The 119067-nt window shown below is 38.2% G+C and overlaps 2 protein-coding genes and 1 long non-coding RNA gene across 3 annotated transcripts; 1 reads left to right on the top strand and 2 right to left on the bottom strand.

Annotated features, from left to right (window-relative positions):
• Positions 1-5969: 5969 nt before the first annotated feature.
• LOC135320285 (uncharacterized) lies at positions 5970-33707 on the bottom strand. Its single transcript, XR_010379537.1, has 5 exons — positions 33540-33707; positions 23145-23259; positions 14906-15066; positions 8155-8300; positions 5970-6699 (listed from the first exon to the last, which is right to left on the bottom strand). It is a non-coding gene; the product is annotated as an uncharacterized LOC135320285 (long non-coding RNA).
• Positions 33708-36981: 3274 nt separating this feature from the next.
• On the bottom strand, positions 36982-83973 carry APOO (apolipoprotein O). The gene is made up of 9 exons (XM_031445701.2): positions 83747-83973; positions 62941-63048; positions 61722-61841; positions 59313-59367; positions 56231-56326; positions 53773-53864; positions 50256-50336; positions 39921-39986; positions 36982-37244 (listed from the first exon to the last, which is right to left on the bottom strand). The coding sequence occupies exons 1-8, from the start codon at positions 83753-83755 to the stop codon at positions 39951-39953; spliced, it is 597 nt and encodes a 198-aa protein (XP_031301561.1). The 5' UTR covers positions 83756-83973; the 3' UTR covers positions 36982-37244; positions 39921-39950.
• CXHXorf58 (chromosome X CXorf58 homolog) lies at positions 83754-114345 on the top strand. The gene is made up of 11 exons (XM_064483208.1): positions 83754-83860; positions 83911-84271; positions 87166-87296; positions 87854-87950; positions 89897-89991; positions 90410-90521; positions 95729-95860; positions 100314-100548; positions 102702-102871; positions 106493-106572; positions 114068-114345. Exons 1-10 carry the CDS (start codon positions 83754-83756, stop codon positions 106550-106552), a joined length of 1500 nt encoding a protein of 499 aa, XP_064339278.1. The 3' UTR covers positions 106553-106572; positions 114068-114345.
• The last annotated feature ends 4722 nt before the right edge of the window (positions 114346-119067 follow it).

The following is a 119067-nucleotide window of genomic DNA, read 5'->3' as shown; positions in this document are numbered from 1 at the left end:
AAAATTGTGTTTTGGAAAGTGGGCCTCTTTGAGGAAAACAACTACATGCTGACTGTGGTTAAATATGTGAATAAATTAGATTAACCAAGTGAGTTACAATGTAACTCTTTGTTTTCTCACAGTCTTCTTAGAGCTTAGCTCTAAAGGCCCAGTGTTGCCGCCATCAAAGCTTTTATGAAGTTTCTGTATCTACTTTAAAGAAGTCCCTTAAGTTAAAAATTTAGAACCGAAAACATCACAGCAACAGCCCACTGAATGTTCAACTCTTTTATAAAGATACCTCTTTAAAAACTGAACCATAAAACAAATCTGTAAAGCTTGAAATCACCAGGCAAGAGAACATGTTCTGAGGAAATTATATGAAAGGAAATAATAAACACTGATAAACCTGGAAAGGGGGCCATGGGGAGGGGTACATGTAAGTAATGCCTCTGTAAAGATAACTTTTAAATTACTGTTTTACTAAAATATTATACCTGACATGATCATTTAGGAAGAATAGTACTTCAGGCCTAAGGACTTTCAATTATTATATAAGGATATTTTGGGGTTTTCTCTATGTAGTTGTTTTTTTAAACTGTTATATACTAAGTTATCTCCCTTAAAAGAATTATAAAATCAAAATTTTTCATACTATTAAAACAGGAAGGAGCTGGGTTTGTCCACACAGAGACTTACGAGACATCCTGCTACACATCTGATTACAGGGTTGACAGTAGAGGCACCATCTGTCATGGTCCAAACCAGAGTCCAAGATCATCAACTGCTTAGATTCCATGGGGCAGCCTTTCTAGGGAAAGAAAGTAAGAGTCTTTTTCACAGAAATGCAGAAGCAACAATTCAGAAGAAACCTAATGATTTATTAATGCTTTACACCCACTCTACCCAGTCCTGAGTCCCCAGCAAGCCCTAAATGATGGCACTTAGCATTGCTCCTTGAGACAAGTGGCTGCTCAGAGCAGCTGAGGGAGCTGGCAGGGCCCTGGGAAGCCAGCCACCACCTACCAGCCAGACCCTAGCTCCTGTTCAGAGTCCGCAGGCGGCCATGTCTGCTCCTGGGACTCTACCAGCTTGACTGGCCTTATCTTTGTCTTCTTGCTGTTAGTGGACACTGAGACCCCCTAAATTAGAAGGCCCACCAAAGTGTGGGTCCTTCCCGCTGGCTGTGAAAGATTTAGCAGCAGAGGCAGAGGGACAAAGTGAAAAAGTTGCTTTATTTTCCAAAAGAGGAAAAGAAGAAAAGCACTTGAGCGACGAGTCGCCAGCCAAGAAGGCCGGCAGAGACAGCTCCAGCTGTGGCTCAGGCCACGTGGACTTTTATGAGAGGCTTCTGCCATCATGTCCTCCTTCCAGGTGTGATGGAGCCAATCAGCCCTTGTATGGGCTTTTCAGTCCTGGTATGGGCTTTTCCGGTTGTTGTCATGGCAATTGCCAACTGTCATGGCGCTGGTGGGTGTGTCACTTAGCATGCTAATACATTACAATGAGTGGATGAGGCTCAAGGTCCACTGGAAGTCAAATCCTCCACCATCTTGGGCTCCGTTGGTTCTCACCAATTCTTGTTTCTTCTCATTGCAGCTGCCTCCTGAGACTTAGATAAGAGTAACTGGTTTCTATTTGAGGGAGGGGCAGGGATATGATCCTGGGGGCAACAGCCTTGATAACAAAAATGGAAAGTTGCTTTTAATCAGAATGCCTTCAATCTGGTGGATCCAGCATCCCCCTCAAAAAACCATCTCCAAAGATTCTGTTCAGCCATGAAAGTTTTAAAAGGAAATCTCAGTTAATTGTTGAGACAGGGGGTCAGAGTCATCGCCATCCCCCAGTGCCTGCAGGCTTGTCCTAATCAACTGCTTGGGCTACTCATCTATGACTCAAGGAGGCCTGGGAGACTTCAGCTTTTCCATAAACTACAGGCAGGGGTTTGTGGTGGGGGAGCCCACAGGGTGCTGCTCAGTATCATTGCTTCATCATCTCTTCCTCTGGACTGTTATCTCAGGGTGACTCTGTGCTTCGTTCTCATCTCTTTTCTTTGTGCCGTGGGTCTGGGCTTCATGCCAGTCAGCTGTCACCCGCAGCTCTGGCTGATAGGCCCACACCCTTACCGAACCCAGCTGCCACTCGCCCCCATCAACATTGCCTCTGTTGCCTCATCTAACAACGGCCACCAAATGCCTTTCCTCACAGGGTTCTGCCAACACACTCTTCCTCCATCACCTCTTTCTTTCTTGTGGCTCACATCTGCTCAGCAAAAGTTTTAGTACCTTCCACGTGGTTATCAACATAATAGTTAATAAGAGCTAACGTTTACTAAGTATTCACCAGGAACTAGGCATTGTTTAGTGTTTTGTATAGTTATTATGTCACCTAATTCTCACAAACATCCGGTGAGGTAGATACTATTATTAGTTTCTTTTTATAATGAGAAACTAACCTTCAGAGAGGTTAAGTTGCCTAAGGCCACACAACTAGGCCTGGGAATCAAACTCCAAACCAAATTTCTCAAACCCCTGAGAGTTCACTGCCATATTCTCAGAGGACCTCATATTCTCTCTAAGAATGACTGAATTTGGTGTTTCTTTTGGATTATACTCCAAAGAATAATCAGTACAGTTGTCCCTAAGTATCCAACGGGGATTCTGGAATTGATTTTTCAGAATATTTTCCATCCACGGTTAGTTGGATCCACGTATACAGAGCTCACAGATGGAGGGCCAACTGCATAAGCGTTTTCTGGATCACTGAAATTAGTAGTTCTCAGTACTGGCTGCACACCAGAATCACCTAGAAAGCTTTTAAGAAATCCTAATGCCCCACCCTGAGAGGCTCTTATTTTAATTATATTTTAATATGCATTCCAAAGTAAAGCCGGGTTTCACTGCCACTGATCTAGATAATCACCTTGTAATCAAATCCTAGTCATAACTGTTAGTACAACCATTTCAGTCTGTGTTTATGCTGCTCACCTTGGCACCACGTCATTAACAACAAGCTCTTGCCAAGCAAAGACCAAGTGAAGTGACATTACACTGCATGAAGGAGAATCTCCTGGAGAGTTTTTAGAGAAAAATGGTGGGAGAATTGTGTCAGCCAATGGCATACAGTGCTGAAACCAAAAACATCCACCCCAGCCATCAGTACCATGTTCCTTTGCAAGCAGCAACTTCATTCAGCAAAACACCTTCCTCTCACATTAAATCAGTGTTGTCCCTTTGAATTTTATTAGTTTAGTAGTTTTGTTTGCATTTGACTCATAAATGTATATGATTTACAGTTGTATAGGAGCCACAAACATAAAATGCTCAAATCTATTTGTATGTCTATAGTAAATAATACAACAAGAATAATTTCAATCACCACTGGGGCTCTGTAAGAATTCTTTCCTTTGAAAGGGGTCCATGTTACTCGAGTTTGACAAACATTGCTGAGACCATAAAGCAATACTGTCTGCTTTTGTTTGGTTAAAAAAAGGCCAAAGGCGTCAGAGGTAAAACTTTTACCAATTGAGCCCCAACTTGATCAGATTTAGGCTTGATTTTTCAGCAACAATATTTCATAGATAATATTTTTTCCCATCAAGACGCATATAATGTCTGGTTATCTTTTTTTGTGATGCTAGCAGCCATTGCTATTAATACCTAGGTGCACTGATTCATTAGGAGTTTCAAAATGTGATATTCTATCATTCCTTCTTCATTTCTTACCTAAAATACTTCTGTAAAGAGAACTTTCTCCAATCGTGTATTTCATTACCATGAAGTACAGCTGACCCAGCAAAGGCAAGATAAATGCTTGAGACTGCCCTTTTATTTACTAGGTTTTAAAACACTGAATTGGCTTCCCCAGCATCTTCCAATTAGGTTCCCCCCCTCACGTATCTTTATTAACTCATGGACTTTTTCCGATGTCTCTTGATCTATTGCCATTATTTTTCTGATTGAAGCTTGGATTTCCCTAATTGTCCAATGGGAGCTTCTTCAAGTTGGCTTCAGAATCCTTGGGACATGACCCCAAAAGCCTTTCGTTGTTAACTTCCTTGCTCTTAAAATGTCCCAGGCTCATCTTGTACATTCCCTACCCCAGACTTGACATCAATGGCAAGGTAATTCTGAACTTCAGAGGTTTCCAGGGAAGCAACATTTTCTGGGAGCAAGCAGTGTTCACAGCTCTCTGTTTTCATAATGACACGGGCACGGCAGGCAGAGCCTTTTAAAGGGGGGCTGGGAGTGGTGGCATTCACCTCCAGCTTAGCTCAGGCAGCCTTCTACCAGCTGCGGGCCAGGCCTGTCTTCTTCCACCTCAGTGCTTATACTGCTTTCTTTCATCCAGTCAATAACAACAATAAAAGTGGTTTCAAAACAGCTAAATCTACAATGACAATGATCCTTGTTTGCAGAGCAACATGGTCCAGGGGCAGTTTGGGTTTGGTGGAAAGAATGCTCCACTTGGAGTCAAAGGAAACTGAATTAGATCCTGGCTCTTCTTCATTTATGGGGATAAAAATAAACTTCATTTACGGGATTAAAAATAAACTACCTCAGAGCTGCTATAAGGACTAAATAAGATTATGAATATGAAAGTGCAGGATGTACATGATTAATATATTCTATGTGATACAGTAATGCTATGTTGAGCATCTACTATGTGCCAGATGCTGTGATTTTGTTATTTCATTAATCTCCATAACAACAATTTTCATTAATCTTCATAACAATCTTCATAGTGTAGGGTATTTGAAGGGTGGCAGAATATGCCACCCCAAAATATGCTACTTTGGCATAAGGATTATTTTGAGCTAAAGGCACTTGAAAAACAGCAAATGCAAGAAGGACATTCTAACCTCCCCCTTTTTTTTCTCAAAAGAGGAGAGAAAATTCCCATGTGAAAGATGCCTTCAGTGTACCAGAAGAAAAGAAACATTCGTCAACTGGGAGTCAAGTCCGAGAGAATTCTGTACAAACAGAGCTTGTTAAAACAATCCTCCTCTGCCTTTAGCCTCCCCATATATTTCAGTTACTTTTCTACAATCGTCCCTCTTCGTCCAACCTGTTAGAGAAGCTTTTAGATTTTGCCATTTCTTTGGGTCTTTTCCTTCTGAGGGTTCCCATGTCATGTAAAACAGTCAATCAATTTGTATGCTTTTCTCCTGTTAATCTGTTCTATGTTAATTAAATTCTCAGGCCCAGCTAAAAACCCCAAGAGGGTAAAAGGTCAAGTTTCGCCTCCCCCCAACATGTTCACGTGGTGTGCTGGCCAAACAGCTGGGGTTAGGGAGGAACCTTGATCTGTAGAACCTGCTGATTAACAGGGTGCCAATACTTCCACCAAGGCTGATCTCAAACTACTAATGGTTTTAACAACTGGAAAATGCAAAGTTCCTGAAAATTTAACAAGCTCTCCCAAGCCAGTAGCAGCAGGCTTTGGCACACCACTAAATCAAGCCCATTTTAAAGATGAGGAAATGGAGGCTGAGAGAGGTTGAGCAACTTGGATTCACTACAGGGAGTGAGGGTTGGGGCTGTCAACCCGGTCTGTGCCTCCACAGACATGTGCTTTCTCGACCACACACCTGGCCCTCCTCAAAGCAGCTGACCCACAGTTTGATCTCTGACTGACTGATTGATTGAATGATGCATGCTTTGGCCATAACACTCGGAACAAAAATGTTTCCCTCCTTGACTGTCAACATCCCAAGGGCAGGGACGGGGTCCCATAATCTTTATATCCTCAGGGCCTCATTCCAGGCATGGCCCACAGTGGGCACTGAACAGTCAATGAATAAATGGAATAAATCAGCCCTAGTTCTAGGGAGAAATTGAGAGAATCAACTTTAATGTCATTCTTTACCTGTAGCAGGCATCCATTTTGAGAGTCACAAATTAATGGGGAAAAAAAAAGAAAGCCAATAATTATAGAGTGCTTTCTACATCCCACGTGTTACACATGGATTATGTCATTTCATCCTTAAAACAAAGCCATCCTTTTGTGCATAAGAAAGGTAGGGTGCAGGGGGTGGAGCAACTTATTCTGTGTTATACAACCAGAAGGTAATGTGGTTGAGATCTGAACTGGACAGCCGGGCCCCAGATACACCTCACAAACCACAATTCATTGTCTAGTTTAACCATACATAGTGGCTTTTAGTCATTAAAACTGGTGGTGCTTTGGGACTGACTGTTTCTTTGTCACCTGGAAAAGGTCTTGCCTGTGCTTAGATTAGGTGTGGAGGAGCTTGGGGAATGTGGGACTGTCGACTGCTCCCTACCTCAAAACTCCTCAGCCAGCTCTGAAAGAAAATTCGACTGTTCCACAGAAAACCAGCTTCAAGGCAAGACAAGTGGTTCAGGAAATATCCCACTTCACTCTCTCTTCCTCAAATGATATATGAGTTCTGTTACTAGAAACAAAAATGTGCTCTGCTAAATTTTCCACATGGGCTTCCAAGGAGTTGAACAACAAAAATCATTTTCCAGTTCCTCTGGCTTCAAGCCTGATTCCGGGACATGATCCAGCAATAATCACCATCCAAATGCCTGTCAGCGAGATGGTCGGTCCGTATGCTGGCATGCAGTACTGAGGCAGTCTTGTGCAATGTTGTTACAGCGTTATGTTATGCTCACACCCCGGCCTTGTTTCCTGCACATCTCGCAGATGCTTATCCACCAACGGGGTGTTAGCTGACAATCACTCTAAACAAGGCTGGACAAAAGAAATAATAGCGGTAACCCCGAGGAACTTCTGAAAGAATATACAGCTAAAATTCTAGAGTGTTCGGTCAGTTCAATATTCTCTGACCGGCAAGTCAAATGTCAGGCAGCATTTCCACCTTTTCCTCTTCTGCCTTTGACCTCTCTTTGTGCTGTCTTGTCCAGAACAATGTCACTTAACTCCTCTGTATCTTAAAACATGAAACACCAGGGGAAATTCTTACAACCCCTTAGTCCCCACCCCAACACCACTCCACCTCCCAGACGAGCTAAAAGCTTCAGGAGTGCTGTAGCACGCTGTTAGTTGTAACTGCTAAGGAGAGGCTGCCTACCCACCGTGCTATTGCTCCTCCCCTGGGATAGGAGAAACAGAACCCTATTGGTCTCAGGCCAAACCAGATGGAACTCTGGGGAAAAGTTCCCATCGAAATCCAGGGAAGTGGGGAGGAGAAAACTCCCAAGGGAAGAATCTAGGTGGTGGTGTGTGTGGTTTACATTCCTGTCTGTGTTTTAAGAGGTTTCGGAGCAGGTTTTAATTAACCTCCAGCTGAAACTTGCTAAACAAGTTTTGCAATTCAGGTTATTGTGTTAGTATTTTTCTGGGTGTATTGTCCTAGGTTTGAATTTCATGAAGTTTATTATTCTTTCTAACTAAAACTCAATGGGAAAAAAACAAATAGTATGTTTTAAAACTTCGGTATTTCCTGGTAATGGCTTGTAGGAAAAAATGAGATTTGGATTGAGAAAGGAAGTCAAAATTTAATATTTACAAGTGATAAGACAAAACCAAAAGTATTTTTTTAATAATATGCCTTTCTTCCAATGAAATATATATAGTCTTTTGGTTCAAATGATAATTATTTGAGACTTAGCTTTTAAAACAAACCCTAGGGGAGAAACTCAAAATATTATGTTTCTTTCTAGTCTACTTCATCAAGGCCTACATTTCAGAAACTACAGCACAATGTGATCTTTCTGTAACAATAACCACTGAATAATAATCACTCTGTCCTCAAAGGAGCCACTGACAAGAGTGGGTTTTGAGGATACTCGAAAAGATGTAGGCTGCTGCCCCAGGGGCCTCTGTCCCAGAACCCCAAGAATCATAGCTTGACATGATCTCTGATAAGTCACTTTACAGTTACTTATATAAGCCTCTGCCCCATGCAGAGAAGAGTCAACTAGTTCAAGGCCTTCAAACTGGGAAATATTTGCCACTTGAAGTATATGAGAACTTTCCAGGTGACTGAGTTTTAGGAACTTGGTTTCCAAACCTCAAATACCACATAAACTCTTTCTGGAAATAACCTGCCTGACGATGGCTCTGAGGTAAACAGGTCACGCTCAGTTCCCCTTGCCCATCTCCCCTTTCATAACAGCCCTTCTTCCACGTGACTAAACAAAGGTGTATCCCTCATCCACCCTGAATCTTAGCAGATTGTGTTACCTCAAAGTGTAAAAACTTCTAGGCACCAAACCAAAGATAATTCAGTGAAGTCCAACTCCTGAGGGAGTTCTCTGAGAGTTAAGCCAGTGTCAGTGAGGAAAAATAATTTTTTCTCTACCTTTCAAGGTTCTTGGCTGAGATTTCCCCTGTAATAAAAGACAGATTCACAGGAGATAAACAAACAGAAGTTTAATAACACGTATACTTCCTATATACATGGGAGAGACCCAGGGAAACTGAGTAACTCTCGAGACAAAATGGCCCAAGCGACCACCTTCAATACCATCTCCAGCAAAGGACAAAAGAACGATGCTGGAGGTGAGGGGAACCAGTTATGGGTAGTTATCAGGAAAAGCAGAGTAAACAGAAGTATGGCAGATTTAAGTTGTTGCCTTCTCCAAATGATAAGAGAGATTCTAGACATTTAGACGTTTTCTTCTTCCTGGTACAGGGAGGAAGACACCCTTATAAATGGAGATTTCTCCTTAAGTGTAAATGTCTCTTATAAAAGGGTAATTGCTACTTGGTTTTCAGAGCTTTGCCTATGTCTGCTAGTTCTTAAAAATAATCAGTCCAAAATAATTCTTATGCCAAAGAGGCATGTTGTGGGGGGTGCATATTCTGCTCCCCTCCACCAGCTTCTCAGATTGCTTAGGAGCACAAACCAAGGCTTTATTTCTAACTCCACACAGAAAAAGGTTCCTAAGCAAGCAAATTCAAAGATTCTCTCTCTCTTTTTAAATTGAAGTATAGTCAGTTTACAGCATTGTGTCAATTTCTGGTGTATAGCATAATGTTTCAGTTATGCATATACATACATAAATTCCTTTTCTATTCTTTTTCATTATGAGTTACTACAAGATATTGAATATAGTTCCCTGTGCTATACAGAAGAACCCTGTTCATCTATTTTATATATAGTAGTTAGTATCTGCAAATCTCGAACTCCCACTTTATCCCTTCCCACCCCTTTCCCACCCTGGTAACCATAAGTTTGTTTTCTATGTCTGTGAGTCTGTTTCTGTTTTGTAAATAAGTTCATTTGTGTCTTTTTTTTAGATTCCACATATAAGTGATATCACATGGTATTTTTCTTTCTCTTTCAAAGATTCTCTCTTGGAATAGATATAAGTGGTACAATAAGGGAACTACTGGTTAAAAAGTGTCAGCAGTTGGCTGGGGACAGGGGGGCAGGGGGGCAGGGAGGGTAACCATAACTTTCCAGAAAGAGATTGCTTACTCAAGCATTTTGTCAGGATTGTTTTTTACCTCCCAGGAAAGACTGTAACTACATTAGACATAAAAGTTCTATCCCAGACTAAATTTGGGACAATTTTCTCTCTCAAAACCTGAAAATAAGAAATCTTCTGGTAAAAGAAAAACATTGAGAGGAACAGCAACAGCAACTTATTTTATCCATGTGACAAACTGCTTTATCTAAGCATTAGAAGTGAGATAGTATTTAACATTTATTTGAACTGAAAAATAAAGGCAGATTTTCTTTAAGGATTTCCATCCCCCTTCACATAACGAACTCTTACTCCTCAGCTCTCTGCTTCAATGTCACTTCCACAGGGAAGCCCTCCCAGACCACTCATCCACCTCCTATTATACATTCCACTAACACCTCTTTCACTGCACTCTTCCCAATTGTGATTTGCTATTTATCTGTGGAATTCTTTCAGATCTGTGTCTCATAATAGCGCAAGTTCATGAGGGCAAGAATCATGTCAGTTTTAGGTCCACCATTGACTGGTGAGCAGGGAGAGGGTTAATATTTTCCACAATTCTTTAAAACTTAGATTTGGCTGATTGGTTTGACAATGACTGGCTGTGCCATGAGGTATAGAGCAGGCACTTTTCATTAACTGAATGAGCTAAATGAGCTGTGCTGGGATTTCAAAGCAATAAAAATAGATTTATAGTATGTACATGATACACAGTACATCAAAAAGCATGTCTTTGAATGAAATAATGCCATTTGCAGCAACATGGATGGACCTAGAGATCCTCATACTAAGTGAAGTAAGTCATAGAAAGAAAAATACCATATGATAGATTTTCCGGTCAAGATGGTGCAGTGGTAGGACAATGAGCTCGCTTCTCCTCGCGACTACAACAAAACCACAACTGAATGCTAAACAGTCATCGAAAAAAAGGCTGGAACCTAGCAAAAAAGATCTTATGCAACTGGAAACATAAAGAGGGAACCACAGCAGGATGGTAGGAGGGGCGTGTTCACAATATAATTGGGCCCCACAAGCTGAAGATTAGTTAAGTCACAGAGGCCCTCCCACAGGAGTGAGAGCTCTAAGCCCCATGTCAGGCTTCTCAGGTTGGGTCCGGCCATTGGGAAGAGAAGGGGACCCCAGGACACCTGGTTTTGAAGGCCAGGGGGCTTAGTGCCGGTAGCCCCACAGGACTGGGGGAAATGGAGACTCCATTCGCTTGGGAAGCATACACGGAAACTTGTGTGCACCAGGTCCAAGGGCAGAGGCAGTGACTTCATAGGAACCTGGGCCAGGCCTGCTTGCTGGATTTAGAGGGTCTTCTGGGCCGTAGGGGATGGCTGTGGCTCACCCAGGGGACAAAAAGCTGGTCACAGACATTCTGGGAGCGTTCATCTACATGAGCTTTCCTGGAGGCTGACATCTTGATTGGATCATTAGCACTAGGACCTATCCCCACCCAACAGCCTGTAGGGAAGCCTCAGGCCAAGCAACAGACAAGGTGGGAACACAGCCACATCCATCATCAGACCTCCTAAACCACAAAGGCCTTTGGATACAGCCCTACCCACCAGAGGTCCAGGACCAAGCTTCACCCAGCAGTGGGCAGGCACCGCTCCTCCTGCCAGGAAACCTGCATAAGCCTCTAGTCCAGCCTCACCCACCAGGCACAGATACTAGAAATAAGAAAACAACTATCCCAAAGCCTGTGGAAGGAACCTACAAACACATAGAAAGATAGACAATATGAGATGGCAAAGGAATATCTCCCAGGCCAAGCCACAAGATAAAATCCCAGAAGAGGAAATAAGTGATGAGGAGACAGGCAATTTACCTGAGAAGAGTTTAAAGTAATGATGGCGAAGATGTTCAGAGAACTCAAGAGGAGTACAGATGCACAGAGTGAAGTCTTTAGCAAAGAGTTGGAAAATATAAATAACATCCAGAGTTGAAGAATAAAATCACTAAAATGAACAACACACTAGAAGGAAGCAAAAATAGACTAAATGAGGCAATGGAATAGATCAGTGAGCTAGAAGACAGATTAGTGGAAATCACTACTGAAGAACATAAAAAAAGAAAAAAGAATAAAAAGGAATGAGGATAGTTTAAGAGAACTCTGGGACAACATGAAGCACACTAATATTTGCATTATAGGGGCCCCAGAAAGAGAAGAGAGAGAGAAAGGACCTGAGAAAATTTTTGGAGAGATAATCACTGAAAAATCCCCCAACTTGGGAAAGGAAACAGTCACCCAAGTCCTGGAAGCACAGAGAGTACCACACAGGATCAACCCAAAGAGGAACACACCAAGGCACATAGTCATCAAATTGACAACAATTAAGGATAAGGAGAAAATATTAAAATTAGCAAGAGAAAAGCAACAAGTAACATACAAAGGAACTCCCATTAGGTTATCAGCTGATTTTTCAGCAGAAACTCTACAGCCAAGAAGGGAGTGGCACGATATATTTAAAGTGATGAAAGGGGAAAACTTACAACCAAGAATACTCTATCCAGCAAGGCTCTCGTTCAGACTTGATGAAGAAATCAAAAGCTTCACAGATAAACAAAAGCTAAAAGAATCAGCACCACCAAACCAGCTTTACAACAAATGTTAAAGAAACTTCTCTAGTCACCAAACCATAAGAAAAGAGAACAAAAAAGAAGAAAGAGGGAAAAAAAGACCTACAAAAGATTGCTTTGGCTGTTCGGGGTCTTTTGTGGTTCCTTATAAATTTTGGAATTGTGTGTTCCAGTTTTGTGAGGAATGTTGCGAGTATTTTGATGGTGCTTGCGTTGGATCTGTGGATTGCTTTGGGTAGTGTGGCCATTTTGATAGTGTTGATTCTTCCAATCCAAGAGCACGAGAAATCTTTCCATTTCTTTGTGTCATTTTGGCTTTCGGAGTATAGGTAACTTCCTTGGTTAGGTTTATTTCTAGGTATTTTGTTGTTTTTGATGTAATGGAAATGTTTCTGCCGGTTATAAAATTCTGCTTTTTGAAGTGCAAAAAAATAAAGTGAGTGAAGGGCCGCAAATGGCAAAGTATCCTTCTTTCTTATGGTGAGCTGTATTCCATTACATATATGTGTGCTGCATCTCCATTATCTGTTCAACTATTGATGTGCACTTAGGATGCTCCCATATCTTGGCAATTATAAATAATGTTGCTGTTAACAGCAGGGTGTATGTATCTTTTTGAGTTAATTCTTATTTTGTGGTTGGCTTTATTCCTTTGATAACTATGTAAATTAAAAAAGCTAAAGCTCTAAACGTTCCTAGAAACAATGAACAGTACATATATGTAAATTTAAAAAATATGTGCAGTAAAAAAAAAAAAAAGAAATGAGCTATCAAGCCATGAAAGACATGGAGGAAACTTGAAAGACCTATTACTAAATGAAAGAAGCCAGTCTGAAAAGGCTACAAACTGTACGATTCCAACCAAATGACATTCTGGAAAAGGCACAGATACAGAAACAATACAAAGATTGTGGTTTCCAGGGGAGAGGGAGGGAGGGAGGAATGAATAGATGGAGCACAAGGGATTTTTAGGGCAATGAAATTATTCTGTATGATACTATAGTGGTGGCTACATGTCATTATGCATTTGTCAAAACCCATAGTATGTACAACATCAAGAGTGAACCCTAATGTGAACTACGGACTTTGGTTGATAATAATGTGTCCATGTTGGTTCATCGATTGTACCAAATATGCCACACTGATGAGGGATGTTGAGGGTAGAGGAGTATGTATGTGTGGGTGGGAAGGGCTATGTGGGAACTCTATTTTCTGCTCAACTCTGCTGTAAACCTGAAACTGCCCTAAAAAAATAAAGTCTATTATAAATTTAAAAAAAATACCATATGATATCATTTATATTTGGAATCTAAAAAAATAGATACAAATGAACTTATTTACAAAACAGAAACAGATAGACATAGTAAACCAACTTATAGTTACCAAAGGGGAAAGGGTTGGGGAGGGTAAATGATGAGTTTGGGATTAGCAGATAGAAACCACTATATATAAAATAAACGATAAGGACCTACGGTAGAGAACAGGGAACTATACTCTGTATCTTTTAATAACATATAATGAAAAGAACATATATATATATATATATATATGTATTATGTATATACACATAACTGATTCACTATTCTGTACACCAGGAACTAACACAACATTGTAAGTCAACTATACTTCAATTAAAAAATCATGTTCTTTGCAACTATCTAATCTATGATTTTAAAAATATAAAATGTCAATTGAAATATGCAAGAGAAAATTTAAAACTTAAATTTTTAAAAGACAAAATAAAATATGTGAGGGGGTACATAGTTGTTCAAAATTCTTTTTGGGCATATGCGAACAAAAATGCTTGAACGAAACTGAAACAGGACAATCACTGCAGTAACACAGGACTCCCACTTCTACTCTTCCTGGGTGGACATCAGCCAGCATCTGCCTCAACACACTTGGTGATGGGGAAATGACTACCTACCTACATGGTAGCTCAAAGTGTTGCTGGAAAGTTCCATTGGTAAAAAAGTTCAGCGAGCCTGGGGTCAAAGCTGTCTCTTTGTTGTTTCCATTCACCCAACTGTGGCCTTAATTCTGCCACTGGAGCTGGAATAGCCCCTTATTCACTGAGCCGGCTTTTGGTGATCCCAAGATAGACACATCCGATATCCAGCACTTCAAAAATTCTTTATTATATATAATTTCTTGGTGGGGCACCATCCTTCTTTGAAGATCTCCATTCTCCTTCACCTAATTAATCCCTATTCTTCCTCAGCAATCAGGTTAAATGTTACTTCAGGCACCTCCAAACTATTTATTCATTTTCTACATGGGGAAAAGGCGCAGGCAGAGGGTAAAATATACAGCCTGTCCTTATACAGCTTGGCCTTTAAAAAAAATTCTGTTAACCATCACTTACACCTACACTTCATTGGCTGAGATGTGTCACAAGGCAACTCTTGGTGGCAAGGGAGGCTGGGACTTTCAGTATGTTACTTTCTGATTACTCTTGCAGAAAAGGTCATGGGTGTAAGGTTAGCAAAGTGATAAATCATATTTTGGAAAAATAACAAGCTATAGTTTTAGACATAATTTGGAACACTACAAGGTAAACTAAATAACCAGCTAAAAAGTAGTTACCAAAACAAAATAAACCTTTGACACTGTGTAAAGTTACACAACTTCCTAACTGGGTTAAAGCAAAAATATAAACAGTTCACCAAAAAATGCAGACGCTCAATAAAATAAAAAGTGGTATATATGACCTGACATTGCTTTCTTCTTAAAAATTTCCAATGACTTCTCTTTCCACTCCCAATTCAACCACCCTATCCCAAAATGTTAAAGGGTTGTGACGTTCATGTTTTCTATTCAGCACGTTAAGTCAGAAATTCTAAAAACACATTTTTAATTGTGGATTATACCATTACATGACTTTGTCTACAAAGCAATTTGATTTTTTAAGGCAACTTAATTTTAAAAACACTTACACAAGTGTTCAGTTGATTACGATTAAGACCATTTTCTTCTGGTGAATCAGCATGATTTCTTCATCAACTTAAGCACTTTGTGAAACATTGGCAGTTTCATTTCCTGCTAGGGAAACAGTGTCTTCAGAACTCAGATAAATCTTTGCTACTTTGCTTCAGTACTGAAAATAAACAAAAAAAAACATATGAAACACATTGATGCATATTTGGGGAATAGTATCTTTAATACATTTTCAGGATTATTTAAAGGTTAAGAAGGGGATTATTTGGTCTGATTGAAAAAATATATCTTCTAATGTGAGTATTTATATGGAAGATCACTTTTGAAGCTGTGTGGCAGATGCTGTTGGATTTGTGCCTGAGTTCTTTCTTTTTATAAAAATTAGAATCACATCATCATCACAATCTACACTCTCCCAACCTGGACTTTCAGGGTGAACTCTGGGGCAACTCCAGTGGTAAAAGCCCCAACTCTCCCAGTGTATGTTGTATACAAAATCCTAACAATTTTTAGGAAAGTTTTTCATTATTAGTGTTTTGTTTTAGAAAAAGTCCAAAAGAGGATATGGTGAAAAGTCTACAGGATACAGAAGATGAGAAGGAGACAGCATTTAAAAACAGAATCACATGATTTGCAAGCAGGGAAAGAGCAAGGGGGAAATAAAAGAGGGGTTGTGAGACATCGCAGAGAAAATGTGCTGAGTGGCAAGAAAAGAGAGGCGAGCACCATAAAGAACATTTTTTGAAGGGTCAATATAGGGGTCAGTATCACATGATCTTAACGCAGCATCCTGAAGACAGTGCAAGGGGACTACATATAAGGTTGTTTAGTTTCTGGGTTTTTTTTTTTAATGGAACAGTCCAGATTTTTAGTTTTCTGTCTAGAAAACAAAAATTCAGAACTGAAATTATCATGGCCTGTAGTGGCTCCAGTCTTTGCCCGACCAACTCCCCATTTCCCTTCTTTTGTTCATTTGCAGAACTCCCCTTCTACTAGACTCCATGGTCCTGGTGTCCTGGTAAGATTATCAGCCATGATGCCCTGCTCCTCTCTAAGCTCCCCTCATGCCAGGACTTGGCTCAGGGCTGGGTATACCCGGGTTTCAAGGCTCCTACTAGTTCACAAGCTGGAGGCTGTAGCCTGGGGCTGTCGGCTGCCATCTGCCCTGAAGGAGTACCTGCTGCAAAACGCAGCCGAGGCCTTGGGAGTCAGGCCAAGCACTGAGGTAACAGCACAGCAGTTTGAGATGTTCTTCCTCATTGGAATTCCTGCTCATTCTCTGTCCTTGAACTCTCAGCTCCATGGTCCACCCTAGTCTATGGGGATCAGTCTCCCCAGGAACCACAGCCCCCACTTACAGGCTGCCTCATATTCCTCAATCTACCCCACGGGGGGAGCTCTTCTCCCCACCTAGGTCCTAAATAGCTTGGTAGCAAGTCATGTTAGGGTTCCTTCCCCCCACAAAACCAGCCTGGCATATAGTAGGGTAAAAGGTAAGACTTGTTCAATTCAATTCTTTTCTTGTGACAGAAAGTATACTGAAACCAGAATGTTTTTCTAATAAGTGAGCACACTAGGTGGCTGCTTAAGAAACATTTACCGGGCCAAACTTACATTATCTTGTTTAATCCGCACAACCAACCTGAGAGGTGGATGTTTAAGTTTATGACCTTGGAATTTTGAACTAAGTTATAAATTGCAATGAAAGTCCCTCTGCCTCCAAATTCTGCATAAGAAAAGCCGTCCATAACGCCTCCTTTTCACCCCTTCCCCCTAACCAACAAGCAAACTTGCACTGTCTAGTTATTCCTGGTATCTCAGGGATAAAGGACGTCCAAGGACAAGGACTTATAAGCTGAATAAACTGGGACAAATTATCCACTTGTTTCATCAAATACATTTCCCAAGCAACAAAACATGTGATGCAGCATAGGAAAAACTAACCACTCGTGAAGATAACACAGTTTCTGAGAGAGCCTTGGGCCAACCTTAATAACTGCCTCCACAGGAGAGGCCTCCATTCGGAGAACGGAGGGAGGGGCGACAAGCCAGTTGTTGAACTGGGACCTTCTAGAACCGCAGCTGTGACCCTTAACAAGATAGCTGACCTGGGCCTTTCATTTCCTTGACTTCATTTATGCTTTTGATTCTAAAGTTGCAAATAACAGGAAATGAACCACAGTGTTAGCCAGTTAACATCAAAGGTAGAAGGAGACAGGGAGGCCAACTGTGAAAAAGAATTTAAAAAGTAAACATTCCAGTGAGTCACAAGCATTCAATACTCACTAGAACCACAAGAAGCAGTCTGTGTGGGAACCTATAAGTGGACACTCCAAGGAAGAGCAGACCTGGAGCTCTTTGGAAAGTATAAATTTGCATACAAATGTGAGAAATAAAACGTTAGCCATAGTGAGGGAAAATATTTATAAGATGAAAAAATGATTCTGAATGGAACTTAATTTGCAGGTATACTGATTTCCAGCCCACACATGCTACCCATTTGTTCTTTTTGGGGCAAAGAATAATCCTCGAGGGATACTTGCTCTTATATTTTTCAGACCATAAATATCACAGATTATGTGGTACTTCAGTTTTGAAATGAAAGTTTGTGTCTTAATAAAAATGGTAAATTTATAAATCATAGTGCTCTTTGGCACCGTGGTTCCCAGCCTTGGGGAACCTTACAAAAATACTGATGCCTGCGTTCCTCCCACCCAAGATTCTGATGTCACTGGTCTGAGTGCAGCCTGGACATGGGAATTTTAAAAATCACCTCATGTGATTCAAATGTGTGGTTAAGGGTGAGAACCAGTGTCCTCAGGATTGCTTAGAAAGCAAGGCAGCTGCTCAGAGAAGGAAGGGAATTTCTTGAGGTAGGTCGAATCCACAGTCCGGATTCCATCTCCCTTAGCTTAGTACCCTCCACCCCAGCTGTATCCTCAGAGGGCTTCTACTCCAAGAAATCTGGGCATCAAAAAAACACCCTTTAATTTTCCCATTCTTTCAAATGTCTGGGAGAAAAAGGTAAAAGGGAAAACTTCCATGGCTGGCATCTGTCGTACTGGTTTTACTCATGCCCACTTAGGCTGAGTTTGAATCAAAAGAAAAAAGTTCAAAGTTAAGACTGTTAAGAGACGGGACCCTGCCTGTGTGTGTTTTAACAACAATCAGAGAAATCTGGTGTAAAGGTGTAGCACAGCAGTGCTTGACATCAAACATCGCTACCACCGTCTGAACAGAAGGCCATGTAGCTTTAGCCATAAAACTACTCATGTAATGGTGCACATGCAGGGCCTTTGGTTTCTGTCTAGTTTTATTTCACCTAACAGTTAAAGGCAGTGAAGCCAGAAAAAAGTGATCTCTAACTCCCTATCTCTGAGAACTCATTCTAGTAAAGGAAAATGAGGTTTAAAGAGAGGAAGTCAAAAATAGTATAAAGAAGTGAAAATCAGATGGAAAATGAAGACATATTTTTGAGTCTGATCTCAAAATGAAAGGCTCATAGCTGTGACTTCGCTATAACTTCATTTTGATAATTTCAATTTGATATAAATTCTGCTCCACCCTTTTTTTCTCGATGTCTGCCAAAAATATTGGTATTTCCTTGATGTACACTTCTGAATCTGCAAAGAGATAAAGATTTACATACCTCTGGGTTAAAACTGAAAGAGGGAAACAGTATGGAAGTTCCTCAAAAAATGAAAACTAGAACTACCGCGTGATGCAGCAATTCCCCTTCTGGGTATTTATCCAAAAGGGTTGAAAGCAGGGTCTCAAAGAGATATTTGTACTCTCACATTCATAGCAGCATTATTCACAACAGCATGAGGTGGAAGTAACTCAAATATCCATCGATGGATGAACGGATTAACAAAATGTGGTACCTATGTACAGCGGAATATTATTCAACCTTAAAAAGGAAGAGAATCTTGTCACATTTTACAACATGGATGAACCTCAAGGATATTATAAGTTAAAAAAGCCAGTCACAAAAGACAAATACTTTATTAATATGAGGTATCTATTTAGTCAAACTCATAGAAACAGAAAGTAGAATGGTGATTTCCAGGGGTTGTGGGGAAGGAGAAAAAGGGAGTTGTCATTTAATGGGAATTATAGAAGAGCAAAACTTGTTATCCCAAAAAGTGGATTATTTTGAGCTAAAAACAAGAAGGGAAGGGCCTAGAGATCAGAGTCTGCTGTGTCCCATTGTCCCTGTCTGCCCCAGCAAACATTGTTTATGAAACATCTGCTTTTCCATCTCCAATGTGCATTGTCTTCCTCACCTTTGAAGTCCCAAACCACTACCCGCAACATCCTCTTTTGTCTTTAGCTGAAGATGATACTTAAGGTGAGGGCTTAGGCCATTTTGGGTAGTGATTCAGCTTTCCTGCGTCTCTCCCATGTATATTATGTTATTAAACTTCTGTTTAATTTTTTCCTATTAATCCGTCTCCTGTCAATTTAATTCTTAGACCAGCCAGAAGAACCAGGAAGGGCAGAGGGAAATTTCTTCCCAATAGTAAAGTTTTAGTTCTGCAAGATGAAAAAGTTCTAGAGATCTTTTTCATATCAATGTGAATGTATTTACTACTACTAAACTGTACACTTAAAAATGGTTAAGATGGTACATTTTATGTGTTTTTTACCACAACTTTTTAAAATCTTGGTTTCAAATATCAGAAACAGAATCTGGGTAATTTAAAGGAAGAAAATTTGGAAGCCAATTTGATCACTCATGGATCAAATCTGAGAAGGCTGAAGATCCAAACTTTGCCTGTAAGAACAAGAAAGACTGGGTATCAGGAAATTGACTGTTCCCTTGAAGTTGGGGAGTTCTATGGGTTCTTTTGACTGGGAAGCATCCAGTAATAAATCTCAGGTTTGTAAATATCATAAAAAGAAAAACTAAAAGAGGAAGACTGAGCAAAAGGAAGTCAAAGCTTTAGGCAGCAGGTGCACTCCGTTCTAAATTAGGACGGGAACAGTCGTGCAAATGCAGACTCTGAAACAATGAACGGCAGAGGACTCAACAGCACTCTGAAAAGGTATTCCATTGTGATGGAAGTATTTTGATCTAAGTCTGAGCCTGTTCTCAGCGTATTAAAAAAAAAAGTCTCTCTTTGGTGGGAACCAAAAACAAAATCTGATTCATATTGAATTTTTTCCCAAAAGTTACACAAAGGGAAATAATAATGCCAAGTGTGAGAATTGAAGTGGAAATCAGATCTCAGCCCAGCCAGAACAACCAATGGGGACAATAGACAATAACTGTGACTCTAATGAAATTCATTTCTCAGCTGAAGGCACTGGGGCGATGTTTCTCTTGCTCTATTCTTAGTACTAAATCTAACTTTTTCCCTTTCAGGGAAACAGCTCTCTCCAGTTTGAAACAATAGATATTCACACTGCATTCCACATTTTCTGGGTTCTCAGTGTTGCCTCAAATGTCATGACCTCCTCTCTCCCACCTCGATATTTCCCCTCCGGCAGGAGGTCACAGCTGTTTATAGAACATGAGAGTGTAGAGTATCACAAATGTACGCAATAGGAGCAGTAGTGATAAAGTGAGGGAAGGCTCAAAAGCTATACCTTACTCATCTTGTCCTCTCCAGTGCTATGCTGCCATTTGCTGGCATTCAGTAAATTTTGTTGGCTGGGTAAGACAGATAAATTTCATACCTTTATACACATGAAAAGGAGCTTAAAGTTTTAAAGTAAAAGTGGTTGTTGCACTCCAACTGCTCAATAAATGCTAAGGCAATGTGTGGTTGAATGAATTGGATTTCCTAGTGACCATGCCCATTGCTGCCTTTTAGGCAGTTGTGGTGCAGGGCCTAGCTGCCTACCAACTATCTACTCTCCAGTTCTCTCCCAAATGAAAAGAACCCCAGTTTTTCACTTGGCATATTGCTTACCAGCTAAAAGACTACATTTGTCAGACTCCACTGTAGCTAGGTTAAGTTACAGTTAACAAGTAAGCTTAAGTAATGGGTGGAAGTTCTGGGAAGCCTTGGAAGGGAGGTGGCATGTGCACCTTCCTCTCTTCTTCTATTCTGCTGCTTGGAACTATGATGTGATGGCTGGAGCTCCAGCAGCCATCTTAGACCATAAGGATGAAGACTATATCCTAAAGATGACAGAGGGGAAAGCTGAAGGTGGCCTGAGTCCCTATGACCATGGAGCTGGCACACTAGCTCTGGACTACTTACTTCTAAACTTCTTTTGAGAAATAAACTTCTGTATTTTTAGCCACTAGTTTTAGGGTCTCTATTAGTCACAGCTGAGCCCAATCCTAAGTGATACAGCTGTGGTCTCAGAAAATAAAGAACTAGGGAAGAGGTTTTAGACCCTCCCCTTTTTCTCCTTAAGACATCAGACTCAGTTTAGGGAGGGTACCAGTCCTCTACCTCACAAAGATAACCTACCTTAGATTGTTTTCATGATCTCTTCCTGTGTAACTGCAAAGGTAGTTTAACCTGACTGGTAGTCTCCTGACTCCTCTCCCTGTTCCTAGAAGCCAGTGCTGCCATGGTGCTTACCAAAGACTCCTCTTGGTTCCTCTGCCTCCCTCACTCCTGACCTCTTCTAGGCCTGTCTTCTCCATACAACAAAACTGTCCAACACCCTCTTGTAATCTGATTAAACCAGTTCACAATGAGAGTGAATGACTAACAGTCTTCATCTGGGGAGAAAGGTAGGCGAGCACACATTCTACGAGCATATAATTCAGAATACATTTGTAACAGGTCGGGGAAAGTGAGAGTAGAACATGGTTGTAAAACGGCTTGTGAGGCCACACAGGCAGTGAGGCGCAGGCCTGGGACCTGAATCCAGGCCTTCTAGCTCCTCGTTCAGTGTTCTTTCCTTCAAGCCAAGGGGTCAGGCATGTTGGGTATGCTACTACCAAGTCCAGGGTCACCACAAAGAGCATGTGGAGAGTTAAGACATGTGCCTTAGGAGCTTTGCCAAGTTAGAATCTGCTGGCAGACCCAAAGCCACAGGAGTGGAAAGTACACGGGGAGGATAACAGGCTGAACTTTCAATGTGAAGGCTCTGAGTGGCACATGATAAAAAGAGAAGAGGCTCCCATTGTGTGCACGTGACTTCTCTTGCATGGCTCTTAAATGGAAGTCTTCTGAGGAAGAGATGAAACTGTCCAGAAGGCATCACCATTGCTTCTTCCAGGGCTGAATTTCTGGTATGGGTCCCATATCTTCTTGGTGATATTCAGAAATAACAGATAATATAGAAATCATTTTTTAATGTGGTAAAACTGACGTAACATAAAATTTATCAATTTAACCAATTTTAAGTGTACAGTTCAGTGTCATTAAATACACTCACCTTGTTGTACAACCATCACAACCATCCATCCATAGAACTCTTCATCTTCCCAAACTGAAACTCTCCTGATTTTAACACTAAGCCCCCATTCCCTTCTCTGCAGCCCCCCAACAATCACCAACCTACTTTCTGTCTCTGTGAATTTGACTACTCTACATGCCTCATATAAGTAGAATCATATGGCACCTGTCCTTTTGTGTCTGGCTTATTTCACTTAGCATAATGTCTTCAAGGTTCATCCATGTGATAGCATGTGTTGGAATTTCATTCTTTCTAAGGCTGAATAATGTTCCATTGTATGTATATATAGGAATTGTTTTTAAAGAAAAGATACAAACATACATATGGACAAAACAAAGCCACTGAAGAGGTCTGCTACTGTATAAGGGGGTTGAATTTGGAGTCAATGGTTCATGCGGTGAGTAGAGAAGGAGCTGTTAGCCTTGCCATATATCAGGTGCCAGTGAAGACAGCAAATACAATGTGGGCCCGTCCTCCAAGACAGCTCACAGTCGATCAGGCAGGCAGACACAAGTAGCTAGCTTTCCATGGCAAACATTATGTTAAAACAGAGGCACAACAGATGAAATCTCCCTGGGAGGCATCAGAATGAGCATAGTTGACCTTTGACTAGGCCCTTGAAAACAATGAAGATGGGGATATCTGGACTGTTGATCTCAGTGGCAGAGCTGAAAATCTCACAGGTGATACGTGGGGTTTCCATTGCAATGGCAGTAAAACAAATTACCCCAAAACATGGGAGCGGAAAAACAACCATTTATTTATGCTCAAGGATTCTGTGAGTCGTCAATTCCAACACACCTCATCAGGGACAGGTTGTTGCTGCTCCACTATGTCTCAGCTGGAGGACTTGATGGAGGGCTTACTCACATGTCCAACAGTTGATGCTGGCTGTCTGCCAGACTGCGGCTGGAACTGTCAGTGGAACACCTATACGTGGTCTCTCCATGCAACTCTGGCTTCCTCACAGCATGGTGACTGGGTTCTGAGGGCGAGCATAGCAAAGTAATCAGCTGGAGGCCCCATCGCCTTCTATGACCTAACCTCAGAAGTCATGCAGCTCATTTCTGCTGCATCCAATTTGATATGAGGAAATCACTAAGGTTGGCCCACTTTCAAAGGGAAGAGAATTAGATTCTTTTGGTGGGAGGACAGTCAGGTTCTACAAGAACATGTGGAACCAGAAATATTGCTGTGGCCATATCTGATCATAGCAGGTTTGGTACATGCCTGATGTTGGAACTATCTTGGCATGGGGACTCCCTCTGGGACAATGGCTGAGTCCATGAGTAGAAACCAGCTACCTGAATATTAACAGTCGCAATCTTGGGCCACCACTCCAGCTCTGGCAATGACTAATTTCAGTAGTGACCAGGTAGTAATGACCACATGTCTGCCTTTCATTTAGGACTGACCAATTCAGATCTTGTAAACCCCTGAGGTTCTTGAATATAGTTTGGTGGGGGGTTTGAGAGAGAGGGTACAATACTGGACTGACTACTAATTTGGGTATGTGGGTGTTTGAGCCAATTGTAATCAAGTTATTAACTTGATTACAGGGAAGTGACACTTGTACCTCCAAGTTGGTGAAGAGGTCATACCCACTACAACTTTCACATGCTAATTTGGGGGCCTACCTCCCCCAACCCTGCACCAGATTGGAAGCTCTTTAAGGACAGTATTCATCTTATCTGATCTCTGCAAAGGAGTCAACAAGTTTGGTCTTTAGAATCACATAACCCTCGATTTAAATCTCAACTCTGCCACTTGCTAGTTGTGTGGTCTTATACATGTTAATTGATTATGCCAGACTTGAGTGTCCTCATCTCAGAAGTATTAAAAGTTCCTAGGTCAGTCTACCAAGGCAATAGAAATAAAAGCAAAAATAAACAAATAGGACCTAATTAAACTTACAAGCTTTTGCACAGCAAAGGAAACCATAAACAAAATGAAAAGATAACCCTAAAGACTGGGAGAAAATATTTGCAAATGATGCAACTGATAAGGACTTAATTTCCAGAATATAAAAAAGCTCATACAACTCAATAACAAAAAAAAACCCAATCAAAAAATTGGCAGAAGACCTAAACAGACATCTCTCCAATGAAGACATACAGATGGCCAATAGGCACATGAAAAGATGCTCAACATTGCTAATTATCAGAGAAATGCAAATCAAAACTACAATGAGATATCACCTCACACTGGTCAGAATGGCCATCATTAATAAGTCCACAAACAATAAACTGCTGGAGAGGGTGTGGAGAAATGGGATCCCTCCTACACTGTTGGTGGGAATGTAGTTTGATACAGCCATTATGGAGGGCAGTATGGAGGTTCCTTAAAAAACTAAACACAGACCTACCATACGATCCAGCAATCCCACCCTGGGCATATATCCAGAGAAAACTCTAATCCAAAAAGATACATGCACCTCAGTGTTCAAAGCAGGACTATTAACAATAGCCAAGACATGGAAGCAACTTATATATCCACTGACAGATGACTGGACAAAGAAGTTGTGTACACACACACACACACACACACACACACACACACACACTGGAATATTACTCAGCCATAAAAAAGAATGAAGTAATGCTATTTGCAGCAACATGAATGGATCTAGAGATTATCATACTAAGTGAAGTAAATCAGACAAAGACAAATATCACATGATATCACTTACATGTGGAATCTAAAAAATGATACAAATGAATTTATTTATAAAACAGAAACAGACTCACAGAAATAGAAAACAAACTCATAGTTACCAAAGGGGAAAGGGAGGGATCAACTAGGAGTTTGGGATTAGCAGATACAAACTACTATATATAAAATAGATAAACACAGGGAACTATACTCAATATCTTGTAATAACCTATAATGAAAAAGAACATGTATATATATGTATGACTGAATCATACAAACCAGAAACTAACACATTATAAATCAACTATACTTTAATTTTTTTAATTGAATAAAAGGGAAAAAAAGAAGAATTAAAATGATTAAATGAGATTATTTTGCCCTGTACCTAAAAAGCACTCAATAAATATTAATTCCTTTCTTTCTCATTTGAAGATGTTGAATGGCCAGGCAAACTCAGACTCTTCCACCTTGCCCTTCCCACTTAGCTTTTTTTATTTCCCATGAGTCCTTCCTCTCCGCCACTCCTCTGGTGGTAAATGCTCCAGAGACTTCCCCTGAGCCCTGCAGGTCTGCTTCCTCCAAGAATTTCACTCCTCCCCCATTCCACCATGGTAAGAGGAGGAGTTGGGGAGGCAGGAAGGGACCAGGGATTTTAGGACTAAGAAAAAGGAGCTGGCATGCCCTGGGGGTCATGGAGGAGGCCAAGTTTCTAGAGCTAGTCAAGTCCTTTTGATTCATTGATGAAACAAATACTGATTCATTTCACTAGGTCCCAAAGACTATGCAAGAAGCTAGGGATACAGCAGTGAAGAGGAGTGAGGTCTCTAATCTTTGTAGGCTTTTGGAATTTATATATTAGTATATTGTATGTGGGGGAAAGATGGTGTAGACAAAAGATAGACAAAATATAGTGATAGTGCAATGAGGGAAATAAAACTACCTTTACACTGGCTGATCAGAACCCACCCAACAAAAGATCAATTTAGGTCAAGACCTGGATGTCAAGGAGCTAGCCTTGCAAAGGCCCAGGGCAGGGTTGCTCACTCCCAGTACTACTGACATTTGGGGACAGATCGTTCTTTGTTGTAAGGCTGTCCTGTGCACTGGACATCCCTGGCCTGTGCCCACGAGATGCCAGTGGCACCCCCTCTCCATAGTTGAGACAACCAGAAATGTCTTCAGACATTGCCAAGTGTCACCTGAGGAGCAGAATCGCCTGATTGAGAACCACTGGGTTAAGGCAAAGGCATTCCTGGCAGAAAGAGCAGGGCCCTCAGCCTGCTGGCCTCACCAGTTCCAGCTGCCCCTCCCTCTGGATGAATCTATCAACTGTGGCAACTGGCAAAAGATCTTAAAGATGAAAGGGGTAAACCAGGAAGTGGGAATACCAGGGTTCAAGGCTTTAGCATGAGTTGCTCTTCTTCCTCACTATCAGCCTGAAAACGGGGTCAGACAGAATCACAATACCATAGGGGACATAGTCAGGCGGGTACCACAGGTCTGGGCTCTGCATCATTTCCCTGAAGACAAACCCCCAGCAGTCCACCAAATTCAGAGAAGGGCCAGGCAGCCACATTTTGATCATTCAAGACCAGGTTTTTACTTGCTTTTAGCAGCTGTCTTGGTTAATTAGAAAAAACAAATGTAAACACTACCTCAAATTTTTATCATGTGAACTCACCATCTCTAAATACCATCAGCTTTCTAGAAACAGGTTAATAAATAAGCCACAAATAGAAATAATTGAGCCAATATCACTGGAACTCCCTAAGTGTAGGCTTTTATTACATTTTGAGAAATTCCCTCATTCTAATTTCAGAGACTATGTACAACACGGTATGGGACAGACAGGGTGTTGGGGCACAGTTAACAGGGGTGCTGCTAGTGCAATGCAGGACAGTCTTTTTTTTTTCATTTTTAAAATTGTGATAAAAAACCAACATACAATTTACTGTCTTAACCATTTCTAAGTATATAGCTCAGTAGTGTTAAGTATATTTACATTGTTATGCAACAGATCTCCAGAATTTTTTCATTTTACAAATCTGAAACTGTACCCATTAAACAAGAGCTCCCCATCTCCCCCTCCTCCCCGCTCCTGGCAACTATCAGTCTTTCTGTTTCTGAGTTTGACTACACTAGACCCCTCTTACCCACTGGGATATGTCCCAAGACCCCCAGTGGATGCCTGAAACCACAGATAGTACCGAACCCTATATACAGGCATAATTTGTTTTATTGGCTTCACTTTATTGTACCTTGCAGATACTGCATTTTTTTTTGCAAATTGAAGGTCTGTGGCAATCCTGTGTCTAACCCTGTGATAGCAAGTCTATCAGTGCTATTTCTCCAAACATTTGCTCACTTCATGTCTCTATGCCACATTTTGGTATTTCTTGCAATATTTCCATTTTTTTCATTATTATTATACTTGTTATGGTGATCTGTGATCTTTGATGCTACTATTATTAAAAGGTTATGACTTGCTGAGAGCTCAGATGATGGTTAGCATTTTTTAGCAATAACCTATTTTTAATTAAGGTACGTACATTGTTTTTTTAGACATAATGCTATTGCACACTTAACAGACCACAGCACAGTGTAAACATAACTTTTATATGCACTGGGAGACAAAAATTCACGTGACTTGCCTTATTGTAATATTTGCCTTATTACAGTAGTCTGGGCCCAAACCTGCTGTATCTGAGGTATGCCTGCACTGCACTTGAACACAAGTACCATGATACCACCACAGTCCATCTGGCAGCCTACATGACTACCAAAATGATTAACAGGCAGTTAGCATATACAGCGTGGATATGCTGGCTAAAGGGATGATTCATGTCTCAGGCAGGATGGCACAAGATTTCATCATGCTACTCATAATGCTAATTTAAAACTTATGAATTATTTCTATAGTTTTCCATGTAATATTTTTGGACCTCGGTTGACATGGTAACTGAAACTGGGTAAGGGAAACTGCAGAAAGTGAAACCACAGATAAGGGGGGGGACTACTGTGCTTTAGATAGCGTATCAGTGGAATCACACAGTATTTGTCCTTTTGTGACTGACTTTACTTCAATTAGCATAATGTCTTCAAGGTTCACCCACATTGTAGCATGTGATGGGATTTCTTTTCTTTTAAAAAAAATTATTTTGTATTTCCTTCCTTTTTAAGGTCAGTAGTATTCCATTATATGGATATATCACATTTTGTTTATCCATTCATCTGTCAATGGACACTTGCTTCCACCTCCTGGCTACTGTGATCAGTGTTGCTATGAACATGGGTATGCAAGTACACACAGTTTTTTTTTTTAATCTTTATATAATTCACAAACCATACAATTCTCCCATTTAAGGTATACAATTCAACAGTTTTCCACATATTCAGAGTTGTGCAACCATCGTCACAATTTTGGAACATTTTCATCACCTCAAAAAGAAATCCACTAGTGGTCATTCACCCTCCATACCCACCCCATGATGCTCAGTTTTATGTATCAACTTGGCTGGACTACAGTCCCTAGGTGTTCAAACAGTAATCCAGGTATTGCTGTGAAGGTTATTTTGTAGGTATGATTAAAGTCTATAATCAGTTGATTTTAAGTGGGCCTGATTCAATCAGTTGAGAGGCCTAAGAGCAGAAACTGAGGTTTCCCTAAAGAAGAAACTCCACTTATGGACTGCAGCTTCAGCTCATGCCTGAAAGTTCCAGCCTACCCTTCCTGATGCCTGCCCTATGTATTTTGGACTTGCCTAGCTAATCCCTACAATCACCTGAACCAATTCCTTGCAATAAACCTCTCAATACAGATCTCCACTTGTTCTGTTTCTCTAGTTGAATCCTGACTGATACACTCAACTCCACTCCCACCCTCCAGAGTCCCAAGCAACCATTACTTTCTGTCTCTATGGATTTGCCTATTCTGGACATTTCAAATAAATGGAATCATACAATATGCAGTCTTACAATGCAGTATATAACTGGCTTCTTTCACTTAGCATAATGTTTTCAAGTGTCACTGATGTAGCATGTATCACTATGTCATTTCTTTCCATGGCTGAATAATATACCACTATGTGAAAATACATTTTGTTTATTCATCTGTTGATGGACATTTAGTTGTTTCTACTATTTGGCTGTTATAAATAATTATGCTATGGACATCTGTGTACAAGTTTTTATGAAGACTGCGTTTTCATTTCTCTTGATTATATGCCTAGGAATGGAATTTCTGGGTCATATGATAACTCCAGGCTTAATAATATGAGGTTCTGCTGGACTGTTTTCTCCATAGCCTCATCAACACTTGTTATAGTCTGTCTTTTATTATAGCCATCCTAGTAGATGTAAAGTGGTATCTCATTGTGGTTTTCATCTGTATCACCCTAATGACTAAGGATACTGAACATCTTTTTCATGTGTTTATTGGCCATTAGTATATCTTCTTTGGAAAAATGTCTGTTCAAATCCTCTGTCCAGTTTTAATTAGGTTTTTTGTCTTTTTATTGTTGAGTTATAAAAGTTTTTTATATATCTGAATACAGTCTCTTATCAGATATATGTCTTACAAATATTTTCCACATTCAATGGCTTATCTTTAAATTTTCTTGTTAATATTGTTTATAGCACTAAAGTTTTAAAATTCTGAGGTAGCCCAATTTATCTATCCTGTCACTTGTGCTTTTGGTGTTGTATCAAAGGAACCATTGTCCAATCCAAGGTCATGATTTACTCCTTAACCAAGATTTAGTCCTATGTTGTCCTCTGAGAGTTCTAGTTTTAGTGCTTACATTTAGGTCTATGATCCCACACAATGTAAAAGCTTTGCCTATCTGGTAGTGCTTTCCCAGGGAAATATTTATGGCACCATCAAAAAACAAACAAACTATTGTGTTTAAAACAAAATGTGCAATGTGTACTCTTTAACGTTCGGATCTAGGCTGTGAACAATATTTGAAATGAGCTAGTGCTCTCTCTGTAGGACAAATAAATGCTTTAATAAGTACGTCACTTTTGAATGGAGAGCAGTTTATGACCTATTTACTTATGAACTAGCCCAAATAGCTTGCCTCCATAGCCCGAGGGAAGGAAGAAAGACTCTATTGTGAGAATCAGAAAAAAAATCCAATCACTAATTTGGTCTAAACAAGGGAGCTTAAGAGTTTTCGGTGGCTTTCAAAAACTACTTTCTCTTTGCTTAAGGAATACAAATAAAACCTGTTTTTTAATGTCTTGTGACCTGGAAATATTTAATGTAAATAAATATAATAGTCCTTTTATTTATGTTTTTCCTCTAAAGCAGAGGGGAAGATGGCATTACATAAATAAAACAAATACCATTTCAACATGCTGTATGGGGGGGTCCCCCCAAGATTATCCACACATTCGGCGATTCACTGAAATGACTCACAGGACTCAGCACGCAGTTGTCCTTGTGGCTTAGTTTCACAGCAAAGGATATACAAGGCGAGCAAGGGAAAAAGACAAAGGCAGAGTCTGGAAAAATCCAGGCACAAGCTTCAGAGGCTCTCTCCCTCCCAGCCTGGGAGGGATCCACGAGCATCTTCCTCTTCCCAGCAGAAAAAGTGCAGCTACATATGTGCAAGCTTCTACCTTAGGGAAATCCATTATAGAGACTCAGCACCCAAGATTTTTATTGGGGGCTGGTCATATAGGCAGCCCCTGCCTCGCAACTACCAAAATTCACAATTCCCAGGAGGAAATGAGGCGTTTGCCATAAATCACAACATTTGCACAAACAATCTATGTGACCTGATAGAGCAGAATCTGGTGCCCCAGGCTTTATCAGCTTGGGGAACTTTTAAGAAGTTGAGTTTCCTAAGGGTCAACCCAGCAAGCAAGACTTTCTAAAGATGGCAGTCTCAGGCCTGCTATGCTAACCCTCTTCTGCACAGAGGCCTTGGTGCTCACTCAAGTCCTAATTTGAAATTTACTTAAGGAAATATTCAGCTTTGGTATCTAGTATATTCTGGTTTTGTCATCATTTTAGAGAGTTGAAGCTCATCCTTTCTATGAATTTTAAAAACAAGTATATTATAACAATAGATCTTGTATGGTGCATGCTTAAGCTAAGAGATTTTTAAAGGACAGTAGAATATCTTACTATGCAAATGGGTATTAAATTTAAATTAAAAAGGGGAAGGCATAGCTCGGTGGTAGAATGCATGTCTAGCATGCATGAGGTCCTGGGTTCAATCCCCAGTACCTCCATCAAAAATAAATAAATACAGAAACCTAATTACCCCACGGAAAATAAATAAATAAATAAATATAAACACTAAATTAAACATATCTATTCATTAAAGCATGACGTGCAGGATCTGAACTGGTACTATTATTAGCCAGACATTTAAATTCCTATTAATATTGAAAGTGATAAGACATTAAATCTTATCTATATTCAATAACATTAAGGAATGAGCTAGAAGAACATATCAAGGGTGCTTCAAAAGCCCAGCCCTGGGCTGGACCTGCCGGGGACAGAAAGCGTTTCAAGGGGAAACAGTGATCACAAAGAGAGCACAAGTTAAGTCCTAACACGGTCAAAGTAAAATCATCCATCCAAAGTCAATGTCCTCTGTTTTACCAGGCTTGTTTCCTCTGATTACTGTTCTTCCTTCTTTAAAAGACTTACCATACACAAAAAAAGTAAAATCACTGCCTAGGTACATTACAAGTTCAAGGGTTAGACAAATATCCCTGGGTACTTCTTTGCACAAGACGAATATATGGAATCACTATCTATTAGATAGTTAATCTGTATGTTATAATGATGCTGCCCTATAATTATTCTGTTTTGTGTACCCGCTTTGTCTTTGCAACTGAATTGCAAACTGTATTTCTCCTCCCTGCCTACCATAACAAAATATCTAGACCATACACTCAATGGGTGCTTAATAAATCTAAGAGGGGAAAGTTACAGGGACTGAAGGCCTTTACAGAGTGCCTAGCCCAGTCTCCTCTGTTTTTAGATTTGGAAGTCAGAAACACAGCAACACACACTCTCAGGCTGGTGGCAATCAAACAAATCCAATGCCTATGGGTACCCTCAAAGGCTCAACTGAAACAAAATCATAATGCAATTTTGAACTTTAAAGAGTTCATACAACACACAGTTTGCAATGTATATGTCAGTGCATTAGGTCAGCACTGTGGGAACACTAACAAGAAAGATACTTGCCCTGGCCTCAGGGAGATTATAGTCTACTAGAGATCAGGTGTGAACCAACAATAGTAGAACATGCATGAAGTCATAAGAAATCCAGAAAGTGATCCAGGAGTTCAGAGAGGAAAGGTTTTCATGTCTGGAAATTCAGTTCCTCATACCTGAAGAGTGATAGTGAATTCAGCAGGAGTATAAATAAGTTTAAAAGGTTTTGTAAGGGTGCAAGCTTTTCCTAAACCTCACATCCTGCCTAGAAATGAGTAACAAGAACAGAAGGTGTCTCAAGGGGATAACAGTAATTGCACAAAGAAATCTATTAGTCATAAGTTAAGCATCTTTAGGTCAGTGGAACCACAAAGAGCCAGTAACACAAAGTGAAGAGCAGCAAACAGTACCATGTCTGCTTGATAGGACAGAGAGGAGGTACAGAAAGGAGACACAGTCTCCTCTCCACCCTCAGCAACAGGAGGCAAGTGAGGTACATGACACAGAGAAGGCCCTGGGAGCACCACGGCCACTTTGGGTTGTGAAAGGCCTCAGCCAGGCTAACGACAGACTAAGCAGTTTGTTTTTCTTCACAGAAACAACATGATTTCCCATTCTGGGGAACACGCCCCCAAATGTATCACAGCCTCCCTCTTGAGCAATGTTGCAATGGAGGATTACATTCCTGATGAAAGATTCAGAAAATGAATCAGAGATATGACCCACAAAATGTCCAGAGATACAAAGACACACCAGAACCTTCTCAAATTTAAAAAAATGGCAAGAAATGTTATTTTGTATTATACTGCATTCATTACAGGAAGAGCTCCATTGGACACATGGAACTAAAGTTTACAAAGTAAAAATGAGACTTCTAATATTAACTTCCTTTTCTTAGAATTTGCTTTTAAATGTTTCTGTTATTTTTGTGTCAATGTTACACAGGTACAGGGTTTCAAGAGTCAATTGAGTCCACTAAGTCTATGGCAAAAAACAGGGGGGAAGGTAATGGCTCAGTGGTAGAGCACATGCTTAGTGTGCATAAGGTCCTGTGTTCAATCCCCAGTACCTCCATTAAAATTTTTTTAATATAAATAAATAATTAAAAAAAAAACCCAAAACAGGAGTTTTATTGTCTCCCTCTCCCCAGCCTTTCCTTGTGTGCTAATGCCATCTTAACAACCCCTTTCCTCTTGTCTTGCTGGGGTTTCAGGAAAAAGTAATGTGTGTATTCAGGCTCTATCCTTACCTGAAAGCCATTTTCTCAACGTAGAAGAGCTATGGAAGATAAATTAGATGGCTGATACTTAGCTGATTTTTTCCCTGTAGTGAAGAAAGCATTTAAAATCATTTTCTTCCAACCACACTCAAACTTAGGATCACCAACAAAATCCCAGCATTGCATCATCTAAGCAAATATTGAAAGGACTCACTCTGACTTCACTTTTGAGTATGGGGAGCAGTCTTTGAATCCTGTATTTTCCTCCATCTTTGCCTTTTGCTTTTGCTTCCATCTGTCCTGTACACTCCTGAGACAGGCCAGCACTGAAGGGAGTCTTCCAAGGTTTACCTGAGAAGAGAGAGTTTACGGACTGACTGCAAATACTGTCTGCAGACTTCACAGGTGGGAGGGTGGGCAGGGGGAACAGTCACTTCCTTTGCTTTTCTTTTGCCTTTAAGAGTCTCAGCTAAAGTCCAACAACTAAGCTCTAGAGCTGATTAAGATAAAGGCCCTTAAATGTGGAACACAGGTGACTAATTCAGCACTGCTAAGTAAACAAAATGTGAAATAGTGAAACACTTGTTTGTGAAAACAAACTTTTCTCCCATGGAGAAATTTCCTTTGCTATCATTTCATAAATATCAATAAGCCTGAACTTCAGTTGTGTCTGGAGTTTGACCTAATTGTACCTTTAGAACTATGTGCTGGCTAATTATTGACTTGAAACCTGAACCTCTCAGAACGGAAACAAAACAGCAGGCAGGAGGTGTACAGGGTGAAAACCAAAACCTCAAGCAAGTTTCTTTTGACCGGTAGTGAGCAAAACCATTATTCCAAATATTTACTTTTAATTAAAACTAATCCTCAGATGAGGGTTTAATCCCACATTCATACTGCTGGTCCCTCTGACGGAGGTTTCTGCATTAACTTAGATGGGTGCAATGAATTAAAAAGTGAAAACTTACACTCATGGTAAATCCTTCAGCTTATATAAATAGGCATAAACAGTGCTGGTTACAAAAAAAAGTGTTCCTCTAAATACCAAGCCTTTCCCCAATGAGGACAAAGTGCGTTCACCAAGAGAGCCCCATTAAAACACAAGATTGTCTCTCTTTTTTGCCAAACTCAAGCGTTCTAAATTTCATCTTTGAACTAATGAAAATCATTTTACTTATTACATGGCCTAATTTTAACTGTCATAGATTTGCTATATTTCCACAAGCAAGTCACATTTTTCCATCTCTGTATGTAAACACAGGCATCTTACCTATATTTTGAATTTTCTTTAGGCCACTTGGATATAATGCCACTGATCCATTAGGGAAGTACTTTGCATTCCATGGGCCACTACAGGGCTGGGATCCAGCTCTGCACTCAGGACAAAAGCTGCTGACCCAGCAGCCCAGGCACCTGCTACTCCCGTGCCTGGGTGGGTGGTCCCTCAGCTGGCCTTGATTCTTCTATCTACAACTATTATTGTGACTTTGTCCTAAGGTGTGACACAGATAAGATTGATGAAGGCATAAATTGGTGCCCCTAGCCCCCTTTTTTTCTCCATTGAAACAACTGCTTTTAAACCTTGATTTTGACAACATAATCTTTCTTAGGACACATTATCACAGAACAGAACATACCACATTTGTAGAGGAGCTTAAATCACTCTGTATGGTAAAGAATGTTCCCTCCAAAGCCCTGAAGTTTTTCAAACAGAACTATGCTGATTAAGTTAAACTGGATTGAGAATCACAGCCTTATTATAAGAAAAAATGGTCGTAAGAAACAGAATAAAAAGTGTAAATGCAAGTAGAGAGCATTACCTCGAAACAGAGAAAACAAATGCACTGAGGTCAAAACATAAGCCACGGAAAGAAAGATATAAAATAACACTTTGAAAACTATAAAGAGCTAGGGAAATGCAAGATATTATAATATGCAAGTTTTACATTCTCTACAGTTCAAAGTTAATGGAAAGCATGCAAAAAGGATTGAATATTAAAAAAAGGTAGCAGGGAGGCCCCACAGCTGGAGGGCTGGCCGGCCCAAGGGCACAGAGCTGAAACACTGTAAATCAACTATATTTCAATAAAAAAATTTTTTTAAAAATTTAAAAAGGTAGCACTGGATGCAAAGAACATGAAAGGAAAAGATAATAATATAAAAAAGCAAGTGAGTGACCCTGTGTAGGAGGCAATTTGCTTGTTATCCTACATATGGGCCAGGCACTGGCTCTGAGACCCACCCCCACCTTCCCATTGAAGGAGTTAAGAGGTTTTAAGGCAATGTTTCAATATGCCTAAAGGGTTAAAAATGTAAGTAATACCTTCCAACTAGGAGGCACTGAAACACCTTTTGATTGATGATTTCCAGAGCACAGTGTGGTGGGGGCCATTCCTTCATCTTCTCTAGATCAAGCAATCTCAAGAATGAGGAAACTTGTGGAATCTCTACTTTCTGGTGGTTATGTGGGAAGCCAAGCCAATGGGAAAAGTCTGAAATAATAATAGAATATTTACAATAAAATATTGTAATTTAGGCACAGCTTTAATATATTTGGATGACTAGTACATTAATACAAAAGTATTTCAGTATAAAAGGAAGTAAGACATCTGGGTCACTAGGGGGATTACTCTAGGGACAAACGTGCTTCAGCTCATTAATGCAGTAACAGTGCTGGCACCATTCCTGTCATCCTGGCTCTATTAAATGTGTTTAACATTAACATGGGCATGTTCCATCTGCGTACTTACTTACTAACTGCTTACTAACTGCTATCAACTCTGGAAGGTCAACAATTTAGCAAATAAATCGATGCTACAAGAATACAAAGATGATTCTTAATCCCTAAATCTTTTTTTTTGAGTAAAAGTAGATTTATTCAGAGATACACACTCCATAGACAGAGTACAGGCTGTTTCAGAAGGTGAGAGAAAGGCCATGAGGTGTAGGGGTTAGGTGCTCAGTTTAAAGTAAAAGTAGATACACACTCCATAGACAGAGTGTGATCTGTCTCACTCAGAAGGGAGAGCGGCCTTTATTTCTAATTTGACTCGAATTTAGAAATTCTCAATTTTCTTTCATATCCTGTTCCCCCACCATCCTTCCTGGCTGGCTGACAAGTCAAGAGATTCCTCCAGTTCCCACCAGCACTGGGAAGATGGAGTTCAATCAGCTGTGCGTTCAGGGGCCACAAAGGCAAATACAAGGGCTACATATAGAGAATCAACACACACGACCACATGCCATTCCTTCACTCGCAGAGGAGAGACTTTATGATGCATCTCCCACTGGCATTCAAGAACCTGAAGATCTGTACAAGTTGGGAGGCAAGGGCACACAAGGGGTCATGGTCATTGTTTTCTTTTGTATGTCTTCTAATCAGTGTCAGGCAAACTATTACTTACAAGTTTTGTTCCTCGAAGCATCGTCTCTCAGCTCCAGAGCCACTCTTCTCAACTTGACCTCTGGAGACTGCCAACTGATAATGCCCTAAGAAGAGTGAATGGTCTTCTTTCACACAGACATACCACGCACACACGCACACCATGCACACACATACATGTACACGCAGAGACATACACCACACATACACACACACGGACACCAGATACACTTAAATTGTCACTCAGATAATACCAGAAGAAAAAAGTAAGACAACTTTTTTTTTAACTTAGAATTTTAATTATGTACATAAATAGCAACATGAGAACGAGGAGTTCTAAGGCTTATACATTTTCTCTAGGTGAAAGAATTTCCGATTAGTCCACTTGTAGTATGGAATCATCCAAGAGAACAAAGAGGCCTAGTGTAGTTTTTCCTGAAGAAGAATGCCAATTTACTACATTCAATACTGACTTTTCTGCCATTTTTCTGTAGAAATATTGGTTTACTGTATGGAGTTTTCAATGTTTACCTATAACTAAAAGAAAAAGAAAAACATAAATAAACAGTGCCCCATCACAATAAAAGCAGCTCTAAAATTTTGCATTTTGAAAATTCTTCAGGTTTAAATAGAGAAACTATATCAAGTATTCGCATTACCATTATATGACCATGAGGATCATAGTGAGCCAGAGAAAAATGTAATTATTCCCATTTTATAAATGGGTACATTAAAAAACAGAAAGGTTTTGTGTTACATCAATACTGCATTCAGATTCTCAACTGACTGTGTATATGAGCGTAATTAAACAGATGGATGGATGAATAAATTAAAAATAAATGTCTAAATGGCACAGCACACACCATCTCTCTCTCCTTCTGAAAGCCAAGCTGCATTTCCATCCATCTGCTGGAGGAGAGCATAATTAAATCATTGCTAGTCCAACATATACCTTTCCTCACACACATCATTCTTTTCTGGAGTGAAACACACATCAATCCAAAGATACACCGACTCTTTTCCAGATTGCTTTTTCCTAATATGTAACGAATCTACTTAGCAATTAGAGGTTTATAAATATTTTAGAGGCCAATGATAATTCACTAGATCTTCTGATATAAAACCCAAAATTCTTAAATTAAACATGTAAATCACTAGCTTACCTTTTCTATCTCAGTTTATTAATCAGTTTTGGACTTCTCTAAGAATTCAATAGATTTACTGCACTGTGAAGAAACTATAAACTGCAAACAATCTATATTAATAAGGATTCAAAAGATCATGGTAGTCCGTACTAGGAAATTATCAAGCAGCTAAAGGAGGAATGAGATAGATGCATAAGTACTGATAGGAAAAGGTGTACACAATATATTCCGTGAAAAGAAAGGAAGTTAATTCATTCATTCAACACAGCTAACCGTAGCACTGTCTACAAAGTATTCTAACCAAACAATGAACCTAAATCTGATTAAGCGTTCAGATCCAACTATCACTTTATGGGAAATGCAGAGAAGAGAGGAACCAAGAGATAAACAGAATGACACTAAATAGATTTACTTGGCCACAGCCAGAACATGGGAAATACTAAAGGACAAATAAGTTTGGTTTTTCAACAAATAAATGATAAGAGAAAAATGAGGGAGAAGGAACTGTTACAGTTTAAAAGAGACTTGAGACTCATTAGTCAAATGCAATGGGCAGATGTTGTTTGGATGCTGACTCAAATGGAACAACTGTAAAAAGTTATTAATGAGGCAATCAGTGAAATCTGCATACAGCCTGGATTTTAGGTGATATTAAGGAATTAGTGTTAATTTCTTGAGCTGTGATAATAAAATTACAATATGTCCCTTTATGGAGCTTCAATGTACTTGAAAACAATATAAGGAATATGATCTCATTCTATCCAAAACTCAAAAGGGTGTGTGTGTGTGTGTGTGCGTGTATATTACACATACAGAAAAAAGTCTGGAATGATACACCAAACTATTAACAGAAATTACCTCTAGGAAAGGAATGGAGAACAAGACAAGCTTGAAAAATATCTAACAAAAAAATTTTTTACAACAAATATGCATCACTTTTATAATTAAAATCTGTATCTTGATTAAAGATCTAAAAAAATAAAGAATGAAATCAAGGTTGTGTACACAGTAAGATGAACTCTGGCCCAGAATATTTTTGAAAAATGAAATGGATATTTACATAGTTTCTCTTTATTCTGTGGCTCATCTTCTCTGTAAAGAAATAGAATCATATTCAATGGAAAATCTCTGAAGGACATGTGTGGCTTCTTGGCTGCTGACCCTCTAGTCTCCCTTCTAATAGCACATCTGATGCACATCTGGCCTCACTCTCCAGGGATTTCAATTTTGGGGTGGGGCCTAGGCCTCTGCTTTTTAACAAGCTCCCCAGGTAATCTGTGTAACAGAATTTGAGAAATGCTGACTTGGGGTTATGATATGAAGGGCTGTGATGTGAAAGAGGATCTGGATTTGTTTTCTGTGTCCCCTAAGGCAGGATCAGGATCACTGTATAGGAGTTATAAGGAAACATATTTTTGCTCAGTATAAGAAACAGCTTCCTAAAAATTAGAACTGCCCAAAGCTACCTGCCCTGTGGGGTGAGTTTCTTATCAGTGGAGGTGAAAAGTGAGAACGCTCAGGGCTGCAGGATGAACTGAGTATAAGACCAGAAGAAATCACACCGATTTTTCTGACGTCATCTGATATCATCCTAAATTTCTCTAGCCTCAGGTTACTCAATCTTTAAAGAAAGAAAATTACACCTATGACTTCCCTATGTCACTTATGATAACATCTCTATATAATCTTGAGCTTCTCAACAATAGTCTTGCATTTAACAAATGTTTATCGATTATTAGATGAATACAAGTGTGCTTACTACAGTGAAGTGCTGTTTGAAAAAAAATAAGCCTAATAAATAATGGCATTTTTCAACTGTTTGAAATAGTTTTGTAGATAAATCCCAACTGTCAAGTTCTAGTTTGTCCAGGTACTTCTCAGGAACAAATACAATAAGTCATAGCACTTAAGCCCAAAAAGTAAAGACGGAATGAAATTATCATCCTGACCCTTAGGTTTCCATATGAAGTGAATCTGCTATAATTAATTAAATTAAATTAATTAAAGACAAGTCATTTCAGTTGTTGCTAACAATGCTAAAAATAACCATAGTTTTCTTGTTCTTTACCTGATTAAAATGGACAGAGCATGGAGTATTCTACTTATTTCCGGGTGAACTCTTCACATTTCCTGGCTTGTAAAACAAAAAGTAAGAATATTAATGCAGTTTCAAAAGAAATAATGAAACTTCTAAAGAAATAGGGGACTGTCTCAAAGTGTACATCTTCAGTATTTGGCTGAATATTATGCAAATATTTTAGTATGAGTAATGATGCAAAGTGACCCATTTTTCAGTAAACTGAAGGAATTACTAGTGCTCCCTGAGGGCCCTGCTGTAGAAAGTGACTCAGGCACAGAGGCTAGCAAGAAATAAAGCTCCATTAATCCTCACTACACAGATTTGGCCAACAACTGATTCTATATATATAAAAAAAAAATCCAATCAACAGTGAAAAGATTGCTTTACTACCTCATGCCACTGTCATTGTTAAAAAAGGCTTTACATCTATGGGGATGCTTCCTGTAGGTACTCCACTCTGTATATAGGAGCCAAATCACAAAACATGTTTACTCTGAAGAGGTTATAATCAGACCACACCCATTCTGCTGGCTGCCATCTGGGAACATATAATTAGGTCATGTCATCCAGGAGAAGTGATGTAGGAAAGATTCTAGTGGGAAAAGTTCATGTGCTAAATGTTTAAGACCTTAATTTCTTTCCTACATGTTTCTAACACTTTAATCCTGAAAACACCTTAATAAGACCTGATGTAGTCAAGGATTTGAGCTCTCATGACAGGGCAATCTAAAAAACACTAGGCTCCAGGTGAGTGGACAATGTGGCTGTGATTCTGCGGTCTAGATTCTGTGCAGGTTCTACCGGTGGCCTTCTCTCAGAGTTATCCATGGGTGAAGGAGGGGGAAAGGGAGAACACATAACTAAGCTTGGATTTTCAGAGCATGGTTTCCAGGCAAATTCAGACTTACTGAAGTTCTCAGCACAGTGAGCATACACCCTGGATTGCTTAAGTTATACATACTGGTTTATACCCCTTGTCTTAGCATAATTAATAACGACCCCCTTCACTCTCAAGAGTATCCTGGTTTGGATGATAAATTATATTGGTCACTCTGTCTACAGACAACACCCACTTGATGATGGAGTTCTGGGGAACAAGGCCGTATGTACTGCTCGGTGGAACATCGTACAACACTGGGGTCTACTTGTTGCTCTTAACAGAGCTCTACAGGACTCAGTGTCTGTGTGCCTTACTCTATTCCTCCACAGCCACTTACACACACACAGCCCCAGAGGTCTTCCTGCTGCTGCTCTTCCAACTCGTCAAGTTCTTTCCTGAGATAAGACCTTTGCAAAATACATCCCTTGACCTAAACTGGTCAACCCTCATTTTTGCCTGGTTAAATGCTATTCATCCCTAGATCAAGGCCTTCCCCTGTCCTCTGCCCTTAGATCTACATGAGAATCTTTTACTCACATTCATAGCACCCATGTACTTCCTGATTTGTGTAATTCTTTCATTCATGTTTGAATCCCTCACTAACATATAAGCTTCACAAGGACACAATATCCCAGGACCTCCTAGCACACAGTATTCAAACACTTGTTGAATAAACAGATGGAATTAAGTCAAACCTAGAGATCTGATGAGTGTTAAAGTTTGTGTATGTAATTAATGATGAATAAGAAGAGATAAAAAGAGGCTCAGGAAGGTTGAGTGAGATAACCATGTCCAATAATTGGGTCTGTCATAAAAACTATGTGGTTCCCTACCTAGTTAAATACGTTTTAGGTATGAATTACCTCAACACAATGCTTGCCAAGTACTTCTAGTGATCTTCTTATATATTCTACTATCTATATTTGCCAGCATCTTAATCTCAAAAATATAAGATGCTAAATTCATAATCTTTTTTATCTTTTGGACATTAAGAAAATGAGCACATAAAAACATTCTTCTGGTTGAAGAAAACAACTCTGTTGCTAGGAAATTTTTCTTGTTTGATTACATATCACTTACAACAAAACATGACAGTCAAGTATTTCACTAATGAAGTATTGAGCCTATCTATCCTACTACAAATCAGATCTCTCTTGGCAGAAATCATCATGATCCCAGCAAAAACAACACTGCTACTTCAAAAGACAGTTTGTAATTTAGCACAAGCCAGAAATTAATTTTTTGTGTGTTTTCAGTCAATTATATTTAAAATACCGTATAAAGGAACCATTCTCCTTATAATCTAATTTTAATACATACTGGGTTTCGTTGGTTTTTTTTAAGTGATTAATACATTTTATTTAACCTAACACATCTAAAATACTATTATTTGAACATGTAATCAATATAAAATCAATGAATATTAAAATCATGATATAGTTTATAATCTTTTTATTTGTACCATGTCTTAAATTTGGTATGAATTTGCATTTATAGCACACCTCAGTTTAGATTAGCTACACTTCAAGTACTCAAAAGCTAGTGGCTGCCACATTGGACTGCAAAGGGCTAGAGGAATAAGCTAAACAACACTGTACTGTGATGGTTAGTTTTATGTGTCAACTTGGCTAAGCTACAGGAGAAATTTTATTTTCTTACCATGTCCACAAACATGAATGATAATTTCTATCAGCAAAATTGAAACATTCATTTTAATCAAAACATTTATTCCTAATTAGTATGCACTGCCATGTGAAAGGGGATTTCCAGCCAAACCTTTGAGGTATAGCAACCCAATGGACTGTCTAATCCCCTCACCAACTGAATTTTTTTACCAGTTGAATTATTTTGATCAATTACTTAATGTCTCCAAAATGCAGTTTCCTCATTTATGAAAAGGAGATAGTAATAGAACTTGCCTCACAGACTCTTCCTCAGCAAAGAGTTTAGCATCCAGGGCCAAGCTCACAGGAAATGCTCAATAAACATTACCTATCCTATGTAGTAGGTGACTTAACTTTTTTGATGAAGAAATAAATGGTAAGGATAAACGACCTGTTAAAGACCCAAATGAAATTTCAGTTCACCGGATGTGGTAGGCAGAATAATGGCTCCCCCAAAGATGTCTTCATCCTAGCCCCAGAATCTGTGACTGTACCACCTTACAGTAAGGCAAAGGGGGATTAAGGTGGCATTGGAATTAAGGTTGCTAATCAGCTGACTTTACAATAGGGAGATTATTTTGAATGATCTAGGTGGGCCTAATTGAGTCACATGGGTTCCTGTAGTCTAAGAGGAAAGCTGAAGACAGAAGGCAGGGTCAAAGAAATGGGACATGAAAAGGACTTGATCTGTAGTGGCTGTAAGAGGGCTGTGAGCCAAGGAATTGCTGCAGTGTCTAGAAGCAGGGAACAGCTGCCAGCTGACAGCCAGCAAAACAGACCTTGGTCCTATAACCACAAGAAACTGAATTCTGTCAACAACCTGAAGGAGCAGGAAGTGGATTCTCCCCTGGAATCTCCAGAAAGGAATGTAGCCCTGCTGACACCCTAACTTAGCAGTGGACTTCTGACCTAGAGTCTGAGATAACAAATTTTTTTAACACTTTTTATTAAGTTATAGTCATTTTACAATGTTGGGTCAAATTCCAGTGTAGAGCACAATTTTTCAGTTATACATGAACATATATATATTCAATGTAACATTTTTTTTGCTGGGAGCTACCACAAGATCTTGTATATATTTCCCTGTGCTACACAGTATAATCTTGTTTATCTATTCTGCATATGCTTGTCAGTATCTACAAATTTTGAAATCCCAGTCTGTCCAAACTTGTATTACTTTCAGTCAGTAAATTTGTGGCCATTTGTTATGGCAGCAATAGGAGAGAAAACACTGATAGGAGGTTTTGACTAATGAGTCTAAGCACTAAGGCTCCATTTTCCATGAGGAGATGTTACCTTCTCATGTGCATACGTCACATGACATCCATCATGGCTATCAGGTGCTAGAGTCTGTCCATTTTGGGCTTCTCATGTGGATAAACTCACTTAATCCTCAAAACAGTGCCAGGAGGTATTACCTCCATTTCCCAGAGCACTGGAGCAATTTACAAGGCTTGTAAGAAGTGGGGGTGGGAGTGATGGGAGAGCTTGGTGCACCCACTCTGGAGTCCACTCTCTTAGCCATCAGGCCATGCTGCAGCCTGCCTTGTCTGCCCTTTCTGATACCAAAAGTGTATGCCTTTTGAAGAAAGAGATGTATTTTTCAGGATTTCTTACTTTTTATTTTGCTAAGTAATGATGCTTAAAAACAAAAGAAAAAAGAAAAATCATTGCCTAGTACCTTTATGTCTTAGAATTTTAAATAGCAAAAACTAGAAAGGGCACTAATTCAGAACAAATTTAGCTTTACAGAAAACCCACCATATTGTCCTTATTTTCATTTTCATTTTATTGTGGTTAAGAACACTTATCATGAGATCTACCCTCTTGACAAATTTTTAAGTGTATAATACAGTATTGTTAACTATAAGCACGATGTTGTACAGCAGATCTCTAGAACTCATTCATCCTGCACAACTGAAACTTTATACCCACTGAATAGCAACTCCCCGTTTCCCCAACCCCAGCCCCTGGCAACCATCATTCTACTCTCAGCTTACACAAGTCTGATTATTTTTGACACCTCATGTAAGTGGAATCATATTGTATTTCACCTTCTGTGACTCCTTATTTCAAAGACGATCACTTTTAAATCATGTAACTTACTTACAGCTAAACTTGAGTGTTTAGAAAGCTGAGGAATTTCAAATGCAGGAAGAGGAAGCTGGCCACATTTACTCAGCATGATGGCTGCTGCTTCCCGTTCATTTTCCCGCTGAGCCAGCAAGGGCGTGAATACAACTGTGCAAAGTGTAGCTTTAGAAGTTCTGCTCAGTTTTCACATTAGTAACAGGTTTATATTTCTTTATGTATTTCCTGTCCTTTAAAGAATTATTAAGATTTTTCTTTTTAGTTATTGTTGGCCTTTGAGTCATTCTACAATTCTTTGATAGTAACTTGTTACATTTATAAAAAAAAAAAAACCCTAGTGAAAACTAAACATGGCTTTTACTGAGATACACTGCTGTGTTTGGCTAATTTAGAAGACAACTCCAAAAGTGCCATCTGTTACCCTGGCACCCGACACCCACAAGAGGCCTCCAACTCTGATACTCAGACCTTGGGTTTAGACTATTCTGAAAGGGCTTCAGATTAGCAATGGACAAGCAATAAAGAGTTTCATGCTTTTATTAAGCCTCTAGAGACAAAGAGTGAAATGGAGAAGATCAATGAATAATGGAAAAGATCAATGAATCAACTACACTAAGAACTTCTGCTCATCAAAAGATACCAAAACTCAAAAGACAAGCCTCAAACTGGGAGAAGACATCTGCAAACATGTGACCAAAATTATTAGCATCTGGGGAAAAGTACAGAATCCTTATAAATTATTAAGAAAGGGACAAATGACCCACATGAAAAATGACCAAAAGACATCAATAGGCATTTCAAGAAGAAGAAACCAAGAAACGTGAAAAGATGCTCAACCTCATTAGCAATCAAAGAAATGTACATTAAAACAACAATGAGAAATTCTGGGACCACTGTGACATCCCAGATAGCAAGGGAACTATTGCAGACTAGTTGAGTAATGTAAAAGGATGCAGAGTCAAGTTCTACTTGCTAAAATGGGATAATCTGAACTTTAATAAGGATAAGGATTATAAAAAATTCAAACCTAAATATGTTTAAATCTACAAATTCATGTTACTTAAAAAAAACTAATTGGTGACCTTCTGAAGATGAGGAAAAGCAGCTCCTTATTAAAGTATTCCAGCTAATATGTGAAAATGAAATGACAGAAGTAGAATATCACCATTTCCAGCTCCCAGTGAATCAGGGGATCTAGGCACTGAGCCTCGACAATCACTAAAATGCTGAAGTGAAGCGTAGGTGCCCACACAGACCTACAGCCTTGCCAACAAGATCAAACACAGACTTGATTATGTAGCCTCTAGGTCCAGCAGTCCATCTGTTGGAAATGCAGAGAAGAGAGGAGCATGTTCAACTACACTATCAGTGTGCAATCAACACAACCCAAACTGCTGGAAATGCCACAGGTCCAACATGCCAGGTTCTCTTAACAGATAACAGCGTTAAGGAAAAGAGGAGGATGGAAGGAGAACTTCTAGATTAAAAGTGACAAAAACAAACAAAGCATAAATACAAAACAGAAACAGACTCATAGACACAGAATACAAACTTGTGGTTGCCAAGGGGGCGGAGGGTGGGAAGGGATAGACAGGATTTCAAAATTTTAGAATAGATAAACAAGATTATACTGTATAGCACAGGGAAATATACACGAGATCTTATGGTAGCTCACAGAGAAAAAAATGTGACAATGAATATATATATATGTTCATGTATAACTGAAAAATTGTGCTCTACACTGGAATTTGACACAACATTGTAAAATGATTATAAATCAATAAAAAATATTTTTTAAAAAGTGACTTACAAGGGGAAAATAAGACTTCAAAGGAATATCAAGTAAAAATAATAATGACAGGCAAGACTTAACTGAAAGGGATAAATACTTAGGTGATAAAGCCATTAAGAAAGACAAGGAAGTAATTATGACAAAAGTCACGATAGTCGGTAGTTTTGCACAGCAAGAGAGGAGTGTGATTGGGGTGAGTTACATGGAAGAGCTTCTGGGGAGGCTGGCAAAATTCTGGTTTTTTGTCCCAGATAATGGCTATAAGAATGTGTGCCTTATAATAATTCACTCAGCTATAGAAAAAAGAAATGAAAAAATTGTTAAAGGAAAGCAAATTATTGGGGCAACTGGGGGAATATGACTATGGACTATATATTAGATAATGTTTATATAAACAATGAAATGTCAACTTTCCTGAGTATGATAATGGTAATGTCATTATATTAGTGAATGTCCATGCTCTTTGGAAATACACACTGAATTAGATATGATTACAAAGCACAATATCTACAACTAACTCTCAAATGGTGCATAAAAATAAATACACATATGTGTAAGTGCCTGAGCATGTATAAAAAGACAAAGCAAGTGTAGCAAAATGTTAACTGGTGAATCTAAGTGAAGCATATATTCGTTTATATCATTCCTATAATTGTTCTGTAGTTTTGAAATTTTTTCAAAATAATAATTGGGGAACAAAATAAAGCCGCACACATACATACACACAAACACACACACACACACAACATACACACCATAGTGAAAAACTATTATAAAGCCACCAGACTGGCAAAAATGGAAAATTTGCCGCCATCTAGTAAAATTGATGTGCAGATCCTATGAACAAGGAATCCTGGTCTAGAAAAACTCTTAATAAATCAAGACACACATACAAAAATATGCTCAGACCTGCGTGTGCAACAACAATATACTGAAAACCACCCAACTAGCCATCAACATGGGTACTTTCCCACAAGGAAATATTCTATAGCAGCAAAAATTAATAAGCTACAGCCACATATAGTCCATAAACATTATGTTTAGGGAACAAAACAACTTACTAAATAATACATGTAGTAAGACTCCATCTAGATAAACTATATATTTATTTATATGTATTTTGATATAGCTATTTGTATTACAAAGGCAAAAAACAGGCAAGCTCAACTACGGTGTTTTAGAAAAAATATATACATGGTTAAACTAAAAGAAAACACAAAGGAATGAAAAGCCCCAAATTCTAGATAGTGGTTCTTTATGGGGAGCTGGAAGAGCCCATGGAGAACTTGGAAGACACTGGTAATTTCCTGTTTTTAAAGATGGGTGGTTGGTTGGTATATGTGTGGTCATTATATTGTTGGATTTTAAACTGTATGTATATAGATATATACAGTTATTTTATATTTACATATGTTATATTTATAACATATTTTGTGTTCTTTTATCTCAAAAAAATAAAACAAAAACCTAGACCCACTATGATGACAATATTTCTGCACACAGCCATCTTTGATTCACAGTTCTGACACATTATGGGAAATAACATAATTGAGAACTGAACCATCATTCATACCACTTAAAATTTCAGGGCCCCACTTTAAACACAATGTCTACAAATTTCTTTGACTACATACAACTGAAAATATGTACATCTGTTACATTATTATAGCACAATTATGAATAGGATTGCACCTGAAACTGGTAATGGAAGCTTGACTTAAAAACTAATAGATAAATAAGATTATAGTGTATAGCACAGGGAAATATGTACAAGATTTTGTGGTAGCTCACAGCGAAAAAGAGTGACAATGAATATATGTATGCTCATGTATAACTGAAAAATTGTGCTCTACACTAGAATTTGACACAACGTTGTAAAATGACTATAACTCAATAAAAAAAGTTAAAAAAAATTTCCAAATAAGCTAAGAAACAAAAATGTACTTCATAAAGTGTTCCCCAATTCCCTTGAAAGAGACAATTCCCAGGTCCCAAAAGATTCCTGTTTCAGGGCAGCTTAAATATTTGCTCTAATAAAGCAAAAACAAAACAAAAAAATACTGAAACCCACAAGATCCAATAAGGGGGGGGGGGCAAGGGAATCAATAAAAAACAATGGCATTTCACTATCAAATAACTCCCGAAATCTAAGCATAGCAAATCTTGAACTAATAGGGCCTTCTGCTATTTTTCACTTAAAACTTGTACTAAATGTTTAAGTAGTCAACATCCATTTTATTACCTTCTATTCAGGACAGAGAGCTGTCGGGAGAACTGTGCTTTGAGAGTAAACAAATGGAAGAACACTAAGTTCTCGTGACACTGAAGAAGACAAGCGCAGAGAGAAGCCCAGAGGAAGACACGCAGATGCACCATGGGCTAATGAGACAGCTTTACTATCTCACTCCCTAACAACTTGCATATAAATTTGAGTTGCTTTAATATCTAACGTTTTCAAATTATCACAAAATGCTGGCCTTTTTAGCTTGTATTCCAACCATAGTCCCATCAGTGTGCACACATCTGCTCAACACTGCAGTGATCACTCAGAGGCTGAGTTTCATTTTCCTCATTTCTTTCTAAGGCTGTGTATAGCTTTCCTGACATTCTGTTTCCTTTCCCATATTAAACTCAGTGTGGACTTAAGGAGATTTTTAAACAGGAAAGAAAGCTTCCAAAGAAAATGTCAGAGAAATGAAAATAAAACTATGAGTGTTTATTCTTTAAAAGGGATTGCCAAAGGGCACTTTATATTAATACAGAACTTCCTATTCAAGAGCTAGTTTAAACAGGCTTGATAGAGACTAATTCCTTTAAAAATTATCAGTACAAAAATTAGTCTTGAGATTTCACTAGAAGACTATTTATGTAACAAATGGGGCAGGTGTATAGTTTATTCTATAATGTTACTTCCAAATTCCAATGTGAAATCCTGGATTTTAATTTTGAGATAGTTATTTATATTTTGTAAAGGAGTATTTTGATTTGAGATGACAGGAGTGAAAAGTCTTCTATGATACAGAAGGTATGCTAGTATAAGAACCCTAACTATTCCTTATCAAGCTGTGCCTGACAGGCACTTGGAGGAGATATGACTTGCTCTATGCCTTATCAGAGGAAAGAGAGAATGTTCCAGCAAACATGGGCAACATCTAAACATGGGCTGTGAGAAAAGACGAAAAATGACAGGTCCTTATAATTCCACAACCTCCTTCCCTCTGCTGCTCATCCGCCAGTCAACACAGAGGACATGGCCTATAACTGGCGGCTGGTCCCCAACATGCCATGGCTTCCACCCTTAACTGAGCCCAGATGGCTAGGTGACGGGCAGATACAGTACTGATAAAGGAAAGAATGAAGCCTATGATGAAATAGCAAGAGGAGGCGGCTTGGTTATTTGTCTTTTTCTGGGAGCACAGCATGTTCCCTTTGAAACTAGTTTTCTTTATTTTTTAATTTTTAAAAATTTATTTTTAATTATTTTTCCTTAACGGAAGCACTGGGGATTGAACCCAGGACCTCATGCATGCCAAGCACGCACTCTAGCACTGAGCTATACCCCCACCCCCCACCCCCAAATCTAGTTTTGATAAAATTATCAGATAATATGCAACACTTTCAGCAAATTGTAAAGCAATATAGTGGAAATTACGGTCTAAGACTGAGGTGGAATGCATTTTATGGTCATTACTTATTCAGACCTGCTGAAAATAACGAAATGCATAGAAATTCTATTGTTCCTCCAATAAAGGCCACCAGAGAATCTGAGCTGAGGCATAAAGGAAAACAAACAGAAAAAGCAAGAGCAAGCAACGTGGTTATCAAGAATTTTCTAAAATCCTAGAGAAACTACGTATTTAAACCAAAAGGAAGATAATGAAAAAGATCTTTCTCACCTTTTGAAAGTTCTCCTTCCATAAATCTTCTACGACTATGTATCCTCGTAAACCCCAGTCATATAATTTCTCCCCACTGACCTTGAAACAAAATATAAAAATTCATTATTATTCCATACATGACCGGTAAGGAAGATAATTTTTCATTTTCCTTTTTCCTGTTTCCAAAAGAACTGTATTTACGCATATGACAACCACGACGACCACAGAAACCTTGGGACATACAAATTAAAAGTGTGCAATGTAAGCAAATAAAAAGATAGTAAGAATGATAACATAAGAAGAAAAAATAGTTTAGCCATACATAGTATTGTTCAAAATAATCTGCCATAAATTAAAGGTGTATATTTCAAACCTTCACAATTTCGAGGAAAAAAATGTAGATAATAGCTGATATGGGAAATTCCTGAAAATAAGACAAGAAAGAAGGCTTTTACCTATCACATTTAGCACATAACAGACAACCAAGTAACATCTGCCAAAATGAAAATCCATCATTTACTTTAGGGGTTTAGGTTAAAAAAAAAACATAGGTGAACCTAGTAAAGATGCTCTCCGTTTTCCCAGGTCCCCCAAAACATAAAGTCTTTGAGTTTCTGCAGGGACTTTGCCTTCTGATCCAAAATCCTTTCTACAATACCCTGAGAGGCAGGCCCCAGGGTCAGAGAATATCTTGGGGTCAGGGAGCTCACTACCTTAAAATGCACTTGTCTACCTTTTAGTAGCTGGCTTTAATTGTCAGAAACTTTTCTTTTAAGCATTGAGATTTCTTAAAAAAATCCTTACAATAATTTGCATTCATTGGTCCTATTTATGACAATGTTGATTACTCCTTCATATGACAGTACTTTGAATTCATAAAAGTAGTTACTATTCTCTAATTTTTATAGTAATTTATCTATATATAGCATCTTAACTTACAAAGCACGTTCACATGATTTATCTCTATTCTATATAACAACTCTATGTGGTAAGTAAGCAAAAATTATAAGGAAATATTCAGAGTCCAAGTGACTAATCCAAGATCATAGTGCTAGTAAACCGAACATGCTGGTTTCTTATAAGTTATGTTCTTCCAGTTGCTCCAACTGTTCTTAAAATATGATATGATTCTCAGACCCATTGGTAGACAGATCAAGCATTTACCACGAATATGGCACTCTTCTCAGTATTTTAAATTTCTGAGAGAAAAATAACATATGTCATCACTTTAAGGGTTTTCTTACAGTACTTTTATCCAAACACCACTGAACAGAAAACAGAATATAAGCAATTAAGTGACTTGTTCAAGGTCATAGTATCCATTAAAAAAAGAGACAGAGACAGATAAAAAAGAAAATATAAAATAGGAACTAAACGACACTGAAACAGTATCAGAAATTCTCTTTCAATCACTAACATTTTATTTGTTTTATTGTAGCAATTTCAAGGAAAAAAATGTAGATCATTGCTGATCAAAGCAATGATCATAACAAAAAATTTACCATTTTAACCATTTATAGGTGTACATTCAGTGGCATTAATTACATTCACAATGTTATACAATTATCACCACCATTTATTTCCAGAATTTGTTCATCATTCCAAACAGATCACTAAGGTTTTATATCTAGTGAAAATAGTTAATTGCTTTGTTCTGGCTTACCCTAGGTACAAAATAAAAGACAAAACTCCTTCCCACTGACTTAAAAATAAGTCAGAATACAACTCAGATTTGCATCCTACTAGCTTGATTGTGAATACAAAAAATCTTTTGCAACATATGCTGTGGCACATAAGATAAAAAAAGACTTCTCCTCAAAGGGCAGCTACATATGCTTCTCCACCAGCAGCCAAGCTCACCCTCCCCACCCAATCCATCTACTATCTAAACCGTAACAGACTGAGATGATGTTTGATTATTTTTACAATTTAGGGCAGGTAGACATGATTCAGTGTTCCAGAGCTGGGGCTGAAGCAGGCAGAGGAACAGTAACCATCTGCCTCACCCCTCGAAGACTGCTATAAACAACATCAAGCCCATGCTAGAAAGATCTTACTGGTATTTGCCCCCAAAGCCAACAATTTCCCACAGCTGGAGCCACTGGGCTCCCATCGACAACTGCTGTGCCATCCAAGGATCTAGGCTCAATCCTGTCACGAGGACTCCAGGGAGCTCAATGTCAGGTCAGTTTGGTTCAGGGCCCAATTCTGGTGACGGCACTGCTACTCTTCCCAGGACCAAGTCTCAGTGTGATATGGCAATTCTGGCAACTGGGTCCCTGCCTCCATAAGCTGTCTATGACCCCAAAACCTACAGTCTGCGTTGGTCTCACCAGTTTTCCAAGGGACACGATGTGAAGAGTCCCACTATGTGCAGACACCACTGCCCTGAGGGAATCTAGTACATCGGTCATTCTCAAATATCATGGGCTTGCCAAAAATCCCCCAGAGGGCTTACTAAAACACAAACTGCTGACCCTAACCTTGAGTGTCTGAGTAGGTAGGTCTGGGATGGGGCCTGAAAATTTCCATTTCTAACAAGTTCCCTGGTGATCCTGATGCTGCTGTTCCAGGGACTACACTCTTAAGAACTGCTGGCCCAGCTGTTATGGACTGAACTGTGTCCCCCAAATTTGTATGTTGAAGCCCTAACCCACCATGTGACTATATGTGGAGACAAGGCCTTTAAAAAGGTAATTAAGGTTAAATGAAGTCATAGGGTGGGGCTCTAATTCGATATAAATGGTGTCATTACAAGACAAGGATGATACACGAGGGATGTGTGTGCACAGTGACAAGGCTGTGTGAGAACACACTGAGAAGGTGGCCATCTGCAAACCAAGGAGAGAGGCCTCAGGAGAAACCAACCCTGCTGACACCTTGATCTTGGACTTTCAGTCTCCAGAACTGTGAGAAAACACACTTGTTATTTAAGCCTCACAGTCTGTGGTATTTTGTTATGGCAGCTCAAGCTGACTCAGGCATCGGCTTTACCCGTGTCCCTGACTCTGTGTTCTACTTGCCAGGATGCCATCAAGCTGAGGCCTGAAGGAAAACTACTGAAAGGAGTGGCCAAGTGACAGCCCTGAGAAGGGTGTTCCCAGCAGAGCGGACTGCACTCCCTGAAGTCCCCAGCAAGGATAGAGAGGCTGGCACCAGGATGAGGGAGAAGGCACAGAGGGCCAGAGCACAGGCCCATGCCTGCAACTCCAAGGACCAGATATGCCCAAACTGAGAATGGCCCATAACTATCAGCTTTGGAATTTGAGTCTCTAGACTTCCATGTAATTATGGAAAAAAGGTATCTTAAATTTTCTTTGATTAATATTCAAATTAGCATGTGTTTTCTGAATACTGACATTGGAAGGAGAGCCAGAACTGAGGTACATATTGGAGAAAAACATTAAAATTTGCTATAGTTCATTCTGTACCAACAAATTTTAGTCTAGTGTGACAAATGCTGCAAAATAAAATAAAATTAAGCAGTAAACCCATACAGTATGAGAAACATCTTAGCTTACTGGGTCTAACTTACCTGGACAAATACGATGGCTTGTTGTGGGTAATAAAGAGAGGCAGCTAATCCCATGAAACCAGGTGGATACACCAGCTTCTTTATTTTTGAACCTATTAAATAAAAGGTTGTGGACACCATCAGATGTTTCATTATCCTTATCATCACAATTTGCTTTTGTACATCTAACACTAGAAAGACTTCTTTGATCCTAGATTGACAGAGAATGTGCCTAATATACACACCAGAAAGGACCACTACATTTTCAAAGCTTTAGGGAGATATAATTCACACAACTCACCATCTAAAGTGTACCATTCAATGGCTTTTCGTGTATTGACAGAGTGCACAGCCATCACCACAATCAATTTTAGAATATTTTCATCATCCAAAAAGAAACCTCACATCCATTAGGAGTTACCCCCCAGTTCCTCCATCACCCCCAGCCCTAGGGAACCATTCTCACTGATATGTAGAATCTAAAAAAGTCAAATATATAAAAGCAGATAGTAGAAGGGTGGTTATCAGGAGTGGGGAGGTGGGGGAAACGGGGAGATGTTGGTCAAAGGTACAAAGCTGCAGCAATACAGGATGAATAAATCTAGAGATCTAATGTATGGCATGATGACTAGAGTTAGTAACACTGAACCTTGGACATTTACTAAGAGAGGAGATTCCAGGTGCTCTCACACACAAAAAAGGCAACTATGTGAAAAGATATATTAATTAGCTTGATTCCAGTAATCATTTCACTAGGTATATGTATGTCAAAACATCATGTTGTACACCTTAAATATATCTAAGTTTATTTAAAAATAAAATTAAAAGAAATGTTAGGCTGAAAAAGAAAGAAAAGAAACTCCCCCAGGAATGACTTTCTGAGCCCATCCTACTGCTGCCAGCATAGGGGATCATGTACCTGGAGGGGCCTGCAAACCACTGACCACCCAGAAACATACCTACACTCCTACTCATCTTGCTTAGGGACACCCTCACCCCCGACGTTGTACCTCAGGCCCTTGTACCTCAGCACCCACGGGAAGAGATCTGCTGCTTGGTATGTGCACATGACTATGTGTGCATGTGTACTTTTCAGAAAAAGAATTAAGGTTTTAAATTATTTTAATACTACTGAGCTCTCTTAGGAAAAGGAAAAAGAGAGAGGCACAAAGAAACAAACAAGCAAACAAAATACAAAGGATTAGGACCCACCCACCATAGTGGGTATCCTTATGCTGCTGTTCTGCCCAGGAGAGCACAGTCGCCAATCCTCCTCAGGATGGTCACCCCAGTGGATACGGGGAAGATAAACACTTGACAGTGTAAAACGCACGTACGGCACGGAGAGCCTTCTTTAAGCCTGTTCCACTCTTCCACGTGCTCTAACCACGGAGAGGAAGAAAGACGCTAATCTCACTTGATTCCACATTCCTGGCTCCTTAATTGCAGCCAACATTCCAACACCCTGGCCTTGGGTTCTTCATAAATTCTAAACACTATCTAAACAAGACAGGAACGCTTTTCTGGACAGTTTTAAAGAAAGGAGGGGAAAGAAGTTTGGGGAAAAAAGCTGGTTCAACTATTGCCCAAGTTGATTAGTAAAAATAAACTCTAAATTTAATTCTTATATATTCTGCACAAGACAGGAGGAGGGCACAGAAACCACAATAGGAATTTATTCCACAGGTTGAGGGACTGGTACCAGGGCAGCTTTCCACTAGATTCTAAAAGAATGGTTAAGGTATCTACAGAAAAGGTTTTTAATATCAGAGAAATTGGGTACCAAACTAGTCTCTAAAGTTATCTTTTATGGGGACCTGATCACAAGGTTCAGTCTTCCGGTTTTAGGGATTTTTGTGAAGTATGAATTTTATAATCAGTGAAACTTCAAGTAACTCATAATAATCTCATTATAGTGAAGTATTTTATCATCCTTTATTTCCTATAAACATTTTATAATCCAGCAGTGAAGTACAGTAATGTTTTAAGTTAATATGTGTTAGTTTTTAATTTTAAGTGTTTTAAAAGTTTTTATATCATCACTGAATGAAGCTACATCAGGAAATTAATAAAATCTCTATGAAATCACTGTTCTAGTTACTATGATTAATAGCCTGATCTTAATAGTGAAACAGAAACAATTTCTCAGGTGTGACAGATTTTGGTTAAAGAATGTTCACTCTTTCTGTACCAAAGGGCAATAGGAATTTGACCAAGTAAATGTGCCTATAAAGGGTAACTAATTTCTTTCTTTAACCAAGAGTATATAATTTCTTTCACTTTATTTTTAAAATAATTTCTATATATGCTTAAAACCAAATATACTGGAGAAAACAATCATGTCAATTACATACTAAGAAGGACATATCCAGGAACCAACTCAGTATTCTGAAAACTGGTAGATAAAAAGAAAGAACCAAATATATATCTTATCTCTCTCTTATGAACTGTTAAAAAAACAAAACAAAACTGTACCTACCTCTAGCCAAAAGGAGTCCAATAATACCAGCAAAACCAATAACACCAAGTCTTGGAAAAAATCCAGGAGGTGCATTTTGGAGATATTCATAGCTGTCTACAATAGAATCAAAACGGGAAATAGTTCCATAAATTGCTCATTAAAAATAAAACATGTAAATCAACCATATTCCAATTCAAAATAAAAATAAAAAGAACAAAATATCTAACATATGCCTATTTTTTGCTTTCTGTTAATAGACTTTTTTCAACACATTCTTTTTATGCACATGTAAACATGATTTACTAGTCACAGAGAAAGTACCCAATTTTCAAAGTTTTTGGTCTAACAACATTCTGACAATAAAGTAATGTTAGATTACCTTCATATTCCTGAAGGCAATAAATCTGAATCAACTATTCATAAGGGGAGAAATACAAATACAGGGATCCCTTGCTTGTTACCCAAACCTAGAAACAGAATAAACTTGGATAAATCTTTAGATAGATCTGTCACTATCTGAAGCTTTGTTGCCTACGCTCTGAAACTCAGGAACCAAAAACATTAGATTCAGGAAAAAAAATGTATCCTTTGCCATGTGAATTCATTATTCAAACTCAAGAACAGAGTAAATCTGGATAATGAAGAAAACTTGTAGTGCAAGTATATGAGGGAAACAGACACTGTTAATAGGTAAAATAAATACAAATAAATGCAGCACGTGAGCCTATTTGCCATGCCTGAACATGCCTTATGACCTCATTCACATGATGCCTCTTACCCTCTCCCCTCCTCTCCTCTCCACTGAGCCAATGCCACCAAATAAGAGCCAGCTTAAGTCCTACCTCCTCAGAAAAGCCTTTCCTACACTCATCAGTCCACACCTCTTTCTCTTCTAAAGTCCCATTATACTTATTCTCGGTACCACCATTCGGTACCTAATTGTACAGCCCGTGTGTTTAATTATTCAGGGGTGTATTTCACGTCTCCTCAAGGAGAATATCTGCCCCTTAATTGTGGACAGCTTAGACTTCTATGCCATTTTTCCTCCAGTGGTAAATAGTGGATGTTCACTCAACAGACATTTATTAAAAACACTGCTAGGAGTTAACGGACACTGAATTAATCAACAATGGATTTCAGGCAGGTCATGACTTGAAAAGCCTTCACGTCTCTCAGCCTCATCTTCAACACTCCCTATCTGCTTTCAGTTCCCGGACACCCAACGCTGAACCACCACTCCGAGCCTTGGTCATGCCGTGCCCTCTGAGTGGAATGCTGCCCAAGTCCCACCCCCACGTTTTGTGTGGCTCTGTTCCTTCAAGACTCATCTCAGAACTCCTTCCCTGACTGCTCCCATGTCCTCAGTCTCTATTAAACTAGTCTCCTTCCTCTGTATCTTTGATAGTGGTCCATGACTACCTCTGTATTTCTCCTAGTACTGAATACTTTATTACATGCAGCTCAGTGGTTGTGACCACTCTCTTAACCAGCCTCTCTCTCTCTCTTCAATGCCTGCCATGATGGTGACTTAACAAATGTAAGTGGAACTGAACTTATTACTGAATACTCAGTAATTCTCTCCCCAAGATAATACCAGACATGTGCCAATTTTCCTGTTCTTGGGTTCTTCAGGAAATGTGGTCATTTTAAACACTACTATAGGGCTTGTGTTGTTTGCACTAATTCCTGTCTGGACTTTTACTTATTTTGCCTTTAACCTGATTTTAACTTTTCATCTTCTTGTCTGGGTCATTTGAGGCAGCTTTCCACTTCCCTTTGCCTACCAGCATGGTATTTTCAATTCTAGACACGCACACAGAGCAGCTGATAGAAGGACATCCAGAAGCCTTGGTAAGCTGAGCCAAAGTGGGTAAATCACAAAGAAATGGGAAAGAAGACACGCTGGAAGACTGCAATGAGGCTGAAGCCCAGCTTCTAGTAACATGTCTTGGCTGTGACTGCTGGGAAATGGACTAGTTGCCTTGGCAGACAACAACGCAACTCATAATGGAATGTTTCTTCTTAAGAGTCTTTACAGTAACTACGAGTCCAAGAGAAGGAAAAAAAAAAAAAGACTCACATTGCAGATAATGTCTACTGCTATGACTCAATGGGAAATGAGAGGGGACAATGAAGCGACCACCTCAGTCACATATATAAATAAAAGATCAGGAGTTCTTTAGCTTCCTCAGGTAAAACATGAAGGTAAAAGTACCTGTCAGAGTTGTTATGGGGATTATACATAAATTAATATTTTTAAAGCACTTAGACTAGTTCCTGACACATAATAAGCACTAAATAAATATTTATAAAATTAAGATGTTAATTAACATACATGAATAATTTAAAGAACTGGTAAGCTACTAACATGTCTGTCTTCAAATGAAAAATTTATCTGGTAGTTTTGCGGTATCTGCACATCAATACTCTATGACGATCTTCACAAAGAAATAAATTACACTCACGTTTATTTATTTTATACTGTCACGGAAACAAACAACTGTATAAACAAGAAGTTGACTGGCTGAGATGCCCAATAAGGGGAATGAAATATGATCTATGTCTATTAATTCACCAGTTCCTGAAACTAGTTAGAACAGACTATGAACCCACCCTATGAGTGTATGTGTTAAGTGGATGTGAAAAACAATCAAAAGCAATTAAAAACAAAGGAAAAATGTAAGAACACTAATAATTATGTAATAAAGCCTTTCTCAGGTCTACCAGCCCAGTTCCTTCCTGCCTCTAAACTTCTATGTGTTAATAGCCGTGCAAATGAGCTATCCTGATTCTGAAAACCTATTGATGAGTTAAAACATGCACCTGGAAATAGATTTAAAGACAGAAAATCCAGTAAATCCACACTTACTAGGCCAAAAATCCTAATGATCCTGAAGAGACTTACCTGAGTATTTGGGGACACTAGTTCTCTGTAATCGGATGAAAAAAATTGATCCTCTTTCCAGAAAAATCCAAATAGCTCTTAATTCTGCATATAATGTTAAGGAATTCACAGATCTCCTGGAGCCCATCCATGGAATCCCAGTTAAAGAGTTTAATGTCAAACAAACTGATTATGCTTAATTAAAAATCAACTTACCTAACCCCCATTGAACCAAATTTTGCATCTTGGGCTTAGTTTGGGAGTACATTTCCTAAAAAGATTAAAAAAATCAATGAGTAGCATTTACTGATTAGAAAGTAACAATAAATATATTTGTCTTTACTGAATAAATTATCATATTACTAACACTTTTTGAACAAAGGGATATACTGTCTATCTGGGGTTTTTTGTGTTGTTTATTCTTTTGTAATTTCTCCTTCACCGCAAACTCCTCAGCAGAACAGCTTATTATTGCCACAGGAAGCAAAGATTTCAAGTGAAGTGGTTTCAACAACCCAGCCCTTTTGGTCTTCTATTAAAATTGAAGAAAATGGACAAAAATCAATCCCCTTGAAAATTTAAGTGGAAATCCTTTCTATTTGAGATTAAATCTTTCATATTAAGTCTATTTCCTGATTTGCCTGGATTTTAGAGCCTATATCTGAAAACTGTCCATTTGAAGCAGGAATGACCAGCTTTAATGGGACAAAGGAGTCTATATGCAGGTTTGGAGAAACACCACAATCCTGAAGCAAATGAAGTGCTAACATTCTTTTAACAACAACAACAACAACAAAGGCTTTGTATAAGAACAACAGATGATCCTAAAGAAAAGAAGGGACCCACATTCAAGAAGTCTACAGTAAGGCTGGGAAAAGAGATACGTGGGTATCAGAAGGTAACAGAACCAGTTGCCACTTGGAAAAGGATTTGTTTTATTTAATTCAGTTCAAGTCAGAGCAAGTTACCCTAGTACTGTTAAAAATGGCCTAAAATATTAAATGCTGAATTTGGTGGAGGACATAAAGAACATTACAAAAACTGCATATGTCTCATTAAAATCCATTATTAATTTTTTCTGCCCATAAAAAAAGAAAAACTGCAGATCAATGTCTAGAGTGACTGCCCACTTCTTTTGCTAGCATAATCTGTTTATCATGAAGAAAAATTAAATTAGTTCTTAAAGAAAGAGACTAGAACTTGTAGGCCTTAAAAAGGAGCAAGGAATTAAAAATATTTTCATTTATCAAAACTTAAATCGGGGGTGGGGAGTATGGCTCAGTGGTAAAACATGTGCTTGGTGTGCACAAGGTCCCGGGTTCAATCCCCAGTGCCTCTGTTAAGGGGGAAAAAAGACTTCAATCTATAGGAAAATGAAAACAGTATAATCACAAAGAAAGTGTTTTTATTTAGAAGTAGTACAAACAAATATGTAATAACTATTCTATCAGGTAAAGGGGTATTTTGCTGCACTGAGTGTCATGCACAGGCGACAAAGTAAAAAACAAAAATCAACCTTAGGTTGAAAGGTAAAAAGACAAAGAACTTTTATAATCCCCGCCCTCCAAAAACAAAGAGAAATAACAGTAGTCATATCTACATGACACAAAAATATTTGCAAATGTGCTGACCTTAACCACCAGCAGATGGTTTAAAAATCTTCTAGAACAAGAGAATAAAGTCTAAGTGAGTTACAACACATTATATATAAAGTCTTTAGGTATTTCAAGACTCAGTAATACAGTCAAGATACTGAAGTATAATGGTCTAATTTACACAGCTGACAGAGTCTATGCTTATTATTTTCTTTCTAAATTGGTGAACAAAACTTCAGCACTGGCACAGATAGAGGAAATTAAAAATTTTAAAACAAGTTCTAGATAAAAATTAAGCTTATAAATCTCAAGCAAAATAAATCTAGACCACACCACACTCATACTTTTATTCCGTCATCAACTTTTAAAATCAAAATCAAGTACGGCAAATACGTGTATCAAAGCCCACAAAAGCGTTCTATAGACTGTAAACTTCGGTTTCAGATGTTAAAAATCACAGACATGCCTTCATGAACAGAAGGACAAATGCCTGATCTAAAACCTAAGCAGTAGAAGTCAATCTGCATATTTAGTTCTTTGATCACTCAAGTATGTAATTCCACCCGTTTCTAGTTATGTACCCTCCTATTACAGCATTCAAAAAGCTCTGAACCCATTCCAGTTTAAAGTGGTACTGAGCTGTAATATCTCTGTAGGGAGGGAAACTTTCTAATTTTGATATAAATGTTTACATCCAGCCCCATATCCTCCCCTTGTGGGTGATGTTTTCTTAGTTGTGACCAACAAGATAGGTACCAGTCCTCTGCTTTCTAGTCAAGGTGCCACATGCTATTCAGTGAGAAGGAAATTCTCTCTGTGGCTGTGGCAACAGTCACCAACAGGAAGCTAGGGCTCTCTGCTCCCCACCCTACCCCGCCCCCAGAGATGGGACTGATGAGCATTTTTAAGTTGGGCACTCTTAAGGCAGGGCCCTTTATACTGCCTTTTTCTGAAAATAATCAGCCAATACAGACTTTTCACTACTGACTTCAACAGAAATGCACTCATTCCATTTTCAGAACAGCTGTACCTGACACCAATTTGTATATGGCTCACAATAATGTCGGAGATGGGAGATGCTTTCTTCAAGTTGGGTCCTTGGCTCTTCCACATATTTAGACTGCCCCTCAGGAACGGAGTAGAGTGAAAGCTGTATAGATTAAAAAAAAAACAAAAATCAAAAAGTGTACACAGGAATGAGATAACATAATCATTATCAAATTTGTAAGCATTGTATCTCTAATAATTCATGAATTACAGTGACCAAGGATTATGTGCACCTTGCTTCAGAGGATCTTGGCACCTTGCTTATTTCCTTAATCAATCAGGCCAAGAGAGTAGGGCTATGAGGTGCCCTAGCCTCCCACCAACCTACTGGTAGCAGACAAAGCAGTCTTCCTTGACACGTTTTATACATTGGTATTTGATATTCCCCCTTAGATTTAGTTTGGAAGGATTCTATTACTCTAAAGGGTGAGTGGGAGGAAGGGTAGGAAAAAAAGCTTGAGAGTAACTAAAAAGCATGTGACATAGTTCTAATGAGCAGTCTAGTGCTAACCAAAGCCGGAGAGGTTTGCTCCCAACACAGACTGGTGACACTTCACAGCCACCACTGGCTGCCTTCTTCACCCTTAAAAATACCACTGTCCCAAAGCCTGAGAAGAAGAGAGTAAAGGGCAAAGAAGTAAGGTATTTAGTTTTAGGTAAGCACCACATAAGTAACCATAGCCATGACTGGAGGTAGACCTTTATGACACTTACTCAAAGTCAAAAGAAACCAGATATCCAAAATAATCAGTGAGAAGTATAGACGAAAAAGAATGTCAACAATGGAGAGACAATTTCTTGTTTTCTTTACTTAGTATTTATTAAGCATCTACTTATGAGCCTCTAATCCAGCCAAGAAGCAGAATGAGCCCAGGTCTTTAATTTCCTAGGAGAGGGAAAAACATATGTTTTCCTGGCTTGATAAGCAGTCTAGAATCGGGCAGATCACTTAGAAGTGAGTTGTGCTTACAATCTACTAGGACACAGCAGATTCTCCACTAAAAAAATCTAGGAAATATTCCTTAATTATGCCCTTAGCTAAGTACCATTAATTAAAGTTTATCAATTGAAAAAGCCATAGTTTAGAGGCTTCCCACAAAGAAAAACAAACTATAAAAAACGTATCTTCAGAATTGATATTCAATGTGTATACTTCCTATAGTAACTAAATCAGACATTGAAAATATATCACAACATGTTACCTCATTAACTTTCACAGAAGCCTTGTGAGGTGAGTCCTTTTTTGGTGACGCATAGACTTTGAAGGTGAGCAGACTCAGGCTGGCCGGCCCCACAGACCTCTGAATTACCTGAAACACAGAAGCCATCTTAAGTCTTCTCTCAAGGCTACAAACTGAATGTACATAATGTGAGCACATTTGTGACCTCAGCCACTCCTGTCTTGAAAGGCTTATTGCACTTTATGAGAAATAAATGTATTCTTGAAGTCTTATGGGAATCAGAACCTAAAAAACATGTTCTCACGAACTTAAAGTTTCAGGTCACCTTTATTCTAATTCCTAAAAGACAGTAGTTCCTGAGGTTTTTCTACTTAGCCTTTCAAGTGAAATAAAAGATACACACACACAATCATCAATAACAACAAGGGAAGGAGTTTTAAACGATCCCACCTAGTGATTCCCTGAACAGAGTGAAGATTCTTCCTGTAATTCTACTAATCAAACTTTCAGCTCTCCCTTTCCATTCCCATCCAGATCTGGTCTCCCCTGATCTCAGTTCCCGAACTCGTCTCTTTCTGTGCTTTGCTCTCTCTGACTGGGTCACTCATGCCCATGGCTTCGACACAAAGCCAGTGACTCCCAGATATGCAGCTCCAGCGCAGAGTTCCCTCCCAAGCTCCCAACTCGCTTATCCTATTATTTCTGGACATTCCCACTTGGATGGGACACAGGGTCCCCAGACCAAACACACCAAAAACCAAGTCATCAGGATCCTGTCTGTGCCTCTGAGTCCACACTAGGCCTGATGGGTGGATGTGTGCTGTGGAATCATGAAAGCTTTTCAAAAAATAATACATTTTAAAAATGTATTACACAGCAGTTCACCACCTAGCATCTTTCCCTCAGATATGCCCCCTCTTCCTCTACTTCTCTCAGGAATGGTAATTCCATCCAGGACAACCCAATCAGAAACTCTGAGGTCATCTTCAGCACCACCCCCATCCCACTGGCCATTAAGTCCTGTTAATTCTGCCTACTAAATGGCCTCAAGTCACTCTCTCTTCTCTATGCCCTCCAGTACAATCTTCCCTTGGGCCCTTGCTTCTTTCCTGGATTGTTTCAACAGCTTAATTCATCAGGCCCTCTGATGACTTGAACCACCACACTGCGAAAGAATGATCTTTCTAAACTGCAAACCTGATTATCTTCTATATCCTTATTTGAGATCTTTTGGTATTTATTACCTAGGATTTTTATGTGAGACAAACAGGGCTCATTTATGATCTGACCTCAACCACCTTCTTAACTTCATCTCTCTGTCCTTTTGCCTTTTCCCACAAAACTTGAACTCTCAATATTTCTCTCATGCTGCTTCCCAGAATCATGGGTTCTCACATGCTGCTTCCTCTGGCTAGAATGTTCTATATTTGCTTTGTCTTTCTATAGAACTACCAAAGAGCAGGGAGATTTACTGATTTTCTTTTCTCACTTACCCGTTTGTTTATGTCTACCAAGTTCTCCCTACCAAGATGGAAGTCCTTTCAGGATGGGGCTGTGTCTTATCCTATATTTCTAGTGCCCTTAACTGTGCCTAGCACAAAAGAAATGCTCAATAACTGTTTATTGCCTAAGTGAATGGACAAAAGAGAGGAGAAAAATAAATGAGCTATTGACTTGCTCTAACTACTTAGGCATGATTCAGCACCATGGAAATCATATTCCTAAGATTACAGTGCCTGTAATATGAAAGACTAGGCTATTCTGTAATCCTCACAAAACATATAATGCTGGATAAAACCTAAAAAGATCTGTTGAAATGTATGCCTGGAGTCACACACCAAAAAAGGAAATTCCTGTATTGTAGAAGCAAATAAAAAGCTAGAAGCTATTTTTTTTAAAAGAGTGGTTATTACTTTAACTGGTTTAAAAATAATTCACACACCCTGAAGCATTAAGTGAAATACTTGAAAGGTATTATTTTCAAGGCAATATTGCCACTAATTTCTTTTGCTTCCAGAATAAAGGTTAGTGTAAGCCACTGCTGACAGTAAGGGTGGCCCCTGGAGAGGGCCTACGAGGCTGCTGGTATCTGGAAGTGCCAACTCAATGCTCTCTGCCCTCTGGGTCTGACACAACTTACTGACAATGCTGCTTAAACTGGGGACTTTCCACTGAGCCAGCTGGCTGGCCCTGCCCCAACTGTGTTTCAGATTCCCTTCCTTACTGGCAATAGCTGGTGCCCCACCCCTTTTCCTACTCCATCATCCAAACATTTTGGGTTCATACTGTCCCCTATTTCATCCTCATTAGATATAATGCCGTGTGTTGACCATTTTAATTCTCAATTCCTGCTTTCAACCTGTAATCCTATCTACTTTTCACATATTTCATTTTTCATCTCACAGCCTTCTACTGTTTTTTAATTCAGATGTTCTTTTATGTTCTTACTGAATATTCTCACTCACTTTCATCTTTTATTTTATATCTCAACTCGTTTGCTTTTTAAATTTAACGTTTTCTTGAATTTTAATGCATTTTTCCAGTTTTATTGAGAAATAACTGACACATCATTATATAAATTTAAGATGTACAGCATGATGGTTTGATTTACATATACTGTAAAATGATTACCACAATAGGTTCAACGAATGTCTATCTTCTCATATAGATACAATTTTTAAAAAAGAAAATAAAAGAGTTTGGTGCAGCCATTATGGAAAACAGTATGGAGATTCCTCAAAAAACTAAAAACAGACTTACCATATGATCCAGCAATCCCACTCCTGGGCATATATCCAGGGGGAACCTTAATTCAAAAAGACACATGCACCCCAATGTTCATAGCAGCACTATTTACAATAGCCAAGACATGGAAGCAACCTAAGTGTCCATCAACAGATAACTGGATAAAGAAGTTGTGGTGTATTTACACAATGGAGTACTTCTCAGCCACAGAAAATAATAAAACAATGTCATTTGCAGCAACATGGATGGTCCTGGAGAATGTCATTCTAAGTGAAGTAAGCCAGAAAGAGAAAGAAAAATACTATACGATATCACTTATATGTGGAATCTAAAAAAAAAAAAGACAAAAGAACTTATTTACAAAACAGAAACAGACTCACAGACATAGAAAACAAACTTATGGTTACCAGGGTGGGAAGGGATAAATTGGGAGTTCGAGATTTGCAGATACTAATATATTAAAAAAACCAACAGATAAACAATAAGTTTATATTGTATGGCACAGGGGCCTATATTCAATATCTTGTAACTTACAGTGAAAGAGAATATAAAAATGAATATATGTATGTTCCTATATAACTGAAGTATTGGGCTGTACACCAGAAACTGACACACTGTAAGCCGACTATACTTCAATAAAAATATAAAAACATTGAAAAAAAAGAAAAAATTTTCTCCTTGTGATGAGAATTCTTAAGATTAACTCTCTCAACAACTTTCCTATATATTGTACAAGAGTGTTATCTATAGTCATCATGTTGTACATTACATGTCTAGTACTTATTTATAACTGAAAATGTGTACCTTTTGACCACCTTCCTCCAATTCCTCCTCCCTCCCACCTTCCTCCAACTATGATAACCACAAGTCCGATCACTTTTTCTACAAGTTTGGTTTTTTTATTTGCTTGCTTTTAGATTCCACATACAAGTGAGATCATACAGTATTTGTCTTTTTCTGTCTGACTTATTTCACTTAGCATAATGACCTCAAGGTCCATCCATGTTGTTGCAAATGGTAGGATTTCTTCATTTTTTATGCCTGAACAATATTTCACTATATATATATACATATATATATATATACCACAACTTCTTTATCCATTCATCCATCAGTAGACACTTAGCTTGTCTCCTTGTCTTGGCTATTGTAAATAACACAGCTATGAACATGGGGGTGCAGATACCTTTTCAAGTTAGTGCTTTTGTTTCCTTTTGATATATTCCCAGAAGTGGAATTGCTGGACCATATGGTAGTTCTATTTTGAATTTTTTGAGAAACCACCATACTGTTTTTCACAGTGGCTGCATCAATTTACAGTCCTACCAACAGTGAACAAGGGTTCTGTTTTCTCCATATCCACGCCAGCATTTATCTCTTGCCCTTTTGATGATGGCCATTGTAACAGGAGTGAGATGGTATCTCATTGTGGCTTTAATTTATATTTTCCTAATGACTTGTGATGTTGAGCATCTTTTCATATATCTTCTAGCCTTTTGTATATCTTCTTTGGAGAAATGTCTATTCAGGTCCTTTTCCCATTTTTAAATTGGGTTATTAGTTTTTCTGCTATTGAATTGTATGTATATTTATATATTTTGGCTATTAATCCCTTATCAGATACATGGTTTGCAAATATTTTTTCCCATTCTGTAGGTTGATTTTTTTTTTTTGCCGTGCAGAGGTTTTTAGTTTGATGTAGCCTCACTTGCTTATTTTTGATGCTGTTGCTTGTACTTCAGGTATCATTAATTTCCACTTTATTTTCCCCTCTTGTCCATTTTTCTAGTTTTAATATTATGCTAAGCCTGTCCCTTTATTGCCCAAGTTGTTTTCTTCACCTCCCTCTTCTCCTGTTCATCTCCGCCTGCCCAAGCCCATGCTCACTCCCACTACACAGCAAGGACTGTGGCCACAAGGGTGGTGGCACCCAAGAATGCCCCTTCCTGCAGTTGCCTTTTGAGCTTTCTGTAGGCTCTTAACAAATAACCAAAAAAAAAAAAAAAAACCTCTCACCCCTAGAGGCCTGGAAGAGCCACAGATTAACACTCCCCAGGGCCACAATTCTCTCAGCAGAGAGCACATGATTTACCTCAGGGTTTCTCAACCTCAGCACTGTTGGCATTTGGGGTTGGATCACTCCGCTGTGGGGCTGCCCTGGGCGCTGTGGGAGGCTTAGGAGCATCCCTGGCCTCCATCCACTAGATGCCAGTAGGAACCCTTCTCACTCATGAGTCAAAACTGTTTCTAGACACCGTCAAAAGTCTCCTGGGGGCATCCCCCTGCATTAGGGAGCACTGATTTATCTGAACAAATATTATTTTCTGACGTATCTTGCCAGACTTTAAGAAAATCTGTATGTTTTAAAATCCACGGCCTCAAACTTAATACACAGTGATAGAGATCAGAACAGTTAATGCCTGGGAGAGAAGCGTGTGGGGGTGGGGGTTAGACTTACTGAGAAGGAGCACAAGGGAACTTTCTGGGGTGACAGAAATGATCTATATCTTGATTGGGTGTGGTTTACAAAAGGTGTATACATTTGTCAAAACTCAAATTGCTGTATGATCTGTACAATTTACCATCTGTCCATCTCACTGTACGTAAACTACATCTCAAAAAAAATCCACACACACCTAAACCATGCCAAGTTCATGCCAAAATATGGGTGGGAACCACAGACCAGGGGGGTCATTCTTAGGAAGGAGTCAGCCACATACCTGACTGTAGTAAGGATCTGGGTGGTACAGAACTGTGCAATGGAAACCCACAGGAAGAGCCTGGGTAAAAGATCCAGAGGCAGACAAGCCTGATGCAGATGCACTGCCCATCATCTTGGGTGGTTCACTTTCTTTTTGGGCCTCAAAGAGGGCTCCTCTTGGTGAGAGACTACCCTATCCTGCCTTGACCAGACCAGAGTTATCACAAATGGGGATTCTAGATGCTGGGCCCCTGCCAGGTGGCTATCATAATTTGTCAGAGCTCATATTGATTATTCAGGTGAACCCATTCAATATTACAATTTAAGAAGGAAAGGTTGTTACAATTGGCAGAGATCACGCCAGGAAAGTGTGAAGGCAATAAGGGGGGGCAAAGAAGAACCTTCTTCAATCCTTTGTCTCCCCAGGGAAGAAAAGAAATACAAATCTAGAAGTTAGATGTCCTGAAGAAAGATTTAACCAATCAGGTAATAATCACTGAAGCTCTGGCTTTATCACCAAGGGCACTCCTGCTAGGTTGCCTGGTCAGATATGAACACAAAGACGTTCTCTCTCAGTAATGGGTTCTGACCCATTATAGTACAGCCAGACTTTTTCCTGGGAAGTGAGATCGCCTCTGGACCTTTTCCGATGAGTAGCTGAAGCCTCTAGGCTGTAGGTACCGATGGCCTGAGCACTCACTGTCCCAAGTGACAGTCCTTGAGAATTCTTATTTGCCAGGCTCACTCTCCACCCAGGGCAGATGGCCTGGCTCAGTAAGTGGGTATATATGCACTTTCTAAGAGCTAATTAAACATTCTCTACTTTGGATTAGATGAGTTTGGCTTACTAGAACAAAGTCAAGCCCACTCTGCTAAGAGCTCTATCTTCAATGAGTGCTAAGCCACAGCCACAGACTAACTAGATTCAAAAGTTGCACTGCTTTAGATCCAGCCTTTCCTCTGCAGTGGGCCCTTCAGTTATTAGATGCCCCCTTGGAATTCAGCTAGTTGGGGATCTCAAATTAAGGACCCTAATTTATTGGCTTGATTGAGGTTTTGAATATAGCTGTAAGAGACCCATAGTCATAGGGGAAACTAAAATTTAGCTCAGACAAAGGTGAGTTAGTGACCCTTAGCTTTGCAAACCTCAGAGGGAGTGTCATTGAGTTCCCTGGCTCATGTGGTTAAACCCTCTTTCTTTTTGTCTGATTCTATTCCCCAGCAAGATATCTTATACACTCTCCCCCTATCAAGGTATATTCTCCATCTTAGACCTCTGGACTCTCTTTGTCTTTCAACTTTTATTTTACATAGTTCTCAGAGGGCTTAAATGTCAATGGAAACTGAGCACCAGGATTGGCAGTTGGTTGGATGGGGCCCTAACAAGAAGTGGTGCAAAGGAGTAGGCCACCACTGTCTTAAAGGCTTTCACGTCTTAGTCTCTCCAATGAAGCCCATCAAGGACTGATGAGAACAAAATAAATCTGGTTAGGTAAGCGGGGTTATATGTGATATAACAATTGGAAGAGGTCAACTAGAATTTAATTTCGAAAACAAATATTTACTATATACCTATTACATGTCAGGCACAGTGCTAAACAGGACACAACACTTAAGCAGACGTAATCCCTGCTTGCCCTTACAGAGTTTCCGGGAAGCTCATGCGTTTACTCAGAAAGACACAGGTCACAATTTAAAAAAAAATATTTTTCTAGAGACTCAGGCATGAGATTGAGTTTAGTCTTCAGCACCAGCAGCAAGGGCAGATTCTAGGACACAGTTAACCAAGGTATGAATTGGATGAGGTCACACTCAGATCATAATGGATATTCAGAAGGCTAAACTATCTTTGTTTTGCAAATAAAAGTGTACTGCCCACTCTCTAGTTCCAGGACCACTTTCTGATTGTGTCCCAGTAAAACTGCTTTAAAGACAAATAAAAATCTCAAGCTAAATAAGTCTCCCTTAGAATTATTCAAGGACGCTCAGGAATGGTGGGGCTCAAATCCTTGATAACTTGCTTTCTTCTTCAACTTCATGAAAAACCCAGTATATAGTCTCCCTCCTTATTAAGAAGGGTAATCTTTTATTCTCCTACAATTACAGATCTATTATCTTATTAGACCTTCCATTAAAAATACATGTTTCCTGTTCAATAAAATGTAAGCCTCGCGTTGCAGGCCTGTATACACAGAAGGTTTCAGAATCACCTGGGGAGTTTTTAGAAGTGCAGATTCCAATGCCTTCCCCCAGAGTGTCTGATTCAATAAACCTAAGAGAGCTCCAAGAATCTATTCCCACGATCAGCCAAGTTTAGAAAACCACTATTCTACAAGCAGATGCTTTGGGAACAGTTATTCAACTTAAGTTTGTATAAACACTCAATCGTACTTATTTCTAAAAACATTTGAAAAAATGAAATGAAAATCATCCTAAACCTAAAAAGAAACAGTGACTGGCCACCCACTAGCGAAATTATGGGATTTATTTACATTCAAGAAAATCTTTCCCATCTTAAACACAACACAAACAACACCTCCCCACCCCTGATCCCCTTTCTAACTATTTTATCCTTCCATCTCCCTCCAATGACAAATTTTTTTTTTAAGTCTGGTTAGAAGGCAGAATAGTGGATACCCTTAGCAAGCTGGGCAATGACTAGAAGGGCCCTGAAGGCTTCTTGAGTACCAGATATACTAGTATGGTCAGTTTCTGAAAATTCCGTGTGATCTGTGCACTTTCCTGTATATATGGTATATGTCAACACAAAGTTAGACAGATTCTGTCTGCCTTCTCTACTTTATTCCCTCCTCCCTTCACTACTCAATATATCTAAAACCAGTTTTCCCAAGGCCACCAATGGCCTCCCAGTTACTAAACTCCAATGGACATGTGGTACCTCGGCTGCACCCTGAAACTGTGACCACTCCCCCATCTTGAAACTCTCTCTTACTCTGGCTTCTGATTCTACTCTGGCCCCATCCTATAAGCTTTTTTTGCAGGGCACTTTTACTCTCCTTTTGGGCCTTCTCTTCTTCTGCCCATCTCTTCAAGGTTAATGAGTCAGAGTAGTACTTAACCCTCTCCTCTTCTCACTCCAGAGCAATTTCATTTAAATCTAGGTCTTTAACACCCACCTTATGCTACTGATGCCCAAATCATATTTCCAGCCTGGCCTCTCCCTAAGCCTCAGGCTTGTGTGTCTCACCAGGTTTTTCAATTGCTGCCTCATAATGAATTCTCTTTCTCCAAAAACCTGTTTTTCTCTGAGTTCCCTACCTCATTCAATAGCCTTACAAGTCACACAGTCAAAGGACAACATCAAAGCAACTCTTTAATGAAACAATGAAAATAGACTTCAAAAACAACAAGATGTGGTTGCAGGCTCCGTCATCTGATAAAGTGAATAAGCAAAGAATTACACCACCTATGAGAAATGCACTACCAAAGGACAGGAGTAACACAGAAAAAGGAATTATGTACCACAACTGGTAATTCTGGGAAACAACTGTAGAGAGAAGACAGAATCAACAATCAGAAGTTTATGCCTTTCTGCCTTTCTCCGTTCCTTCCTTCCATTTTTTTTTTAAGCAAAGTCACCCACCATATTGATGTTAAGATTCAGTTCACTAAAAAGAGCCTCTGTAAAGAGCTGTAACAAAAAAAACCAAAGGTTTGGAACATGAGGATGATTTCTGACACACTACAATCTGTTCAGCTATACTCATACGTAGCTACAATCTCTAGATGGAGAAAATATAAGCAACCATAAACCATGGCTGCTGCATATCACAAACATTCTCAATCCAGAAGTTCCCTTTTAATTTCAAGGTCAGATGGAAAGTCATTGGTAATCTACTCAAAACAACTTGGTATCAAAAACTGCATAAATAAATCTAATGTTTTAATTATTGCATTTTAGCTATTATATCATTTAGCTGTCATATATCCTATATACTAAAATGTGCAGCTATGGCCAAAGTTACTGAATAACATCATTTTTATATCTATCACTGTGGGTGGAAAATAAACGCATTTGGAGACATTTTAAAAGTAAATGCCATTTCACAACATTGTAAAATGACTATAACTCAATAAAAAATGTAAAAAAAAAGTAAATGCCATTTAAAATTAAATATTCCCCTATTTATAGGAAATGAGGCACAATTATGTATTTTTCCCCATATGTTACACTGGTTCTTTGATCTTCGGTTAAACTTTTCTGCACAAATTTCCAACTGAAAGCATTTTTCATGTAAAAACAAAATGCTTTTAATCTGATTCTTTTCAGTTGTTTAAGAGGTAAAAATCTGAAATGGATTTTTAAAAAAACTGACAATACTTTTGAGGTTATCTTTGTTCTTAAAAAAGAACATAAAACAAAAAATAAATTATGTGAAAGAATTTAGGGTAAAACAAAATGATGAAAACAATCAACAATATTGCCCAAACAGGTTGCATTGCTGTCCTTAGTAATGTGTCATAAACTGAATTAAAAATAAAGAGAAACTAAATGAGTCCACATTCTTCAAACATCAGAAGACTATGCCTCCCTCATAACGAGTATTCAGTACAGAACTTGTATTTTACACATCCTTTCTAATCTGGAGGGCCACATACCAAGCCTGTAACAGAGGCTATTCTCTGAGAAAAGGGTTAGAGGGAAGCAGATGATGGGAAACTGATAATTATCTTAACTGCACTGTTTGACCTTTTTTTTGCTTCTTTTTTAAATTGAGTTAGTCAATTTACAATGCTGTGTCAATTTCTAGTGTACAGCACAATTCTTCAGTCATACATGAATATGCATATATCCATTTTCATATTATTTTTCACCATGAGCTACTACAAGATATTGAATATATTCCCTTGTATTATACACTGACTTTTTACAAGGAAAAGTTAATTCAGCATTACTTACACAATTTTTAATATATATATTTTTATTGAAGTATAGTCAGTTTACAATGTGTCAATTTCTGGTGTACAGCGTAATGCTTCAGTCATACATGAACATACATATATTCATTTTCATATTCTTTTTCTCTGTAAGCTACTACAAGATATTGAATATATAGTTCCCTGTGCTAAACAGTACGAACTTGTTGTTTATCTATTTTAATATATATTAGTTTTTAATATAATATTACTTATATAATTTTTAAAATAGGTATTTTCTCACCTCACACCCAATGGCCACTATCAAAAAAACAGAAAATAACAAGTGTTGACGAGGATATAGAGAAACTGGAACCCTTGTTCATGGCTGGTGGGATTATAAAACGGTGCAATTAACAAGGAAAACAATATGGAGGTTCTTCAAAAAACTAAAAATAGAATTACCATATGATCCAGCAATTCCCCTTCTGCATATACATCCAAAAGAATTGAAAGCAGGGTCTCAAAGATAAATTTACACATCCACCTTCATAGCAGCATTATTCATAATAGCCAACAGGTGAAAGATACCCAAGTGTCTGTGGACAGATGAATGGATAAACAAAACGCAGTATATACACACAATGGAAAATTAGAACCTAGAGGATATTATGCTAAGTGAAATAAGCCAGTCACAAAAGACAAATACTGTATGATTTCACCTATATGAAGTATTTAAAGTAGTCAAATTCATAGAAACAGAAAGTAGAATGGTGGTTACCAGAGGCTTGGGGGGAAGGAGGAAATTGGGATTTGTTGTTTAATGGGTACAGTTTCAAGTTGGCCACATGAAAAAATTCTGGAGATCTTTTCCACAACAGTGTGAATATATTTAATACAACTGAACAGTATATTTAAAAATGGTTAAGATGGTAAATATCATATTATGTAGTTTTTTTACCACAATTCAAAAATATGGAACTAAAAAAAATTGCTTAAGATGATTTTTTAAAATGCAGCCAGAGAAAAAGTGTACCTCCTCCAAAAAAAAAGTATTTTCTCTTCAAAGTAGTAACCTTGACATATCATATACTGAGTCAGAATTTACTGCAACTATTTATATAACAAATAAAGGAAAATTACTTTTGATATGTGATCATATGGCTTCCATTTCCAAATGCCTTCAGATCAAATTTTAAGCCTATAAAAAAATCAGTCTCAACATATTTGAAATAAAAGGAGACTAGAAAATGGTATTTGTTTAAAAAGCAGGGGGGAGGGATTTGTGTGATTTCTGAAAATGTCAAATTGAGGGTATATAAGTATGCCCAGAAACGAGTCTGAGAAAGATGTTAACAGTGGTTATCTATAGGTGGTGGGATTAAGAAGATTCTTTAGTATTATCTGTATTTCCTAAAGTTTTTGCAATGAATATTAATTTGTTTTGAAACATGCAAGAAACGAAAATGGCTGGCTCCTGAGAATATTCTAAAGAATCCACCTCAGAGTATGATGACAACTCCAAATGAAAAGGGACAAAAATGTTTTGATCAGTGATGATATTTTTGGAATAAATATATTGATCAGTGACGGTGTGTTTGGAAGAGATGTAGTGACAGAATAATTAAATCTGTCCTCTCAAAATGACTGTTTTGACAGGCACTCATTTGGGTGTATAAATCTGACAGCACTTACACTTTAACAACAAGAGAAACCACAATCATTTCAATCTGTTTCACAGTGAAGGAATTATGAAGCCAATATTTTTAAAGTTCAGACTTTAACCAATGAAAAGAAAAATGTCTTCCAACTATGACAAACACAGCTATTTTACAAGAAACTTTCGATTCTGTCATTCTGTACTGGAGTAACTGATACTTCCTAGTTCTTCCTTATCCACTGCAAAAGCACATTGTGATCTCAAGAGATAAGTAAAGAAGAAAACTGAGACTGTTTTCAAGATTAACATTATTTTTTTAATAGAAAACCAGCTTCTGTTTTATCTTTGGAGGGCAGAATTCACCACAAAATTAGGTCAGCAAAGCAAAGATGTTTCATTTGCAATTGTTTCATTTTCTGCTAGTTATCAGATTTCGTTAAATTCATGCTAAAAAAATAATAAACTTGTCTGATAAACAGGAAGGAAACCTCAGAGCCAAAGAGTGAGATAATTGTTCATTCAGGCAGGTTTTGAGTCATCTGGTTGGGCTGTACTGGTTTTACAGACTTGGAACACAGAGGACATGTAATTTACCATGTTTCAAATTTATTTTGAACTTCCTCATTCAGACAGAAAGTTAATAGTGCTTACCTAAAACTCTAAAATATGTATGTTTCTTTTCCCTCTTGGAATGGCATCCCAAGACCCATTCAATCTCTTCTGAGTTAAGGAAATATAGAGAGGAAAAAAAATCATAGGGGGAACATTTACTACAAAACTTGCCTTTCAAATGTTTCTACATTTTCAAACAACTAAAAAAAAATTCCACTTTCTAAGAGGAAGAGCTAGTAAAGTTTATCTTTAAAGACCCAGGTTTCGGTTCCTAATAGATCACTGTGTGCACAGAGAACACGGAACTGACAATAACTGCCTTCAACCTCATCTCAGTTATTCACAGCCTTTTTCTTCTCTAAGGAAAAAAGGAAACCACAAAACTCTTTTGGGAAAAAAAATCGTGTGCAAGGCTCAACTCAGCTGATGACAATCTGGATTCATAATGAAAAATCTCTGAGAATAAGGAACGAAAACAAGAAAAATCAATATTTGGACTACACACAGCAACTTTTAACAGTGCTCCCAAACGATGTGACTCTACCAACAGGCTCAGAATCAATATTTGCCAAGTGAGGTCAGCCATTAACAGAAGACTTAGGAAACTTGGTGGAGTCCTCGTATCACTTGATGCTGACTTACTCACTCACCAGTTTAACCCATGTCATCATACGACACACGAAGCAGCACCCCTAATGGGAAAGGAGACGCATTTCAGCAAGCACAAAGAAAAACAGGCTGTTTTTTCACAAGGATTGACGTCTGTGGGATGGGGAGGGAGACAAATGAACCTTTATTATTTTCATACATCCTATTTAAAAACACTCTTCAAAGGAATGAAAAGGCACATCTGAAAAAAGAAACCACTGAGTATTCCTCCCAACTAAAGCAATGAACGTGCACTTGCAAACCTATCTCCAGCTCCCACAGAGGCCTCCCCATCCTCACCCAACCAAAGACCTCCTTAAATTGGAGCCAGTGTGGGCTTTGAATAAAACACACTGCATTGCTTCAAAGAGTTACCATAAGTAGAAAAACAAAGGGTAACTGTATCTAAAGTGCCTTTAAAACAATATTCATTCAAAATACAACTCGTTGCCTATAAGGCTATTATGAAAATATGGCTTAATATTCAAAGTTATAGACTCTCAGCATATTGAAAACTCTACAACCCTTGTTCTAAATTCTTGCTGCTACAAGTTTTAGGGCACAAAGAACACAAGTTTTAAAGCCCACTACACTAAGAAACTGGCACTGTTCAAGTTTTCTAAAGAAAAAAATGGCATGAGGCCATGCAAAGATCAAGAAAACCCCAGCAAAAGTAAAAAAAAAATAGCTTCCAAATTTTAAAATCTATCTTTAGGCATGTTTTCCCCCCTGAAAATATCCACATAAAGTTTCATGTTGTATGCACTAAAATTCCACTTAAGCATTACTGGGGGAAATCAACTGATACAAACTCTTTTAATTCTTTCATTAAAAAATCTTTTGGTACGTTCCTGTCATATTATAAATAAGTCAACTCTCAAGTTTTTGAAACAGATACGTACCTTTGCTATAGAGATTTCTTATGCATCTACTTACTTACACTAATTTTAAATGTACCATACAAACAGGTATCAAAGTTCATTTCTTGGCCTCTAAGAAGTCCCAGACTAGCCTAGAAAGGATATGGGTGTGGAACACACATACATATAAATTAAAAATTAAACCTTTAAATCATAATAAAGTCTACAAATATGCATAGGGATCATGGGGGTAATAAATTCATTTATCATAAATGTCTAGTGAATTATCTACTGTTCTCCATTTTGTCTTTGCTCTCCATTCCTTTAAGGTGTAATTCATCTACTTCTTCCTTCTCCTCTTTCAGTGTTACCTGCACATAAGAGGCTATTTGTATTTTAGAAATAGATAGAAGAGTATTACAGGGTCCTGAGCAAATTCAGTTCCAAATGAGAAGTGAATTTACTTAAGTTTCAGCTACTTTTTACAGTCCGAAGTCCATAGTGCTAACCTAAAACACTAGATCACTTCCGTGGACAGATGTGATGCAGAAGGGATTGAAAATATCTGAAACATTCATACAGTGCTTTGTAGTTCACTGTTCTTTTTACATGTTATCGCATTTGAACCTCCCAACAATCCTGTGTGATATGGAGGAGCATGTGACTGTCCCCACAGTACCCTGATGCGGGGACTCTGAGAGATTAAGAAACCTCATTAAGGTTGCTCAGCCAGAAACCAGAAACTACAACTGAAACCCAAGCCTGTGCTTTCTGACTGCAGCCAGCAGCGAAGGGCAGTTTTTTCTTCTTTGTGATCTACCACCCAACATCTCTGAAGGGTAAGAAAGGCAGAACATCCAACTAATTCTGCATACAAATATGTATTTATGTGAGTAAAAATGTACTCGCTATAATTCCTCAAGGAGAATTCCCTCAGAGATACATTCTAAGGGGGAAAATTCTTGTTATCTTTCAAAATATGTGACATTGAAAATAATATTCAAGTAAAATAAAGTTACAGTATTTCTCTTCCAATTTACAGATGATTTTCCTTTTCCACTTAGCAGTGTAATTCTCCCCTCAGTTTGTGCTAGTAATGTACTATTCATGGTCAGAAAATTAATTTCAGAAAGAAAGGAATTATATTGAGACCAAACAGCCACAAAACAAGTATGTGAGGTAATAATGCCTTATAGCCAAAGCTATGGTCATCTCAGGCTCCTCTGAGCACTGAGCTCTGAGTACAGGTCACAACTCCGCCCTTCAGGAAGGAAATGACGCAGACCAGCTTTCCCTAGGCCATTTTCTGGCCTTTGAAGCATCTGATGATTCCCCCATTTCCAGCCCACATCTGTCTAATGAAAACTCCATACTCTTGGGTTCCATGTCAACTGATTACCACCTCTTAATGTCCACAGGTACTTCAACAAGTCCAACTTGTTGAAAAGCAAATTACCACCTCCCCCAAAACCAAACTCAGCCTTCTTCTACTTTCCCACCTCAATGAATAGTTCTAACAACCACTCAAATTTCCAAGCCAAAAACCTGGGTGGCATCCTTAAATTCTCCTTCTCCCAACTCTGCCACATTCAGTCAACTACCAACTTTTGACATCAAAAACAAAAAACTTTTGGAAAGCTCCAAGACTGTGCACCACCATAACACTACCATAGCAGCCTCCTACAAGACACCAACTAAAAGTTAGTAACAGCTCATATTTATCAAACATTTCCTTTGTACCGAACACTGTGCTGAACTTTGGGTTTGAGTTAATTTAATCCACACAACAATTTGAGGTTGGTGCTAGTCTTATTCTTGTTTTACAGATGAGGACACAGCTACAGAGAACTTTAGTGTCTCACACCTAGGTAACATGGTAAAGTCCAAGGTTTTAACTTGGCACTGAACACTCAGCTTCTGTTTCCTTGCATGCACTTTTCTGCTCTGCTTGGAAGGCCCTTTCAACCTTGTCTGCTCAGCTTCAAAGGCCAGGGCAAGCATGTTCTACAAAGTGTCCTGATGCCCCCTGCTGGTGCTCATTCCTCTAAGTCAGTAGTTCTCAAGGTTGGTTACATGCCCTAGAAACTAGACACCTAGATCTCAACCCTAAAGATCCTGATGACATCGGTCTGGGTGCAGCCTGGGCATCAGGACTTATAAAAGCTCCCCAGGTGATTTTAATGTGCAGTCAAGGTTGAGACATACTGCTCTATGTTTCCCCAACCTTTTTATATCAGAGCACTTATCCCACTGCACCTGAATGAACTCTTCATGTCTGTGCCACTAACCGCATTGTGAGCTCCTGAAACTCAAGTTTCACGGTCACCCTGGGGGGCTTTTTCAAAACTAGAGGTTCCTGGACTTCACCAAAAACTGTATCAGACCCATGGGCAGGGCCTTGGGAACTGTCTCACAAATAACTCTGACGTGTGGCCAAATTTGGGGACTCTCTCCTAGGTAAGAAACAAGTCTTTTCATTTATACCCGCCAAGGTACAACACAGTGCCCAGCCCATAGCTGAACTGTGATAAACATTTGTGTAACGAATGAAATCTAGTAACGTGAATCTGGAGACTGGGTGTATGTATCCAACATTCAACACCCGGAAAAACTACTTGCTGCAACAGAATGCAAACACAGGGCAGATTTTCAATGTGTTTTGTAATCCAGCAGTGCCCCCTACTGACTTGAAGATGGAAAACTAAATCAAAACAATGATTAGAGTTTAAATATTTTAACTGCATATGCAAATAACTCGTCAAACACATTGTACTTTTCCCATCAATGCCTATACTATCAATTCTTTTGCCCTCCAGTCCTAGTTGACCCAAGATGATAACTCTCAAAGCCAGATCAATCCTACCATTTGCTCAAGCCCACTCCCAGGCTGCAATCATGATAGGCTGCCCTTAGTGGCTCTCAGCACAGCCCTCAAAGCCTCTCATTTGGTTTGTTGTTGTTGTTGTTGTTCTTTATCAATGCCTCTTCCAAATCCCACCACCACCAGCTCATAAAATCACCCACCTCGAAAACACAAGAAACCATTCATCTACCAATCTGCCTCAGTTCTTGCTATTCAAAGACCAGTAGCATCTAAACCACCTAGAAGCTTGTTAAAAAATGGACACTCTGAGGCGTCCCCCTCCCAAGACCTACTGGATCAGAATCTGTATTTTAACAAGAGTTGCACGCACATTAAAGTTTGAGAAGCACTGGTTCTCACCTACTAGACCTGACACTGCCATTTTATGACATATTTTTCTAAATTCTTTTGCTCTCTTGAAATAAAATTCATCACCCACTTACACACATAAGTTCCAAAAAAGAGACCAGTATGTTGATTTGATGGGAACACAATGGAGAACAAAAAGGAAAGATTTACAAGAATTATATTTCAATATATAAACATTTAACACAACTAAATTAAAGACGTGAAGAACCACCCAAATTTCTAAAACATACCCTAGGCGGGAGGTATCATCCAGTTGAGAGCCACTAGTCTATAATCACTCCCACCCTTCTTTTCTTTCCATCTCACAGGTGGAAGGGAGTATCTCTCCTCCTTTTTAAAGCTGAGGGATTCTCTTTTATAAAAGTTCCCTCCCTACATTCCTCTCTAAGCCATAAACACTGCCAAATCTTGAATACTGGAACAACCACAAAGCAACTCTAGAATCTTGACCAAACATGTCCCTCTAGTTACTATGTTCTCCCTCCTCCCCTTGACAGTTAAGCTTATAAACCCCAACACTGTGTCCATTTATTTACTCATTTTTCAGTCACCAACCCATACTAATCTAGCTTTCAAGTCCATCAGTAAAACCTACATAAAAAAGATCATGAAAGCTTTCCAAACAAATTGCCCAAATCAGTGAACACGGCTCCAAACTCATCTAACTCATCTTTCTGTAATGGACATCATGGGCGCACATCCAGTCTCCATTCCCTCATTGTGTTCATAGATTCATTTCTTTCCCATGTGACTAAGGTAAAGTGACCCCATCCTGAGCTGATCCTGTTTAGTCTAAGCCAATCAGGGTATGGTATTCCCCCAGCACTGGTATTCAGCAGGCACCTGACCTAAGGTGATCCAATGAGACTGAAGTAAAAGTGTAATCCAAACATGGGCGTTTTGTCCTCTCTCTTGCTCTAGTAAATGGGCAAACATGTGTTACTGGCAGTCATCTTAACAACCATTAGGGGAACCAATCTTATAGCAGAAAGCCAAGAAGAGACGGGCTCCTTGAAGACATAGTTGACCCACAGGAGTTCACCCTTCCTCTGGACTCTGTGAGATAATTTTCCTTACTATTTAAGCAATTGGGTTTTTCCACCTAAAAGCATCCTAACATAGTCTGTCCTTGAAACTTTTCTTCCTTTAATTTTCCAAGTATCACTCTTGTGCTCCTACTTCTGCTTATCAAAAGTTGCTTCTCAAACAGCCCTGGCCTCCCCTCTTTCTCTTTCTTACATTTTGGTGTCCGCCAAGGTTCCTTGTGAGCTTTTCTATTCAGCTCCCTTTACCTTTCCCATGACACAGCAGAAATGAGCTACTGGCACTTCCCCCAATGGAGTACCACTGCTGACTTTCCCCTGAGGAAACTCCCATCTTTCAGAATTTGCCTCCCCTGAAATCCACAGGGGTTCCTTGCCTTTTTTGTGCCATAGACCTCTTTGACAGTCTGATAAGCTCTACAGACCCTTTCTCAAAATGATGCTTCTAACTGCATAAGATGCCAATTATATGGCAATATACTTACAAAAATATTTTTAAAACCCCAAAACTGATATAGTAATATGTGCTTCTTTATTTGCTCATTAAATAAAAAGATATAATAGTGAATCTTATAATTTTGAAGCAGTGATGAGCATGTTATTTTGAGATCTGCAACAACTGTAATGTGATATGAAAATGTCTGACATTCATGAGTCCTGTTGACTTCTATTGGTGACAGGTACTGCTAATACTAGTATACTTTGTTGCTGTAGTAGCTTATTAATCATTCCCAACGAACCACATGTCTTTATATCCATGCTCTTGTGCAGGTGCCCACCATATTGACTCTAGGCTTGGCCACGTAACTTGTTTTGACATCAGCAAATGTGATGCAAGCGGCTGTTCACACATGGGGACTAGCCCTCTTGGAACCCAGTAACAATGTGAGGAAGCCCAAGATAGCAACACTGAGGGGCTTCAGGCCCACAGACAGGGGAATAAGGCAACCTTGGAGTCTAGCCACTAGCTGAATTCAATCATTGGGGGATGCCAGCAGAACTGCCCAGCCAATCTATAGACGGTGAGAAATAATAAATTGTTGTTTTAAGGTCGTTATTTGGAAATACATAACTGAAACAGTTATCTACATTCATAACTGAAGGAAATGATTGGTAAAAAAGATTATTTTTTCTCCCATTAGAGTTCAAGAACTCCCTGAATTCTATCCACAGACCCTCTGAAGGCATAGAACCACAGGTTAAGAATCCCTGGTAAGACAGGAGATCCTGCTCTCCTTTTAACTATCACAGTACATTGTTGATAGTCATAAACTGATCACAGCATAACCTTTGTTGTTGCAACCCTAAAACTGAGTTGAGCTCCTAGCACATAATAGGTGTTCAACACAAATTTATCAAGTGAACCCAAGTTGCTTATGGGATCTGATTTCTTAATTAAACTGTGAGCTGTCTGAAAACAAAAATAAAAGCAAATACTTAGATGTCAATTCCATGTGCCAGGGCCTTTTCCAAGTGTTTTACACATAGTAACTTATTTATCCCTTATAATAAACCTACAAGGTAGATGCTATTCCCTCAATTTCACTAATAGGAAAACAGGCACAGAAAGGTTAAGTGACGTGCCCAAGGTCATATAGCTAGAAAGTGGCAATGCCAGGACTGGAAGGCCAAATCCATGTTCTGATTTTATAGCCTGTCCTAATGCACCCAGAGCACATTGCAGAAGCGCAAAAGAACTTTTAAATGAGTAGTACAATTGTGAGATTTCCCTAGCACTATTTAATGGGTGCAATGCTTCTTAGAGACTCATTTCTGGTAGCTAGTGATTTGTTTTTCATGATAGAAAAACATTTACTTTTTTTTAAGTAGTAGAATAGCTTCATGTTCAAATGCAGATTTTCGAAAGTCTTCACTATAAAAGTAGATTTCTTTCAAAAGACAATAATTCATAAAATGTTCAGAAGGGGGTCTATCTACATAATGTTCATTGGGGAGGGGAGAGAAGTTTCAGCTTCCCCCTCTCACCCAGCCATTTCCATGCCAGCCTCCCCGACATCCTGCAGCAGCTTCTCCGAAGGTGACCCTCCCCCATTCATACACCAGGTTCTGAAACCTGACCTCGCCAAACCAAAGCTGGACCCCTTAGTGTCCTGAGCTGGCCTCACCCTACCCACGGATTCAAGAGGGCACGTGCCGAAGGGTGGATGCTTTGTGAGGTACTTTAGCTTTTTAAAGCGTTTTATTCATGAGAGCAAGACCCAAACGGCCCCACCCACCCACCCCCAGTCTCACGCCTCCGCCCGGCAGCCGCTCGCTCCAAGGGGACCGGTGAATGAACCGCGGGGCCGAGACGCAGCCGGCCCGGAGGCGGGAAAAGCCTCGGGGCGAGCGGGGCCCGGTCCCCGGAAAGGCCCACGAGAGCGCGGGGAGGGCTCCGGGCGGCCGGGAGGGGGCGGCGACAGCTGTGACCCTGCTCCACGCTCTCACCTTGAACATGTCGCTGGCAGCGGCGGCTCCGGCGGGGTCACCCGGACCTTGGCCCCGCCCACTAGGGAGAGGTAGCTACGGCGGCCGGGTAGGGTCGAATTCCTCCGACCGCAAGTGGGCCGCGGTGCGGATGACGGCTGTACAGCCAATTTGATTCCGCGAAGGCTTAGCTCGGAAGCCTGGGCTGGAAGCGGTGTCGTTGAGCTGCCGCGCGTCGCGCCTCGGGCGGCAAGCGAACTCAAGCCCCGCCTTCCGGAGGCTCCGCCCCTGCGCCGGCTGTTGCTAGGCGGCAGGAAAGCGCCCGCTCAGTGTGGGCGGCACGCGGGGGCGCAAGGAGGGAGGGGCCGGGAGCCGCGCGGCGCTGGGAATCTTCCGTCACCGCCGCGATTGGGCGCCCAGCGGCGTAGGCTGGGAATCCTATGTGCGGAGGCCGCCGGGCGGGGGCGCTCAGCAGGCCTCAGGCGGCCTCGAAAGCCTTGCAGCCGGAAGCCGCCGACCTCGGGGCCTGGATTTACCTCACAAAAGGTTTTCAAATTTTTTTTTTACCCTGGGCTGGACATTTCTAATATTTTAAATTTAAACTAATTTGCTACTTCCTTTAGCCTCGAAAGACTCTTTTTTTTCTCTGTAAAATTCTTAAGCGTCTATCCCTCACAGGGAATCAGATGTTTGTCCCTTAATATGACAATAATTATTAACAAGAATAACAAGCACCAACAGCTTTTACTATAGGCCCAGCTATGATCGAAATTCCTTACACATATTCTCCTCACTCTTTCCGACATCCCAAGTAGGTGGACACGATTATTATTCCCCCATCTAATAGATGAGGAAACTGAGGCACAAAGAGGTAATATGTACAAGGTCACACGGGAGGAAATTGGGAAGCCGGGATCCAAACCTAGGTAGTCTGCCTTTAAACTCTATGATCTCACCTAGGGAACTGTTATAGTGTCCCATAATGGGAGGTATGTTTAAAATTTCATTCTGTATTTCCCCTTCTAACCCCATAGAAAGTATAAACCCATTCAGGTGGGCATCCAGAAGATTTTGGGGGTTTGAGTGGTGCTGTGTCACTGCTCTCCAGCCAAAGACCACATCTGTAGTTGAACAAGTTGGTTTTATTTATTATTCTTGCCAGGAAAATGCACACCTTGGGAAACAGTGGGGCATCTCAGTAAGAGGGTGTTAGAAAGATTTGTTGTAGGGTTTGGGTTTTGGTTGGGTGATTTGGCACAAGTTCAAGGAAGCTGGGCTTTGCTCTGGGCTGGGTGGTGTAAGCCAGGGTTAACACCATAGCCCAGCTGTGAGTGCCAGGCCAGCTCCCAGATGTTAAGGGCTGATTTTCTCCTTCTCAAGAGAATTGTATATTCCAAGCTATCCCCATCCGCATCCCTAAGGAGGAATATTGAGGGAACTCTGAAGGTTCTACATCAGTACTGGAATGTCATATTATATAAAAGTGTGATTTATAAATGATAAATTAGGGCAGAAATTTTTAATTCAGGGGGTACAAGAACTTGGGGAAAAATAGCAACTTTATTTTCACTAACCTCTAACTGAACTTTAGCATTTCTCTCAATTATAGTGTAGGTAACAAACCACAGTAGTATCAGCAGTACTTGTGACTTTGTCATCAGTAGAAAGCACAGATATTTTCATATCATGCTACAGTCATGGCAGATTTCTTGAAATATTTCTGCTCATTACCACTTCATGAGACAATAGTTATTAGAGCTCTCATTTTATTTAATGCATAAAGAAGACACATTTCTGTAATTTTGTTTTTGAAAATATTTTGACAATGATTTCAATATAATTGGAGTCTTCTGCAATCCTGTATATTTTATGTTATGCATTAAAAAAATAGTTCTTAGAAGGAATCTGTCCACAGGGGTCCATGGCACTAAAAAAATAAATAAATAAGGAGGCCCTGGTTTAGTACAAAACACTAAGCAGAGGCTAAGAATTTGGGAGCAGTATCCAAATTGGAATAATGTGTCAAAGGGTGGAAAATCAGAGGTGGAATCAGATCACTCAGTACACATCCTCTCACTTTACCAGGAAGGGAACTGAGCTACTGAGAGGTTAAGGGACTTGCCCAAAATCTCACAGCTATTCCATGGTAAAACGGGTGAAAAGCATATAAAAAACCCTCCTCTCTGTTAGGCATTAGGGATTCCATATTAGCACGATGCCTCCTGCCTTCAACAAGTGTGTTGGGGTGACAGCCAAGAAAACAAATTATGATGCAATATGAGAAGTACTATAAAAGAAAAACATGTACAGTATTACAGGACTTGGAGACAGTAGTGAGTAGTTCTGTAAAAAGGAAAAGGTGGAAAACTTCAGAGAAAAGGCATGAATTAGCTGGGATTTTGAAGGATGAATTGATGTTTGCTGGTGGTAGGGAAGTCAGTCCAGCTAAAGGAAATGGTATGATCAGCAACACAGAGTTGTAAAACATTGATTTTGGCAAGTTCTTGTTCTTACCATATAGAGAGGAATCTTAGTAGAAAGTTGATATTTTGAGATTTGAAAGAATGGAACTAGATTGTGAAAAGACTTGAATGCAATTCTAAGGAGTCTGGACTTTAGCTTGGAGGAAATAAGGTGTCCCTGAAAGATTTTAAGTTGAAGAGTGATAAAGTTGGATTATTGCTCTAAAAAGTTAACTCCAGCTGCAGTGTAGAGGATGAAGAGACTGGAGACAGGAAGACCAGTTAGAAGGCTAAGGGCAGATCCACTTGTCTTCCAATATACCGCATACTTTTAGTACACAAAAAATATACGCAACATTAAGAGATCCATGAAACCTTCCTTTTTAAGGGGTTCTGGTGCAACAATTAGTGCAACAATCATATAGCACTTGAGTCTCATCCAAACAGTGTAATAATAAAGATTAAGACCTCAAATGTTTAATTTATGTACTTTCAGAGTACTTCATTGTAAGGAAAATGAGTCATTCTCTGAAGACATCAGTTACTGGTGTTCCAAAATCAGATAATCCGTGCTTGAAAAAAGGTGACAAAGTATATTTGTCAAATACTGTAAAGACAAAGGGAGAACAACAGTAACTAACCACCTTTTGCCTTGTGTCATTTTCCTGAACTGGACAGTTTTGGTGTGGTATTTGCCCAGCTAATATCAAACACTTACCAATTTACCAAACAAGGTAAATTAGAGGGGTTTTGTGTGTTTTAAAATTACTTTTGAATTGAATAATAATTATTATAATTACAGTATTTCATAATTGACAAAGCATGTTAACACACATCTCTTTGATCCTGACACAACCTGTCTTATTATTACATTTTGTAAGTGAGGAAGCAGCATCCAAGAGAAAGTAAGTGATTTGCAGGTTAAACAGCTAGTAAATGGCATCAGCTAGTATTCAAGGGTTTGTTTCTATATTTCAGGACTTTTCTACTCTACATCTTACAGTCTGCATTTTGCCAGCCAATGGTGGCATTATGCAGGAGTATCTACCTCTCTTTGTCTGTAGCCCTGTGAGGAGTAATGACAGGGTTGGTGGGGTGGTTCCTGGAGAGTGAGTGGGATGTGATCAGAAGTAGAAGAATGCTCTGACCTGACTGGGATGAGCCTGGTTCAAAGAAAGATCAGAGAAGGGAGTTTCTTTTTCTAGGGCATGGTCATCAGCTCCTGGAAGAGAATTGGGCCTACTGTAACTTCAACTATTCCACATTCTATTTTCATAGCACTTGAACTAGTTGGGCAGCATTTTAAAGAACTAACTATAATGGAATCATTTTAGGTCATGGACGTTTTTAGGAAGCATGTTTGTCTCCTCACACTTTTTAATTTTATAAAAATATATGTATATATATGCCTTTCAAGGATAAAGTTTCGGCCAAGACTTTTTTTAATCTCAAGGGAAATATTCTCAAGTATTTCATATCCTCATTCTGACTGGATTCTGCAGATGACCAGTTCTAATTACCACATCCAAATGTTCCTCATTAGGTCAGTCTTAGGGTGGGGGATGAGGAGGCACAGGAGGAGGAAGCATAAATGCAGAGTTCCCCCGAGACTTTAAGAAAATGAAAACTGCTTCACAAATCTTAACTTTTTTTTTCTTCCTCTCAGAAATAAAGAGATTTCAGCCCACAGGATACAGAGAGCTTGGTTATCTCATCTGGACAAAACAGTGTTTCAACTCCTTAAGTACACAGTTTGTGCGGCGGTATGTATTTTGCTTTTCATTTGATCTGATAGGTTTAATTACTTACCAAGCTAAAAGGTGTCTTAAGTAAAGGTAGAATATATAACCTTTTAAAATCTCTTCTATTTGAATCTAATAATATTGCATGGGGTTGTGGGATTTTTTTCTTTGGTTAACCCTAAATGAATATTTCTGGATTTATCTTTAACATGGGTAACTATTATTTCCTTTTTCTGGAACCAATATGATTTTTAAAATTCGATTTCTTATTTGAAGATTTGAGACAATGATCTTTCAACAATAAAAAAATCTCTGAATTAAAAGTGCCTTTGCCTTCCACTCAGCAATTTCAATTCTAGAAATCCATTCTACAATATATGTACAATTTCATTGCACTGTTGTTTCTAAGAGCAAAGATTGTAAACCATATAAATCCATCAGTAGGATACTGGTTAAATAAATGTTGGTGCTTTCATACCTTTAAATCTTGCAGCCTTGCATATGATTTAGCAACAGAAAGGTAGCTAAAATGTCTCATTAGTGAGAACGGCAAGTGCAGAACATTATGAACAATAGTTCTATTTGAGTAAAAACAAACAGGTGCATATCCCCCCACTCCCCAAAGAAAGAACTCTGGCGAGCCTAGCAGAGTATTAAGCCTTCTTTCGAATAGAGTATCAAATATTCTCCTAATAAACTCACCGGTGATTACAGCAGTCAGCAGAACATTATGAACAATGTAGTTCTATTTGAGCAAAAACAAACAGGTGCATATCCCCCCACTCCCCAAAGAAAAAACTCTGGCGACCCTGGCAGAGTATTAAGCCTTCTTTCATATAGTACCAAATATTCTCCTAATAAACTCACCGGTGATTACAGCAGTCTATAAATAGTAATAGTCACATTAAGAGAATTTTAGCAGCTCTGAAAAAAATTGTGAGCTCTCAGCAATGTGTACACTTCACCATCTGACCCACAGACCCATTTCTGATGTCAGTAAAAGCAAAATACCTCAGAGAAAACCCACCTAGGTAAACTCGTGACATTTCAGGTCCATTCTCTTATCTTCATATATGGAACTTATATTTAATTATCATAAGGCTGGTTTGTCATAATTTTAGACTCTTTTAGTAAAAAAAAGAAGGAAATTCTTTTTTTATCTGTTACCCTAGCTCTTCAAGTTACTACCTTACATTAATAATGCTTTGTCATTTTAAAAGCCCTTTGGTGTACATTTTTATGTGATTGTCACAGGCATAAAGGTTGAGCAGTGTTGTATAGGGAGAACGTGGGGGCTTTAGAATCAAACAGACCTAAGTTTGAATCCTGACATCTCTGTTTACCACCTCTGTGCCTTTGGTTAAGTTACAGACACTCCCAGAGCCTCAGCTTACTCATTTGTAAAATGGGAATGATAATATTCAAATAATATTGCTGAGTTGTAAGGATTAAATGACGTTATGTATATAAGGCACCCAACGTAGTGTGTGGTATATAAGAGGTACTTAAAATTTAGTAACATTTCTATTATCATCCTCATTTTACAGTGATTCAGTCAACATCAGATACTTTCCAAGCACCTGCTGTGTTCCAGGCACTGTACTAGGTGCTAGGAATACAATGGTAAAGAAGAAAGAGATAGCCCCTACCTTCATGAAGCTTACAGTCTAGCAAGAAACATGTATTTATCGGTAGTTACAACACATTGTGAAAAGTGTTGTCATAGGGAAAGAACAGTGCCTGGGATCTCAAGGAGGGACACATATGCAAACATGAAGGCCAAAATGATGAAGTAATTAACTCAAGGCTACATAGATGATAAGTAGGGGAGCCAAGACTAGAACTCAGATCTTCAGAACTTGAAGTTCAGTATACTTTTCACTTTACCATGCCCGCTCTGTTATTTTCAATAAATTGTGTCTGAGTAGGGTACCACTTTCCATTTATAGCACCATCATCTATTTCAGGAATATCACGTGACACATGAAATTCTGAAGAAAGTAAGCCCCTTAGAGGCTGAGCTTGTTAAAGATCCTTGCATGAAGTGTAAAGTTAGAGTGAGGTAATGTTTTTATGCTGATTTATTTCAAGAAGTACTGGTTAATTTGAAGAAATGTTAGAAATTTATTTTAAGTCCTCATAACTTTTCAGGGTATAATTACAAACTGAATGTGTTACTCTTATTTACAATTATTATGTGAAGAAGCTGAGGCATGACTCTTGGGCCAAAAGTTGCCTTGAGAGTGGCTCTCATCTCCCATAGTATGTCTGACACATATATGAGAATAGTTGTGAGCACACATGCCAAAGTGTGGCTCTTTTATCCTCTGTGATCCGTTTCATTACTAGTTCTTTCTATGCTCTGGCATAGCCTTTACCCTGCATGCAAGAAACTATGTGAACGATCTTAAGTACAAGGGGAAGAAGTAACTGAGCCCCAAGCCTGGTGCCAAATAACTAATTTTTGGTCTCTATTTCAGATTTAGCGGTGAAACATTTCCACCTTTGATCGTGTTTAAAATTTTCCTTCATACTGAAGGCCATGGTTACAAGTATTTCAGCGGAAAAAATTTATTAAAGCCATCAAGTGAGGTAATGTTTCATGATGTACATTTTGTGTTAATCTATGTAGTATACGAATTGCATTCAAACTATACAGGCTAAGTTGTTTCATCATTCAACCACCTAGCAGGCAGGTAGTAATTTTTAAGCATCATGTTTCAAATTGTCTGCGTTTAATAGCTAAAAAAATTTGAAATGAATTACTTATATAAGGCCCTAGAAAATACCCATCAGTTTTCTTTGTATGAAAATTTGGGTTTGTTAATAATGAATTAAAGTGGCCCATTAGTCAGGGCTTTTTAATTCTGAACATTTGATGCAATTTTGTTTTAATGGCATTTTATCATTATTTCTTGGATTCTGATAGCATATTTAGAAAAACTGTGCTACAGTATTGAAAATGAACTTTTAAAATACTAATCCTTTTTTGTGAGTTCTCATACTTTTAAGTTTCATGTAATTCTTCATAATTATGTCTACGACATAGCACTCACCTGAGGATCTTGTTAAAATGCAATTTCTGATTCAGTAGATCTGGGATGGGGCCTGAGATTCTGCATTTCCAGCCAGCTCCCAGGTGCTGCCACTGCTGCTAATCCATTGACCACAATTTTAATAGCGAGGATCTGCAGCATAAGTTTTACTCCTGTGACCCTTACACATGACTCTAATAGAGTAAAAGATAATGTACATTCTCATATTTAGCCTTTTATAAACCATACCTCAAAGATTATTTTCCTGTAGCTTTCTGGAAATATTTTACATTAAAAGTATGACCCATATGAAATCATCAATAATGACACATGTTCAGGATAGAAGACCACACAGCCTGGCAGTTTCTGATCAGATCCAGCATGTGCAGCATTTATTCTCTGACGAATATTAGAGAAGGAAAAGAAACTGCTTTTCTCTCTCTTCTCAGGAAATATCAGAAAAAATTTAACTCAGTTTCAGAAATGTATCAAAAGAACTAGTGGTTTCATGTGAAATATGGTGTTTCAGAAGCATTAATATTTATTTATATAGAAAGACTTCAAATGTGAACGTAGGTATTTATTCTATATTCAAGAGATAAATTCATGCCAGATTTATCTAGAAAATAAGCTTATAGTTGTCCCTATAAAATGTCATCAATTGTTGCCTCTCTGAGATTATACAATAGAACTTTTTTAAGAACTGAAGTTTCCCAGAGACTGTTCCTGGCGGCCCCTGCTATCCCCAGGCTGGAGCAAATAAAAACCTTAGAGACAGTGACTGGAAAGTACTGTGTGTATATCAAAATGCATTAAAGTGCTGTATGATAGCTTAAATGTTATTTTAACTACAAAGTAACTGTTGAAAAAAGGAAATAGCACAGAGTTTTTTTTAAAGGCATATATGCCTTTATGCCTTTCTTCTCTGTGCTGTAACTTTCACTCACATGGTGTAATCACTGTTGATAATTTGCTGTGTAAACTTCATTTTTTCCATGAAAACACACAAATATATATTTTTTTAATTTTGTTATTTTTAAAATGTGATTATACTATTCAGCTTGAGTTTTTCACTAAACATTATAAGGGGTTTGCAATAATCAGAACATACCCAACTTGGAGAAAATAGTTTAGGGTTCCTTTTCCCTTTATTTCAGCTTCAAAACAAACTCTGGCAAAACTTGGATTCATGGTTAATATAAAACCTGTAGAAGTGGAAATTTTCTCACTGTAAGCTCACTCAACTCCTCTGCTCTTTGAATGTAGACATTGTGTCTTTAGCAAACTGATATAACTTTCCTAAGTTTATTTATTTCTTAATATGAAAGAAATAAGTCAGTTTTAGACCAATCAGGTATTTAATCAAGTTCATTTATGAAGGAGAAGAGTTTCAGCAATTCTTTTTTAGTTGCTCCATCTTTCCCCTCGTTCTTATTTCCATTTCTGGTTTCATTTCCTTACTGCTTTCCAATAGCATTTCTTATATATTCACACACACACACACACACAAACAAAAAGCAAAAACAAGGGAAAGGATGTAGAATAGCCTAAAACAACTTTGGAGAAGAAGAACAAAATTAGACGATTTACACTACCTGATTTCAAGACTTTAAAAGTTACAGTAATCCCAGCAGTGAAGTGACGGCAAAAAGATAGATACGTAAATCAATGGGATAGAAAAGACAATTCAGAAATAGACACACGCATAGAAGATCAATTGATTTTCATCAAAGGTGCAAAGCAGTTCAAATGGTGCTAGAACAGTTGGATAGCCATGTGTATAAAAAAGAGATCTCCTTTCAATTACCTACTTCAATGGTCTATTTTCAGAGCAATGCTTATTTACAGAGGGTTGTCACTATAGTTAGTCTACCAACTATATTTAGAATATTTTAAAGCTTGCTGCTCAAAGTGTAGTCTGCAGACCCACAGCACTGGCTTCCCCTGGAGCTTATTAGAAATGCAGGCTCTCAGACCGACCAAATCAGCACCTGAATTTTAACAAGACCCCCAGGTGATCCTAGGCACAATATGATTTGACAAACACTGTCCTAAAGGTGCTCAAACCCACTGTGGCCTGGACACCTCTGGGTAAATGACAATTCTTAAGCATTAACATCCAGCAACGATTATTTTAAATTGAAAATCCTTGTTCTTTTTGAGGATTGGGCATTTATGTAAAAAACAAAAAATATATTATCATTAATAATAGCTGCCCTTATTGAGCACTATCAAGTATGATGTTAAACATTTTGTGTGCATTATCATTTAATTCTCATAAACTCTAGAATGTAGATTCTGTTATTGTCTTCATTTTTGAAAGACTAAGTGTCTTGCTTAGGGTCTCACAACTACAAAGTGAAGGAACTGACACCAAGACCCAGTGAGCCTGACTCCAGAGTCAGGAACCCCGCTAAGCATGTTCTCTTGTATGGCCCCTGATAACTCGGATGAGGTACATGTTATCCCATTTTGCCTAAAGGGGAACCTGGAACTTGGAGAGACTTGTCAAGTCCAGAACTGAGACTTGAACCCTTCTCCATCTTTCCACTGTACTGTGCACCCTTCAAGGTTGAAAGAACACTAGCAGTTATGGTGGTTTTATTAATTCTGAGACTGATTGAATTGTACCGAACCAAGAAACCTTCCTGTGTGGGGATCCCAGCTATTACTACCTTTGTGAGTGAGAATTTCCAGCCAGGCAGGGAAGTGACTTGAGATATTAGAGTAACTTGACAAGCCCAAGTATAGATATATGCCAGTAAGTAGCTGCAGGGCTGTGGGGGCTTCTGGGCCACAGTGATGCCAGGTATCAAGGAAGGTGTCAAATTTAGAGATGCCCCCTTCTGACCCTTTGAGTCACCCACTAGGAATGGAACCTGCCTCTGGAATCCTTGTCTGATTGACTGCTCTCCTGGAATCCTTGCCTAGTTTCACCTTCCCTTTCTCCTGGTGCTGGGCTCTTCATTCCTATCCCTTCCTATCCAGAAGGACTTTCCTAAATTTGACCATACACGGCCGATGTCTGATAAAGAACATCTTGGTCATTGGAGGACAAACTCTCTTTCAAACCCCTGTCACAAGTGGGCAACGAGCCTGCCCTGTGCTGCCAGGCATGGGGTTTTTTTGGCCGAGAGACTGGGGTGGGCCTGACACAGCTGAGCCACACAGCTGAGACACTGTACAAATAAGGAAACTGGGACTTGGAGAGAATGGTGCCGATGGCTGAGTGGAGTAGAGTAGGGAGGAACTGGCAAGAAATACCTTTTCTAAGTAACTTGAGCTAAAATAAAATATAGTTATATCTAAAGAAATTCTCAAGACAGAAATTATATAGTTTTCAGAACTTTCAGTGTATAACTATTTGCTTTTACCTTTAATGTCACTGTAGGGATGGTTAATTTGAACCCACAGGAAATTAATTGCAAGAACGCATAATGGATATGTGCCAATACTGCCCTTTCCATAGATGCATCATGTATAGAGAAACTAATGAAATGGAAAACAAAAATAATCTGCCTAAAGAAAGGTTCCATCACATTCTTAGGAAACTGTTTCTGTCCCTTCAATTTAGCACATTAGGAATAAAACTACAACCATTTGAATATTTTCTTTCATTTTTCCATATGTGTCTGAGTTCTAAGTTTTGGAATTTAAATAAAGAAATAAGTAAGAAATACTCTGGATAACAAAAGTGAGGATCGGAGTAGAAAATACATTAAGGCTTGCTGTTGTACTGTGTATTAAGGAAAAAATAGAGATTCCGATTTTTAATCCTGTCTCAACTGCTGTTCTGTGGCCTTATATCAGCATTATAACACCGAGTTCCCATACTTTCACAGTATCACATTCTAAGATACAAAGAAAAAGAGAAACTGATCTGGAATCAAACAATACTTGAATTTTCATTTATGCCAGGTCTCCCTTCACATGAGCATACCCTTTGTGGCCAAAAGCACAAACATATAATATAAATATGTATTAGAAAAGTCAGCACGTACTGATGTGGGGTGGGGAGGAGGATGGGGAGCTCTTAAGTCTGTACTCACAGTCTGTGTATAGCTCTTCGCACAAGGGTAGATACATGTGGAAGGGTATGGTGCAAATAGGGCCAGACACGATTTGAGACTCCGTATTTTCTGTGATTCTTCTGTCTCTGCCCTCTCTGGTGCTTTTCTTGAGTACAAAATGTTGACATTTCGGAGAGAAAAGAAAAAACCCTTTGCTGCTCTTTTGCTACTGAGCATGAAGCTTGAAGGAGAGGGAGGTCTAAGCACTCTGAAACAGACATGTTTCCGTTTGGGGGCGATGTATTAACTACCACATAAAAGAGAGCTGGCCCCAGTACCACCTTTCAGTGCGGTTCCTAGGGCAACCTGCTTAATAAACAGATAAGTTTTCTCTGCATTGACAGCATGAATGACGTTATAGGTTTGTTTGTTTTTTTTAAGGAAAATAATGTTTTTCAAAGAGGGAAAAACAGATTTTTTTTTAAAAACTATGGTCCTCTGAGGATTATAGATTCAACTACTCCTCTAGCTGCATTTTAAAACTATGTGGATATGGTTATGGAAACAAATTTTAAGTGGTTTAAAAATCCTATAAAATATTTTCTTTGTAAATACAGTCTTTTTATTGAATAGCAAACTGCTAGAAGAAAGGAACAGTATTTGATGTATTTGTCACAAAAAAAATGTAAAGTGTGTGCTGATAGTTATTACTGTTATACTACTATTTTAAAAGTATTTTCTATTCTCTTTATAGGCGGTGGTTGATGCTTGCAAAATGATGGGGGAAAAGAAATTTTATCATCAAATTATGGAAGATGAACATCTTTTCCAGAAGTTCAAAATAACTAAAAAAATAGATATTGTCACTCTGAAAGACTACGTGCAAGTAAGGAATTTAGATTTATATACTGAAAACAAACAACAAAATAAGCCATCTGATCCTATCCTCTAAGAATAAAGAATCATCCATTATCTTACTGTGGTAAAATACACACAATATAAAATTTACCCATTTTAAAGTGTACAATTCAGCGGAGCTAAGTACATTCCCAGTGTTGTGCAAACATCACTACCATCTAGTTTTAGAACCTTTTTGTCACCCAAAAGGGAACCTTACATCCATTAAGCAGTTACCTCCCATTCCTCCATCACTCCAGCCTCTATCAACCACTAATCTACTGTCTTTCGGAATTGGCCTATTCTGGATATTTCATATTAATGGAATCATATAATATGTGGCTTTTTGTGTCTGGGGAGTGATAGCTAAGGAATGTAGGGTTTCTTCTTGGGGTGATGGCAGTGTTTTGGAATTAGTAGTGATATATACTTTGAATTTACTAAAAACCACTGAATTTTACACTTTGAAATGGTTAAAATGGTAAACTTTATATTATGTGAATTTTATCTCAATTAAAAACATCAGAAAAAAATAAATACATGGTGCTAAGAGTGCATGACGGGAATTTGACCTAGTGAGGAAGGGTTCTATTATTGTTTGGATGCTTTCTGCTACAAGTAATGGAATATCCCAATTCACAAGAGGCTTAAACAATAAAGGACATTTGTTGTTCCATATAAGAAGTCCCTGGACAGGTGTGTCCTGGGCTAGCTAATGCCACAGCTCAAGGACATCAGGGTCCTGGGTCAGCTTCTCTACAGTTCTCGTGGCTTCCTTCACACAGTAACAAGATGAGTATCACATTCTCAACTACATTAAAAGGCAGGAAGAAGGGGATTCCTAGCATCTTTTTGCTTATCTCAGGAAGAAAACTTTCCCAGAAGCCCTCAACAGACTTCCCCACAGGTACCATTGGTCAGAAGTGGATCACATGCTCCCCATAAACCAATCAGTGATAATGGGAAAGGAGATCATTTTCCACAACTGACTTAGAACGTTCATGGTTCATGAGCTGGGGGCCTCCTTCCTGGATCATATGTCAGTTCCATACCTGAAAAAAAAAAAATCAGGGCTCCGTAAGAGAAAAGTGAGAAATGGTTGATAGGCAGGCAATCAACAATATATCACAGCCTCAGTCTGGGGCTCAGCAGGTGGTGCACCCCAGGACTCTGTGGCAGGAGGAGCTGCACATCCTGAAAGCAAATTTGTGGACCTGGAGAAGAGAGAGCACAGACGGTGTGGTATGCAGTCAGGCTGGAGGGCTGGTAGGAGATCATCATGCAGGGCTTTCAACCATAGTAAGGTGTTTGTTTTTTGCCTTAATTCTGTGCCCAGTGAGAAGCTGGTGCAGTGTTTCAGGAAATGAGGTGATATAATCTAATAAGTGAAGAGATCCGCCTGGCTGCAATGTAGAGAACAGATTAGAGACAGCAGAAGCATTCTCCTAGTTGAGAGGTTCCTACAGATTTTAGGAGAGATGGTGGTATCTTGGTTTAGGGCTGGCTGGAGATGCAAGAGATAATTAGAGAATAAAAGCAGTGGGCCTTGAAGACAGGGAGGTAAGCCGAAAGAAGTTGTCCAACATGGCTCCTAGGTTTCTGGTTTGCGTAACAGGTCGGACAGCAGTGCTGACTCAGGGAACTTAAACTAGATACCTGAATAATAATAATAGCAAATGCTGTGTAATGCCAACTCCCTTTATTATCATGACAACCCTAAGAAGTAGGTACTATTATTACCCTGTTTTATTTTAGAAGTTCTAAAGAAACAAGTGATCCCAAAATTCTAGCTCATAGTAATGATAATATATGGCCTTAACTGTTCACTCAGTTGCTTCCTTGTGAAACATGAAATTAAATGCAGTGCTTTAGAGATTCCCAATTCTGTTTTCTTTCTTTGAGAGCCTAAACCTGGAAGAATAGGGAAGTGAACCAGGAAATAAGTAGAGTTTGGGGATGTCAACTATATTTGCTAAGGACATGGGTCTCATACTTGCAGACTGTGACTCTGCCAAGCATTGGTGTCATAGAAAGAAGTCACCAGATTGACGAATTGGAAGAGAGAGATATAATGATTGCTGACATTCATTGAGCCCTTTATGGACAGACACAGCATTGTTTTTAGTTCTTTATATGCATATTATCTGCTTTAATCTTCAAGTTTGTAAATTATGTGACCCTTTAACAGATTAGAAAAATGGAGTTTAATGAGATTTTTAAAAACTTGCCCAAGGTCATATATAGCCAATAAATACAGAGCCGATCATTGACAGTTCTGAGATGTTTACCCATTTTACCACTCCACTCTCTGGAAATAAAATATACGAGCAGTCCTCACTTTGCACAGTAGTTCAGGGCCATAAAAATGACCACACAAGCTGTAAACCATGCAGAGCAAACTCAGTCATCAATGGGAAAAATTGTGATTGTTTCCTGCCTTTCAAAAATCTTGTCAGAACATTAAAAACTCTTACTGTCTGTTATAAATATATAGGAAAATGGAAAAAAGCAAAACATGTATTTAGTACACTATAATTTAAAATAGAAACATTGAGAATTAAAATGTTTTACTTCTCTGTAAAAAGCTTATTAACTTCTTTGTAAAAAGCTTATCAATCATACTAAAAACTATTAAATTTTATACTCTGCATTTTATTGAGATGTGAATCTCAATAAATCTGTTTAAAAATAAAAACCTAAAACCCAGTTTATCAAGAGTAATTTAAACCGCGCTTGCCCTCTTGTTCTTCTCATATAACTAGCAATAAGGAGTGAACATCTTCTCTATGCCCTGGCAAATTGCCATACTTCTTTCTAACCTTGGATCACCTACCAACATTTTGTCCTTTGCACTTTAAGTGTTGTGGAATATCTTGGGGGATAGGTATAGCTCAGTGGTAAGAGTGCATGCTCAGCATGTATGAAGTCATGGGTTTAATCCCCAGTACCTCCTCTAAGAATAAATAAATAAATCTAATTGCCTCCCCCTAAAATAAATTAAATTGAATTAATTGTACTAAGATAAAATAAATGTTCTAATTTTTTTTAATAAATTAATGTTGTGGAATATCTCAGAGCTTCTTTAATATGAAGTGTCTTTTTTGCCAGCATTACTTCCTCTGAGAAAACTTCATCCTTTTCATCACAGCCATTTTCCTCATTTATGTTGCTAGATTCACTTTCACCAAGTTCCTCTAGCAGCCTACCTGCAGTCTCTTGAATGATGATAGTGTCAACATCCCCATGGTCACCTGTTTCTTCTAGAACTCCAATTAACAGTCTGTGAATTTCATTTCCAGTCTTACCACTTTGTTTCTTTGTTGGACTTTTCTCCCCTTTGATTATCTTTATCTATAAAATGTCACATGGGTTTATCACTGGGAGACGAAGAGGCAACACAGTTACATACTTTGCTGTCTGTGTGTGAACTAAATAGCAGATCCACAGTGACCAGTCACTGACACACTCTGAAAGAAGTGAACTGATTTGTCATTTACCACCGTGCATATCTGTTATTTATGTACTAATCAATGGACTGAAAAGCTAGCAGCAGAGTTTGTACTTTATGCAATTACTCAGTAATACTGTGATAACTGAAATTTGAACCATGGTGTTGAAGGACAGAGTTCATTTGACTAAATGGTGGTAATTGAAATTCGTGCATACCTAAATGATACAAAAGGAGGACTGCCTGTATTTGTTTAGGTGCAAGAGAGTGTGTGTGTATGGAGGGGTGGGTAATATCCTAAATGCGTAGCTATTATTCCATTTCCTAGCATTGTAGCTCCTCCTGCCCTATTTCTATCTCTTAAGTGAACATTGATAAGGTTGATTGATTACATGTATTTACCTTTTTAATTCCTAATTTGATATTTTAAATTTTAAAAAGAGAAAAGTGCGATTTCTACAAATACTTGAAATGAAAATAGTGAAATTCGCCACTTAGCGCCAGAGATGAGCTAATTATTTCTAAAAAGGTTTGTGCAACTGTCTTCTCAATGCAAGCATGTCACAAACAAACATTGGCAGATACGTAGATCACATAGCTATTTTCAGTTTTTAGGCTCATCCTGAGTTTAGTTTATCTAAGTTATATTTACCTTAAAGGTTTAATGTTTATGCATTAAATAAATAAGATTATACATTAAATAAATAGTAATGTTTATGCATTAGATATATATTTAGTGAGTGTGACATTATGTACATGATACTGTATGAGAAGGATCCTCCCTTCCAGTAGGGGAGCTGAGAGATACACAGAGAGCTAAAACATCAAGTAGTCAGAAATAAGAGTCACAGAAGAGGAATTCCAGTAAAGTTCAGAGATGGGATCAAGGAATGCTGTTTGGACGAAGTAACATTTGAGTGGAACCTTGGGAAATGTGTCTACAAACATTCTAAAGCACTACAGCTAATCATGCTTAGTTATTTTTTCCATATAGTATTCCAGTCTTCTGGATGAGACCCCTGCATCTTCTGGTGGCAGAAATAACTATTGGCGAAGGTTAAACCTCGAAAGCATTCCCAGGACAATGATAATGTATGACATAGTTGATTATGCAGAGACTGGAATAATCTCAAACCGTCTTAAAAAAGAAATGAAGTATCTGTTACAAAGACCAAAAACAGAAGAGATGCGTCAGCACCAGCTACGAATTGTTTCTGAAGTTAGGAAAAGTTGATCCTTCACTGGGGTTTGCAATACTAGGGGCACTTCTGGAAATGGTCACATTCTGCCAAATAGCTCACAAAAGATAATAACAGCATTTGGGAAAAATGAGGTTGGGGCAGATTGCTCAAAACTTATGCAACTTTGTAAACAGAGCACTAACAAAAAGGACAGTTGGTACCTGGGGAGATAACTTGTATCACTAGGCAGTCTGCCCCAGAAAATATTAAAAAAAAAAAGGTACAATAGAGTGGAAATACTGGCCACTCTTTAATTAGAGCAGGTAGTGGGCACCGAGGCAGTGCAGATGGAAGTGGAGACCTGGGCCAATGTGATGGCCTTTTAAGTGGGCATGAGAGGCAATGTGACCTGCCAAGAACCATGTACCACCCAAAGCAAGGAGTAGGGTGGAGGGCAGTAAGATTGTGCTTGTTGGCTGTGGGGGGCCTCTCTGGGGAGAGAGTCCTAGGTGCTGGTGTTAATTCTTGTTTTCATAAATGTAGCCAAAAGGGCCCCTGTTGCCCATGCTGCACAGAGCAAGACTTTTTCCTTTTCTGCTGAAGGTTGTAATTCTTCTCTTGCTATTCTGGCTCCCCTTGCCGAGGATAAATTGCATATAAATTACAGTGACATTATTCCCTTCTTTACCAATAATATATGAGCCAGTTCACATTATAGAAAAGTATGTTGTAGCAAAATAGACTGTATTATGATCTGGAACAACATGGACAGAATATGACTGCACCAATTATATTCCTTTTTTCTTTCCATTACCAAGTCTTACCTAGCCTATCTTATTTACAAGTTGAGCCTTTTTTCTTAAAAAGAGATAATCAGACTGAAGAGGATCTGTTGATAGTCTGTTTTCACACAGTCGTATTTGGAATGAAAAATACTCCTTTAGTACATGAAATGACACTGGTGACGCACTGTTAGGCAAACACACTGGGCTTTTTTCAGAAGTAGAAATGAGTGGGTGCTGACCCAATAACATAATTTAGCCCATTTATTTTATAATCAAAGCTATACATTTACCAGACAGATGGCCTGGTATAGGGCTCAGTCTGTCATCATGAAATAGATTTCCTCTAACTCATCCGTATAAGCACTGAATATGGAACTTAACCCTATTACCACCAAGGTTGAATAAATGGTGTAATTTTCTCTGTCACCATATATAACTGTAGGTTCCCTCCTCTGATTATCCAAGAATGAGTCATTTAAAGAGGCAAATAAGTAGCCAAATTCTATATCAATTGAAGAGGGAAAAAGTACTTTCTTAAAGGCTTCTTTTAATGAAGTCTTAGTTTAGGATCTCCCAGAAGCAAACTCTGAGATAAGGATTTGAGTACGAGTAGCTTATTTGGGAGGTGATCCCAGGAAGCACCAGGATCTCATCAGTGGGGTAGAGAAATGAAACAGGAAAGAGCAGGCAGCCAAAACAGTGTATGTTAACAAGCAGGTTATCCCTGTGGGTAACTGAAACTTAATTCCTCCTGGGAACGCCCTAACCAGTGTAGAACATGCAATTCAAGTTATCCCGCAGCGGGCAAGGGAGTTAAGATATTTATACACCAGCACCCATTAGTCATTGGTTAAGGGTAGCTCAGGAGGGGAGGTATTAATTCTGGGGCACTTTCCCTGCATGTGGGCTCTTGTTTTCGTAAGAAAGCTCTCCGCCTAATTGAGGCCAATGCTGACAGTTAGAAGTTGGGCCTTCGTGTCCTGCATTGGTATGGCCAAGGGGATTATGAGCACGGCACCAACTGTGTCTGGTCCCAACACATAAAAACAGCTTGTTTCAGCCATTATGCAATGTAATCCTTTTTGATGTTAATATACGATTATATATAAAGATTCAAATGGCTACTACATGGTGTTTTCTAAGAAAACTGATTCTAAATTGATACCATGTCTTATAATTTTCATCATCATCATCATAAACATCATCTATCTATACACCTTCATAAGTGGCAGATAAAGAACCATGCTATATAATAGGCAGAAATGATAACTTTGACCTAAAAACTTACATGCAGTATTGCTCTAAGCACTGAGGTTTATGACGTATTTGCTAGAGGATGCTTTAATAAAATTTGGAACTTGCTTTACATTTAAATTGTATTATTTTATGGAATTTTTCTGTCTATACTACAAATATTTTCTAGGTGCCCCTCATCCTTCTCAAGTCTTCAACCTTTATATCGACGCTACCAGCAGCAAAGTCAAATTAAACATCTGGGTCGTCGATCCAAGCAAGCTCAAATGAAAGTTGAAAAAATGAGAAAAGCTTATAAGATGGCTAAAGAGAAAAATGTTTCTGCAGAAAGTGTAAGTTTAACTTGTATTTTTTTGGACAATATTCAAACTGTAAGTAATTCTACTTTCATAAGTAGAATTTTCCTAATCTACAAGTTCAAGGATGAAATACATACATTTGGTATATACCCTGGATAGTATAAAGCTACGTTCCTCTTGGTAACACATATTTTAAAAATTCTTAAACAATATGAGTAGCTATTCTGGTAAATAACGGCCGTTTTGGCTCCACATCAGCATGAGTTGGCAAAAAACCCTATTTCTATATGTTGACATTGTTGATTCAGCGCATCTCTAATGGTGCTTTTCTCAAAATGGAAGTCATTTCTATCTACACTTACTAAGAACTATATGCAGTGGAAAATCTGCTTCAGTATACTGCATTGCAGGAATATTTACAATGAACATGTATTCATATTTTACTTTGTAATTTTTTAAAAATCTGCTATAAAATATTTTGAGATGAGGCTAAGTATAAACAGTCAAATATAAAAACATAAAATAGTGAAAAATAAAATATAAAACACTTTCCACTTTTATTTATAATTCTACCTAGGAGCTGCAAATGGACACATCAGGTACAAAGCAAAAACAGACAATCGTTTTATCCACCCCCTCTTTTGACATTGTGAAAGTTAATGAACTCGTGTCAAATGATGAATTGGAAAAAGAGGAAAAGGAATTATTTGCCTGGTGTCAAGACTTGTGTATTAATAGTTCTCCATCATGTTAATGCACAGCTAATTGACAGAAAATCAAGTTATTCAACAATCTGCTTGTCTGTCTATAAATGATGAGTATGTGCATTCAAGGAAAACGAAATATAAACAAGCCCTTGGTATGCTCTCTTAACCAAAAGTGTGGCAGATTTTTAAGCCCTTTTGTATTAACATAGGTATAAATATTTCTTGCTGACAGAATTTTAACCTAAATAAATTATTTCAACTAGATGCACTCAGTCTAGCTGTATATGGTTTTGTTCAAGATGATGAGTATTTAGTCCCTGTACCTTTTATTCAATTTCAATTTTCCTTCATTTAAAAAAATATTTGAGCAGGCTATGCTTCGCATAAATATTAGAATTCACAGAATAAAAGGCTGCTCTTGAGTCAGCCTCCAGTATCTTTTTTTTAGTAGCATGTTGTTTTTATAGAACAGCTTGTGATTGACCTACTCTGAATTATAATAAAAATAATAATGAATTTGTTGCTACAGCAGGCATGACATGGCATACCTAATCATTATTGAGCATTGTGAGCACCTGGGGCAGAATGTTGTCTCCGCTTCAGTGTTGCACCTTGTTGAGGGAGGGTACAGCTCAGTGGTAGAGCGCATGCTTAGCACATGCTAACCCAGATCCTGGGTTCAATCCCTAGTACCTCCATTGAAAATAAATAAATAAATAAACCTAATTACCTCCCACTACCAAAAAAATGTTGTGCTTTGTATTTTTTTAAATATAAAGACTGTTTTGAGTAATATTTATCAATTTCCTTTTGAATTGATAAATTCTCATTCCTGATATAGTACAAATTATTGATTTTTTGTGATCCAGGCTATTAGATTATATCAAATCTTCCCTGAGGCTGTGATAATTAAACAAAGTGCATTATTTATTGCATTTTAAAAATAGTTTTTGATTTTGTTTAACATTTAAAATGTGGAGGTTTATTCCTGATTTAAATTGTGCAAAGTAGCCTATAAATGGATTCCATCCTTTCCTAAAACATTCTCTTAAATGATAAAGAATATTGGAGTAAATATGTATATTTCCCACTGGAATATATTCAACATACATGTGTACTCTTCAATATTAATATGTCCTCATTTGATTTCCAAAAATAGGATGGATAATCCTGTTGTTTTCAGAGCTTGTACTGGCACCGGTTGAATAGAAAACACATATTTGTCCTCATGAGTCACACAGATTCTCATTTATTAAACTGGAAAGCAGTCCCTCATCCAGTCAAATGCATATCAGATTCAGTACCCCCATGTAACAGGCCATAACAAAGCTAAAGGAAGATTTCAGGTAACAAGATGAAGGAAAAGGTCAAAGGAGGACAGACTCTTTACGTTTAAGGGCACCCACTTCTCATATTTCACTGGCTATGACTTTGTCCCATCATAATGCTTAGCTAGAAGGGAGGCAGGGAAATGTACTCTTGTTTTGGGCAGTTATGTACCCAACTAAAATTCTATTGTTAGAAAAGAAAGGGGTAATGGATATTAAGGCATAACTAGCATCAGCTGCCAGACAGAGAGCCTGTCTTCTATTGATTCTTTTAACTCACATTAAACAATGTAACCACATCACAGAAAATCCTTTTAAAAGTAGAATTACATATAATCTCACCACTATAACAACTGTTTTCAATTGTTCATACCTTTCTAATTTGCACACTTATTTTGTCTAAATGCACAAATATTTTCCCATGGTTGTAATCATAAGTAACATATAGATTTTAAATTTTCTCTTAATATTATATTTTAAACATAGTCTTTTTTTAAACAAGTAATTTTTAATGTCCACATGATACCCCATTGGGTTGATAAGGCATAATTTACTTGACCATACCCATATCATTGGATATTTCGGTGATTTGAATTTTTCACTATTATAGGTAATTAATGCTAGAGTGAACATCATCATACACGGTCTTCTTTATTTTGGTTATCTTTCTGGTATTTATTTTAACCTAATTGTACTGTAATCAGAGAACATGATTTGTATGATATTGATTCTGGGAAACTTGTTGAGACTGGCTTTATAGCTAAGTATATGGTCAGTTTTCATGAATCTTTCTTGTACTCTTCAGAAAAATGTGCATTCCCTGTAGTTAGATACATGTCCTTTCGATCAAACTTGTTAATTGTATTATTATTTCCTATACTATGCTACTCATTTTTAGTCTGTGCGACATCAATTCCTGAGAAAGATATATGTTACATCCTACAATGGTAGTGGACTTGTTGGTTTCTCCTTGTAATTGTCAATATTCGCTTTATGTTATTTGAAGGTATCATTAGGCACCTTATTTTAGAAACTGCATCTCTTACTGGCGAATTGAATCTGTTATCGTTATATGGCTACTATCTTTATTCCTAACAATATATTTTTTTTTGAAGACCGTTTTGTCCATTATGAACACAGCTACTCTAGCTTTCTTCTGGTTAGTGTCTGCCTGGCATACCTTTTTCCATCTTTTCTTATTTTCAACATTTGTGTGTGTCAGAGACTGGCTAGATGCTCACTAATTCCATTTCCTCTTCCTGGCAACACAAGACTGCATTTCCAAGCTCTTTTTACAGTTACAGTTGTGGAAGTGATGTATAGCCCTTCTGTGCTTGGCCCCTAAAATGTCATACGTGGTTTTCAATGCACTCTTTCCCCTGCTCACGTGGCTTGAGGCAAAAAAACTCCAAAATGGTAGAACTAAGATTGAAAGACCCCAGATTCCTATGTCACTGATTGAAGGAACAACAGCCAAAGCAGCACTCTGACCTGATGAACTCTGATGTGAGCAAGAAATAAACCTGATTGTTGTGTTAAGCCTCAGAGATCATAGGGATGGTTTGTTATAGCAGCTAACATTAATTATTCTGATATACCATGTCTTCTTTGTGTTTTAGGTTTTCTCTAGGATAACAGCAAGTATCTGGATTGTTTTGTTTTGTTTTAATCCAGTCTGAGGATATCTTTCTTTTAACTGGTGAGTTTGGAAACTTTACACTTTATTGTGATTTTAATTAATTGTTGATATGTGGAATTATCTTTACCATTTTATTTTGTGCTATCTGTCTTGATTTTTTGTCTTCCCCTCCTGTCTTTTTTTCTTTCAGATTGTTCTTTTGATTATACATTTCCCCCTCTATTATTTTGAGAGTTATAACTCTATTTTTATTCTTAGTAATTACTCTTAAAGTTTAGCAATGTGTCCGTAAAATCTAAATCAATAGCCCCACCTCCCTTCCCAAACTATCCAAGGGCGTTAGAATGCTAATCATCATCCTGTTGTCTTTAAAGTTATTGTTATCCAATTTTTTTTAGCACCATCTTGTTTTTAACCTCCAAATTAGACATTATCGTTGTTTTTATAAATCTCAGACTTTTTTTTCTGGGATTATTTTTTTTTATCCTGATGAATACGCTTGAAAACTTCTTTAATGAACATCTTTTGGTGATAGCTCAGTTTTTGGTTTTCTGAAAATGTCCTCATTTTACCCTTATTCTTAAACACATAATTTCAGTAGATGTCATATTCTACATTGACAGTAGTTTGGTTTTCTCTCAGCAATCTGAAGTTGTTCCACTGTTACTGCCTGTCTAATTGTTGTTCCTTTTAGATGCTATCTCTTTTCTGTCTCGAAACTTTAATATACTATGTGCTCTTTAGTTATACTGAAGAAGATTGAGTCTCCCGCATTCCTTCTCTTTTATCTACATTTTGTCTTACCTTACTGTCTGTTGAGAGTCTGGTTTTATGTGGAGGTCTCAATTCCAACCTTATCTGAGCCCAAGATCTTGTCTCCCACATACATGAGGTTATGAAGACCTGAGACTTTAGGTTCCTGGGAGTGATACATGTACTCAGGGTCATCAGTCACATCCCATGCTAGCTTATAGCTCCCTCTTTATTTTTCACTCCTGAGGATTTTCCTTCTTACAAGCTCAACTATACCTTTTAAAAGGTTTTTTTGGTTTTTTGTATTTTATCTAGGGTTTGTAGGTTTTTGTAGTGGGATGGTTTTTCAGAATATTTAGTCTACCATTCACCATAAGTGAAAGTTCACAGTGTCACTTCATTCTGTTAAATTATATCCTTAGGATAAAATGTTGAGAGTTGTACTACTTATGCATCAGAGATGTTAAACATATGCATTGTTTTTCATATGCATTGTCAGATTGCTTTCCAGCCATTCACTTTTTGAGTGGTGAGTACTATATCGATGTTTGTTTATTCACTCCATGGAGGCAGAGTAGTATCATAGAGTGTGGATTTAAATCAACCAAATCTGATTCTGTCTCTCCCTACCCCATGTCTCTCTCTATCCCTCCATTATTCACATATATAGAGATTAGAGAAACTCTTTCTCTAAAAAGTTTTGTTGTGGTTTGAGATGCAAGAGAATTAAGAAAGAAGACATTATTTAAGAAGGAGAGAATGAAAATGCTGGCTTGAGTATCTATTTTAGTCTCTGTTACCCCCTCAAACCCACTAAAACAATGGTAAAGAGACTTTTCTTAAAGGCATAAACCTTCAATGATACAGAGAGATCAGAGAAGATCAGAGAAAACAGTGGCAAAATTTTGTCAGTTGGAAAACTTATGAGTGGTAGTTGACTTAGCATATCTGAGAAAACTGTGTCTTAAACTGGCTAAGGAAAGCTAAGAAGCCAAGCAGTTTACACCATGAGACACCCCACCCCCACCCCGAAGGCTCAGGAATTGGCAGCAGCAAACAGGCTATTTTTGAAAGTAAGGGGTGAAGTGAAGGAGAAGAAATTGTCTGAAAATCTGTTTAAGAAGCAATTAAAACACAAAATCCCTTTCCCACTGTTATGAGTTGAATTGTGTCCTGTCCTCTTCCCCAGAAAATGTATGTTGAAGTCCTAACCCCCAGTACTTCAGAATGTGACCTTATTTGGAAATAAAGTTGTTGTAGATGTAATTACTTAAGATGAGGTCATACTAGAGTAGGGTGGGCCCCTAATCCAATAGGACTGGTGTCTTTATAAGAAAGAATCACTTAAAATAATTGAAATGGTTACCTCTAAGAATCATAAAATGGGGTGAAGAGGAGCAGAGTCCAGTGGATTTTTCAACAATCATTGCAGAGCTATTTGACTTTTAAAACATTGTGCAAGTATGCATTTCATTTTAAAAACTAAATTTCTTTTAAAAATACGAGAAAGCAGAATTGTTGGGATGCAGACAGGAGTGTGCCAGAGCAGCTCATACTTAGCTTTGCTCAAGCTGGTTGTTACATTTCCAGGAATTTCGTGAGCCAGTTGTTAAATATAGCCATTATTAAAAATTAAGTTGTATAAACATACAAGTGAGTAAACTGTTATATTAAAAGCACAGTTAGTTACTCAAAACTCATCACTTCCTAATTATTTTACTACATTTTACTATGCTCTGTGACCTTGCTGTTATTTATATCTATTGTATCTGTCTATACTATATAATGGTGAGCTACAGGACATCTCTTCTCAACATCTGTTGAGGTGTTGAGGACATCTGTTGTGGTGTCATGTTGGTAACTAACTTGAAAATATATGTATTTCTTGTTTATTTCTTAAACTTTTTTGTTGTTAAATATAACACACCTATAGAAAACTATAGAAAACTAATATACAATTTAATGAATTATTGGAAGCCGGGACACCTTTGTAATTACCATCCATGTCAGAAAAAGAACGATGGCTGACCACCCCAGAAGTGCTCCACCTGCTCCTCCTCTCCTAAGAGTAACTATCCTTCTGACTATTGTGGTAATCACTTCATTATTTTATAGTTTCCTCACCTAAGTGTGCATCCATAAACACTATGATTTAATTTCACCTACTATTTTTATACATCTTTTACCTCTTTTTAACCTGTAGGTTCCCCATCCACCTCTCTTTCCCCCTCTTACAATTTGTTGACAAAACTAAATCGTTTATCTGTAGCATCTCCCATGATCTGGATTTTGTTGATTAAATTCCCATGGGGTAGCTTAACATGTTCTTTTGCCCCCTGTATTTCTTGTAAATTGGTAGATGTATCTAAAGGCTCATTCTTTATTATTAACAACAATGACAACAGCAAAAATACTAATTCAGCGAATATATATTGAACATTTATTACATGCCTGAATGAGATGCTATAAAAAATATGAAGTAATTTTTAAATACTTTCAATATTTTCAGACAACTGACAGAATCTTTTTGAGGGACAAATTGTTATAGTTTACTCTGTAACATTAGCTTGGTCGCCAACTTAGGAGGCATCTTCAAGTGTTAGGCCTTATATGTGAAACATATATTAACTGACAAAGGGACTCCTGATAATAGCATAGAAGTAGTGCAGCAATGCCTTCCTGAAGAAATTATTAACTGCATAACCACTTGTATAGAAACCTCTGTCTGTTGTTCAAGGCTAGTACATTTACCAGGCACCACTGACGGTGACTGCAACTTTTATAGGAACAGTTTGTAGGAACTCAGCAATAAAGGATTTTTTAAAAGAAGAGGAAATTTGATTACATAGTTCTAAGTTATCAGAACCTTAAGTTTAAAAAAGGACACAGAATAATAAGACTCTATAAGTTGATGCTCTCTGTAACTTTTTCCTATGATAAACCAATAATACAGTCTCCTTAACTAATGCTAATTATTTCTAAAATAATACTGACAACTTGAAGAAATGTTGATTTGCTTTAAATAAGACATCAGGTCTTCCTGTTCATAAACAGTACTTGGCTAAATTATTTTAAGTGTGGCTTAATTTAAAATAAGTTTGTGGCTTGTTTTGATAGTGAACGTTTTGTATATATATATTATGCTTATGAAATTAATGAAGTTTTAGTAACAAGAAATTACTTCACCTCTACTATTCAATCTTTGCTTGGAAGTAAGGTCAGATGCTCAAATCTGTGGACCAGAACGATAAGAAAGAATGAAGATTGCCCAAATACCAAGAAATTTCAACCCAACTCTATAAATTTACAGTATTATATTCAGCTATGATTCATACAAATGACATTAAGTTTAAAATATTCATGTGTATCATTTTTTAAAGTTCTCCACAAGTAAGTCATTTCCTTCTGTATTTTTGGAAGAGTGAATATTCATTTCTCCCTGGTAATATTAAATTGTGACAATCTTTGGTATTAAAATTAACCTGTCAAATTATATTCTCCAACACTTGCAAAGATATGAGAAACTTCGAAAAGTGAAAAAAATCAAGATATGATGGTTATGGACCAGACTAAAAAAATAAATAGCAAACATTATACCATTCCATCATGGAATATTAAGAAAGAATCAAACACAACCTGAGCTTACTTTGGATCAATAATTGTTACAGATTTCTATAAATAAAAATCCTCCAGTGTTAAAAGATGTTGGATCAGCATTTCTGGAAATCTATGACTAATGCCATTATACTCTCTGTCCCAGGAAGTTTTATTATGACATCATCTCTTGAGAAACTTTAAATATTAATCCATAGGTTATTCTCAGCATGCAATCCATTACTTTTTTTTTCTCATTCAGAGTACTTTTTCATTTAGCACAAATAAGTTGATGTAATTCTTTTAACATGCTAAATAGCATAAGATGATAATATTCAGGTTTGCATTAATTTAAAGTGAATAAAAATGCTCTATGCAAAGACTATGCATTGTCAGTCCCTTTTTGCCTTCATAGATTATTTTTGAAGGCACAGCATCAAAGGAATATTATTTTTGACAAGTTTTACAGCATCACTCCCAGGAATATATTTCTATAGTTTGAGTAATTTTGGAATAAATTAAATCATGATATTCATATTTTCCCTCTAAAATCACACAAATCTTTCTATGGAAGGTGATTTCACTGTCTTCAAAATGTGATTCCCCTCCCCAGCTATGGCAGGTGCTGTAGATGTGCAGCATGTATCCCCTGGCCTTTACCGCTTCATGCACACAGCCTAACTTCCAACTTACCAACCCCTGACCACCTTTTTTTTCTTATTCATAAAATTCTGTATTCATATTTAATAGCATCATTAGGAAGACCACCACAATGTACGAGTGGTAAACAATTTTTTAAATTTAAACCTAGGAAAATGTAATTTTGTAAAATGTCAGTATAGACAAATGAAGAACCACAAAAAGAAGAGAAGAATGGATTAAGAGAGGAATGCAAAACCCACAATAGTAATTTTGGGACCCACAGGTAAAACTATTGCTTTTGTTTTGGTTTTGGAGGTTTTTTTTGTGGATTTTTTTGTTTTTGTTTTGTAAGCAGACCTTTGTTTAGGGCATTCTGCTGTTGGTTTTTACATAACAGACCAGAAGTGCCAGGGAATTAATGCCCCTCAAACGTGACTCTAACTCAGTGCCTGAAAGAACTTGATATATAAATATCCCAGCTCCTTCTGTCTTTGGTGGAGTAACTGAGGCATGTGTGTGCCTTACACTGGTTCTCAGAATTTCCCTGACATGATTAAGTTTCAGTCACCCACAGTGGCAGTGGACTTAATAATTCACTCTGTTGGCTGCCCTACCTTCCTTGTCTTACTTCCCCAGTAACTTCCTCATTCACCTACTGAGGTATTTGTTTGTTTTTGTACCTTCTACATAAACTACTTGCACTGGAATCCTTGCTTCAGAGTCAGTTTCTGGTGAAAAACAACCTAAGACTCACCAGCCTTTACTGCTTTGGTTCATTATTTCTTCAACGTTTGAATTCATTCATCATTTCCTGGTTTTATAGTGCACTGAAGAGAACAAATATCAGCTTTGTTAGTAAATGACTTTTTAGTGCCTTCTGAACATACTGTCTTCTTTTAATTCTGTGTCAAGAATAGTCGTTTTAATTCCTTTGCTAATCTGCCAAGATATAGAAATCTACAATTGAATCTGGCTACCTAGAGAGAAAAAAATGGGGTCTCTGGTGTCCCTATGGTCAAATCAAGATCCCAGTCAGTACTCAGTGATTTCAAAGGTGCCTTCCAGCTTTAAAATTCTATAAGTTTTAGCACCAATTCTACAGGAACTATTGCAGAAAATTGAAGAGGAAGGAATGCTTCCCAACTCATTTTGAGGGCAATATAATACCCAAACCAGACAAAAGCAGTGCAAAAAAGAAAACAACAGAATGATATCACTCACGAACTTAGACATAAAAATCCTCAAAAAATTTTAGCAAATCAAATCCTACAATATATAAAAAGAAGTATACACACCACGACCAAGTGGGGTTTATTCCAGGATATAAAGGTAAAATATTCAAAAGTCAATCACTGTAATCCATTGTATCAACAGGCTAAGGTAGAATAATCACATGATAACATAATTGATGCAGAAAAAGCATTTAACAAAATTAAACACCCATTCATAATAAACACTCAGCAAATTAGGAACGTAGGGGAACTTCCTTACCTTGATAAAGAGCACTGAAAAAAAAAACCATATAGCTAACATCATACTTAATGGTAAAAGACTGACTGCTTTCTCCCTCGATCAGGAACAAGGCAAGGAGGTCCACTCTCATCACTTTTATTCAACATAGCACTTAGGAAATAAGATGCATACAGATCAGAAAGAAAGAATGTACGCTATTTCTATTTGCAGATGACGTGATTGTCTACATAGGAAATCCCAAAGAATCCACAAAAAAACTCATAGAACTAATGAGTTCAACAAGGCTGCAGAGTACAAGATAAATACACACAAATCAGTCTATTCCTATATACTAGCAATAAACATGTGAAAACTGAAAAACAATGCCATTTAAAATGACTGCCAAAAAAAAAACCCCATCTAGGAAAAACATGTAAAGGATATGTATGCTGAAAAATTTTAAACATTGAAGAAAGAAATCAAAGATTTAAATAAATAGAGAGACATACTGTGTTCATGAATTGGCAGACAATATAGTAGAGATGTTACAATATAGTAGAGATGTTAATTAACTCTAAATTGATATGCAGGTTTACCACCATTCCTATCAAAATTCCAGCAAGACTTTTTTGTAGATATGGACAAGTTTATTCTAAATGGAATTTGGAAATTTAAAAACAAAACAAAACAACAAAAATTTTTAATTTTAAAAAAGAATAAATAAAAAAATAAAAGTTACATGGAAAGACAAAGGAACTAGAATAGCTAAAACATTTTGATAAAGAGGAATAAAGTGGGAAGAATCACTCTACCTGATGTTAACATACTATATAGCTATAGTAATCAAGATAGTGTGATACTGGTGGAGGAATAGACACATAGATCAATAGAACAAAATAGAACCCAGAAATGCACCAAATTAATTTTTTTTACAAACATGCAAAAGCAATTCAATGGAAAAAGAATAATCTTTTCAACAAATGATGCTTGATCAATTGGTCATTCATAAGCAAAAATCAAAGAACATTAACTTGAACATCACACCAATGTTTCTCACATTTGGAGCTTGCTTCATTCTGATTAATTTTTCATATGCCATTCTTATTGCTTCCAGTTATCGCTTCAGAAACGGACATGACTCCTTAAGTGTCAGAAATGTTTGCCTTCACACGTGAAGAACAGCTGGAACAGGGGCTGAATTATAGAGTCACATTCCTTTTCTGACAGAACTCCATTTTTTTTCAGTTGATTCTAGACTTGAAGCTCCATGCTAGTGAAATTAATAATACTTAATAGTATTTTAGTCAGATTGAGATGAGAGATCAACAATATAATGGACAAAACAGTATGATAGAATTTTTCAAATTTAAATGTTATGTTTTATCAAGTCATTTATTTCCTTCCGGACTTTACTGAAACGTTTCACATTCTAGCCAAATGTTGAAGTATACTGATTGAAGAAGTTTAATTCTGCAAGTAAAAAGATGAATAATTTTCAAAGAGGAGGAAAATAACATGCTTTTAATCCCTGTTTTTCTGCCTCTGATAACTAATAAATGGTGAGTGCCTAGTTAAGCATGACTATGGTTATAATCTTCACATAGAAAATTGGGCCAGGGAAAAATATTCTCAATATACAATACACAAATCTTAATTTAAAAAATTCAGCTGCTTTGTTGAGGTATAATAGACATATGATAAATTGTACACATTGAAAGAACAATTTGAGAAGTTTTGACATATGCATACACCCATCACCACAGTCAAAATAGTGAACGTATCCTCCATCATGCCCATAAGTTTCCTCACACCACTTTAGTCCCTCCCTTTTTCCTTTCCCAGCCCCCATCTCTAAGCAACCACTGATCTGTTTTCTGTCAGGATAAATTAGTTTGCATTTTCTAGAGTTCTATATAAGAGGAATCAAATAGCATGTGCTCTTTTTGGGTCTAGCTTCTTTCACTCAATGTGATAATTTTGAGATTCATCCATGTTGTTGCATATATCAGTGGTTCATCTGAGTAGTATTCCATTGTTTGGCTAGACCACAATTTGTTTATCCATGTTGGGTAGGTCACCTGTAAATGGACATTTGAGTTGTATCCAGTTTGGGGCTATTACAATTAAAACTACTACTTTGAATATTTATGTATAGTCTTTGTGTGAACATAGGCTTTCCATTTATCTTGATATCATCAGTCTTTTTAATTTTAGCTGTTCTGATAGGTGTGAAGTGGTATCTCACTGTGGTTTGACATACATTTCCTCGAGGACTAATGATTTTGAACATCTTTTCATGTGTTTATTTGCTGTTCGTATATCTTTGGTGAAGTATCTTGCCAAATCTTTTGCCTATATTTTTATTGGGTTACTTGTTTTCTTATTGCTGGATGTTGAAAGTTTTTATATACTCTGGGTACAAATCCTTTATCAGATCTTCTTTGCAGAGATTTTCTCCCAGTCTGTGCCTTGTCTTTTCAATCTATCACAAGTGTTTTCTGAAGAGCAGTTCTTAATTTTGATGAAGTCTAATTCATCAGTTTGGTTTTTAATGCCTTACACTTTTATTGTGCTATCTAAGAAATTTTCACCTAACTCAAGGTCACAAAGATTTTCTCCTGTTTTCTTCTAGCTTTATAATTATAGGTTTTACATATAGGTATATGATCCATTTTGAATTAATTTTGATATATAGTGAGTATATGGTGTGAGGATCCAAGTTCCTTTTGTCTTTTGGGGGGGTTTGCATGTGGATAACCAATTATTACAGTACCATTTGTTGAAAAGTCTATTCTTTCTCCACTGCAGTGCCTTTGTACCCTTTGAAAAAATAAGTTGTTCATATATGGGTGGATTTGTTTGTGAACTCTCTATACTATTCCGTTAATCTACTTGTCATTTTTTTTACCAAAAAAAATGCCTACTAGGACTTTGGGATTGCACTGAATCTATAGATGAATGTGGGAGAGAATTAATATCTTTATATTGAGTCTTCCAACCCATGAACTAGGTATATCTGGCCAGTAATTTAGCCTTTTTAAATTTCTCTCAGCAATATTTTGTAGTTTTCAGTGTACAGGTTTTTCACGTCTTTTGGCAAGTTTATCCCCAAATATTTAATATTTTTATGCTAATATAAATGAAATTACTTTTTCAAAATTTTAATTTTCAGCTGTTCATTGTGAATATATAGACATAAAATTGATGTTTGTATATTGTTCTTGTATCCTACTAACTCATTAATTCTAGTAGCTTCTTTGTGGATTCCATCAAATTTTCCACATAGATCATCTGGTACCAGACAATTTTGCTCCCTTTTTCCAATCTGGATGACTTTTTAAAAAACAGGTTAACTGAGATACAACTCACATACCATACAATTCATCCATTTAAAATGTACAGTTTCATCATTGCAGTCAATTCTAGGACATTTTCATACAGCAAAAGGAAATCTCATACCCATTAGCAGTCATTCTCCATTTACCCTCTACCACTGCCCCCACCCCCAGCCCTACTTACCATAATGCATTTGATCCTAACACCATATGCTCACCGTATACCAACATTAATTCAAAATGGATCATATACTTAAATGTAAAACCTGTAACTATAAAGCTAGAAGAAAACATAGGAGAAAATCTTTGTAATGTGATCTTGAGTTGGGTGTTGCAAGCATCAGTAGTTTGTTCCTTTTTAATAATGAATATTATTCCATTTTATTGATATACCACAGTTTGTTTATCCATTCACTAGTAGAATGATATCTGGGTTGTATCCAGTTGTTGACAACTGTGAATAAAGTTACCATACACGTATGCATGCAGGATTTTGTCTAAACATATGTTTTCATTTCTCTTGTGTAAATATCTAGGAATAAGACTACTGAGTTAGGATTTTGAGTGATATAGTAAATTGTGTTAGTTTCCTACTGCTGCTATAACAAATTACCATAAACTTAGTGGCTTAAAACAACACAAACTTATTCTCTTACAGTTCTGGAGGTTGAAAGTCCAAAATGAGTCTTAAGTGACCAAAACTAAGATGTCAGTAGAGCTGATTCCCTTTGGAGACTCTGAGGAGAGAATCCTTTTCTTTGCCTTTTTCAGCTTCTAGTGGCCACTATATTCCTTCTTCAGGTGGAATACAGGAGGATGGATGGAGGCCCCTTTTTTCATCTTCAAAGCGCATCACTCTAATCTCTACTTGCATCATCAAATTACCTTCTCCTTTTGTTCTGACTCCTCTTGTGTCCCTCTTATAAGTACCATTGTGATTACATCAGGCCCACCCACATAACCCAGGATAATCTCCTCATCCCTTATTTTTATCACATCTGCAGCTTGTTCCTTTTAGCATGTAAAGTAACTTTTACAAATTCCAGAAATTAGGATGTGGGCATATTTGGAAGGCTATTATTCTTATATGTATGTTTAACTTTGTAAGTGTATGTCAGACTCTATAAGAAACTGCCAAACTGCTTTCCAAAGTGGCTGTAGCATTTTGCATTCCCACAGGCAAGGGTTCTAGTTGTCCCACAACCTTACTTTGCCCTTGATGTTATTAGTTGTCTGAATCTTAACCATTCTAGAGGGAGTGGAATGGTACTTCATTGTAGTTTTAATTTGCGTTTCCCTAATAACTAATGATGTCAGGCAGCTTTTCTTATGCTTTTTGTCATCCATACATATCCTTTAGTGAAGTGTCTATTCAAATATTTTGACCATTTTTAATTGGATTGTTTGTGCTCTTATTATTGACTTTAGAGAGTTCATTATGTATTTTGCTTACAATTCCTTTATTAGATATGTATTTTGAAAATATTTTTCTCAGACTATGGTTTGTCTGTTTCCTTTTCTTAAAAGTGTTTTTCAAAAAAAAAGTGTTTTTCAAAGAGCAGATTTTTGGTGAAGTCCAATTTATCAATTTTTTATAGATTATCCTTTTAGTGTCAGAGATAAGAAATCTTTGTCTAACCCAAGTCACAAAGATTTTATTGTAAAAGTTTTATTGTTTTCAACTTTACATGTAGGTTTATGATCTATGCTTAATTCATCTGTATGTATGATGTGAAGTATACAATGAGGCTCTTTTGTTTGTTTCTTTTGCATGTGAATGTTCAGTGGTTCCAGCAACATTTGTTGAAGAGATTATCTATTTAAAAATTGCCTTTTCACCTATGTCAAAAATCAATTGACCATATATGTGTGGGTTTATTTCTGGACTCTGTGTTCTAGCTCATGGATCTATTCTATCTATCTTTTTGCCACTACCACACTTAATTACTCTAGCTTTATATCACATCTTGAAATCACGCACTGTGAGTCCTCCAACTTTTTTTTCTTTTTCAAAACTGTTTTGACTATTCTAGTTCCTTTGCTTTACCATATCAGTTTTAGAGTCAGCTTGAAAATTTCTACAAAAGTCTTTCTGGGATCTATCCCTCAATTTGAGGAGAATTGACATTGTATTATCTATTATTACATGACAAACTAGCCTAAAATTAAGCAGTCTACGCCATCAAATATTCATTACCTCACAGATTCTGTGCATCAGGTGTCTGGGTGCAGCTTAGTGGGGTGCTTCTGCCTCAGGGCCTTTCATAAGACCTTTCATAAGATCGTAATCAAGTTGTCATTCAAGGCTGAGTTAAAGACTCAACTGGGGAGGATCTGCTCCCATATTCACTCATGTAGTTGTTGGCAAGATTCAGTTCCTTTTGGGGTGTTGGCTGGAAGCCTCCCTCAGTTCCTTTACTTGTGAGCCTCTCTAGAACAGCTCACAACATTGCAGCTAGCTTTCCTCAGAGTGAGAGGGTGAAAGTGCTCAAGACAAAACCACAGACTCTTTGCAACCTAATCTAGGAGGTGACATCATTTTTGCCCTATTCTGTTCATTAGAAGTTCAATACCCAGTGTAGCCCACGTTCAAGTTCAGGGGTTTGTACAAGGGCGTGAATACAAGAAGGCAGAGATCATTAAGGGCCATCTTAAAGGCTGCCTACTACAGACGTCTTAACAATGAGTCTCCCAATTTATGAAGACAGTATATCACTATATATTTAGGTCTTCTTTGATTTCTTTCATTGATGTTTTGTAATTTTCAGCATACAGATCT

This window comes from Camelus dromedarius, chromosome X (genome assembly GCF_036321535.1).
Source record: "Camelus dromedarius isolate mCamDro1 chromosome X, mCamDro1.pat, whole genome shotgun sequence".
In the NCBI taxonomy this organism is placed as follows: Eukaryota; Metazoa; Chordata; class Mammalia; order Artiodactyla; family Camelidae; genus Camelus; species Camelus dromedarius.
Note: the sequence above shows the minus strand (reverse complement) of the source record. Positions and strands in the feature narration are given on the sequence as shown.

Bases quoted from the DNA above. Each gene is read 5' to 3' on its own strand.
- CXHXorf58 (XM_064483208.1), top strand. From the start codon at position 83,754: ATGTCGCTGGCAGCGGCGGCTCCGGCGGGGTCACCCGGACCTTGGCCC. The intron at 83,861-83,910 runs GTGGGCCGCGGT...GATTCCGCGAAG, and splicing joins TCGAATTCCTCCGACCGCAA to GCTTAGCTCGGAAGCCTGGG. The intron at 87,951-89,896 runs GTATGTATTTTG...CATCTATTTCAG, and splicing joins AGTACACAGTTTGTGCGGCG to GAATATCACGTGACACATGA.
- APOO (XM_031445701.2), bottom strand. The intron at 59,368-61,721 runs GTACAGCTGTTC...TAATCTTTTTAG, and splicing joins CATATACAAATTGGTGTCAG to GAAATGTACTCCCAAACTAA. The intron at 50,337-53,772 runs GTAAGTTAGACC...TTTTGTTTCAAG, and splicing joins AAGCCATCGTATTTGTCCAG to GTCAGTGGGGAGAAATTATA.